This window comes from Biomphalaria glabrata, chromosome 11 (assembly GCF_947242115.1).
Source record: "Biomphalaria glabrata chromosome 11, xgBioGlab47.1, whole genome shotgun sequence".
Classification (NCBI taxonomy): domain Eukaryota; kingdom Metazoa; phylum Mollusca; class Gastropoda; family Planorbidae; genus Biomphalaria; species Biomphalaria glabrata.
The window spans coordinates 41376890-41521068 of NC_074721.1; the positions used below are offsets into that span (position 1 = coordinate 41376890).

Consider the following 144179-nt stretch of genomic DNA (forward strand, 5'->3'; position numbering starts at 1 on the left):
GATGGTATAATGACAAGATAGCATGGTGTCATGTTCATATGATAACGTGATGGTATGATAGCATGTTGTTATGATGAGTTGAAAGCATGATAACATTTTGTTTTAATATGATGGTATAATGGCTAGATGGAATAAGGATATAACACGAGGGTCCAACCATACCACTAACTTTTATTAAACATACACACACACACACACTGACCTATTCCACTATCCACTATATCAAGAATCTCACCACTAACTCCCCAGCTCTGCACATCATTAAGACAGGGGGGCCTAAGACTCTCTCAATCCTGTTGGAATCTAATGTCTCAACATTTCAATAAATGGGGGGAGATGAACTCGCAGAGACGCCATTTTTTTGTTTTTAATGCAAGGGGGATAACCTTGTTATAGCATTTATAATTTCTAGCAGACGTGACACTTATTGAGCTTGACACTCGACAAAGTTGATCTGTGCATTGTTTCGTTTAAAAAAAAAATAGAATTTCTAAGACGTCTGCTGGGTTTCAAATTTTTTGAACATTAGATGAAAATGTTCATTTCTAACGAAACAATTATAGAGTTGAAGCTAGGACATGGCGATGGGTAGAGGGTAAAATCGCAAAGGCGAATCTAGTCTTGAGGAGTGAAGCTGTTCACGTGGATACACAGCCCCAGCTGCGACCTACATATTTTGCCTCATCTAGACAGAAGTAACCATCATCAGCCGGTAGTCGAGTTAGAGTGCTGTGGGGCACTCTAGAGCAGGACATGACACACAGAAAGTCTCTGGTCATCCACTGCAACCAACATTGTCCCCGGACGTCTAGAAAGATAGATAGATGGATAGATCTATCTTATATAATACAGACGATACTTCAAAAAAGAAGATGATTACGTCCTACGCGTCATGCATATTAACTAATGACTTAAATTCTGCCAAGTCACTGGTTTTCCTGGCTAGCTCAGGCAACCCATGCCATGCTCTAATAGCACTAGGGAAGAAGGAGTATTTGTATAAATTTGTCCTAGCATATAGGACGAGGAATGTGCATTTATCTTTGTGTCTTTCAGATAGATAGATAGATAGATAGATAGATAGATAGATAGATAGATAGATAGATAGATAGATAGATAGATAGATAGATAGATAGATAGATAGATAGATAGATAGATAGATAGTCCTCTTTCTCTGTCTTCTCTAACTTTATCTCTCTTCTCTCTTTCTCTCTCTTTCTCTCTCTCTCTCTCTCTTTCTCGTCCTTTCTCGCGCGTAAACACTTTCACCTCTGTCACAAGGACGCCATTTATTGGGTGTCCCTCTAAATCTCGTGATTGACAGCTGCTGGACGACCGACACAAAATGGCGGGGGCCGTTGAATATAAGTGGATTACCCAGGGGCCATAACTCATTCCTGTGTCGGGGGTTGTCTTCCCCATCTTGTCAAATATACCACGGCTTTTGTTAAATAAACATTGGCTTCAAAGAGTTGACATATTTTGCGAGGGTGGTGCTGGCATTCAAAAGAGGCGGAAGGGGTAGTGGTGGAAGCTGGTAATACAGAATGGAAGGTAATCGGCTCTAATGAAACTTTTAAATAAAAGGGGGAAACCACCCAAATCCAAACTCATGGCTCACGCCTCCTCAAGCCGAAATACTAACCACTCTGCTAGTGAGGCGCTTATGAATATAGAAGAGTGCATAGTTATCTATTGTTTGTTTCAAACTTACTTTAAAGCGGTGACCTATAAAGGGGACCAATTCAGCTTATACCACCATCTAAATTAAGTACACATTTCTTTCCATTCATGACTAACAATTAGTTTTCTAATAGGTTAATGAACTATATTCATTTCTTGTCAGGTTTAATGGGTCTAAACTTAATCAAAAAATGTTATATTGGAAAAAAAAATCATGTTCAAACTTTTTACCAGATAGACAGACAGACAGACAGACAGACAGAGTGAGTTGATATAAGTATTGTAAAGAAAACGTAAATTGGATCTGAGACATCAATGTGCAGTCAACCGTAAAGTTTATATTGCCGGAAGTTGCAATGGATATAAGCACTCCAGTACCCATAAAATGCTTCCAATGGCATGAGTCTCAAATAGACTCTGGACAACCTGTCCAGTTCCTGGCCTTCCCCTGTGATACAGATATTGGGTCCGGTAGAACTTTTCTCAATAACTGGAGAAGGGACACATGAGAGTAACTGGCGCGTAAACAAGTAAGCTTTGGGCAGGAGGGGCTCGTTAGCCATGACTGGCTACTCCCGTAGTAGAAGGAAAACTCTTGAATTCAAACGTATGCTGCCATGCAGCTAGAACCAAACGTGGGAAAGGCTTCGGGAGTCAACCCTGAAGAAAAATGGGAGCCAGAAATCCTTAGGAATCTTGCAGCACTCACTGCTACACCCTGATAGGGCCTCGGTGCTACACTCTGATAGAGCCCCAGAGCAACACCCTGATAGAGCCTCAGTGCTACACCTTGATAGGGCCTCAGTGCAACACTCTGATAGAGCCCCAGTGCAACACCCTGATAGAGCCTCAGTGCTACACCTTTATAGGGCCTCAGTGCAACACCCTGATAGAGCCTCAGTGCTACACCTTTATAGGGCCTCAGTGCAACAACTTGATAGAGCCTCAGTGCTACACCTTTATAGGGCCTCAGTGCAACACCCTGATAGAGCCTCAGTGATACATCCTGATAGAGCCTCAGTGCTACACCTTTATAGGGCCTCAGTGCAACACCCTGATAGGGCCTCAGTGCAACACCCAGATAGAGCCTCCAACGCCGTGGATCCCAAACTGTACCGGAATTAACGTTCCTTTCGATACACCAACAGCGCGGAGAGAGGGCGAACTGCTGTGGCGGCGACATCGTTCTGGCCATAGATACTAATATGCCCAGGCATTCATCTCATTTGTATGAGATAATCCATAGTCGCTTCGCGGACGAAGGAGTCCATATATATAAAGTGTAGAGAAAAGGCAGATTACTGTGACCAACTTTTGGTGTGAAAATCCAGAATTGTGACAGAGTTTAATGAGTGGAAAGTATACTCTCAAAACCTATCTTTAACTTCTTAAGGTATTCACGTCACTTCCCGTTAGATCGTCTAAGAGCTAAGCCGAAGGCTCTTCGAGCTCTAAGTTTGAAAAAAAAAACTGTTTGAGCGTCAAACAGTAAAAAAAAAACAACCTATGTAAAGCATTGCTATTTCCGATGCATCTGGCACCTCGGGCGCATGGGCTAGACATGGCCGAAGGCCGAGTGCACCGGGGACCTCCGCCATTTTCCTATGTTGTACCAAGCTAACCGTGGAGGAATCGCCATTAATGTAACGGCGCATGGATTATCGACAGGGTCGTGAGGGCTCTCTTTCAACTCCGCTCTGTACAGCTCTTGTTTTGCTGTTCATTTAGCCTAACCACTTCCTCTAATGGTCGTTTCCACACGAGCGCCACGTTGAGGCAGAATAGCGTACTCGTCACTTCCCTGCATATTTGAATGTAACTGTATGTTTTGTTAGCTTTCTCTAATACTCCCGATTAGCGTACGCGTCAGCGTCCCAAGAGATTTGTAAACAGGAAGTTTACGTTTTTTTAAAGCTTTGAGCTTTCTACATATTAGAGTAGAATTATGTAAAGGAAATCATTCGTTTTCGGAAGAAGTACATTCTTGAACTTTCGTTCTGAAATAAATAGATTGAGGAGACGAGTCTCAAGCTGCGTTTTAAAGTCCGATTTTTGAAAACGTATTTAATTTTTATAAAGAGATTTCCCTTCCTTTCTTAACACTGCAAAGATCCCGGCATACCAATGAACATTAGCATGCCACTGGACATTGGCTAACCACTGGACATTATTATACCACTGGACATAGGCATACCAGTGGGCATCGGCAATTCACTGGGCATTATCATTCCACTGGACATTGGCATACCACTGGACATTGGCATACCACTGGACATTATTATACCACTGGACATTATCATTCCACTGGACATTGGCATACCACTGGACATTGGCATACCACTGGACATTATTATACCACTGGACATAGGCATACCAGTGGGCATCGGCAATTCACTGGGCATTACCATTCCACTGGACATTAGCATACCACTGGACATTGGCATACCACTGGACATTGGCATACCACTGGACATTGGCATACCACTGGACATTGGCATACCACTGGACATTGGCATACCACTGGACATTGGCATACCACTGGACATTATTATACCACTGGACATTGACATACCACTGGACATTGGCATACCACTGGACATTGGCATACCACTGGACATTATTATACCACTGGACATTATCATTCCACTGGACATTGGCATACCACTGGACATTGGCATACCACTGGACATTATTATACCACTGGACATTGACATACCACTCGACAATGTCATAACACTTAACATTGGTATACCACTGGCATAACATTAGACCTTGGCATACCACTGCACCTTGGTATACCACTGAACATTGGCATACCGCTGGACATTGACATACCACTGGACATTGGTATACAATTAAACATTGGCTCATCAGATGTAACTTCATAGAAAAAAAAACTACTACCAATCAGACTATTTTGTTTTTCAAAACGAGTCTGAATCAGGTTGAAGATTGGATTCAAGATTAGACTACACTTGGCATTGTGACATGGATGAGAAATTTTCTTGTATGACATATGGTATGAGAGGCCTGACATTTCAAAAACTCCTCCCGTACTTCTTATCTCCCCTGCCTCCCCCTCTCTTACTTTTATTTTCATTGTTGTCTCTCTTTCTGGCGAGCACTAGAACAATCGTTCGAAAAAAACAAAAACTTAAAAGATATTAAGGCTTCTCTTGGAATGACGGGGAAGAGAGAGAGAGAGAGAGAGAAAGAGAGAGAGAGAGAGAGAGAGAAAGAGAGAGAGAGAGAGAGAGAGAGACGTTCCATAGCTGAAATAGTGTAACCGGGCGCTAAGTATGTGTCGAGTAGAGTGGGAGTGGAGGGTGCCAAGGGGCGACAGAGTGTGTGTGTGTGTGTGTGAGAGAGAGAGAGAGAGAGAGAGAGAGAGAGAGAGAGAGAGAGGAAGATGGACAATTAGGTTAGGTGGCGAGAATGCACTGATTAACGCAGTAAGGAGAAAGAAAGAGTGTGAGAGAGAGAACCAGAGAGAGACATGATGGCGGGAGGAGGGGGGACAGATGGATAAGTTGAAGAACATTGACCATATGGGACACATGAATTGTGGTTGCATGAAGACAAAAGAAGAGATTGTACGATCAATAGTAAACAGAATTCACCCAAAAATAATTTCAAAAGTAGGATCGGTTTCCAAGACAGAAAAAAAAAAGACTTATTCTTTCAGTCAAATATCAAGAGACCAATTTTAAAAGTACTGTAGATGCCAACAGATGCGTGAAATTCAAGAAGTTTTGATCCATTTTGTGATGTTTTAAAATGCTAGTAACATGCACACGATGTGAGTAGAGAACTCTTGTCAAAGAAAGTTAAAGAAATAACTTACACTTGCGGGATTTAGAGCCAATCATGCTCATTTCGAACCCGATACATCTTTGATGTTCTTAATTGAAAGACAGAAGGTTCAGTTGTGTATCTCTGATGAATCGCACACTGGTGTCCGAGCCCTGTGGACCTTTTGATATGGCCACAAAGTGTCAGTTTGCGTTTTTTGTTTACAGTGGTCATCGGGTCATTGTGGGGCCGTTTTGTTGCGGTCCTTGTATGTGATACATAGGATTCTTCCAAAGCAACTCAGTTTTATTGTTGCGATCCTCCTTTCAAGTTCTGCTATTTGCGTCTAAGACTCGCAAGCATACATATAAAAAAATATAGACGTAGATCTTATTGTGGTGTTGTAGAAATGAATTACGCACACCAAGAGTTGCGATAACATGGAAGCCAAAAACGACACACCTTCATGGAGGACCTCAGAACAGTGGACACCAGGTGGGAGGAGGCTTCAGACATTGCCAATGACAGATCTTTATGGAGACAGCTTGCCGCCCAATTCGCCGAACGGCGCGGGAGGACCTAAGTCTAAGTAAGTAAGTTGTAGAAAGATTGATCGGTTGGTTGTAACTCAAACTGCTAGGTCTTTATATGTGATCCCTATGGTCCTTCTATAGCATCTCAATTTCATTGCTAGGATCCTCCTCTCTAGCTCTGCAGTTATCGTCCAAAATTTCCAAGCATATATATAGTGTAGTAACTCCAGTGGCGGACCGAAAGGGTTAATGTATGTGCGACCTACTGGTACACACGACTCAGGCCAATCACACAGGTCAACAGGTCAACGGCTGTTGCACAAGGGACATCACTGCTAGTACACGCAAATATGACCAGTATTGTGGTCATGTGATCAAGAGCCTTCACGGTCGAGAGACAGTGTGTTAAAAAGGACAGTTTAGTCCAGGACAGGAAGGCAGTAAGGACTGTGTGGTACCTTGTGAGTCCTCGAAAATGTAGCTGTACGAGCTAGAGAGACTAGTCATGTTTAGTTAGGCAGTTCTGTTAAGTTCAAGAAAGCATTTGAATTTGATGTAGCCAATTGTGTTGTATTGGCTTCTTCATGAATTTGTCATTAAACCGCCACTTTGTTTATTGAAGCTCTTGTTGTCAAGTTCTTGTGTTAGATGTGCTGTTGTTTTTAGCAGTGTTTGCAGAAGGCCTGATAGAGAAGAACGTAACAATATATATATATATATATATATCCTTCAGAGTTGAAAATAGTTTACTTCCTAGTCCAAATCTCCCGTAGGACGACGGGGGATGGGAGCGGGCAGGGTTTGAACCCTCGACCGTCGATAAATCTGAACGACAGTCCAGCGCGCAAACCGCACGACCAGGCAGCCTTTTATTGGGTTTTGTTGGTATGTTGATTGACAATATATACACAGCTTTTGAGACGTGGTAGCTTGGTGGTAAAAAGCTTCTCTCTTGGGCTATAACTTCAAGTTTCCCTCTGACTTTCATCAGCCGTTCACACGTATCTATTTATAGCCCGAGGCTCTTACTCGCGGTTACATCAGAATCTATTCAGCCAATCATCATCATCATCATCAAACTCCATTAGAGTGAGGGCTTGAGAGGCTCAAATCCTCTCTTGCAAAAGCTCTGGACAGAAACCCTTCTGTCTTGCGTAGTGCATAAATGTCGCCATACAGGTCGAGAATTGTGGGTTTCCCAGACCTGTCGAGACGGAGATCAGCAAGTCTGGGGCAGTCAAACAGAATATGAGGAACGGTTTCCTCTTCTTCCCCGCAGCGGGGGCACCGTGAATCAAAATTTGGCCATAGCCGCGAGAAATATGAGCCAACAGGACAGTGGCCTGTCCTGCACTGTGCTATAATAGCTTGCTCAGGCCTGGACAGCCTCCACCACGGGGAAGTGCGATCAGGGCGCCTCATGCGCTCCCAGACTCCACGGGCTTTTTGGGACTTGTCCCAGCACTCAAACCACTTTTCCATTTCTGTTTTTTTGTATTATAGCCAGGGCTTGATGCAAGCTTACAGCCTGTTCAGTGGGTGGAATTTGCCCTCCCTGGTGGGCCAAAGAGTCTGCAATTGTGTGGCCAATAGAAACACGCACATACACACACCCATAACAAGTGTTTTAATATGTCTGTAACCATTTCAGGGAATCGTATCTCGTTCTGAGAACAATGGGCATAAACCTAAGATAAACAAAAACATATATAAATAAATAAAGACAAAGCTTTTCTAAGGGAAACAAGCGCTAAATATTGCCGTTTATCTCAAGATGGTAGGGTTTAGTCCCTTTTCTTCTAAAATGAAACAAAATTAATTAATTATAACTAACGGACCTCATTCACCAATCGTAAACAAACAACATTTAGTCACGTGATCTTATTGATAAAAGAACGGAATAAACTGTCACGTGACAACCATCATGAATTAAACATTAGATCGTAAATTATATAGAAGATATAGAGCACCACGTGGCTAAATGTAATTTGTCTGCGATTGGTGAATGAGGTCCATTGACTGACTAAATTGTTCAATTTTTGGGATTGATTCGGGTATTGTCATTGACCATAAATAGTAATGCTAATTCGTCATCCCAACTGCTACATATGCATGTGAGACATGGAAGTCATCTGTCAAAATTGAGAAAAGACTAAATGTGGCTCAACGAAAATGGCTGAGACAGATTTTGGGAGTCAGTTACACAGATCGGGTCTCAAACAAGGAAATCCTATGCCGAAATGGGAGTCGAACACTTAGTGAGGTTGTGACACAGCGTCGCATGAGGTTTGCGGGACATGTTCTACGACAAAATGAATTACGCACACCAAGAGTTGCGATGACATGGAGGCCAATACGAAGAAAGCGCAAACAGGGACGTCCTCGTATTACTTGGCGACACACCTTCATGGAGGACCTCAGAACAGTGGACACCAGGTGGGAGGAGGCTTCAGACATTGCCAGTGACAGATCTTTATGGAGACAGCTTGCCGCCCAATGCGCCGAACGGCGCGGGAGGACCTAAGTCTAAGTAAGTAGTGCTAAATTTCAACTTGATCAGAGAATGGGAAGTGACAGAAAAAAGATGTTTTAAGTTTTTTATCAACCAGGCCGAGTGATTTGATAAAAGCCTTGTATAAATATGAACGCAGATTTATTTTAAAGATAGACAAAACCTAGGGTCCTTCTGTAGCATCCTAGGTATCACATTTAAAGACCGCATCACAAACAAAGAGATTTGAGACTGGGTTACTGCTGCGATTGGACCCCTTACAATGACCTGCTAACTACTGTAATAAAAAAAAAAGCAAGCTAAAAATCTATGGCCATATTTCAAGATCATCGTGGCTCGCAAAGACCTTCCTTCTGGGAACAGTACCAGGAAAAAGAAGATGAGGCAGACAGACAAAGCGATGGTAGGACAACATAAAAGAATGGACGGGCCTGCCATTGAAAGAGGCTCTAACTAAGGCAAACGACAGAGAGGAATGGAGAAAGACGGTCGACGAATCGTCCATTCTGCTCCCACGGTCCAACAGACTAAGGGATAGGTAATGATAAAGTTTCACGAAGTAAAAGGGGTGGGGGGTGAGGGTCATAACAGAATACAACTTGACATTAACATTGAATCAGTTGGGGGGGGGGGAGGGTCATAACAGAATACAACTTGACACCAATATTGTATCAGTGGGGGTGAGGGTCATAACAGAATACAACTTGACATTAACATTGAATCAGTTGGGGGGGGGGGAGGGTCATAACAGAATACAACTTGACACCAATATTGTATCAGTGGGGGTGAGGGTCATAACAGAATACAATTTGAAAGCAATATTGTATCAGTGGGGGTGAGGGTCATAACAGAATACAACTTGACACCATTATTGAATCAGTGGGGGGGGGGGGGTCATAACAGAATACAACTTTACATCAATATTGAATCAGTGGGGGGGGGGGGGTGAGGGTCATAACAGAATACAACTTTACATCAATATTGAATCAGTGGGGGCGCCATGATTAGGAATACTGGGGCTAAGAGATGCTCACCAGGGCGCCCTTTTACTTACCCTTAGGTACTGCTTTAATGTAAACGACAAATCTTAAGACCCTGGGGTTGGAGGATAGCTCGTTTATCTAGTGACCAGAGGGTAATGGATTCAATGCAGACATTAATTACTCAGTCCCGATGCAAACACACGCACTGAGCTGCACATAATGCCCCGGGCACTGGCCCGTGTAATGGAATTTCCCCTTGGAACATTTCTCTTTTTGTTTACTGCCTTGAAGGTTATTTATGTCACGTGACTCACACAAAATCTATTTTTGGATGTCTTGATAAGAACTGCTTAATCCGGGTCCAATAACGTTTGGTGTTTTACACAAGTCACTTTGTTTTTTGTAAATAGGAAACCTCAGAATTTGGGCTATTCAATTATAGCTTTGTCATCATAGGAATCCTTGGGCATTAGGTCTCTTTTCTTTGTCTCTTTTTTTTTTGGACTTTATATACTCTTTTTTGGGCCCTCCAGCCTCTATTGTGGGTTTTTTATTTTTGTTTTGTTTTATTTTTGTTTAATGTTTATTTAATTTGTATTTGTAAGTTCTCACATTTCACAAATATTAAATCATAAAGAATTAAAGAGAAAATTTGAAACATGACTAACCTATACTTAACTACTTTACATAATAGTAATGAAAATATTGTTTAATAGCAAAGACATAGCCTACTTTAAAACTATTGAAACAGTCAGAGACAGAAAAATGATACAAGGATTAGCATATGACAACTAAAGCAGGGGTTCTCAACCTATGGATCGCGACCCCCTTGGGGGGTCGGTTGACGATTTGCCATTGGTCGCCTAAGACCATCGAAAATATGAATTGTTATTGTCTATTCTTCTATTGCTGTATGTGCGTGTGTGTGTGGGGGATCGCGTCAGAGTGGGGGATTGTAAAAGGGGGTCGCCAAGCTTAAAAGGTTGAGAACCGCTGAACTAAAGGATAACCAACCAAAAATAAAAGCAAATACACACCAACACGTACACACTAACACATGCATGACCGCACCCACGTACCAATTAGGTACTGAAACCATAAGATGTGATGGTTTATTTTGTACTTTACACAAGTCACAAAGTAAATGAAAAGTGTTTAACTACAAGGGAAACAATCTATGTTATTTTTAAAAATTATCTAGTATTTATGTTCGGGATTGTATTGAGTCAAAGACTCTCTTGTTTTAAACATATTTTTTTTTTGTCAATGTCTTATTATCTCTCTCTATATTATCATTTCTTACCTTTAAGGTCTATGATCTGAAGTGAATGGTCAAATCCCGATTGCAGAAGAGTTAGAAGAGTAGTAGTATTCTTGACCGGTGGTCCAGTCTGCTTTCAAGTGAAAAATAACACCTAGTGAATTTTTTGAAGTCTTAATACTTTAAAACCATCAAAACAAAACGAAGACCATGACTTTAATATTCCTGGTCCAGGAGCGGACTGGCTATGCGGGGACTAGGACATATGCCCGGTGGGCCGGTACCCAAATGGGCCGGTAGTGCCGCCAAAGGGGCCTCATGAATGTCACTATAGAACGCACAACATTATTAAAAGTTTTATAATATTCTCTAGTAAAAGGGGCCGACTGAGCGTCGTGTTAAAAATACAAACTTTGACAGATTCTACAGTGTAATACTAATTTAATCTAACACATTGTCCAGAGTATTGCAATAGATTTTATCCGTAGACAATGCTACTAGTAGGCTCCATCCTTTTAGGACCGATATACTTAGCGATAAAAAGGGCAATATAAGGCCTATATTTCTTCTATAGATAGAGTTTATTGTATGCATGTGTTCAGTTATTGATACATTATTTAACTTAACAGAATGATTTTGAGGACAGGTAGATCTACAATTTGTGGGCCGGATTGTATAGAAATGGCCGGGCCGAGCTTTACACGCAGTCCGTCTATGTCCGGGTCCATGGGAGAATTCGATGGAGTCTGTCTCTGAATTTGTGTGATAATATACACTCTCTTCAATATGTTATTTATGTTTTGATATCGCTCCATATATTATGATTTATTACCTCTAATGTCAATGAGCTGAATGTTATTTAATGTCTTGGGACTCTTTGTTTACAGCCTAGGACCTTGACCTTTACATCGTGACCTAAAGCGATAGGTGTGTCTTTGCCATGACGTAATGACCTTCCCCTATACAATATACTATCACTGAGATATCCAAAGCCGTCTACATAGATCCCCCAGGTGACCTACGTCCAAAGGGGTCTAAGAGAGTGGAAAAATGAATTGGGAGGGGGGTCTCTGAGATGAAAATGGGGGGGTCATTGATGTAAGTCCTGACTTAAATTTTGTTTTTGTATTAAAGGAATTACCTCGTACAAGCATTTATGATTTGTAGCTTTGACAATTCTTTAAAGTTTAAGCTTGATATTTAAATGACATTGTTTTTTCTTCTGTTACGACCTGTTTAAATAGCTTTTGTCAAGGGGTAATTAATATCTAAGGGCGCGCGGTGGATGAGTGGTTAAGGGCTCGGCTTCCGAACTAGCGCTCTTGGGTTCGTATCTTGGTGAAGACTTTCCATTTGAGTTTCTAGTTATTTAGTCCACTCAGCTCTAATGGGTACCTGACTTGAGTTGGGGGAAGTTAAGTCGGTTGGTCATCGTGCTGGCCACACGACCCCCCTCATTAACCGTAGGCCACAGAAGCAGATGACCTTTACATCATCTGCCCTTTAGACCACAAGGTATGAAAGGAAGGATTCCTGGGTATCAAATACAAAGACAGGGTCAAGCGAAAACCTAAAAACGGGATTAATATAGCGATTGGGCCCCACGATGACCTGCAAACTACTGTCAAAAAAACGCAGATTTTAAATTTATTTCCATGTCACAAGCTCCTCAGGACTCGCAAATACCTTCCTTCAGGGAACCGCAGGACTCGCAAATACCTTCCTTCAGGGAACCGCAGGACTCGCAAATACCTTCCTTCAGGGAACCGCAGGACTCGCAAATACCTTCCTTCAGGGAAACGCAGGACTCGCAAATACCTTCCTTCAGGGAAACGCAGGACTCGCAAATACCTTCCTTCAGGGAACCGCAGGACTCGCAAATACCTTCCTTCAGGGAACAGTAAAAAGAAAAAAGAAGAGGCAGACGATGGGAAGACGATAGACTAGCTTGTCATTCAAAGAGGTTTTATTCAATACATTAGGCAGAAAGGAACAGAAAAAAGACGGTCGACAGATCCTATGTGGTGCCCCAAAACGGTTCAACAGATTTAGGTGAAGGTGAAGTTGTATTCCACACTGTGTTTCTTCAATGTGTCGCTATAGATGCATCTCCCAGCCTGATAATGTTACGTTACTTTGAGAGACCAACATATAAGTAACAGTGTGAACAACTCAACTATCCAATAACATCTTGTTAATGTCTTCCCTAGGTGGCCAGGTTTATAGAGGATTGGAGAACCTGGAGTGGTCACTGTAGCGAAGTCTGACACCAGGAGAAAGAAAAGAATGAGAGACAAAACGGGAGAAAGAGAAAAGTAAAGAGACAAAAAAGAACAGAGAGAAAGGAAAAAAGAATAGAGAAAAAAGAATAGAGAGAAAGAGAGAAAAAAGAATAAAGAAAAAGAGAGAAAAAAGAATAGAGAGAAAGAAAGGAAAAAAGAATAGAGAGAAAGAAAGGAAAAAAGAATTGAGAGAAAGAAAGGAAAAAAAGAATTGAGAGAAAGAGAGAAAAAAGAATAGCGAGAAAGAAAGGAAAAAATAATAGAGAGAAAGAAAGGAAAAAAGAATTGAGAGAAAGAAAGGAAAAAAGAATAGAGAGAAAGAAAGGAAAAAAGAATAGAGAGAAAGAAAGGAAAAAAAGAATTGAGAGAAAGAGAGAAAAAAATAGAGAGAAAGAAAGGAAAAAAGAATAGAGAGAAAGAAAGGAAAAAAGAATAGAGAGAAAGAAAGGAAAAAAATAATTTAGAGAAAGAGAGAAAAAAGAATAGAGAGAAAGAGAGAAAAAAATAATACAGAGAAGGAGATGGAGAAAAATGGAGAGTGAAAAATAGGAGAAAGAGGAAAAGGAAAGAGAAAGAGAAAAGGAAAGAGAAAAGTCAAGAGAACAAAAGCAGAGAGAAGGAGAGGAGAAAGTGAAGAAGTAGAGTAATGAGCCACGCCCACTTGTGTTGAACTCTTCTGTTGAACTAAAAACTTTCCCTAAAAAAAAATAAAAATATTAGTTCGTTTCCTGGAATATTTTGTCTCCTCAAATGAGCGAACAACTTTTGTAATCACTTCTCTTTCAATTATCTCCCATTTTTATGCATGCTTCTTTTTCTTGTTCCTTCTCTCTCTCTCTCTCTCTCTCTCTCTCTCTCTCTCTCTCTCTCTCTCTCAATGTTCTGTTAACCTAATGTTCATAGCTCCATTAAAAAAAAAAAATTAACTTTTTCTCCCTCTCATGTTCGCGCGGTTATTTCTCGCTTTCAAATGACCTTCACCTAGGCTCATTTTAATCACAGGTTTCCACGCCCTCTAGTGGAAAGCGAATTTTGATTTCCCCATTTCCTATAAAACTTTTGAAATTCAGAAGATGCCAACGAAACTACTGTCTTCAAGTTGTAAGTAAATGTATTTCTGCCTTAGAAGCTGCTAAAAGATATTTGTAAAGTTTTAATCATTACTAGACCCTCTATAAACTTCCATCACCTACTATAATAAAAACGTCTGCCTTTTACATCTTCTGCTTACAACATAAAAAAAAAAGGTGATGAAATGGAAGCAAGGGCAGGTAATTGAAACTTTGGGGGGGGGGGGGGGGAAAGCCAAAACAATGGCGGGCGGAAATTGCATCATATTCCAAGAATGTCACATGATAAAGTTTGAAGTTACCATTTTTATTGTCAAGTATTTTATTTAGAATATTCCTCAAGCAATGATACAACTTTATGCAAAGTATAGTTTTCAAAAAAGAGTGAATCAAGGATTACAATACATCTGAGAATTGGTGGGTATGGTTTGTGTAGCCCATAACTACATAAGTTTTGTTTTGTTGGTTTGATTGTGTGGGTTTCTATTGTGTGGTTTCTCCTTGTGTGGGATGGGATGCGAGCCTATTGTAGAAATGAATACCTCCTTAGAAAATTCTGGAACAATTTTAATTTGATCTTTGAAGATATAGCTTGATTCGTCCTCTACGTCAGTGGTTCCCAAACTTTTTTGTCTCATAGACCCCTTGCCATGTTTTTTTAGTTTTTGTAGACCTCCTGAATTTATTTGGAAATTCTTTAACTTCAAATTTGTTTTTCTTACAGATTCTAGGCCATATAAATAAATAAATATGATGATATTAAAATTAAAATGAAGTAAAAAAAAATAATAATATGCATTACACGAATTGACTAATAAAAAAAGCTCTATTGGTTGAAAAGTTTGATAATAAAATTTCCATATTGAGCTTCAATTAAGGTTTAACATTATATCTTCTCGATTAGATAATGTTTGACTAAGTTAAATTTGGAAAATAACATTATTCATCCTGTCCAATGCATGCTACATTCATTTAATCCTCACAAGAAACACTGATATTATGATTTCGCTTTGACAAAATTTAGGTTATCACCTTGTCGCAGCAAATTATCCACATTAAATTTATGAAAGAAGTCTGTTAAATAGACTATGTCAGCTTCCCGCTTATTTTTTTGGTTTTAAAATTGGATCTTTAGCACCCAAGGACTCAGACAAAATATTGTCACACTATTTAAGCCTTTCGACAACTATCAAACTTCAGTGTGAAGGAGTCATTGATCAAAAAGTAGTTCTTTTTGATTTCTTGATTCATTAAAAAACGAACTATTTGATAGTAATAACACTATAAAATCTGGCAAGGTTAACTAGTCCAGCTTTATTTTTTTTAGAAGTAAGTCATTTGCAAGTAATTACATAAGAACCTTTCAGTGTCCTAACTCATCTTACCATTACACCTTTGAACTGTATTGTTGCTTAAAGGAATATTTTTCATGATATCAGATATAGGATTGTGTAAAACAGGTTGTAAAACCTCCTCAATGGCTGGCAAAGTCAATATTTTTTTGCCTACAGTGGGCAGTTTTCTAGAGTTTGACAAAGTAAAATATTTTAAAATGCCTACAAACCTCATCTCTTTTGTGATGTTAATCAAACTTTTTTTCTACTTTGGGTCTATTCTGAACTTGAAATGAACCAAAGTATCTCAAATCTGAATCTATTTTATCATGTTGGCGTTGTCTCAAATGATGTTCCAGATTTAATGGTTTCATACCGACATAACTTTAAACTTAAGCCAAATTTCTAATTACCAACACTGGACTTTCTACTGTTATTTTAGACTCGGCCATGTACAATATTACTTTCATAAAAAAAAAGATGTTAAAATTTCAAAATAAAATCATTCAACTAACATAGTTACAATTCAAATGATTAACTAAGGCACAAATCATAAATGGGAAATGAAGTTTAAAGTCTCGACATGCTTAAATGAGATCCAATATCGTAGACCCCCATTTACAGGTCAAAGACCCCCAATTTATTTTATCACTTCCATAGACCCCCTGGAAGTCCTCGTAGACCCCTGGGGGTCTATATAGACCACTTTGGGAATCACTGCTCTACGTCAAGTACATAATTAGGCCAACATAGACTATCATAGGTAAAAGACCTACAACACTAGTTTAATTTAAAAGCAGTTTAACTAAAACTGTGGGGCCTTATAAAAGAAAACTACACTAAAAACGAAGACGTCATTCGCTTTTGGTCAATGTCGCAAAGAGAAGCTCATATCCGGAAATCTCGAGGTTGTTGGGATGGAAGACGTGACGGAGAAAAAATAAAATGTCGTTTCTTTTTCTTAATTATCTATATTATAAAGTAGAATGTGAGGTGTATGTATGTATGTATGTATGTATGTATGTATGTATGTATGTATGTATGTATGTATGTATGTATGTATGTATGTATGTATGTATGTATGTTACTTATAGACATCAAAACCGCTTGACCAATCTTGATAAAACTAGGCAGGAATGTTCCTTGGGTACCAACTTAGACCGTAGTGTATGTATTGTAGCCCTAAAACAAACTTAAGACCCTCAAAAAAAATAAAGTTGTCCGACTCTATTACAGCTATAGTATTTTATGGATCTAGGCCATGTCTACAATGTTGACATGAGAAAAGATAGAAAGGATTTAGACCTAGATCTAATTTTAAGAAATACACTTTGCGCAGATAGTTTTTTACTTTGACACATGAAAATAAAAAAGAAGATCCATTGATTTCATTATATAATAAAATTAACCTTCAATTTTGTGTTTCAAAAGCATTTTTTACATAAATTAGTTCCTTATATCTGTGACTACAGATTTCCTGACGAACATTCTTTCATTAGACAATACCGTAATGAATCGCGTACTAAATATTAATTCGTTTAATTGTTTACTTTATAATCCCATCCCTAGATCTAAAACTCTAATTCAACTCTAAGATGATAAAACTTCTCTTAGCACTGATAGTTTAACACATGAACATACTAGTATATATATATATATATATATATCCCGGGTACGCTGTTCTGCATAAACGTGGCACCAGGGTGGAAACGGTTACTTGAGGGGGTAACTAGGCTAAATGAATGGCGAAACATAACTCCCGTGAGGATGCCCACGGGTAGACGAGAGTCCACTCATTGCACGGCGCGGAGTTGCAAAAGAGTCCCCACAAACCTGTCACACATCCATGCGCTGTTGATCAAGGGACCGTTACATAAATGGCGAGTCCCCCACGGTTAGCTTGGTATAACGAAGGAAAATAGCGGAGGCTCGCGATGTCTTCGGCCTTCGGCCATGTTCAGCCAAGCAAGCGTCCGGGGCCAAAGGCATTGGAAACAGCATTGCTTTACATAGGCGTTGACTCGGGTCTCTCTCAAACAGAACTGTGTTCACGTAGGTTTTTTTTTTTTTTACTGTTTGGTGTCCAAACATGTTTTTTTTTTTTCAAACTTTGAGCTCGAAGAGCTTTCGGCTCAGCTCATAAGACGATCAAACGATTCATATATATATATATATATAGGTTAGTGAAATGCAAGAGATTGCTCTTTAAAAAAAGAGAGATCAGCTTCATAAAAGAGAAGTTATTTCTTTTTTAAACAACTCTTCTATCGTTATACCACCTTTTTAAGGTAAGGGCTAGATTTATTTAAGTCAACAAATTTCAATTTACATTTTCGCTTTTAAAAAAATGTTTTTTTTTTATCTATTTGTTGGCGGGCGGAAACAGCGGCAACAAGAAAGCTTGGCATCCAAGGCGATTTACTAAAAGAAATTTCTATAAATCAAATAAGAACATAAAACTAAAATGTTATTTAACCTTGGTTAGGCCAATAATAGAATATGCATCCTCCGTTTCTACTCAAGAAAACATTAAGAAACTGGAACAGACACAAAATAGAGCAGTGATATTCATAACAAACGAATATTCACATTTGACTAGAGTAACACCTTTAGTAAAATCACTAAATTTAGAAAGCCTTCAGGAGATAAGACTCAAAAGTAAAGTAGCAATGATACATAAAACACTGAACCATAATCTTCAAATACAAAAACAAAATTTAATAAAATACTCAGAAAGACACAAAAATAAAGGCACATTCCTCGTCCCATATGCTAGGACAAATTTGTACAAATACTCCTTCTTCCCTAGTGCTATTAGAGCATGGAATGGGTTGCCTGAGCTAGCCAGGAAAACCAGTGACTTGGCAGAGTTTAAGTCATTGGTTAATATGCATGGCGCGTAGGACGTAATCATCTTTTTTGAAGTAACGTCTGTATTATATAAGATAAGCTGTAACGACGATAAAAAACCCACAAAATTTGAATATGTTTCTAATTATCATGTTTTTGGAACAGTTAAGTACTTTTCACTTTCGAAACTACCAGTGGACCATTTCCAAAGCCGAAATAATCTCTCTTAATTCATCGCAAACGAAACTGATAAAAAGCAGAATGACAAATATATAATACCTAGACATAGCCTACATCAGTGGTTCTCAAACTTTATTTTTCCGGGACCCTTTTACATAGTCAGCAACTTCTGTGCAATGATCCATAATGCAGGACATAGGCTAAAATGTGAACCTGTTTTTTGTAACAAGAATGTGTGGTCTCCTTGATCTAGCATTGGTTCGAGTTCATCGTTTTTGGATATTTTAATAACCCGCTTCTGTACTAATTTGTACTCACTCGTGATTGGGATCTGTTGTTTTTTTGTCCACGCGCAAAATGGTTCTATAGCTAGTCCGTGGTTCTATAGCCAGTCCGTGGTTCTATAGATAGTCCGTGGTTCTATAGCCAGACCGTGGTTCTATAGCCAGTCCGTGGTTCTATAGCCAGTCCGTGGTTCTATAGCCAGTCCATGGTTCTATAGCCAGTCCGTGGTTCTATAGCCAGTCCATGGTTCTATAGCCAGTCTGTGGTTCTATAGCCAGTCCATGGTTCTATAGCCAGTCCGTGGTTCTATAGCCAGTCCATGGTTCTATAGCCAGTCCGTGGTTCTATAGCCAGTCCATGGTTCTATAGCCAGTCCGGTATATTCAAGTGAAGAATGCCTTCAAATCTTTGGTTCAGTTCGTCATAGGTGCGAGTTTGATTGTGATTCAAGTTGTTCGATCAGATTAACTGGCATCCAGCGAAGAAGTTATTTTTAGTGTATACATTTTCATCTTCCTGCAAACCACCCACGGTCACCTCACGGACCCAGTGGGTCCGTGTACCACAGTCTGAGAACCAAAACAAAAAGTGTTGTTGTTTTTTTTTTTAAAAGAATCTAAATGTAGGCTATATACTATTTTTAGAGACGACCTTTGTTGACCTACTTAGCGTTTAGTTTGTGCTATGCAGCAATAAGCGTGTGACAGCGCCCTCTGAACATTTCTCTATAGGCTTTCGATTCAAATCTAGATCTAACAACCAGAATCGATGTGTAAATGTCAGTCATACTATTTTTAAATATTTCACCGGAAGTCGTCAACTAAAATATAATGACTTCTAAAAAAATGTCTTCTACTTTCCATCCGGGATAGTGTTGCATTTTAGATTCTTAACTTTGTACAACGCAATTTTCTATTGAATAGGGCAAATTTATGCCATCAGCAGCGATTGGTTATTGCTATCGACCTATATAGCGTATTCAAATGGGTTCATAAAAAAGGTCTTGTTGGCCAGATTTTTATATTTCAGTTTTGAGCTGAACAGCGCAAAACGATGCGTCATTTTTGTAAAGTACTAAATTGCACGAAAGCAAATCTCGCGATTGAAGGTCATTGTACATTGTAAAAAAAATCGATGATGGATATTTCTTTTTACAAAGCTTCTTATCTTCTTCTTCTTATATAATACAGACGTTACTTCAAAAAAAAGAAGATGATTACGTCCTACGCGTCATGCATTTAGTCATGCATATTAACCAATGACTTAAACTCCGCCAAGTCACTGGTTTTCCTGGCTAGCTCAGGCAACCCATTCCATGCTCTAATAGCGCTAGGAAAGAAGGAGCATTTGTACAAATTTGTCCTAGCATATGGGACGAGGAATGTACTTTTATTTTTTGTGTCTTTCTGAGTATTTTATTAGGTTTTGGTTTTTGTATTTGAAGATTATGGTTCAGTGTTTATGTATAATTGCTACTTTACTTTTGAGTCTTTTATACTGAAGGCTTTCTAAATTTAGTGATTTAACTCAAGATGTTACTCTAGTTAAGTGTGAATTTTCGTTTGTTATGAATCTCACTGCTCTATTTTGTGTCTGTTCCAGTTTCTTAATGTTTTCTTGAGTTGGGGGGTCCCAAACAGAGGATGCATATTCTATTATTGGCCTAACCAAGGTTTTAGTTTTATGTTCTTATTTGATATATAGAATTTTCTTTTAATAAACCCTAATGCTTTTCTTAAATCCACTCACTCTGTCTGTCTGTATGGTAAAATGTTTGTGCACGTTATTTCTCCCACACCAAATCTCGGGTTAAGATGAATTTATTTACTAGTATTTATTTCTCTTGACAACACAAGAATAATAAAAAAAATAATAATTAGACTATTGGTAATTTTTTTTTTTGGTATCTTGAACAAGGGAAAGAAATAGTACTTGACAGTTGTGGTGGTATAAATTTAAATAGTTCCCTTGAGAATTCGAGCCCTGAGTGAACATTTTTTATGCATTTAAAAGTCGATCATGTAAACATTCACCAAGATACCCCCTTCTTCCCTCCCCCTTTCCCAACTGGTCCAGACAACTGATAGGATCTTAGCGTATTGAGAAAGCTATTCAAAAAACAATTGGTAAAAATATTTTCCTGACTGATTCAGGCAAACCCATTCCATTCTCTAATGGCACTAGGGAAGCGTGAGAACTTGTTTTAAAAAAAACTTCTCCGGTGTATGGAATGAAAAATGTGCCTCTAGATATTAATATTTTAATAGTAGGATTCTATCCAAGCTTTCGAAGAAGTGTAGGGGCCTACACAAAAATTCTGCTCCGGGGCCTCAACATACTTAAATCCGGCCCTGGTTCACTTCATCTTCAAAGTATGCCTATGATTTTGGTTTATGTGAAGAAGTGACCAGATTTTTACCAAGTAAAACACTTCCATCGTACAAGTAGAAAAATCATAACTAGAAAAAAAATAAACTTTTAAAAGTGAAAAAAAAAACTCTCAATACAGTAAGATTTATTTCCCTTTTTGAATATCAATTACGATTACTTATTTAGCACTAATTCATTGGTAAATATCTTTTGTTATTGATTCATGTTTCCTTAGTCTAAGATCTAGATCAATGTTTCCCAAACTGTGTTCTGTACTAGATTTTAAGATCATGTCTGTAAAGAGAGGATGCCAGGTTTAGGATTTATTTAGATTGTTTAATAGCTGAGCAAAATTAAGGTCCCGAGGTTCAACCTGACAAGAACATCATTCACACACAGTCGTACATAGAGTAACCAACTAAGTGGATGGTTTAAATAACAAATTATGAATTTAATTGTATGATACTGATATATGTATATTTACAATGAGAATGATAGAATGATGAAAAGATAATATATATATATATATATATATATATATATATATATATATATATATATACATAATATATATATAGATTGATATGTATTCAATAAATACATGTATGCACCTTGCATTACCAACTTGTCACCATGGTTTCATAGTGAACCAGACGCTGACCAACTGACTTCACAATACTGTCAACACCGGCATTGATAGAGTTAGACCTCAACTGATCCCTAACTGTTGTGTAACGGCCACTCAACGCCGTCAATGATCGCCAATCTGACAATTACACTCAAGATACTTCCGAGAAGATAAGTGACGCCAACACTGGCAAAGAATCGGGTTCAGTAAATACAACTCCAACACTGGCACCCTATAAACGAAATAAACACAAAACTCAACTTCTACTCTAAAACTAGAAATAGTGACAACCTCATACAAAATACAATAATAGATATCACACACGAAGTAATTCACCCTAAACAGGGGCCCAACAATCCTACTGAATAATAAGTCCAAGGAACTAGTACTTGTTTACACAGACTAATAATCTTTTACGGACCAACACACCGTCCGTTTCAACCAAATTCAGAGGGTGAACTGCCTCATGACATTGGCTGAACAATAAATGTCACCGGACTTTGTGACGTAGCAAACAATTTAAAACATTATGCAATACAAGGCACTCTCGCCCCGTACAAAGATCACGAGTAGAGGAAAAAAACGTAACAGAGTTAGGAGAAAGCAAAAGACACTTGTCTAAACTACGGGGATGTCGCTAGTAAACGTTAGTCCATTGTCTTTTGTCCTGCATTATTTCGTCACCTCGTCCCCGTTCATTACTACTGCTAGCAGTGCACGGGGCCCTTGGAGAGTGTCAAGGCCCCGAATATTGGTATGACGGTGACAAAGGATTCTATGTATCGCGGGGCCCCATAAGGTGCGGTACCTGCAACAGTTGCCCCGCTTAACTCCCCCAATTCTGCCTCTGCAACTTGACTCCAAGTTTTAGACCATCGGAGATCTACACCTATATTTGAATATATGAATATTTGTATTTTCTTTTTTTTTTTTTTCAGACTATGCCTGATCACGTGTCACCTGTCAACCAATCAGCAACCTTGATGATCGTGGCGCTGTTAGCCTTCGGCCTACGACCAAGCTTCAGCTCATGCGAGTCGAGATGCGAACAGTCTATTCCTTCTCTGAGTAAACTACGAGCACTGTGGACGAGATCTTTTAAACGAGTCGGAGAGAACCGTAAGCTTTCTTTGTCTAAAGCCTTTATCAACTCAAGGTGGCTGAGTGGTTAGCGCTTGGCTTACGAACCTGGGGTCCTGGGTTCGAATCTCGGTGAAGATTGGGATTTGAATGTCGAGATTTTGAGGGCGCCCCTCAGTCTCTAATGGGTACCTGATTGAGTTGGGGAAAGTTAAAGGCGGTTGGTAGAAATGCTGGCCACATCACACGCTGCTTGTTAACCGTTGGCCAAAGAAACAGATGACCTTAACATCATCTGCCCTATAGAACTTAGACTTACTTAGACTTAGGTCTTCCCGCGCCGTTCGGCACATTGTGCGGCAAGCTGTCTTCATAAAGGATGGCTGCCTGGTCGTGCGGTTTGCTCGCTGGACTGTCGTTCGGATTTATCGACGGTCGAGGGTTCAAACCCTGCCCGCTCCCATCCCCCGTCGTCCTGCGGGAGGTTTGGACTAGGAAGTAAACTATCTTCAACTCTGAAGGAACATCCGAATTATGTAAAACAACAAACAAAGATCTGTCATTTGGCAATGGCAATGCCCTATAGAAAGGGGAACTTAACTTTTATCAACTCACTTTGTCTGTCTAGTAAAATGTGTGTACATAACAGAACAAGAATCAATTAAATAATTAACCAATAAGTCAATTAATTATCAAAAGTAAAGTTTCCCTTTCAGACCTTGCGATCTACTGGGCAGTTGATGTTAAGGTCATCTGTTGTTTTTTGTTTTTTTTGTTGTTTGTTTCTTTCTTGCCAACGTTTAAATAGCAGGGTGTCATGTGGCCACGGGGCGACCTAAATATCCCGAAATTCAAAATCCCAGTTTTCACCAAAATTCAAAATCCCAGTTTTCACAGAAATTCAAAATCCCAGTTTTCACCAAAATTCAAAATCCCAGTTTTCACAGAAATTCAAAATCCCAGTTTTCACCGAAATTCAAAATCCCAGTTTTCACAGAAATTCAAAATCCCAGTTTTCACCGAAATTCAAAATCCCAGTTTTCACCGAAATTCAAAATCCCAGTTTTCACAGAAATTCAAAATCCCAGTTTTCACCGAAATTCAAAATCCCAGTTTTCACCGAAATTCAAAATCCCAGTTTTCACAGAAATTCAAAATCCCAGTTTTCACCGAAATTCAAAATCCCAGTTTTCACCGAAATTCAAAATCCCAGTTTTCACAGAAATTCAAAATCCCAGTTTTCACCGAAATTCAAAATCCCAAGTTTTCACAGAAATTCAAAATCCCAGTTTTCACCGAAATTCAAAATCCCAGTTTTCACCGAAATTCAAAATCCCAGTTTTCACCGAAATTCAAAATCCCAGTTTTCACAGAAATTCAAAATCCCAGTTTTCACCGAAATTCAAAATCCCAGTTTTCACCGAAATTCAAAATCCCAGTTTTCACAGAAATTCAAAATCCCAGTCTTCACCGAAATTCGAGACAAGCGCTTAACCGCTCAGCCCCCTCACCGCGCATCCCCAATTTATTATTGGTACTTACTTATTTTTTTTTTTGTTTGATATTAAATAAAGGAAATAGCTTCTACATAATTGAGAGATATTAGTGTAATTACGGGTTTATCCCTGTAGATAAGCTTTGTTGTTTTTTTTTTCTTTTTAAAGATTGTGTATAATTTGCAGGGATATCGTTTGAGCAGTTCTTGTTGTCTCTCGTACAAGCCTCCGATTACGACGATTGGAATATAAGGCGACTGAGGGGATCGATACTGAAGATCATCGGTCGATACCAGGACTGCGTCATGGCCTGTGAACATCAGTTTAGCAAGAGGGACAGCCAGGACATCGACAGGACCAGGACACTGGAAGCATTGTGTGTGTAGATTTATTGGTAGTTTTGACCGACAGCTTCTATAGAATTAAAAAAACTAAATAGTATACAACAAAATAGATTCTATATGAGAGCTTCGAAAGTTAAACTTCTCTATTTGTAAGTTATATATAGAACAGAGAGACTTAGAGAGTGAGACGAGAGAAAATATAGATAGATAGATAGATAATCTGATTGATAGACTGACTGACTGACTGACTGACTGATTGATTGAATGATTGAATGATTGATTTATAGACAGTCAGACATATCTATAAAGAAAAAATGATATAGGACCGAGAAAGGTAGATATATCGATAGATAGAGAGATAGATAGATAGATAGAAGATAGATAGATAGATAGATAGATAGATAGATAGATAGATAGATAGATAGATAGATAGATAGATAGATAGATGGATAGATAAACTGATTGATTGAATGACTTAGACATATGCATAAATAACAGTTAGAGTCTATATATAGGACAGAGAAAGGCAGTTAGACGGACAGGCAGAGATAGATAGATAGATAGATAGATAGATAGATAGATAGATAGATAGATAGATAGATAGATAGATAGATAAACTAATTGATTGAATCATTGACAGTCAGACATATGCATAAATAACAGTTAGAGTCTATATATAGGACTGAGAAAGGTAGTCAGACGGACAGGCAGATAGATAGATAGATAGATAGATAGATAGATAGATAGATAGATAGATAGATAGATAGATACATAGATAGATAGATAAACTAATTGATTGAATGATTGACAGTCAGACATATGCATAAATAACAGTTAGAGTCTATATATAGGACCGAGAAAGGTATACAGACGGACAGGCAGATAGATAGATAGATAGATAGATAGATAGATAGATAGATAGATAGATAGATAGATAGATAGATAGATAGATAGATAGATAGATAGATAGATATTAATCTCTTCCCTTCTCTCGATCTAGGCCGAAGTCTACTCTACCAAGTGCTCAGCTCCGCCTGCGTCACTTCCTGTTCTCGCGGACTCTCGTGTTCTCTACGATTGCCAGACAAATTAGTCACGTGACTCGAGATTAGACGCAGCCCCTTTGTCCCAACATCGAGGCCGGATGAGGGCGCCGTCTCGAGCAGCCGGGAAGGAGGAACTCTGATGGCGCCGATGAGCACCTTGATGGGGACAGAGTCGGGCGCCAATAAACTGTCTCCCCTTTGTTTTTGTTTCTTCATTGTATTTCCTGGTGTCTACGCCTGGTGTGAGTGTGTTTGCCGAGTGGATGAATCTGTGAGTCTGTGACGAGACTGAGGTGCCTGCAGCCATGGAATAGCAGCTGAAATTCTAACTTTAACGCTCGAATGACACGATGATCTATACAAAACCACATTTTAAACAATGATATTTATAAGATACCAAAGAAACTGTTCACAGCATTCGATCATCGAGCAAAACAGTATGTGAATAGACTAAGTTTCTATTCCAACTCGGTGTTCGTTTTGACTTTGGAAAATGCAACAAACCAAAGCGTCACTTGTCTACATAATTTTTAACTAAATGCTAATAATTATTTGTTATTTTATAACAGTATAAATACACACACACACAAACTTAAAATTCAACACTCACATATTACAAACAAAACAATGTGTTCATCAAATTCTTAATAAAAAGACAACTTGTTCCTGAAACTTTTACAACTAAAACAATAAGTTCATGTTATTCTTTAAATGGATTTTTATTAATTTTAACATTGTTTCCGTTACATTTTTACCAAATAATTTGTAATCGGTTTGGGAATAGACATGGCGAGTCACGATAACAAATATGGCAAAGCTCCAGACCTTTGTTAACAAACGCCTTCACCGGATATCGGGGAATTTAGTAACTTCTGTAGCCTTGAGGGATAAGTGGCCGGAAAAGACAACTTCTGTGGCCTTGTGGGAATCTGGTGGCCGGAACAGATAACTTTTGTGGCCTTGTGGGAATCAGGAGGCCGGAAAAGATAACTTTTGTGGCCTTGTGGGAATCTGGTGGCCGGAAAAGAAAACTTCTGTGGCCTTGTGGGAATCAGGTGGGCGGAAAAGATAACTTTTGTGGCCTTGTGGGAATCAGGTGGCCGGAAAAGATAACTTTTGTGGCCTTGTGGGAATCTGGTGGCCGGAAAAGATAACTTTTGTGGCCTTGTGGGAATCAGTTGGCCGGAAAAAATAACTTCTGTGGACTTGTGGGAATCAGGTGGGCGGAAAAGATAACTTCTGTGGCCTTGTGGGAATCAGGTGGCCGGAAAAGATAACTTCTGTGGCCTTGTGGGAATCGGGTGGCCGGAAAAGATAACTTCTGTGGCCTTGTGGGAGTCTGGTGGCCGGAAAAGATAACTTCTGTGGCCTTGTGGGAATCAGGTGGCCGGAAAAGATAACTTCTGTGGCCTTGTGGGAATCAGGTGGCCAGAAAAGATAACTTCTGTGGCCTTATGGGAATCAGGTGGCCGGAAAAGATAACTTTTGTGGCCTTGTGGGAATCAGGTGGCCGGAAAAAAAAATTCTGTGGCCTTGTGGGAATCAGGTGGCCGGAAAAGATAACTTTTGTGGCCTTGTGGGAATCAGGTGGCCGGAAAAAAAAATTCTGTGGCCTTGTGGGAATCAGGTGGCCGGAAAAGATAACTTTTGTGGCCTTGTGGGAATCAGGTGGCCGGAAAAGATAACTTTTGTGGCCTTGTGGGAATCAGGTGGCCGGAAAAGATAACTTCTGTGGCCTTGTGGGAATCAGGTGGCCGGAAGAGATAACTTTTGTGGCCTTGTGGGAATCAGGTGGCCGGAAGAGATAACTTTTGTGGACTTGTGGGAATCAGGTGGCCGGAAAAGATAACTTCTGTGGCCTTGGGGGAATAAGGTGGGCGGAAAAGATAACTTCTGTGGCCTTGTGGGAGAGAATCAGGCAAAAACCCGTCGCCCAAGATATCAAAAAAGCGAAAGCAGAGCTGGGAAAATCTGCTGCCAAAGTTGCAAGCAGGGGCGTAGCTAGGAATTTGACATCATTTGGGGGCCCCTGCATTTTGCGTAATATTTAATGTAAAAAAATTTCAAACACTCTTTTGGGGGGGGCCTTATTCAAGTGGTGGCCCAGGTGGATTTTTCAAATTCCCATCACCCTTGCTATGCCGCTAGTTGCAAGGCAGGCACTTGATTAGAAATCCACAAGGAAAGCTATATCTCTGACTTGTTCCAGGCTTAATGAATTCCATCTCAAAGGGTCAGGGGTCAAGGAAGCAACGTGCTCTATGACTGAATGTGCATCACGCACTACCGCGGGGGTTTTCGGTACTAGTATTTGAGCCTCCCAGGTCCTCACTGAATGGACTTGGAGACTGAACTACGTGGCCCAAATTATGCGGACCGTGTATTCCCAATAAATACTCGCTGTCTGTTATTTCGTAGGGACATCAAAAGGTAACATTAATCGACACTGAGCAAAATGTGCTCTTTGACTGAATGTGCATCACGCACAACCGCGGGGGGTTTCGGTACAGGGCTTCTTGAAGCTAGTATTTGAGCCTCCCAGGTCCTCACGTAATGGACTTAGAGACTGAACTACATGACCCAAATTATGCGGACTATGTATTCCCTATAAATACTCGCTGTCTGTTATTTCCTAGAGGCATCAAAAAGTAACGTCAATCGACACTGAGCAAAATATAGACTGCACGTTTAGCTTCCATGCTGGAGTAGCGCTAATAATGTTGTAAGTAACAGGGAAAAAAATTATTCCGCTGTAAATATTCATTGTTGTTTAAGGGTCTTGACGCGGATTGATACATTTTTCGTTATTGAGATCTAGATCTATATTCATTTGGTTATAAAAATTAAAAGGGAATGCGTTCTAAATATAGCTTATAAAACTATTCAAAGAACTATCCACCTGTTTCTACTACAATTAAAAAAGAAATTTAATTTGAATAAGATTTGTCGCCCCACGCGATAGAGACAAAGATATTCCTCAGTTATTAACGCTCAGATTTTCCTTTAAATTAAATTATAATGTATAGATACGATTGGCTAAATGTGGTTTCTCTTTCAGTATTGTTTACGAAAGTGACGTTTGACTGAGCTAAAAACAAAAACTTCAGAGAGACCCGTTTTTTTTTTTTTGTTTTTAGATTTCAAGAATGTACTGACTAATTTATTAAATATAAATGTTTCTAAGTATTTAAATAAAAAATTTTAAAATTTTTAGTATTACAAATTTTTACGCGGAATTTAAATATGCAAATTTGAAAAACCATCGGAGTTTCCCTTTAACATTCCGCTGTTTAAAACTTAGAAAGCGTCTCTCCTCCTCTCCGACAGCCTATATTGGGCTATTTGGTCTTATGTGTCTCAATCTCCATGCATAGAAGTACATTTATAGTTGGGTCACTCGATACGGCTTTGGACTTAGCCACCATAATTATGAATGAAATATTTGTAATTTAATAAAGGGATGCCACTGTTTGCTCCGATGCTATACACATCTGTAATCTTCAACCTTCATAAAACTTTAATTTCAAAATTAATCTAACTTTCGTGATCTTGAATAAAACATAGAACAGAACACTCGCATGCATCACATGAGTAGATCTATTCATTGGAATAGTTATTGCCAAACTGATGACATAATAAAACAAAAATAATCATCAATTGTTGTCTTCCCTTGTTTTGTATAAATGGTCCTTCGAGTTTTAAAAGAAAAGGTCTGTATATTACAAACGTTACTTTAAAAAAAGAAGATAATTACATCCTAGGCATTTCATGTGTTGATCTAATCATGCATGTCAATCTAGCGCAGTGATTCCCAAAGTGGTCTATATAGACCCCCAGGGGTCTTCGAGGACTTCCAAGGGGTCTACGGAAGTGAAAAAATAAATTGGGGGTTTATGGCCTGTTAATGGGGGTCTACGAAGGCGGATCTCATTGAAGCATCGACTCGTTCACACATGATTTGTACCTTAGTTAATCCTTTGAATTTCAACCCTGTTAGTGGAATGATTTTTTTTATTTAAAAATTTTAACGTATTATTTTAAATACCTTAATTGTGTCTACATGAAAGTAATAATTTACATGGCCGAGTCTATAAAATAAAATGTTGACCGTAAATTGTTGGGTTATTAAAAATTTGGCTTCATTCTTTCTTTGTTGAACAACTATTGCATTTGTTCTTTATTTTTATTAACAAAGTTTGAAGCTATGTCGCTATGAAACCATCGAAGCTGGAACATAGAGAAAAGTCTACTTGAAATAAAATAGATTAAGATTTGAAATACTTTTGAAAACTTTTAAATTCAGAATTAAGCCACAGTAGAAAAATGTTGATTAAACATCATAGATATGAATAGGTTTGTGAGCGTCTTACAATATATTTACTTAGGCTTATATCAAACTCTAAAAAACTGCACACTATAAGCAAAATATTGACTTTGCCAACCATTGAAGAGGTTTTACAATCTGTTTTACACAATCTTATATCTGATATCATTAAAAATTCCTCTAAGCAACAATACAGTTCAAAGGTGTAATGGTGAAATGAGTTTTGGACAATGAATGGTTATCGTGTTATTACGATTTACTTTTTTTAAAAAGCTGGACTAGTTAACCTTGCCTGATAATGTAGTGGTATTATTATATTTTTGTTATGAATCAAGAAATTCATAAAGAATTGCTTTTTGCCTGAAATTTTGATCAATTGCTCCTTCACACTGAAGTATGATAGTTTTCGAAAGGCTTATCTTTGACACTATTTTTTCTGAGTTCTTGGTTGCTAAGATCCTATTTTAAAACACAGAAATTAAACGCGTATCGGACATAGTCTATTTCACAAACTTGTTTCATAAATTGAATGAGGTTAATTAACTTGCAGCTACAATGTGATAACCTAAATTTGATCAACATGAAGGCATAATCTCAGTGTTTCATGTGAGGATTAAATTAATGAAGCATACAATGACAAGGATAAATTGTCTTACTTTCCAAATTTAAATCAGTCAGACATCATCTAATCGAGAAGATAGAATGTTAACCCGAATTACATTGAAGCCCAAGATGGACATTTTATTATCAAAGCTGCCCACCAATAGGCGTTTTGTTTTTGTTGTTGTTGTTTAGTTACTTCTTATAATGCATATTAAATTTTATTTTGCTTTATTTTGCTTTGAATGTCATCAATAAATATATATCGCATAGTAATCAGTGAGAAAAGCACATCTGAAGTTAATGAATTTTCAAAAAAATTGCTGGGGGGTCTACCGAAAGCTTAAAAACATGGCAAGGGGTCTACGAGACAAAAAAGTTTGGGAACCACTGATCTAGCGTATGGAATAAGAAATAAGCTAAGATTGATGGTGCTAGCAGCGTAGCCCTAGAGCTAAAGTTTCAATATGCTAGTAGCGTAGCGCTAGAGCTAAGCATTGAATTGAATGTGCCAGCAGCGTAGCCCTAGAGCTAAAAATTGAATTTACATTTACTGTGCCAGCAGCGTAGCCCTAGAGCTAACCTTTGAATTGAATGTGCCAGCAACCTAGACCTATACACTGAATTAAATGTTCTAGCAACGTAGCCATAGAGCTAATCTTTCGTAATATAGAACTCTTATAAGGATTTCATTGTTATCAATAAAAAATCTGGACTCAATGTTTTATTATCACTTAAGATTTAATTACAAACATAGGGTGTGTTTACAAGAAAAAGAGAGAAAAAAATATTTTTAAAACCAAAGCTTATCTAAGGGGAACAAAGCGCTAATTACTACCATTTATCTGAAAATTACAGGGCTTAGCTCCCTTTCTTAATTAATTAGTACTAAATGATTATCTTATTGTTTGAATTGACTCGTTTACTGTTATGAACTATGAATAATTATGCAAAATTTCAACTTGATACAAGAAAAGGAAAATTAGAGAAAAAAAAAACAGGTCAAAACGTAATAAGGGGACTAAATCCATAAATATATATCCACATCTCTCGTTAAGTAGCATTTATTGCCCTTATTTCGAAATCAAACAAAATAATTAATCACCAACAATCAATAATCTAACTGTTTAATTTCTGTATTGATTCGTATCTTGTCAGGTTCGTTGAATAATTATAGTGTTACGTAATACGTTTCACCTTGATCCGAGAATGAGAAATGGGAGAAAAACATGTAACGCGTACAACTTTTGAACAGACAGACAGACAGAGTGAGTTTTATGAACATGAACAAGAAGACTAACAGTAGACTGCCAACTTATTAATCACATACTTGAGAAAAACACGTCGACACACTGAATAGTAGAACAAGGGAGACTACACAATTCAAACAAACAAACAAAAACACACTAAGCAGGGTACATTGATCATCCCACACTACCCTCAAATTCTGTAATGATCTCGCAATTCTTGAGGACCCCCACCCCTCTCCTATATTACTTAAACTTGCTGCTTAAAAACTAACAGATTGATGGTAAGATAAGGTTAATTTTTTCATTTTTTTTTTTTTTTTTTTTTCTTCTTCTCTTTTTTAGGAAACCTCAGTTTTTTAGCTTTTGACTTCAGTTGTCTAGCTTAGTACATCCTAGGAATCCTTGGGCTTTTGCCTCTTTTCTTTGCCTCTTTTTTGGGCGTTGCCTCTTTTTTGGGCTATAGGCCTCTTTATTGGGCTTTTTTTTTTTTTTTTTTTCCCTTTTTTTTCAAAGAAAAAAACACAAAAAAACATCATTCTAAATTATTAACAATAATTAACACAAGGAAAATTTCCTTAAAAAAAAAAAAAAAAAAAAAAAAAAAAAAGACATTTTTATCAAAGTCATATTCCAGGATTTTCAGTATGATCGCGGAGTAGGCTGCAGCGAAGATCCATAAGATGGTCACGGGAATGTGTCCAGAAAATGATGACAGCAGAGTTCCAATAAAATGATGACAGCAGAGGTCCAGAAAAAGGTGACAGCAACGGTCCATAAAATGTTGACAGCAAATGTCCGGAAATTGGTGAAAAAAAACATTCACAAAAATTTTGAAGGTGTTCCTTAAAATGAGTATTGCCAAACTATATTTTTATTATTTTTTTTAATTTTTTTTTTAAAGACTTATGGGTGATTAGCATTCATTTTTATTTAGATTTAGATTTATTTAATTTTTTCAATTTTGAGTAATACTGGAAGAATATGTAGCAAGGATGTGTGACATTTTTCACAAATACCATTCAATTCTTCGTTGTTGTTTTTCTGGTTAATACTTTTCTGAATAAATTGTAAACATGTATTATGTAACTTTTTCTCACGCAGGAGTATTATAAATGTAGGTTTGTGTGTTTCCACCGCAATAATAAAAAAGAGATACGACGTTATTTCGTTTTAAGAACGATACCATTCAATACTACTGTTTACTATGGTATAACCAGTGTCCAGTGTCCAATCTCTTTTATGGATATTTAAATTTTAAAAGGGTTAGGGGTGTGGTGTGTGCTCTGTACTCTCGTTCTGTGGTCTCGAAGGTCCCGCGTTCAAGCACTGCCATCTCCCGACCAGTACAAACAAACTTAGCCAGTTAGTTTATTAACTATTGGTTATTAATTGTTTTGTTTTGGTGTCTCGAACAAGGGAAAGAAATTGTACTTGACTGATGTACGTTGAATTAGCCCACGTTATACTTTGTAGGGAGAAAGCTTTAAAGTTGGAAACTAACAGACAGATAACTAGAAACAAAAAGTTTATGTTCAAAGGCAAATACAGTTTTGTGGAGGCTTTTGGGGAGGCTTTTGATGATGCTTGAGGAGGCTTTTGAGGAGGCTTTTGATGATGCTTGAGGAGGCTTTTGAGGAGGCCCTTGAGGAGGCTTTTGATGATGCTTGAGGAGGCTTTTGAGGAGGCTTTTGATGATGCTTGAGGCTTTTGGGGAGGCTTTTGATGATGCTTGAGGAGGCTTTTGAGGAGGCCCTTGAGGAGGCTTTTGATGATGCTTGAGGAGGCTTTTGAGGAGGCTTTTGATGATGCTTGAGGAGGCTTTTGATGATGCTTGAGGAGGCTTTTGAGGAGGCCCTTGAGGAGGCTTGAGGAGGCTTTTGGTGAGGCCCTTGAGGAGGCTTGAGAAGGCTTTTGATTAGGCTTAAGGAGGCTTTTGATGAGGCTTGAGGAGGCTTTTGAGGAGACAAGTAGGCTTTTGAGGAGGCTTGAGACTTTTGATGAGGCTTTTGATGAGGCTGGAGGAGGCTTTTGAAGAGGCTTTTGGTGATGCTTGAGGAGGCTTTTGAGGAGGCTTGAGCCCTAGAGTTCGAACTCATGACGTTCAACATTATATATGGGTGGACTCAGAGGCGCACCAAAAAATACCAGTCTTCACTAGGATTCGAACCCGGTACACCCGGTTCGGAAGCCAGGCGTCCACGATTTAGCAACCGCCAGCCCTGAGCATGCGTTTTGGTGAAAGAACACAGAGTACGTTGGCTTCTCTTGGGGTTCCTCGCATTAGCGAACAAAAAAAAAACAGCAATCTAGTAAAAGACGCACTGGGTTTTGCTACTCAGAAGGCCATCTGAAATTGTCTAGTAGAGTTGTGCGTCGCACTTGGAACTCTAAATTGTCTAGTAGAGTTGTGCGTCGCACTTGGAACTCTAAATTGTCTAGTAGAGTTGTGCGTCGCACTTGGAACTCTAAATTGTCTAGTAGAGTTGTGCGTCGCTCTTGGAACTCTAAATTGTCTTGTAGAGTTGTGCGTCGCACTTGCAACTCTAAGACCAGCGAAAGCGAACAAGAGCTCCCTTCCACCAGCCTGAAGTGGGCGGCGAGTTCCTTCTTCCCGCCACCATGTCTGACGATATTTTGCGTTAACTACCAGTGGACATGGACACTCCGGACTCGCGGACTAGGCCGCACCACTGGGACCCCCGACATGTTCCTTTGATCTACAAGGCTAACCGTGCGGGACACGCCATTTTATGTAACGGCGCCTGGACGTCGACAGATCGCTGCGGGAGTTCTTTTACATCCCAGACACAGTGCAATGAGGATACTCTCGTACCTTCTTAGGCACTCCTGTTTTGCTACCCTTTTGGCCTAGTCGTCCCCCTCTCACGACCGTTTCCAGCCCGGGCGCCACGATGAGGCAGGGCAGCAAGCCCGGGGTCTCAGCAGGCCATAATTGTTTAAATTGTAAGTTAGATCTTTAACAGTTTAATAATGGCCCTAAAGTAGTAGGCCCCTAATAGTCCTTAATCAATGTTTTATAAATGTACATCTAGAAGTGTTTTTGTAATTTTAATGTTTATAATGTGAAATAGAACGCATGCAACCTTTGTTCGTTTATTTGAAGCATTTTTAAGTCGTTGAATTCTGTTAACAAGCTATACAAACCTTGACTTTTAAGACACTATCACTAAATCAAACGTAATTTAAAGTAACGCCTGTATTATATAAGATAAGATCATTTTTACGTAATTTTTTACTTACAGTAAAAGGTACACTACTTGCATTGGAATGTCTTTTGGTAAATGTACCGATACATTCAGATTACTCAATTGTTTTGTCTCACACTGAATTCGTCTTATTTGGGATAAAGGGGGGCCCACCAAGATATTCTTGAGCCCGGGCCCACGGGTACCTTGCTACGCCACTGATTTCATTTCTATTTTATTAATATTTTTTTCTTGTTATTGTTTTTCCGTTCTAGCTCTGCTTGTAACATAAATACTTTTTTTTTTTTTAAAGAAAAAAAATGTATTTTTAAAAAATGACCGGAAGTGGTTCTTCTTATAAAGAATGTGATGTTTCAATTTCAACCTTGACACGTACTTATGGTCACGTCATCCATGGCCAGATGCCCGGGGAGATATGGACCAGAACTTTCACTGACATTGCCCTCCCAAGGGAGAGTAACGCGCATCTTTGTCGTAAATGAGCTTTACTCTGGAACTTGGGAATGCACCGTATATGCCAGGTTTATATCATAGGCGCTTCCCAGTAGAAATACATTATTAAGTCTTACAGTAGAATCAGGGGTGTAGCGTGCGTTTTGGGTGAAGTGACATCCACAGATCCACGTTCCCGTGCACCTAAAACTTTTTTTTGTCAGTAAGTTGTATCCAATGAGAAAATCCGATATTAGCTTTGTGTTGTCTGTCTGTTTGTCCGTCCCTCCAGCTCCAGTTTACATCTCAAAAAACAAGAGCTCTCTTGGGTATATTATGTAGCTTGCTTAGGCGATTTTTCCCTTTCCCCTTTCAAAGGATGGCTACTTGGTCGTGCGGTTTGAGCGCTGGACAATCATTCTGACTTATCGATGGTCCTGGGTTCAAATCCTGCCCACTCCCATCCCCTAATCACTTAAATTAATTAACTAATTAATTGTTGTTTTTTTTTATTCATGTCTTGTCAGGCTCAATAAATATTTGTACGAAGTTTTAACTTGATCCGAGAATGGGAAATGGGAGAAAAAACATGTTCAGGCTTTTTACCAGACAGACTGACAGACAGACAAAGTGAGTTGATATAAGCTTTGTAAAAAAAAAGTATGAAACCCCCAGAGGCAACATGGCGTTTCTATCGAGGCGCCACTTTTATAAACTTATATCTTGTGATCAACACATCACATTGTTTTAAACTTATTCTTGTGATCAAAACATCTGTATAAAGTTAATCTAGTGATCAACACATCTGTATAAAGTTAATCTAGTGATCAACACAACTGTATAAAGTTAATCTAGTGATCAACACATCACATTGTTTTAAACTTGTGATCAAAAAGTCTTTATAAACTTAATCTTGTGTGAGACTATATTAGGTCTAATTAGTAAAATTTGTTTCAAAAGTTGTATTTAATATCTAGCGAAATACTTGGAATAGATGCAATCTTTAATTTCTGTAACAAGCGCTTTTGCAAGAGAGATTTTGAAGAATTTAACTTTCTTTGCTCAATGGTATATCACAAGGTGCTCATGGGTCGCTATGACCTTCCTTCGGGGAACAACGCCAGGAAAAAGAAGAGAATGACAAAGAAAGAGAAGGGAAGACAACATAAAATAATGGACTGGCCTGTCAATGAAAGAGATTCTGTCCAAAGCAAAAGACAGGAATGGAGAAAGACAGTAAACAGATCTTGTGTGGTGCCCCAATGGTTCATCATTCTATTCTAAGGGATAGGTGAAGGTGGCCAATAGCCTCAAGGCTCATTGGTCCTACTGTTTACAATTACAAAGTCACTCATAGGGATATATAATGCCAATGCACCAAGGCTGCAGTCACAGCCAATATAATGAGGCTGCGGTCACAGCCAATATAATGAGGCTGCGGTCACAGCCAATATAATGAGGCTGCAGTAACAGCCAATGCACCAAGGCTGCAGTTACAGCCAATGCACCAAGGCTGCAGTTACAGCCAATGCACCAAGGCTGCAGTTACAGCCAATGCACCAAGGCTGCAGTTACAGCCAATATAATGAGGCTGCAGTTACAGCCAATATAATGAGGCTGCAGTTACAGCCAATATAATGAGGCTGCAGTTACAGCCAATATAATGAGGCTGCAGTTACAGCCAATATACTGAGGCTGCAGTAACAGCCAATATAATGAGGCTGCAGTTACAGCCAATATAATGAGGCTGCAGTTACAGCCAATATAATGAGGCTGCAGTAACAGCCAATATACTGAGGCTGCAGTTACAGCCAATGCACCAAGGCTGCAGTTACAGCCAATGCACCAAGGTAGCAGTTGTCCACACCACCTTGACTTCCTTTCAATGAGTCGCTTCCCTTGAGTTATAACACTATCAACAAAAATACAAACAAGACTGTTGCTGGTGTTTTAATAACAAATAAGCCACAAATACAAGATTAATATTTGTCCAATACAAAGACAATGACCAGTATAGCAATACAAATATCACATTTTCAAGACTATTCAAACAATATCAACAAACAATGGCCCAAAGAGTCAATAGTGACCTAGATTAGTCAATAATGACCTACGTAGTCAATGGGTGACCTACTATACCATGTAAATGCAAACCAGTAGTACAACACAAGGAGTCTTGAAATTTAAAACGACCAAATCTGGGGTCAAAATAAGTATCAACCGAAGTTTAAGATAAATATTTATGAATAGGTTACAAATAGACAATACATATTTTAATGGCCAACTTAAAGATTATAAAAAAATAAAATAAATATAGGTTTAATACAGTAAATATGAAGACTATTTGGTAAAAGTAATGCTAAATGTTTCATAATCTCACCAAAAGTTTTATTTTAATCAATTTTTAGAGTAATAAACAGATGACTATTTTTTGGTAATTATACATATGAATACAGGAACATATTTTTTTCTAACAACTTTGATAACAACTGGTAAAGCTATTACAAGAGTTTAGAACAAGTGTCTGTCTGACTTTAAAAATACAGATAAGACAAAGCTTCTCTGCAGATGGGAATGTGAAAGGGAAGTAAGTCATTTCAAGTAAATATACATACAAAGTTATCTGCCCCTGACTACTCTAAACCAATATTAATAACCTTTTAGGATCCTACTTTTACTTTAACCACCCTTATTCATTTACAAATGGCCACCTGGTGGGGATGGCTGTCTGGTTATCTGCTATGCTATGCCATCTGGACTGTCATCTCGGTGGTCCCAGGTGTAAGCCCCACTCTCTGCCATCCCCCACAATCCTGCAAGAGGCTTTGACTAGCACGTAATAATCCTCAATTCTGAAGAAACTCCCGAAACATGTAAAATGAAATTTAAAAATTCTTTTGAATGGCTTGGTATTTTCATGTAGCGGATGTGAATGTACACTTTGGTTTCTTAGAGTTATAATGTTTTTTGTTTGGTGTAATGCACAAATTGTAAGACAAATTTCCATACGGACAATGAAGATTATTATTATTATTACAACAAAATATTTTCTTAATTATGATTCGGGAAAACATTTTTTAATAATTTATAGAGGTTCAAATTGATAACTTTTAGGAGACACAAAACTAACTGGAGTAAAAAAAAACAGAAAAATGTAATACATTAAAACTAAAAACATGTTTTACAATAAAAACAATTAAGAAAAATATAAGGAGTACAAGTTTTTATGTTAAAAAAAAAAAAAAAAAAAAAAGAAGCAAAATTATTTTTTTTATATATATATAAAAAAATACACAAACAAGTTTGGTTTAGGGTACTTTGAATAGAGCATTATAAAATGTTTGTGACCAAAATTGAGAAAAGTACAATATTGAAATAAATTACAATACAAAATTAACATGTCGTTTTAAATATCAGAAAATCATACATTCAGAAAACTTTGGTGATATGGACAACATTTCTGTAACACGACATTCCAGTTCCAGCGCATTTCATTTTCTGGGTCAAAGACCCCATTAGCACTCAGTGGGATGGCCAAGAGGACCTTGTGCTCGCTACAACCTTAGCGCCAGCAGGGTATGTAAAATGTCAAAGAAAGGGTTATGTACATACACCCCCCCACCCCGTTGTGCCCCCTGTAATGGTTAGTAAGAGAGATGCGCAACGGTTAGTAAGAGAGACACTGGCTCTCAGGGACTGGCTGGGTTCTCCTGGGACAAGGCTGATTTACAGGTGTCTATAATGGGCAAAGCTGGGTTGACTGCGGTGGGCACCAATGAACTGAACTCTAATAGTCTGTCACAGTTCAGACACTGAGGATATAACAAAAAATCTTATAACCCCATTCCTCATTGTAAGAAAGTCTAGCCATATGGTAGTTTAAGATTTCGGGGCGCTATGCAGTTTCTTGCAGAGCACTATAGGAGGCCTAGGCCATCGTAACTTATTATCATTCGAAGTTCATCCCAGGCAATTTTCTAAAATCAAGGGCTCTAACCCAACACATTCATAACATCTGTCCTTCATTTCAAAAGATTTTTGTACTTTTGTTTGTCAGTGACATTTGTGTGTGAACATGACTAATACATCCTACCACAAATATACCTGTGTAGTAGGCCAATAACTGTGTCAAGGTAAGACTAATACTTCCACCTTGCCTCTCATGACAGTATGACTATATGACTATGTAAGACTGACTAAAAGCTAAAACTATGCGAGACTGACTAAAGGCCAGTAATCAATAATTATCCTTTGGCAATAAAGGGAGACTAATGGTGTGCCATAAAAGCATAAATATCATAAAAAATATATATTAAAAAATACTAATAATACTTGTGACAATCACAAAATCTTGTCTATCAAGAAATAATAGAATCTCATTTTAAAAAATTGTGTTGTTATTTAATTAACTTATAAAATATGAATCTAATCATTAGTTCAACTATCACTGTAATAATTTATCATCCAACAAAATTGAAAAATAATAGTGGAAACCATCAACCTCCCTCAATTACCATATAAACAGCGTGAATTTGATAACTTTTGAAAAGTGCATGAAGGTGCTACTCGGCAATCAATCTGGAAAACATTTTCTGTTTCACAAAATATAGGAGTTGAAAATCTTATTAGTAAACAAATTTTGAAAAAATAAACCAGACTAGAAAAATGTTTTTGTGCTTAGTAAGTTACAGAAATAAATTGAATAGAATAATTATGCAAACATGAGGACAACAAAAGAAGAGAGAAATAGCAAAAGTTAGTTGATAAAATGGTACAATCAAATATGTTTACATCATTTATGTACAAATCTAATGAATGAAAGCTGGAATAAAAGGCAAGTTGACAAACCACGTGTACAAGACTTGACAAATTGTGTACAAGAATGTTTACAGCAGTGAGTCAAAACTCTCAAAAGTAAACCTTTTCATGACCAATAAAGATAACATTTTAAATATATCAGTTCAGATGTAACTACCAACAAGAAATAATATGTTATGTAATATGTTATACCAGTGGCATAATTAGCGGGAAATTTTTTTTTTTTTTTTTACATTAAATATTATGCGAAATGTAGGGTCCCCAAACAGTCCAAGCCCCCCCCCAGGGCCCCAAATGATTGCAAAGTCCTAGCTACGCCACTGTTATGTAATATTATAGAAAGTTAAAAGACATCACTGAAGTGTAGTATTCACCCCAGATAATGACAATCAGGTTTTGGTGTGTCAATGGTTATTTTTACCAAAAAAAAAAGAAAGTGCCAGTGTGTATTTCAACATAGAGTTAGGGGTGATACAGGCTATACCTTTAAAAAAATAGGACCTGAAGATGAAACTGCATGTTTGCAAACATTGGAGATAATGAAACAAGTTAACAATTAAAAAGTTATTATTATCAACACAGAACTCTTATAAAAGGGACATCCTTTTGCATACAATTATAAACTGAACAAGGTTTTATATTTATTTTAAAAACTTAGTTCATAATTTGAATCATTTTAATTTTGAATCATTTATATTTTTAACTTTTAAAAAAACAAACTCTGCAGACATTAAAACATAATTGTCTTTACATCAACAAAGCTTAGAGACATACATGCTATAAGTTAACTCCCCTTTTTTAAAAACTTATTTGTTTAAACAAAAACTACTATTAATAGTTTACATCATTTTGGCTATGCCTGTTGTACAGGAGTTGAGCATGTCAGCTCGAGGCAGCCCTGTAATGAGGGTTGTTACTTCTTGCCCATGAGCCCGAGCAGGATGATGAACAGATTGACGATGTCCAGGTAAAGCTGAAGGGCACCGTAGATGTACTCCTCAGGGGAGAGCTCGTACTTCCTGCCACCGACAATGTGCTGCGTGTCGTAGATTAAAAACTGAAACGAAGCCATAACTTAAAGTAAACATTGTTTCTTTCCTCTTGTTAAGAAATAAACACAAGCTTCGACATCCTAGAAATACATATTTTCCCCTTCCAGACCTTGCCAACTATGAGACAGATGATGTTAAGGCCATCTGTTTCTGTAGCCCATGGTCAATGATCATCTGCCTTTACTTTTCCCCAAACTTGAGTTGGGTGGGCTCAGGTGGCCCTAAAAATTAAAGAATTCAAAATCCAATTCTTGATTGAGACCTCTCGGGTTGAAACCAAGTGATCTATCACTTAGCGAAATTCACAACTAGATCTATATAGTAAAGTAAGGTTTCTCTTTCTGACCTCGCAATTAGTGGGGCAGATGATGTAAAGGTCATCTGTTTCTGTGGCTCACTGTAATTATTTGTTTCCAGGTACATAATATCTGCATTAAAAAGATGCAGCGGTTCTCAACCTTTTTTGCTCGGTGACCCCTACTCTGCCGCGACCCCACCCACACAGCAATAGAAGAATAGACAATAACAATCAATATTTTCGATGGTCTTAGGCGACCCCTGGCAAAGCGTCAATCGACCCCCAAGGGGGTCATGAGCCACAGGTTGAGAACCTTTGCTCTATTGTATGTACACTTGTAACTGCAATCTAAAAATGAAACATTAGACTTACCAAACCAAAGACAAGGGCAGCTAACCCTCCATAAACACACTCTAAGATCTGAGAAATGAAAAAGTTACAGATGATTACTGTCAAACCAAAATATTTAACAATATATCTAGTATATATTTGTAACAATTCAAACAGAAATTGTTTTATTTTTTATAGTCTTGCTGTAGGAAAAAAAGTTAGGATCTAAAAAAAATGGATTCCCTGGTTGTCCTTGATTTTTTTTTCTAAGAAGAATAAAAATAAAATGGATTTAATAGTTGGTACTTTGAAATCTGACTTGCATCTAACAGCTAAAAAATAAAACAATGATAACAGTCAAAAGCGCATGCCCCACATTTAGAAAGACAAAAACAGACAATAGATCAAATATTTTTTAAGGCATGAAATTCGGATGGCTGCCTGGTCGTGTGGTGTGTGCGCTGGACCATCATTCAGACTTCTCAATTGTCCAAGATTCACAACCTGCCCACTGCCATTCCCTAGTCATCCTACGGGAGGTTTGGACTTGGAAGTCAATTATCTTGATCTCTGAACGAACATCCAAAACAGGTAAAGCATTTTACAAACAAACATTTTACAAACAAACATTTTACAAACATTTTTCTACAACTTATTACTTTTAAAAAAAAAATGGTTTCCAACAATGTTAACATACATCTAAGAATTGTGTAAACTTCTTATTGTTAATAACTCAAAATCAATAAAAATTCATCTCCTTCAACACAGTTTAGTGGCTAAAGTTCAGATGTTTGCTAGAAATAGCTTTATAGCTGACCATCATGTTCACACGGTGAAATCACTTTGACTGTCCTAACATTTGTATTAGTCATCAAGTCACCAGTCAACACAAGCCAACACTGTCACTGCCATTAGGCCTAAAGTCAAGAGTGGTCATTGACTAAAATGTTTAGAATCGTTATCAACATAAGCATTTTGTCATTAGTAGACATTCAATCATGTCACTGCATAAGCATTTTGTCATCACTAGACATTCAATCATATCACTTCATAAGCATTTTGTCATCAGTAGACATTCAATCATATCATTTCATAAGCATCTTGTCATCAGTAGACATTCAATCATATCACTTCATAAGCATCTTGTCATCAGTAGACATTCAATCATATCACTTCATAAGCATCTTGTCATCAGTAGACATTCAATCATATCACTTCATAAGCATCTTGTCATCAGTAGACATTCAATCATATCACTTCATAAGCATCTTGTCATCAGTAGACATTCAATCATATCACTTCATAAGCATCTTGTCATCAGTAGACATTCAATCATATCTTCATAAGCATCTTGTCATCAGTAGACATTCAATCATATCTTCATAAGCATCTTGTCATCAGTAGACATTCAATCATATCACTTCATAAGTATTTTGTCATCAGTAGACATTCAATCATATCACTTCATAAGTATTTTGTCATCAGTAGACATTCAATCATATCACTTCATAAGCATTTTGTCATTATTATTATAGCTTTTATAAAGCGCTACTTTCATGCTTACAGCATGCTCAGAGCGCTACGGTCCAATCTCATTTGTGGACCAGTGGGGGGAGGGGGTATCTAGGAGTTGGTTTTCCGTGCTGCCTTTATATATATAAGTTGGACTTATAACCCGTAACAGTTGTCTCCCGTGTTGTTTTAGCCGCTTTGAAGCAGCACCAGAGTTTCCTCTCCGGGGCGCATTCCTGGGCCTTGGATAAAGGGGTCATGGGTGGCCCATGCGTCATGATCCCTCTCTCGACCTTGCTGATGTGATCCAAAGGAACGCATCGCATTACATTTGGCACCAACTCAGTTGCAGAAGCTGCCGGAGGGAATTTCGTAGCTGATACTCCCAACGCCTAAGGGGCTTCACTCCTGATTTCTCCTCAGGTTGTCTCCTGAAGCCTCAGTACCGCAAGGCAGCGGGGGTTTGAAGTCAGAGTACCCCTCTCCTAGATGAACTGCCTTACTAGGCTGACGAGCTCCATCTGCCCGAAGCTCCCGGTTTTGTGGCGCCAGGTATCCGCCTTCACCCCTTCACCTGTTAGTAAGAGCAGTTTCGCCGGGCTTAATATCTAAGCCACACGAGCAGGCCAGGTGCTGGACTTAGATGTCAGAGGCTATTTGAGACGCATGCCATTAGGAGTACTTTATAGACAATGGGAGCTTAACCCCATTGACACCCCTGGCCATGACAACTTTTGAAACCGTGCTGCCATTAGGCGCTCAGTAAACACAACTCTGCCCGAGTCAGGTGTCAAACCTCGAGCCCCCCTCTAGGTAGCCAAGCCAAGCCAAGTTCAAGCGCACTTGGCCTCTCGACCACGCTTCCCACACTAGATCACTAGACATTCAATCATATCACTTCAGAAGCTATTTCGGCAATGTCGGTGTCCTAGTTTTGCAGATATTTGTTTTATACCGAACTGAAATTGGCCTCTGGTCAAGTATTATCTGGACAGCTAAACCTTAGCTCACATGAAGGTTCGACTTACATAGTTATAGCCCAGTGCGTAGTAGACAATCAGGCAGGACCAACCAAAGAAGAACAAGGCCATAACTAGGACAAACAACAGGCCGCTGCATAGTGTGAAGTCAATCTGATGAAGAAAAATAAAGACAACCCAGTTAGATCAATTAGTCGTTATATAAAGTTAGATGACAATTAGCAAAACAATAAAAGATTTGTTTTAAAAGAAAAACTAATCATGTTAGAAAGAGAGGTGTTAAAAAATATAAACCAACTTTAAAAATGAAACATCAGATTTTCAAGTCAAACACCAGTGTTCCACAATCATTTTCTTTAAGGGAACACTTTCCATTTAAGGAGAATAAAAAGCGGAACCCTTCGCTTGGTTTTCTAGGTCAGATTATTTCCCATTTGTTTAAATAAAAAATGATAATAGACAAAAAACATATTCTAAATGTAGATTTTGCTCTTACTTTCAATCAGAAAACTATAATAAAATAAACACACTTAAGCATCAGAAAAATGAAGCTTTAATAGCTATAATGGCTGTTCTTGATATCTGCAAGACATTGAAAAATAATTCTAATATCTGTAGGGAATCAAGCAGCCTGTTTCTTTATATATATATATATATATATATTTATATATATTCTGCCAAGTCACTGGTTTTCCTGAGCTAGCCAGGAAAACCAGTGACTTGGCAGAATTTAAGCCACTGCATGACTAAATGCATGACGCGTAGGACGTAATCATCTTCTTTTTTGAAGTAACGTCTGTATTATATAAGATAAGAAGATAAATATATTTTTTGTTGGAACATAATTTTTTTTTAAACCCTGTTTTTCACAAACTGGATGTTGGGAAACAGAAATAAAATAACATTCGATTGTTTTGAAAATATTTAGGAACTTTTCAGACAAACACGACCAGAAATCATTTTAAAGATGATCTTTATATCTTTATTTCAAAGTAGAGCCAGAATTGTAAAGCAACAAGTGTCTCAAATAATACATTGATTTTATTAGTCTTCTTTACTCCGGCCACTTGTTCTGAACCTGACCTTCTTTTATACACAGTCCTCACTTACACAGCTGCTTTGATGTTCACTCAGCCATGTACAACAAAGGTCAACTGGTCATTTCATACACAGGCACACACAGCACTACTAGCCAGGTAATACACATACACTTACTATCACAAGCATCTAGATGAGTTCAAAGTTCATAATGATGTAAACCATGTTATAGTTTGTTTTTTCCTTACAGTATAAATTTGAAGGATAATTCATGTGTAGGCCTACCAGATAATTGTTCCAACAGTTCATTGACATGGTGACCAAGAAAGCTATGGACAGCCAAAAAACATGGGCCTCAGTGTGGCACACAAAAAATAGCTGACTCCTCTACCACCAAAGCGAAAGACACCGTTACCTCCAAAATAGGGCTCCACAATCACATAAAAAATTGTTCGAGTGGAACCATTGTCGTTCTACGACTGAAAGAGGCCAACATAGTTCATGAAACACCGATTCAAGCCTCGCAGAACACTAGGCACACTTTGGGAAGGTTTATACGAACGCCAAGTCTTAAGTTCAGCCCTAATAACTAAAATGGTTTCAAAATCAGTTTTAAACAAAGTTTCCCATACATTGAACAGTTTCTTCCTCTTTACCACAGTCAATATCAGGTGTTAGGGCTCAAACATGAGTAACAGTTACACAAAGGTGATTTCTAGATTTCAGATAATATTAGTTGAATTTATCAGCTCAGGGTTTAATCCATTTTGAATGAGGATGAAAATAATTGTATGAACAAATCATTACCTTTGTTTGGACAGCAAACAGTGAAATGGCAAGGCAAATTGCAGCCGTGATACCAGCAGCAATCAACACAATCTCTGTACTGTGGAAACTGTCAAATAAATGTAAAAATACAATTAGTACATAGAGCTCACATTGTGTTTTGTTAATAAAGCTGCATAAATTAAATTACTATTAATAATAAATTAAATTATTATTATTATTATGTGGATATAAATTTAATTTGAAGATTTCTGTACAGTCTAATCAAATGGGGAAGGGTGAATGAGCAGTAGCTCTACCCCAGACGTCTTCTGTTTAAATCCTTAGCAAGCAGAACAAATTTGATGTGGTTATATTCAGTCAGCTGCAAGATGGGGAATTATCTAATCACTTTTCATTGTGATATCAAAGTAAAGCAAGGAAAGTAATCCCAGACTGCAAGCAGTTTCTTAAAATGTTTTAAAGCAGCTCAGTCATGGTGCCCTACCCGAAAGTTCCTTAACCAGTTTCACAGATGAGGTGAATTTACTTCCTAGTCCAAGCCACCTGCAGGATGACAGGGGATGGCAGCAGGCAGGGTGTGAACCCGGGATCATCGCATACCGCACGAACAAAAAGGATTCCAATTATGTTGATTAATATAAAGGAAATGGGACAACTTAACAGTAAAAATATTTTATTTTCACAATTAAACTGTAAATGTGTTTATTAATGATTTATCCTTCTGACGATTTCTAATAACAACCTATTCTAGAAGGTGTTAGTCAACAGTGTATAAACTTACCTGCTAATCGTGCCAGTCATATAGGAAAACACCAAAGTCTAAAGATGAAAAGAAGAAGATTCAAATAGTATTGACCAAAAAAAAACCCACTTAAGTCTAAAGATGAGAAGAAGAAAATTCAAATAGTATTGACCAAAAAAAAAACCCCACAAAAGTCTAAAGATGAGAAGAAGAAAATTCAAATTGTATAGACCAAAAAATACTCACTGAAGTCTAAAGATGAGAAGAAGAAAATTCAAATTGTATTGACCAAAAAATACTCACTGAAGTCTAAAGATGAGAAGAAGAAAATTCAAATAGTATTGACCAAAAAAAAAACCCACTAAAGATGAGAAGAAGAAAATTCAAATAGTATTGACCAAAAAAAAAAAAGAAAAAACACACAAAAGTCTAAAGATGAGAAGAAGAAAATTCAAAGAGTATTGACCAAAAAAAAACCCCACAAAAGTCTAAAGATGAGAAGACAATTCAAACGCCGGCATTAATGACAAAGAAACAACAACATGGACTGAGAGATATATTCACTCTAGTTATGCAATTCACACTATTTGAAGAGATCTTTGTATTGTCTCCACAATCATGACATGCACAGATTTAAAGGTGCCTATAAATATAGTCAACCAACAACTGGGATTGACTGAAGAAACGCAGCAATGGATATCATTGTCTTGAGTTTAATGCTTTAAAACTCAGTTCTATAAATAAGTAATTCCAAATACAAATCACTTATACAATTTCATGACTGACATAACTATAATAATGCACTATGAAAATACAGGCGATCAAATAAAATCCAGCAAAGAATAAGCACATTAAATAATCCACAGTGACAGTGACTGATGACTAGTAATGGTGAACAATGAACAACCGTGAACAATGACTAGCAGACCCAATAGCTAGTTCTCGGCTCCTTAAGTATTACAGTAAAAAGATTTTTCTGGATCCTTAATGTCAATGATAGTATATTTTATACAAGATTTTACCTTGACTCTACATCAGTGTTTCCCAAACTGTGGTCAGCTGTACCCTAGTATTCCACAAGGCCTAAATCGGTGTTCCGAAAAACTACTGGAAAAATTAACTAGTAGGCCACTTGTGAATTAACCTCTATTAAAAAAATAAGCAAAGTGTTCCAGTAAATATTCAGAATGTGCAAAGTGTTCGGTAAGGAAAAAGTTGGGGAAACACTGCCCTACATGATGTTTTATGCGAATCAATTTTGTCTAGAAGGATCTGTTCAATGTGGCCTTCCTACTGGTCAGCCATTGTGCGCTGTCAAGTGTGACATAATACACACGTACACATACAAATTATTTAACCATACAATTTGACACTCTTGATTTTCACAGGTACATTGAAAAATAATAACAAAAACAAAACATGCATGACCACAGCACAGAACATGAGCACTCAACTTAAAGGAAATCATTTCATCTTCCCTATAGACTGCATGGTTTTAACCATACAATTAGACACTTTCAATTTTCACAGGTACATTGAAAAACAACAGCAAAAAAAAAAACATGCATGACCACAGCACAGAACATGAGCAATCTGCTAAAAGGAAATCATTTCATCTTCCCTATAGACTGCTTGTTCTGAAAGAGAAAACTTTACCTACTTAACACAAAAACATAAGGAGAGCTGTGCATCTATTTCACTCTTCTGGCTTTTGTCTTAGAATTTTATATTTCATTCACTTTTCTTAAATGTGTGTAATAAGTAGTGCTAATTTATCTTATTTTAAGATATTATATCTAGTGATATACTTATCATACTTACAAACAGGCCAAGACAGATGAAATTGTTTGGGTATTTCCTCCTAAAAAAAATAAAAACACATTTTTAGGGTTCCCATTGCGACAATATATATGTAAGCAGTATTTGATATTTGTTTTTTTTTTTATGTGATCTAGGTTTATACAAAAGTGATGATGTGTATTTCTCATTTTATTAATTGAAGAGTTACTCTACAACAACTTTATCAATGGATCTTTGATTACCCATTAAAAACATGCTTTGCGCTAATATTAAAAATTGAAGATGGAACAAAATGGCAGCTGCGCATAAAACTTAACAAAAAAATATTCACCTGACATTTGGGCAACAAATCAATGTCAAATACAAGACCAGGAACAACACACTGAAAAGAAACATCCGAACATTGAAGAGCATTAGTTAATTCAACGTGAATGAGAGCAGGACGCTAGCTAATGTTAGGATTCATAAAAAAAAAACGTACTAACTAAAAAAATAAAATTAAGCCGGATACTGTACTCATCCTTTATCTTTAAAATCGAAGACTGCATTTAATGAGTACATTACAATGTCTTTAAAATGTAAGCTCAACTATTAGCACTAAAAGTAAACTCTGACACTGTTAACTATACTTACTATGCACAGATGTAGAACCACAGGTTGTTCTGTACCCAAAGTTTGATTGGTTTACTGAAATACAACATCAGTTCTCATGATGTGGAATAATTGGTCAATAAAACATAAAATAATACATTGAGAAAACTTTTTTCTATACCACCAAGCAATTCAGTATATTATATAGCATAGCAAAGCAGAATAACAGAAATAAGATGAAAGTTTGGGCATTGGTATATAATAATGGTTGGAAAGATGCTAAATTAGTACGCATATATCCTATGAATATATCCCATGCTTATCCATGTTAGCTATTCATCATATCTGTTCCTCAACGTTTGTCGTGGGGCTTCTGTGACAGAATTCGTCCACTCTTTTTGGTAAGCAGCTGCTCTAATCAGAATATCAAGAAAAAATCAGGTCCATTTTTTCACATTGCTTCTCTTTAGATAACCCTTTCTGATGTTACTTTGAAGTATGACTTTCGAAAGTGAGTCAGGTCTTACAATATGACTGAACCAGCTCAGCTTTCGGTCTATTCACAGTATTGTGGCGTTCCTCCTTTTTTGTGTTTTAATGCATTTATTGTGATTCCTATTCACAGTATAGTCATACATGTAAAAGTTTTAATGAAGATCTCATTGTTGTTGGATTTATATTACTTTCAAATAATGAAACTATTTGTAAGCATTACTTAGTGAATGTCGACTGTTTTATACTGTTGTGAAATGTACACAAAGGGAGGCTATGTACTGATCTAAAGAATCCACAATATGTTTTTATCTAAGCATACAATTTATCTTTAAAAAGAAAAAAAAACTTACACAAATATGAACAGACAGATTGTTCCAAAGGTGACCAATAGTTGTGCAAATAGAATGGCATACACCTGGAAATAAATTGTGAAAATAGACATGTAAACATTTACCTGCACCAAGTACACTTTTATTAGAAGAAGTTCAACACATGAGCTTCACAGAATGGGGTGTTCAGGGCCAACTTATAATCCAGCTAATGCTGTAAAATGCGATCAGAAGTTTTTTTAGCAGTTTTATACACTTTTAAAAAATCTCCGGTTTTCATTCAGAATAAATAGAAGCAGTGAGTTTATGATTATTAGTGAGAACCTGAACAAAAGAACCGACACCACAATGTATGAGGCCAACTTAGTGTTTATGATGCTTTTTTTTTTTTTTGTTCTGTTCTTAACTCTTTCTCTCCGTAATTATTTACCACATTCTGGTGGAATCAACGCTGGTATCGTCAGTTAGGAAAGAAAGAGTTAAAGTATACATTTTTGGGAACAAGAGATTATAATAATTCTTTGTTGTTGTTTTTTTTTAGTTAACTTTCTTTTCTAAGGATTTCAAAGTGATGTTTTAAAACCACAAATAGGCTGAATGGACTTAAAAAAAAAAAAAAAAACTTAAGACCACCAGTTTCAAGCACAGTCACCAGAGAGAAGAAAGAAAGTGATAACAGGAGAAAGAGAGCTGGAAAAAATGAGAAAAAGAGAGAGCAAGAAAAAGAAAGAAAGAGATAGAAGGAGCATGAAAACGCAGAAGAGAAACAGAGCAAGGTTGGCAAAAAGAGAGAATGAACAGCAGAGTGGATTACACACAGATAACAAACTGACATAGGTGTTTAATCAATTTCAAGTCTCTCTGATGTGATTTGACACTGGCATTGTCATTCAACTCACAACAAAACACCAAACAACCAACAACCATTTAATGTCAATTGTCTAAACCAGGGGTGCCTAACTTTTTGGGGCCCAGAGGGCCTTAAAAACTTCCAACGGTCATGTCAAGGGACACATCACAGCAAAAACTGCCCAGTCCAATGGAGCCAAACCTGTGCAGTTACACTATGCACAGTGAGCTGGTGTTTGAGAGGGCCAGATAGCAGCCCGTCGTAATCAGGATGTGACTTGCACACTACAGTTTGAGCACAACTGGTTTAAACAAATGAGAACCGGTCAGGACCAGTAAACTTTTTGTGTACTTGGTACAGTATCTCAGCTTCCATAGTTCAAGCAATGTAAATAGTTAAGCAGCGGTAACATGATCAATATATATAGTTGTTACGGTCGTAGCGCAGCATGGTGTGCATGAATAATGGTGCGAATTTGTGTAATGAATGGAAGTGATGTTGAAAAGGGGAAGCCGGGAGTAATTGACAGGAAGAGAAATGAAATGTTCGTATTTTCATAACTTGTTGTAATATTAAAGTATTTATAGAGTAATAACCTGAGAGTCTATTATGTATTGCTTTGAAGTCAAATTAAATACTTTGAAGGGGCCGTGTTGGCCTAGTGGTAAGACGGTTGGCTTCAAAACCGAGGGTCTTAAGTTCGAGCCTATGCGATAACTGGGATTTTTTAATTTTCCGGATGCCCCAACTCTCATTGGTACCTGAGTTGGGGTAAATGAAGGCAGTTGTTTGTTGTGCTGGTCACATGACAACGTCCTTATCAGTCGGCCGCAAAAAAAAAAAAAAAAAGAGGACTTTTACATAATCTACCTCATCACAATGAAAGGCGAACATTAATCTACCTACGCTGTGAGCGTTTTTGCCACTTCTGCCAAGGAAATGACTTCCTGTTGGAAATTGGCGTGGGTGGGGGAGTACGGACCATTGGCTAGCCCCACCTTGCCCCATGGATATTCCAGCCACAGCTAGACTTAGATTTCCAACATAGGAAAATCAAACATGAATGAAAACTTCCTTAAAATGTAAGAATATTATCACAGAGTCTAAGGAAAAGCTTCCCACAACCAACACCAAGCAGATGAACTTAATGATTTCCTAAATCCTTTTAGATAGATGGATTTGAACTCTTCTTCTTCTAGCCAGCTTTTTTGCTGCTGAGCTGTAGGCACTTTTCAGTCTGTGCCAGAGAAAAGTAGAGTGCTGTTCGCAGCTTTTCCCCACTGTCGCACAGAGTGTTGTTTATATCAGGTTGTAGTGGTAACACGGTCTGTTATAGGGGAATTAAATTGGGACATTCAACGAGGGTATGACTGACAGATTCATATGGGTAGGCCCAGTGTCTAGAGAGTGGTGGGTGTTTGGGACATATTCAGCTAAAGTGAACATTTAAAGGTGTGTGTCCTGCTCTTAGTTGGAATATTGACAATCGCTCTTTGCGGGGAAGGAAATTTACTGTCCAGTTTTGTTGTTTTTTTTTTGGTATGGTCATTTCTTAGTACCGGTAAAGATTTGAACTTCAAACTTTCAGCTTGCAAGCATTCCTCCCACTGACCAGGTCAGTACTTATGACATGATTATATTACTTGGAATAACATGGGAAAATTACCTTAAGAATAAACCTCCTGCGGATAGTTTTGTCAGAAAACGATCCTGCATTCCAGTCATCTGTAGCCTTCGGAACAGCAACAGCTGCCTCTGGGTCATGTTGACTATCTGTCTTAAATTGATCATAGCCATGGTTGTAGGGGTCAGACTGTATATTAAAACCAGGAGGTGGAGGCTGGGGATATCCTCCTGTAATAATAAAATTGCATAATATTGTTGAGATTTTTTCAGAGCTAACAAAGAAGGGGCTTGGAACCTGTTAAAACCACATTCGCAACAGCAGACCATAGTATGATTTTAAAGATTTTATTGCAAAGGAAAAGATACACTATCAATAAATCATATTTAAGGTAAGAGATTTTTAGGCAGGTAGCCATATTTAGACTCCATTATTTTTCTATATTTCATAATGCCCTGATTTAGAACTAATAAATATAAAAACAATAACTAATAAAAGTTTGTGATGGGTGCAAAGTAAAAAAAAAATTATTTTTAAATGTATACATTTAAGTACGATAAAAAAGAGGTGAATGAAAAGAATCAAAAACATAATAAAAATAATAATGTAGCATTTTATTAATTTTTTTTTTTAATTTGCTTAAGCACGAACTTAAATATTTGTACTTTAACAGCGTGGACAGACAGACCCTCTGGAGACTTCTGAGACACTATGGAGTGCCGGAAAAACATTAAGAAGTCATAGGAGGGAATGACTTGCAGAACAGTGCATGACAGACAACTGACAGATGAAACTGAAGTCCAAACAGGAGTGAGACAAGGCTGTTTACTCACTCCCTTCCTGTTCCTGCTAGCCATAGATTGGGTCTAGAAACAGAACAGTAAACAGTGGACACAGTGGTAACAGCTTCGCAGATGACCTGGCTCTACTCTCACAGAAAAAAGATAAGCACATTGCAAACAATTCCACTAGACTGGACTGATGTCCAATTTATATAGTAAGTCCATAAAAGTCCAAAGCGAAGTTCTAGAAGAGGTGGAAAGCTTCACCTATCTTGGCATTATCCTGGACAAACATGGAAGAACAGGCGCAGATGTCGGATAGATGAATAAGCCACACTTTTCACAAGCCTGCATTCAACATTACAAAACAACCTCTGACCTGGAATCCCCAAGTAAAAATGAAAAGGGCATGGCCCATTCCATTTGGAACAAAATCCAAGCAGATAAGCAAGATGTGGGGACAGTTGGAGAGACTCGCCCAGAAGCATGAGGCCTGGAGGAAGCTGGTTGGTGACCTATGCCTCAGATGGGGCATGGGCCTGAGATGAGGTGAATAAAAATAACACTTGAGTTTAAAGTTTAATACTGTTATGGCACGATTAGGAATTAATTATTTGTTTCGGAAATATAAGTTTTGACTTAGAGACAATGATGTGACAAGTAAAAACAAAGGTAGGTTTTAGGCAGAGCGAAATATCAGCCGATGAATACAGACTATTTCCAGGACGCCTTAGGGATCTAACTTCCCTTCATTGTTATTTAACTTCTGGTTCAGTATCAGCATCTACTAACTTATATTGATTGTTTGGCCTTTTGCCAGTGTTACTGGATTTCGTTGAGTATTATCTTCCTTTGGTTATTTTCATTAGACACAGTGGAAGGGCCTAACAATACTCTTCAGGGCAGAAGACAAAAAAAAAGCAGAAATTAAACTTAAATATATATGCTATTGAAGAAAAATAGACTGATTAATAATTAGAAACTGGCACCAGTGGAAATCTGTTTAAGTACCTTGATTATTAGCAGGGACTCCATATTGATTATTAGCAGGGACTCCATATTGATTATTAGCAGGGACTCCATATCCATATGGAGGAGGTGCATTGTCCACTGGTGGGGGATGCTGGTTGTAAGATGCCATTGCTAATCTGCATGTAGAAAATAATAACATGAAATTATAAATCTTTTGTAAGCCAAGTAGTGGAGCCATAGGGTTAATGTGTGTGTGACCTGGCACACTTGACTCAGGCAAAATGACAAAGGTCAATGGCTGCCAATGAACAGTACTACTAGATCTAGTACATGAAAATATCTATATCTAGGCGAATAAAAAAAAAACGGAAGTGAGGAAGTAAAAAATGATATAATTTATAGATTGCATTTTTTATTTTTTTTTACAAAGGTTGTACTTTAAAACAGACTAGTAGCATTCGCCGCTATTTTGCAATGCCGGCCTAAGGTCATAGCCACCTATGCGACTGCAGTGGTCCCAGAAATTTCATAGGACCCGCGTTAATTCTAGGTGTAAATTATTAAATTAAAACATTTTATAACCTATAACAGATTTTACGCGGCCTTCTGATTTACCAGGAGCCCCTGGATATCTCCTGAATTGCTAAAAATATGAAAAAGTCTCCGAAATTATTAAAATCTTTTGAAAACTCATAAAATCTCCTGAAATATATTATATATAGACAAAAAATTGTCATTTTAGGGTGTCATTCAATATGGAAAACGCCAATCCTAAGCCCTGTAAAAAAAAAAAAAAAAAAAAAACACGGCATTATGCAAGTGTGAAGAATTACTTGAGGTCAACAATTCTTGAACACAGATTAAAACATTTGCTAATTGCTATTGTAGGAAACAGAATTTTTATAATATACTGTATGACTTAGCTACATGCAAGGCTTGTAAAGTAATTCTGTAAGTAGTAAAGAATGAATTTTTATAATGCAAAGACGAATTTATTTTCTAATACAAACTGTTCACTTATTATCCATATCCCTACCCAAACTTGGACCCGCAAAATCCGCTTCGAATGGTTAATTCTGGCCCTGCTATTTAGTGACAGGTGAATACAGAGTAGCTTACTTGTTCTACCCCCCTCTTTTTTTTTTTACCACTAAAGTTACATGGGGTAGAAATAACTAAAATAGTGATCTTTCCATGACTTCTTGGTCACAGCGGTTAAGTCCGGACCTGCTATTTAATGACGGTTGAATACTACTTGTTCTCCCCCCCCCCCCATTTTTTTTTGTAGGGTAACTCTAGGCCGACTTGCAGAAATAAAAGAGTGATCTTTCCTTTACTTCTTGGTGTCCAAACTGTTTGTTGTAAAATGTTTTACATGTTTCGGATGTTCCTTCAGAGTTGAAGATAATTACTTCCTAGTCCAAACTTCCCGTAGGATGACGGGGGATGGGAGCAGGCAGGGTTTGAACCCTGGACCATCGATAAATCTGAATGACAGTCCAGCGCGCAAACCGCATGACCAGGCAGCCATCCAAAGTAAACTGTTGAGCCATGAAGAGAATTATATATATATAGTTATAGAGAGAGATTATTTATTTATTTTATTTATTATGAAAAATACACTTTTTGGTTTTTAACAATATAGAGGCCAGGAAAATCTTCAAATGTTGTTTTTTTCCCTGTTAGATATCATGCCTAGCCCTAATTCTGCAATATTATCTCTTGCGGTTTGTTTACAAAGGTGAAAATACGATTGACATTGAGGCCAAAAGGAATTTACAGTTTTTGAGATAGTGTATACGAATACTTGACATAGATCTACTATTAACTCTTTCTCTCCTACCTGACAATGCCAATGTTGATTTGACACCCATTTCAGTAAATTGATTTTTGGATTTATAAACTTTAAATAGTGTTATGTTAAAAAAGCATGCATTCTCCAATATTTCAATACCAAAAATATAACAAAAATATAACAAAAATATAACATATTCTGATAACAAACAAAAAAGTTATTGAAGTTTAATCAAAACAGGAGAGTGAAATACAAATGAGCAAAAACGAATAATACAATAGGAACTATCTTTTAATTTTTAAGTTTTAGAATCTTATTCTAGAACCTAGATCATTTTCTTGAAATAAATTCTATAATCTATAATATACATTATAGATTTTCTAGACCAAGTAAAGATATACAATAATATTGTCACATATCAATGTCAATATTTTATTAATTTAAAAATATACTTAATTATTAAATAATAAGCTGTAGTCAAGGTTATAGGTCAAGTCTGGAAATTCCAATGACGCAGATGACACGCGTCAATCAAACCGAGTGACGCGCTTGTCATGTAATAGAAAGCTATAGTTTGATTGGGCTAGCCTCTACTGCCTCTGCGGAAACGGGATAATAGACACTTAGAATAGTGAGTCGATGTTGAGATTTCATGGGATGTATTACTCTTGAGTTAGAATCTAGTAGTTAATATGAATGTTTTATATTTACACAGTTTATCATTGTAATTATTGTATTATACGTTAGTGTTTCCAAGTTCTGAATTAAAGTTTCTATATTGAATTAAAAGGACCTTCACTTATTTAATCACTAGATAGCATTTAGATCTAGAGATATAGAATCCCCGGCAAGTCACAGTAATTCATCTTATCAGCTGACATCTTCATGTAATTCATCTTATCAGCTGACAACTTCAAGAAATGTCTAAGATTTTAGCATATCTCAGCACTATCAACGAATTAGCACTTCTCCAGCGCCTATATCAACAAGAAGAGACTTCGCGACATATTCAAGACATAAAATAAAACCTGTGACAATATCTATAATATCTAGATCTATATTAATTATATATATATATATATATATATATACAGGTATACAGATGTATGCAAACGCCACATGAAGCACTTCAAAATCGACACTAGCAGCTGGGAAAAAGTAGCACTGGATAGATCCACACGGAGAGAGAGCATAAAGGAAGGGTCTCGGATTGCAGATGCCACGCCATACACAACAGAAACAGAAAGTGTGAGAAAGAAGGATGAAAATGCAACAGCGCCTGGTGATTACATATGCCATGATATGCCCAACCTGCGACCGTAGCTGTGTATCAAGAATTGGCCTCTTTAGTCCCACAAGTGTCACAAGAAGTTCTAAAGGGAAAAGACTGCCTCGAGAAGTAAAATGCCAGAGATGAGATATTATAATATATTAATAATTAATATTAGAGTCTATGTTAACTATGTAAAATATTTTAAACATATCAGATATCTAGATCTATGGTAGATTCTTATAACTGAACACCGACTTTCGGGAACTAGGTCAATTTTTTATTTTATTTTTTTATTTGATGAAGGTTTAACTTACAAAAAAACTGAAAGCAGATTCTTATTCTGCAACTAAAGGACTATAAAAATAGCTGTGTTCCTTTGTATTACCACCCATAGTCAAGATTTTATTTTAAAATAAATTAGGTCACTTCATGCTCCTATTTTGAACGCAGTTTTTGGGCTTTCTCCTTTAGTTGAACAGTGAGCACCGGTGTTGAACACCACTATGTAATTGCTAATAAATTATATCGGTGTTACTTAAAAATTATTTAGATTGTAGTAAAAGAAGTAGATTCAATTTTGCAATATGTATTTATAGTCTATTTCCTCATATACTCTCTCTATTTCTCTCTTTATATATATATATATATATATATATATCGTGTATAGTTTATTTATTTAAATACCTATATAATCTATGTGTAGAAACAGACAAATAAATTTATATAGATTATAGAGCTATAAATTAATTATTTTAATTTAATAAACATGATATTTTCTACTAGGCTACTTGTATTTTCTCTCTGTCTTTCTTTTAACTCCCATCCAAGGACCCTCTTCTTGTTTTCATAATTTGGATGTTCGTTTTGTGACACCTTAACATCCCCTCCCTCCCATAGATTATAGATGCTTATAATTCTTTTCATGACTCTCTCCCCCTTCCCTCCACTGCCTGTTGGATAGTTTGTGACACTACTCGCTGAGTGTATACCTCTCCTTACCGCCAGCTTATCTTGCGTGATCACATGCAGTGGGCATGGTCTCTGGCTTCAAATTAGCAGCCCACACTTTTTCTTTCATTCATAAGTTATATATTCTAGATATCTCTATCTAGGTCATGTTTATTCATTGAAAAAATCATAGATTTATTAATCCCAATAATATTTCTTAATACGATTTTGCTGTGTTCAAAAAGGAGAATGAGCTGAATTCATTATTATTTGTTTGGACACCCCATTTTTTAATTTTATTTAACAGCTAACGGTATAAATGTGATTGGAATGTCTTTCTAAAGATGTTTGGAAGCTTATTTTGATATGCCCATCAGCCTACGATCAAACAGGCTCATGATATAGCCTTCATCCCTTATATGTGTATGAATTGCCGGGGGAGGTTAAAACAACACCTTAACATACATGGTTACAGAGAATCTAAATAACTGCCATCTGCTTTGGAAAAACGGAACAAAATTACCAGAACTTATCTAAAATTGGACATGCTCAGTCCCGAATCGTCGATTTTAGCTCCAAACATAAAAACAAATGAATTGCAAACAAAAAAAAGCGACCCGTTTAGAAAGGAGAATCCGATGGGGTGTTCAAACTATAAGAGCCTCCTCTAGATCTAAGTCTAAGACAAAGAGTAAGTAAGTTTAGTAAGAGTAAGACTATTCTATTAATAAGACTAACTCAAGAGTTAGTAATAAGAGCTTAGGCTTAAGTCACTTAAGACTAAGTAAGTCGTCTAACTAAGTCTACAATATCTACATGAAACATTGTTAGTCTGAAGTAACTTAAACTTAAAGAGTAAAGAGGTTTATTCCGTTTTATAAAGTTATATTTTATACTTAAAACACCACCGTCAGTCAAATTTACCATTACCAAAGTGACAGATCTAGAGACTAGCGTATATATATATATAATATATACTACTAGAATTGGCTGCCTGGTCGTGCGGTTTGCACGCTGGACTGTCGATCAGATTTATCGATGGTCCCGGGTTCAAACCCTGCCCGCTCCCATCCCCCGTCGTCCTGCGGGAGGTTTGGACTAGGAAGTAATTATCTTCAACTCTGAAGGAACATCCGAAACATGTAAAACATTTTACAAACAACATTTTTTACAGTAATGACTATCTAGATTCTAGATCTATACTGAACTACTTACAAAATTTATAGACAGGTCAGGTACTACTAGATCTACTTACTACTAGCTAGGAGTGTTATTTACATCACAACCGGATATTATGGTTTAAGCACTTAACCAAAGGCCAGATTTTTAAAAACCGCACAGTTAAGTTAAATTTTCTTTTGTGTATACGTCAACATAGATTTAGTCTCGATGGACTGTCGATCGGTCGTCACGATGGTCCCGGGTTCATACCCTGCCCCCTAACCCTAACACCAATCTAGGACTTCCCGCGGGACTTTAAATTTAGACTAGGTAGTAATTTATCTTCAACTCTGAAGTAACACCCAAAACATGTAAAACATTTTACTAAGCAAAAAAAGACTAAAAACACTTTCTAAAATGAATTTTTTAATTTGAAAAATATGTTTTTCTGATTTTGTAAATTATAGATGAAGATAATTACGTCTGTTCGTACATGTTAAGAAAGACTAAAACTCTGTAAAGTTATTGGTTTTCATGGCTCATTCATGCAACATAATGCATGCTCTATAATTTTGGAAGGAAAGAACGCTATATAAGGGCTTACGCATTCACTCTTGCATATAGAATATAAAAAAAATTGTCTTTTGTGTGTGTGTGTTTAAGACTAAGACTAAGACTAAGACTGCTTTATTGATCCTTACGGAAATTTGTTGTGATTACAAGGACTCGTTTCTCATATAAAGACAACACAACAGAAAAATACACATAAATACAACAGACAACATAAAGAGTTCATTCAGCGACTACAAACAGGTATCTTGGTGCATTTCATGTTCCCTGATCAATGAGTGGCGGTGATAGAGTCTGACCGAGTGAGGTACGAACGAGTTTTTGTACCGCTCCGTTCTTGTTTTGATTGACAGCAGTCGCCCACTTCGCGACGACCTGGCGTAGCTCTGATGGAGCGGGTGGCCGTTGTCTTCCAAGATTTTTTCGATTTTTCTTAGGCACGTTTGTTCAAAAAGTTCCCTTAAATGTGGTAATGTCGTGAGTGTAATTTTTGATGCTTTTTTAATGATGTTTTCTAGACGTTGCAACAGTTTAGATGAGGCGTTGCCTTGCCAACAACTTATTCCGTATGTTAGCAGATTTTGTACAGTCGCGCCGTAAAATGTCTCAAGGATCTTCTTGTTTAATTTAAAACTGTTGAGTTTGTATAAAAAAAAAGAGTCGCTGGGCTGTTTTCTTTGTCAGAGTTCCATGGTGGTCTTCCCATATGAAAGCTTGTTGTTGATGATAACGCCTAGATATTTATATGCCTTTACTTGTTCTATAGATGTAGTGTTTATTTACAGCTCACGTAGAGTTTGTTTTTTCTTTCTAAAATCTATTATAAGTTCTTTAGTTTTTGTTACATTCAGTTCTAGAAAGTTGTCGGTTTATTCTTTAGGTTGCGTTTTTGTATTTGTTAGTTATGCCTCGGTGTTTTATGCATTATAGTTTTCTGTTCTAAAGGTCTCTAGATGTGTAACTTATTGGCTTGGAATGTATCAAATGAGCTAAAACAATTCAGTATCATTTATAGAGTGGTATGTTAGACACCTTATTTATATAGGTTAGTTATTTAGCGACGCACCATAGAGGACGCATATTGAACGGGACTAGTGACGTTTGGGATATGTTGGGTTAGAGACCGGAAAATCAGTTAGCGATAGAATACTCCAGGGTAACGACGTGTTTAGTGACAGAGACTTCTACTGTGGCCTTTTATCAGAATAAATCTATGTGAAATTGTTCATCAGTGTTGACTACATCTCTTCACTCGTTAAAACTGGTGTTTCATTGTTCCTGTCTGTATTGTTGTTCAACTACACGGAATACACCCGAACATCTATACCCAAACGCTTGCAGAGTAATTGGTTGACTTCAAGACAGCCTGAACAAGCAACATCACAGGTAGCTGTAGCCTAAATTGAATGTGAGCCAACACATAAAACTGCCCATCATGCATTCAAAATGTTAAATATTCATATCATTTATGATATATAGACTTTATTTGATCTTCTGGCTTTCTCAGCTTGTTTGCTCCTTTAATAGTGTATGCCTACTCTGAAAGAATGAATTATGGATGTCTAACACTCTGCTAGAAACACTCCAGTTTCTATTGCCTCGCAAAAAGTAGGCCTATATGTAAGTCAACGTGGCACTTTGTTTATCCAATTTTCTTTTTTGTTTTCTTAGCTTCTGGTAGCTTTAACACCATTTATATTAAATCTTTAGCTTAACACCTGAACTTTTCATTCGACTCCAACATTCAATAAATATATCTGTATGAGTTAAAAGTATAGAGGAAATCTTCAGGGGAGTAAATGTAAGTGATCTAGATAAACAAGTCACTTTAACTTGTCTGCGCAAGTCCATATAAAATTATATCAACTAATTGTACATATAGTTTAGTCCAAAAAAAAAAATTAAAATAAAATAGAACAAGAACGTGAAGACCAATTTGGCAAGATCTTTTTAAAACATTAAGGTGTGTACGAATGCAGGATACGAGTTAGATCTATAAATAGCGGCTAATAAATCCCATTTCGTGTAATATGATAGTTTTTGGCCCATATTTGCATTTGCAGCAGGAAATAACATTGTCTGTAAGGTAGATTTAGATTCGTGGCGCACAATGTGATTACGTAGTTCTCAAGTGAAAATGTCTACAAACGAGCGTCAGTTTTAGATTTGATAGGCAGAATTTTTTATATTTTTTATTAATCAGTAGGCCTACTATATAGATCTAGATGTATTAAAAAAGAAAAAAAAGAGGCTTGGCCTATCTGGGGGGGGGGGGGGAAGAACTCCACATTGACAACCATTTTTATCTCAATAGTGTAAGATTTTATTTAATTCCCTTTTTCGATATCTGAAAAAAAAAAGTAATTAATTACCACTATTTAATTAACTAACGTTTAATTTTTTTTTTATCGACGGAGCAGTGGCAGCAGCAAGAACCCAAAAATACGAGTAGCTGCATGAATTAACTGCATTTGCTGGGTCTATCGACGATGTCTTTGAGCGTTCGGTTTGTTGATTGCGATTTCAAAAAGACTTCATTGGTTATGTCCCTGTAGTTCAGAGGGACGCACTGCCTGTGTCTAACGTCATTGTCAGCCAATACGTCATGTACAGTCTAGACTTGGACAAGCTACTGGGTCAAGGCTACGATGGCTGCCCCGTGATGGATAGCATTCAAAACTTTGTTCAGGCAAGAGTTCTTCAAAATATTTAAACAAGGCCTTCGTCCATTGAGTGCCTCACAGAAACCTTGTTATCAATAATGACCTTAATGGCGTCTCAGATATACCTAATGCTGTTGGTGTCATCAAAAAAAAATTATCTGTTGTTTTTTTTCTGTATAAGTCCCAAACAAAAGTGTTGGTGCTAAATTTACCTCTTTTGTGCGAGACTATAATGAATACAAATCCATTCGCTCTTTAAGTCACAACATTGAGAAGATCTTTGACTGTTTGGCGTATCTTAAATTGAACGTCTGCAAGAGAAACTAGACAAACTGCACATATAATCAGTGCCCGCTCTTCGTTTGTTTCTAATTTATCTTCTAATTTTCGTCAGTTATTCATCTGTTCTTGAACTAATTACCTTGATGTTAATGACTGTCCAACTTATCATAGTGGCCGCTCAACAGCACACCAGCAGTCACATGTATAACATAATCAAAACCAATTTGACCTTGTGAAGAGCACTTAAGGGATGGCACTTGTGGAAGGCGAGACTGCTGGCAGACAGACTTGGTACCGGGTATTGAGTTGGTTATGCGGTCGACAGACAGAGCCAAAACCACAAGTTTGGATTTTGGGAGCTATTACAGAGCACGGCTTTATATTCCGTATCTTGGTTGGTTACTTTCATCATTAACGTCTCGCTTTTCAAGCAATAATAAAGCTCAGTTCACCCTAACCCTAACCCATTTTATTTACATCCAAAAATATACAAGAGTTGCAAATGGGAAGAAGGCTCTAAGCTCTATGCGACGAAAAGCACTTCATTAGTAAAGTTATTCACAGTTTCGGCAGCAACTGTCAACCTCTGCAGTTCTTTAATATTCTCCGCTACAAAAAAGTTGAAGCTACGACTTTAAGCCATAGGTGGCAACTTGCACCACCCTGCTAAAAATCCTGCGAGCGCCTATGCAATTATAGCCTACATAAACACTGAACCATAATCTTCTAATACAAAAACACAAAATGTAATAGAATACTCTGAAAGATACAAAGATAAAGGCACATTCCTCATTCCATATGCTAGGACAGAATTGTACAAATGCTCCTTCTTCCCTAGTGTTATTAGAGCATGGAATGGGTTGCCTGAGCTAGTCAGGAAAACCAGTGACTTAGCAAAATTAAGGTCATTGGTTAATATGCATGACTAAATGCGTGACGCGAATGACGTAATCATCTTCTTCTTTGAAGTATCGTCTGTATTATATCATCATCATCATTATCATCACTCCTTTGAGTTCCTCATGGAACATAGGGCCTCGACAAAAACACGCCACTCTCCACGGTCTCTTGCTAGCTTTTTGATGGTGTCCCAGCTCTTCCCGGTCTTCTCTGCTTCTTCAAGTACACTGCGTCGCCATGTTCTTTTTGGTCTTCCTCTGCGTCTTGTTCCCTGGGGGGTTCCACTCTAAGGCCTGCCTAGCTCTGTTGATGGTATCTTTTCTAAGGGTGTGACCAATCCATCTCCACTTCCTCTCTATGATCTGCACTTCTATATTTTTCTGTCCACTCATCTCCCACAGTTTGGTGTTTTCTACTTTGTATTATTGTCTGTATTATATAAGATAAGATAAGACATGTATGAAGCTACGAGTGTTTTGAGAATAATTTGCTTCATATTAATACTGTACGTTTTGTCGTAAAATATATTTTTTACTGTTCCGGATGTTCCTTCAGAATTGAAAATAATCTACTTCCTAGTCGAAACCTCCCGCAGGACGACGGAGGATGGCAGCGGGCAGGGTACGAACCCGGGACCATCGAGACGACCGAACGACAATCTATCGCGCAGACCGCACGTTACTCGTAAGAGTGAACCACGGCGTTCATCCATCAATGTATTTTTGACACAGCTAACAGCTTCAAAGTTTTTTATTATGGCAGTGGTTCTCAAAGTGTGGTCTGCGCCCCCCCCTCCACCCCCCAAGTGGTCCAGGAGACGACCGAAGGGAGTCCGCAGAAAGATAAAAAATTGTATATAATTAAAATAACTCCATGGCTAATAGCCAGTTAATTCGATATGATAATTTTAATTACAATCAACTCGCCCCTCACTACTGTTTAATATGTCTTTAATATGTCTATTACGTACATTTCTATGACGACCTAAACCAAAGATTTCAAGATATTCTTCACTTGAATATACCCGACTGGCTATTGAATACGTTTGCGAGTGGACAGTTACCAATCACAGTCCATAGTAATGCAGCAGTAACTTAGTGAAATATCCTCAAATGAGGATATTTAACTCTTTCTCTCCGTAATTATTTACCACATTCCGGTGGAATCAATGCTGGTATCGTCAGTTGGGAGAGAAAGAGTTAAACAAGGATAACACAAATTCTGGTTACAAAAACAGATCCCAGTTTTATATCCCGAATTATGGATGAGTGTAAAGAAGCTCTTGACTGCTTTCCCGTCTTCCTATTCCGGTACAAGTTCCTACAAGTGGTAAAGGATATAGTCTAAGCCAGTGGTTCCCAAACTTTTTTGTCTCGTAGACCCCTTGCCTTGTTTTTTAGTTTTTGGTAGACCCCCTGCTTAACTTGTATTGCATTTTTGCAGATTCATAAACTCATGTTTTAAACTAATTTCTAACTGTATTGAGCTGAAGAGTGAAAAAATAATTTAAAGCTACAGCAAAAGCTAGAGAGATCTATCTTTTTTTACTGATAAAATTTAAATTCAAACCAAATAAAATAAATATGTATTGCTGGAATCACCAAGCACACTAGAAATGTTGCTATTTTTTTTTTTTTTGCAAGTTCATCATCCGTTATTACTGATATTATGTTTCATATAGAAATTTTATGTTCTATGAAGTAGTTAAACATTAAATATTAATTAATTAATTAATTTGCCCTAAATATCATTTTAAAAGTTTTCGAAAAGAAAAGTTTCTCGTGTATTTCTTGATCTTTCACGTCTGGCTCAAATATTGGGCCCGCGGAGCTGTTTTCACTAACATGAGAAGGGTCAAAGGCGAGTTATTTGCGTCTAAATCAGTAAGCTTTGGCGGGAGGAACTCATTAGCCTTGGCTTGCAGCCCACCAAGCCAAAGGAAAACAGAATTCAAACCTCTGCTGCTTTGCAGCTACACCCAAACATGGAAAAGGTTTCGTTGTCCAGCACTGGGGATAAATATGGAGCAGAAGACCATTAGGCAGTTTGCAGGCTTTAATGCTCATCCCACCGATGTGCCCTTGAACTGTAGTGTTACTTAAAGAAATTTGTTGCAAAATATCAGATTTACGTTTATGTAAAACAATTTTTTAAACTACTTCAATGGCTGGTAAAATCAATGTTTTATCTACAGTGTTTTCCGTATTTGGCTATAGGTAAAGAGATCTTATAAGACACTCACAAATCACCATCTTTCTATATGATGTTTAAGAAAGATTGTGTGGGTTTATTCTGAACTTTATTTTTGAGTTTTTGAAATTTTTTTATCACCTTTATCTTTTTACGAGGGTAGCATCGTCTCAAATAATCCTTCAGTGTAATTGGTTTCATATGTTCATAAAAAGGCACTTAGACAACCGCTTATTTGACAAGGAAATAAATAATCAATGATGTAAAATCTAGATTTCTTTTTGTTAAACATTAGTTACATGTAGACAAAAGTAAATATTTAGATAAGTATTGAAATAAAATACAAATATTTTACATTTCAATAGCAGAACTAATATTTATAACTAAAGTACAAATCATTTAAATGTGCTTGAAATAGTCACATTAACGGGGTGTGAACATTAAAGTCATGACCTGCTTAAATGAAATCCACTACCGTAGACCCCCATGGACATCTCATAGACCCCCAATTTACTTTTTCACTTTCATGGACCCCCTGGAGGTCTTCATAGACCCCTGGGGGTCTATATAGACCACTTTGGGAAACACTGGTCTAAGCACTTCACTACCTATAAAATGCTTCCTAATGGCATGTGTCTCAAATAGCCTCTCAACAACTAGTCTAACTCCTGGGCTTCACGCGTGGCTCAGATATTAAGTCCGGCGGAACTGTTTTCATTAACAGGAGAAGGGGCGAAGAGGAGTAACTGGCGCCTTAACCAGTAAGTTTTGGACTGGAGGCGCTCGTTAGCCATTGTGGCAACCCACCCAGGAGAAGGAAAAACTCAGAATTCAAATCTCTTGCAGCTATACCCAATCATGGGAAAGGCTTCGGGAAAAATTTAGGAGCCGGCTACCCTTAGGCAGTTTGCAGATGTCATTGCTACGCCCTGGCACAGCAGCATGGATACATCAGCTGCGTGGAGATGGGGTAAATGATGTGTGGGTCACATCGTTCTGTCCACAGCTAGTGCCCAGGCATTCAACTCATACCCATGAGATGATCCATAGTCACCTCGCGACTATATCTTATTTTTAACAAAAGTTATATCTTAACCAAACACTCTTTGAACAAGTTTTTTTTTTTTTACATTTGCAATTTATACCTACCATGCATTATGTAGGCCTAGCTTTTTCACTTAGGGATCCGTGGACAAATTTCAATTATAGTATTAAGGGCGGTCATTGGTTTGAAAAAGTTTGATAACCACTGCATAATTGTATTGGGAAAAATTTGCTTACATAGAGATTTGGAATTATAATAATTTTATATATTATATTATAATTCTATATGGTTCCGCAAGGTTGTCATTCCCAGAAGTGGCGATGGATGTAAGCACTCCTGGCCTTCACGTGTGGCTCAGATATTGAGTCCGTCGGAACTGTTCTCGCTAACAGGAGAAAGGGAAAAGGCGAGTAACTGGCGCCTTAACCAGTTAGCTTCGGGCAAGAGGGGCTCGTTACCCACCTAGGAGAAGGAGTCAACCCTGAGGAACAATCAGGAGCTGACGACCCCAAGGCAGTTTGAAGCACCCAGTGCTACACCCTGTGACTGTGAAACAATGAACAATCTTGAAAAGTAGACTGTGAAACAATGAACAATCTTGAAAGACTGTGAAACAATGAACAATCTTGAAAGACTGTGAAACAATAAACAATCTTGAAAGGTAGACTGTGAAACAATGAACAATCTTGAAAAGTAGACTGTGAAACAATGAACAATCTTGAAAAGTAGACTGTGAAACAATGAACAATCTCGAAAGACTGAAACAGTGAACAGTCTTGAAAGACTGTGAAACAATGAACAATCTTGAAAGGTAGACTGTGAAACAATGAACAATCTTGAAAAGTAGACTGTGAAAAATGAACAATCTTGAAAGGTTTACTGTGAAACAATGAACAATCTAGAAAGACTGTGAAACAATGAACACTCTTGAAAGGTAAAAAGTTCTTCATGTTTCCATGTGTTGTCTGTCCACCATGACAGGTGAGCCTCTCAACTGAATTCATCTTCCCAGCAGTACAGTTTTATCAGAAACCAAACCTTGTGTCGGACATTGATCATAGAACAGATACAATTTGAGGCGTCTATGTTCATACTGAAACAACAATATAAATTAACTTTGTTTTTTGAGTGGCCTTTTCACATATTGAAATAACTTAAATTTGAAATGCAATAAAGTTGTATGTGTATAGTTTTGTCTATAAAAGTGAAGGAAAAAGAGTGTTCATATATGTTCTCTTAAATAGGATGGGGGTACCACCATTCACTGACCTATGTTGAATGAATAAGATTCTTTTTTTTATAATCTTTGGCTTTGCGGGGAATCCATTGTATTGTAACAAACAGGGAGGCACCTCAATGGGGGTTAACAGTAAAAGATCACACAGGTTTACCCACAGGTGATATGAGGACAGCATAAACAGCAATCCAAGTTATTAGATCATCTGACCTAGCGGTCAACTGTCGCCGGCTCTATCTTCTCTTGCCTACAAGATTAACTGTATACCGCCTCTTATTCTCTTACCTTTCAAGAAAATTCATTATTTTCGATAATTGTAAAAGTACTGCAACCTTGATGACTGCTAAAACATTTTCATCAAAAGTGTGAAGATTTGGTCATTATTCAACTTTTGTTTAATACATATTCACTTTGTTACAAAGTATAACATCTATTTAAAAAGGCTTTTCTTTCCAGTGAATGAATGAATATCCCTGTGTGAGTCTACAAGTTTGGCTGAGAATGATTAAATCTTGGATAAAACATTCAGGAAGAACACTTAGAAAATAATCTATGTTGTAACAAAGCATAGTAGAATGTTTTTAAGTTAAGTAATGAGGGTGTCATGTGGTCATCATAAGGACCAACCAACTTTACTTTTCCACAACTAATGTCAGATACCCATTAGAGCTGATTGGACTCAAGGATACCCTAAAAAATCCAGAAATTCAAAATAATAATTAAATTTATAGAGCACTGTTAACATATATAAAGTAGGCTGGAATAAGACCCAAGAACTTACAGCTTGGAAGCCAGTGGCTTTACCATTCAACCGCCACACCCCATATTGTTAGTGTTTGTACATTATACACCTAACTAGTGCAAACAGAGAAGCTAAATCCTTTTGTTTTCTATGACACAATTGGTATTAACTCAGACACAAAACAGAGAAAGACTATAAAGACCATGAGTTGTAAGAGCTTTATTTATTTATTGTAATACATAGCAATATAAACAAATGATTGATACCATCATCATTTCTCTGTACCCCAACTGATAAAAAAAAAATGATACAGCCACAGAAAAAAAAAATTGTAGAGTAACAATGCAAACTATTTCTTCATAAAGAACTCTATTTTGATTTAGAGAAGAATTAGCCCCCCTAAGAAAAAGACTTTTTAAAAAATATGAGCAGTTACCCCCCTTAAGCTGCTGAGGAAGACCTAATGCCAAATTGTTTCAAAGCAACATGAATAAATGAACACAGATAAATATATAGCAAATGTCGAAACATTATAAATAATTAGCTCAAGCTAATAGATGTGTATCGTATGTTTATAATAGGGTTATAATACACAAGTTCAATCAACCTAAAGAATACAAACAAAATATAGTACAAAAAGACCTATGCTGTTACAAATAGACTTTTGTGTTTCAAAGAAGTCTACATTGTCACATATTTGACCTACACATCAGAAACACAGACACTAAATTTTCGTTCGTCACACTAGATCATGTACAAGGCTAGATGAATGAATCTAAAACAAGGTCATGATTTTAACCCAGAAGTCCCCAGTTCAACCCAGAAGAAATATGTCTGCATAATGCAAGAAAAGTAACACAAATATTCTAAATAAAAATCAATTCTGGCTTTCAACTTTCTATAATGAACAAAATCACTTTTTTTTTATATCATAATTTTTTTTTAGAACTTATTAAATTACAATAGGTACCCAAATCATAATGGAAGAGAGATTGAGTTATTTCTAAATGATTGAATTAAGACACTGTAACTATAAATACATTTGTTACACGTGTAAAAGCTTGAGAGAGAAAAGTTCTAGGAAATTGTACTCCTGGGTCCCAAATCCAAAACAACATTGACAAGACAAGGCATCAACCGTTCATTACCACCTTGATAAACTCTGAAATCAAATAAACAAAACTCAGTCATTCTATAAAAAAAAAAAATTCTTAAAAAACAAAGTTTATATTAAGCATACTTGTATCATGTAATTACATTTTTAGTAGATCTAGATTAACAATAAAAAAGCATTTACAAAAATATATAAAAAACCACAAAAAAAGAGGGGAGGAGCGACAACCAGAATTCGAACTCATGGCTCAAGCATTCTTGGGCCAACAGGGTAACTGTTAGTGGAGAGCTTATGAGCATGGAAGATTGTCCTATTGTTTCTACAGTCTCGTCCTATTTCATGTATGTGTTCACTAGGACTCAGACGATGACCTATAAAGGGGACTTATTTGTAAAATGATTTACATGTTTCGGATGTTCCTTCAGAGTTGAAGATAGTTTACTTCCTAGTCCAAACCTCCCGCAGGACGACGGGGGATGGGAGCGGGCAGGGTTTGAACCCTCGACAAATCTGTACAACAGTCCAGCGTGCAAATCGCACGACCAGGCAGCTTATACCACCACTTTAGTCAATTACAATTTCTTTTCCTTGTTCGAGATACCAAACAAAATAATTAATTAACAATTAACTAATTGGTTAATTTTTAAAAATTGATTCTTGTGTTGTTAAGTAAAAGAAATAATTGTGCAAAATTTCAAGCTTGATCCCAGATTGGGTGTGGGAGAAATAACATGTACAAACTTTTTACCAGAGTGAGTTGATATAAGCTTTGTAAAAAAGAAAGTTCCCAAAACTTTTTTTTACTATTTTTACTAGAACTGAAGATCGGATTGCAAATGGTAAGTATTATTCTCAAAATTGATACCATGCATCAGCATTTATTAATAGTTTCTTCTTAAGGATAAAAATTGGAATTACCCTACCCGTTGCAAACCCATTAAAACAATGTACAAAAGAAACAGATTGAAAATGTTTAAGACTACAAACCTTCATATTGAATATTGCCCTGTCCATCTTCTTGTCCAGCAACCAGCTGATCCACCTCGTCTTCTGTCAACTTCTCACCTACAGAGTATACAACACAAGGGTTAGTAGGCCTGGCCTTAGGGTAAACAGCAATGAATGGATAATTAAAGGTAAACAATAAGGAAAGGATGTGTGGTGGATGTACAGTGGAACAGCTAACACCTTCGACTGTCTAATCTAGCTGGCTTAAATAGGTATTAGTTCATATACCGGTATAACCAGGGTGGGATTTAAGTGAAGGCAAGCTGGGCTACTGCCCTGGGGCTTCCACAAAAGAGATTTTAAAAAATATATCAGTATTTCGACGGGTCAGATACTTTTACATTTCTAAAACCTTTTTTTTTTTTTCACATTTAAATTTTACGTCAACTAGCAACACTATCATGATTAAGTAGTGTCTGCTTGTAGCATGGTCACAGTATGTAAATACAGCTCCCAAATTATGGTGGTGCATCTACCAAGGGCTTTACTCTACACAAACTAAAAAACTATCCACTTTTTTAAAACAAAAATATGCATATTTTAGTTTTTGTTAAAAAAGAAAAAGGAGATAAAACTATTTCTTTTAAGTAAACTATTAGATAGATAGATAGAAGTATATTAGTATTCATAAGTGGATCTTTATTATGCTTTAGAAAAAGTGTAGGGGCCTACACAAAAATGATGCTCCGTGGCATCCACATACTTCAATCCGGCGCTGGATATAACAGAGGTTTAAAGTCATTGGATTTCCTCGGTGACGGATTTCTAAAAAAAAAATACTCAAGTAGTACAGCACTTGGAAAGAAACAGGTAAATAAGTTAGAATAAAGCAAATGAGACAGGAAATGTTTTGTATTCTCCTTGTGTCTTTCACAGTTTTTTATTTATTACGCGAGGTCTTAATATTTGCAAGCTATTCTTTCTTTTTTTTTCCGCAACAGAAGATTTATCCAAGGGATGCTGAGCGTACACGGAAGTTATTTCATACATCATTGGTTCCCCAGATTTGTTAAAAATCATTATTACCATATTACGACCCATTGTTTTTTTTTATACAATGCGTAGCCCCAAGGTTGATATTTAATAAGCAAACCAGCAGGAAAATGTAACACATTATGTCTAAAGCAAATGTTTAATATTTATAGCCTTTTATATAGCGCTACTTTCATGCTTATAGCATGCTCAGAGCGCTTTGGTCCAATCTCATTTGTGGACCAGTGGGGGGGAGGGGGTATCTAGGAGTTGGTCTTCCGTGCTGCCTTTAGGCGCTCAGTAAATACAACTCTGCCCGAGTCGGGTGTCATAGTCAAGCCAAGCCAAGTTTGCTCTCGACCACGCTTCCCACAATAAACTAAATAAATAAACTAAATCCTCACTAGTTGTTTTTTTTTGTTTTTTGTATAGCACATATTTCATGCTTTATGTAGAATGCTCAGAGCGTAAGGTCTAATCTCTTTTGTGGAGCACATATTTCATGCTTTATGTAGCATGCTCAGAGCGTAAGGTCTAATCTCTTTTGTGGAGCACATATTTCATACTTATAGCATGCTCAGAGCGCTATGGCTCTATCACTTTTGTAGACCCGGGGGGGGGGGGGGGGGGGGGGTTATCTAGGAGAAGGTTTATGTGCTGCCCTTAGGCACACTGCAAACATGACTCTGCTCAAGTCATGTTTTGAATTAGAGCCCCTTGATATGTAGCCAAGTGGTTTATGCCTTTCTGCTACATAGTTGATTATAAGATATACAGCTTCATGAGTTTGTAGCAGACGATTAAAACTTTTAAAATATTAACTAAAAGACAATTAAAAAGTTGAAATTTTGTTATGATTATAAATACGTTTCAGGACTTTAACATAAATGCAATAGCAATAAGACTTGAAAAACAATATATTTGAAGATATCTACGTTATTGTACACACTACACAAAGTTACCAGTCACTTACCTAAAGATGTGAGAATATGTCTGAGCTCAGCACAGCCAATTGTTCCATTCTGATCCTTGTCAAAAACTCTAAATCCCTCTATAAAGTCTTCCATAGTTGGCAGGATGCGATTTTTGCTTATCGTCTGAAGGATGGGGTAAAATGTCTCAAATGAAATTCTTGCATCTGTTGAATAGTTAAGACAACTTTGTGAACAATTTAAATCTTTACCTTAAATTATTTTTTTGTTTCCAAAAAAAAAAAAAAAACAACCTTTAAAGTCACCATGGTTGTTATGAAAAGTAGGTTTGTGTTCTAGGTTTAGAACATTTTATGTGTCAAAATTTACCAAAGCTTGATGGGCGTGTGGTCAAGCACTTGGCTTCTGAAGAAAAGGGTTTGAAGTTCAAATCTCATGGAAGACTGGGATTGTGAATTTTTTTGTTTTTTAGGATGCCCCCGAGTTCACCCAACTTTAGGGGAGTGAAGGTGGTTGGCCATAAATCGGGCCACATGACACTCTTGTTAAATATTATCAACTTTGTTCTCTGTATAACTTACTAATCTTGTTTTAACCTTTGCAACACTCAATAGACACTGAAGAGAAGGTAGATAATAATGAAACTTAGTAACAATGTAACTTTTCACGATCTTGATATAGTGCCATAATTTAACAAAAAAATGAACATTTGGCGTCACAGTCAAAATAGTTCATTTCAAAACTTTGACTAAAGTATGGCTTGTTTCTTCTACTAACATTTCAAACTTTCAACTGAGAAAAAAATTCATAAAAATTAGCTAAAAAGATTCTAGCAATAAAAAATCATTCTATGGGTCAAGATTGATTTTTGTGATCTTACCATCACAAAAGAGATACAAGACACCAATAACAAAAGACAAACAAACACAAACACTCTTTTGTTCCCCTGGCAATCAAATCATCAAACAATCTGATATAAACTTTTCACATGTAAAGTATGAGTGAGTGTGGTGTGAATGTACACTTTGGTTTTTATAGATAAAGTTATAATGTTTTGTTTGGTGTAATGCACAAATTGTAATACAAATTTCCGTACGGACAAGAAAGATTATTAGTATTATTATGTTAGAAATGAACGAGTAGTCATTCTTTGGCGCTGCCAGGGTTGAGTTTTGCTAAAGATAAACAAAATTCATCATTGTCCCTTTAACAGTTTCCACTGAGGAATTTTCTGGTGATGTGGCAGGTCTGCAGCAGTACCGCCCTCTGACAGGCGACGAGGATGTTCCTAGGAATGTTAAGGGTCTTGAAGGTGTCTGTGAGGTCAGCTGTTATTATTATAGAACTTGACTTACTACTTCAACTCCAACTAAGTACTTATCTTGACTACATACTTGTAACTAACTGTTCCACTATAATTCTCCAATTCACTACCATAGACTCTCAATCTTTCGTACCACCTTACTTCCCGTCCTATCTAAATCTTATTCACTATTTACATTTTCACGCTCTATATTCACAAAATTCAGTAAAGCAAAAACAAGGTCGAATAAGTTAACTATTTTGACTATGACCTGGATTTTGAGAGAAGCCGCATTTCCTTATTTCTTGTTCGGTTGGGTTTTGATTCAGTGCCCTCAAGACATCACCAATCTGGTACGCAAAAATCTTGCCGTCCCCCCTCGTGTCAAACAAGGTGAAGGTCTCATGGTAATCAGACATCTCATCTTCAGATACTTTGGCCTGTCAAAATATGCAAACATGTTTAGAGCTGCCATATCTAACAAGTTAAGCCAAAGCAAAATAATCCACATTTAGATTAGATTCTTGATCTATCTAGAATAATCTCTATCAGAATTCTAGATTTAATATAGATGATAAATATCTAATATTAAACTGCATCTTCACTAGTTCTATTAGAGCATGGAATGGGTTGCCTGAGCTAGCCAGAAAAACCAGTGACTTGGCAGAATTTAAGTCATTGGTTAATATGCATGTTAAAATGCATGATGCGTAGATGTAATCATCTTCTTTTATGAAGTAATGTCTGTATTACATTAGAATTTAATAAGATATATACTAGTAATACTATCAGTATCATGAATGGATATAATATTTATTAATATATTATATTTTTAAATACTATACTATATTATATATAGAGTCTATATATATTATAGCTTTTATATAGATAAGCGCGCTACTTTCATGCTTATAGCATGCTCAGAGCACTTTTTGGTCTAATCTCATTTGTGGACCAGTGGGGGGGGGGGGGGGGGGGGGAAGGGGGTATCTAGGAGTTGGTTTTACGTGCTGCCTTTAGACGCTCAGTAAACACAACTCTGCCCGAGTCAGGTGTTGAACTAAAGCCCACTTCTAGGTAGCCAAGCCAAGCCAAGTTAAAGTGCACTTAGCCTGTCGACCACGCTTCCCACTATACTAATATAGATTTATAGATCTAGAATGTAGACTAGCTAGGAGTCTAAATCTCTAGTCTAGTGAAAATCAAGTCTAGTGATGACTCTAGACTCTTAGTCACTCTAGTCTAGATCTAAACTTGTGTCTACAATGACTACATCTAAACTAAATTCTAATTACTAAAATCACTCTGAAGTCTGAATGCTCTGATGTACACTCTCTGACTCAGGGAATAATCTAGATTTAGATTTTATATCTACACTCTACAGTTACAGTTTACACTTTACACAGACTTAGTCTACACTAGAGATTAGACACAACTTATTAGAGTAACTACAATTCTACAGTGACTCCTCACACTCACATCATTACACTACAGTACTACACTGTCTACAGTGAGTTCACTACAGTAGTACAGTAGCATTAGTTATTAAGAGTCTATCAGTCATAAATCATCATTTTATCATGATCATCATATTTAGAATCATAATTCATATGTAGAGTTAGAGTGTAGAGACACTCAGACGACTCAGTCTCAGACAGTCACTCAGACTCAGGTCAGGTCACTGACTCAGTGACTGAGTCGTCTGAGTCTGAGTGAAGTGAAGTGAGTGAATGACTGTGATTGGTGATTAAAGTATATAGAATCTAGACACCCAGTACATTTTTGGTGCTAAACAGAGGTACATCTAAGCCTTAATGACAACAACTTTAAAATATAAACCATCATAATCATGACTTACCATCTTTAGGGAGTAGATCAACAAAAAACAGCTAATCTCAATAGGCTAGGTTACTTCCGTAATTTTTCTGGCTGGCTGAGCTTTTCCGGTAGAAGTTACCCTCGGTAAACTAAAAATATGGACTACACTAAACAGCATTATAAACAGCTTTAGGTTCTACATCAGGCCCATAATAGACCTACTAAAATCTAGATATGTTTTTAAAACAATTTTATTTATAATTACATATTTAGATTTAATATTTCATAAATTTGTAAATTTAGCCGTTTAGTAACGATATGATTGTTTCGGCTATGTCGCTTTATCGATGCGACATATTTATATTATGAGTCATTGCGACCTGTTGTTAACAGATGTTTATGTTAGGCCTTCTTGACATTTCTAGCCAATCCTCATTATCATTTAGCAAAAAGCCATAAAAGGAATTTGAAATTATGAATTTGTAAAGCCTTAGAAGTGTTCGAACAGCTTTGTCATTTTATAATGCATTACCCCAACGTATTTTAGATTTAATCTACCGGCATTACATCTATAGCCTAGTGTAAACAAAATGAGGCGGGGCTTGACATGGTTAGCACATAGTCTATAAGTCTATATGGTAGCACATATATACAGGGCCAATGTGTGCATTGCACACAGGCGGCCGAATTTAAGGGGCGCCAAATCATTATTCCAAGGTTCCTTTTAAAAAAAAAATTGTTAAATAAAAAAAAACATTTAAATATTTTATATAAATTCTAATTATTCCATTATATTTTGAAAACTTACAAAAACAAACCAAAAAAAAAAAAAGTATTATTTCGTCCATTGCACTTCATTATAGTGACGACTTTTGTGTAAAGAAAAAGTCCGCAACAGAGACGTCTAACTTAAAAAAGACCATGCCCATTACAGACATTATATTGTCACGTGATTATTATATTTGTTTGACTTGAAGATCCTGATGAGATAAACTTGTGACATATGCAGGTTCGGAGGCGCCTTAATTATAGTTCAAACACTTTAATAATCAACGAAGTGACAAAGTGCTGATATGTTTTTATAGAGTTTTAATTAATTTAAACTTGAACTTGAAACAATAAATGCATGTACAAAGATATATAATGCAAATACAGGATTCAGTGAAAATGATCAATAAAATTAGTAACTATTTACTTTAAAACTAGCGACTTCTAAGTCTAACTTTCTAGCTCTCTCTCTCGTCTCAAGCTAACACTCCTCCTTAAATTTCTTTCCTTAGAATAAAGAACCGTGACATCTCAATACCCTGTTGTTGTTTTTAATTTAACTTATGTTAATTTTTTATCTCCCTACTGTTGCCTTGACCTAAGGTTTAATCGGCGTCTTTCTGGCATCTAAGCGTGGGTACGCGTAACCTGATTTGAGATAAGTACAATGTCCTCATTTTGTGAACAATGAGGTGTCACTTGTCACGTGACAATACACATAGAATGTCCTCGCATAATAATATTGGCCAGGGCTGCCTCCTTAGTATTAAACTTAATATGAACCTCGATTTTTTTTTATTTTTTTTTTTACTAGGATGAATTGTGAGTTCTGAAAGAAAATGCATCAATATTAACCCTTTTTTATATTCTCTCTTCTTACTATGAGAAAAAGGCGTTATACACGCTAAGAAAAAGAATTGCTGAAGCTGAAAACGCCAGAATACGCTCAAATCCGGGGACCCGCTGGGAATCAGACCCCTTGCGAACTTAAGTGGAAACCTGCCGCATCTTCATTTCTATCCACAGGAAGAACTTTGTACAACACTTAAAACTATGTAGCAACAACGGACTCGTTTTAATGACATTTTCTTTACGTAAATCTGAATTCTAGACACAGTGTTATGTTAATATAAATGAAAAACAAAACCCCTAAAGATTATGACTAAGATTCTTTTCTTTTTCATTACATAAAAAAAAAAAACAACTCACGGACCTGTGGCAGCCTGCATCGTTCAACTTCAGCTTCTAAGGTGTTTCGAACAAAATTTTTTTTATCTACGGTGTCGTCACCCGGAAATGTGAGAAACACTGCCTTACTGTTTTTTTTTTTTTCAAGCCATTGTATACGTGACTTTTTACTTTGGATTATTTATTTTGTATTAAACTCAAGAAAAATATTCAGCGCTAAGTTGCTTTATTTTTTTGCTAGTGGTGTGTTGGATACATTTTTTAGGCACCTCTGAATCCTCGTATGTCTAACTGATTGTGTAGACAATGCACATTTCTCCAAAATACAAGGGCCTTTAATCTTATCTTCTTATCTTATAAAATACAGACGTTACTTCAAAGAAGAAGATGATTAGTCCTACGCGTCATGCATGTCAACCAATGATCTTAATTCTACTAAGTCACTGGTTTTCCTGGCTGGCTCAGGCAACCCATTCCATGCTTTAATAGCACTTGGGAAGAAGGAGCATTTGTACAAATTTGTCCTAATAAGAAATTTAGAGAAAGTAAAATAAAAACTTGGATCAGATTTTAAAAACACAATAGAGCACTATCTTATCTTATCTTATATAATACAGACGTTACTTCAAAAAAGAAGACGATTACGTCTATGACTCAACGCAGTGGGGGCCTTTGCAGTGCGCGGGGCCCTGGGCGACTGTCTTGTGCGGGGCTCTGAGTAGTAAGGGTAGACTACATATACCGTACCACAGCACGCTAGCGGGCTAATCCGCCTCTAACGCTGTAACAATAACAGTTCAGTATGTCCGCCTCTAACGCTGTAACAACAACAGTTCAGTATGTCCGCCTCTAACGCTGTAACAATAACAGTTCAGTATGTCCGCCTCCGACGCTGTAACAATAACAGTTCAGTATGTCCGCCTCTAACGCTGTAACAACAACAGTTCAGTATGTCCGCCTCCAACGCTGTAACAATAACAGTTCAGTATGTCCGCCTCTAACGCTGTAACAATAACAGTTCAGTATGTCCGCCTCTAACGCTGTAACAATAACAGTTTAGTATGTCCGCCTCTAACGCTGTAACAATAAAAGTTCAGCATGTCGTCTCTAATGCTTTAACAACAACAGTTCAGTATGTCCGCCTGGTCCGCCTCTAACGCTGTGGGCCCATTTTTGTGTTACAAAGCACAGAACATTGCGTAGATACTGTTGGCCTACTATTGGCCACTTAAGTGCATTATTTTATATTGTATTGTAACTGTTCTGCATAAAAAGATTTTTCTTTCAAGTTTAAAAAGTTGTTTTAAAAATACTCTCATGGCCGCATGATGTCTATGCACAGTAGCCTATAAAACACTTAGTCTGAAGCAACCAATCCAAAGAGTTTATTTTGTATAGAAACATCGACGTCCAATCGGATTCTATTAGGAAAATGTGCAGTGATCAAGTTTGTGACAATAAAATCTCCGATCGGAGGCCCCCCTTAGGCGCGGGGCCTGGGACCGTTGCCCCAATTGCCACCCCCCAAGACCGCTACTGACTCAATGTTTACTAGTCTAGCTGTGTTTATACTACGGAAACTGCGATATAAGAAAGGTCCCCGTTCACCAACCGTAAACAAACAACATCTAGCCACGTGGTGCTCTATCTCTTCTATATAATTTACGATCTCATGTTTAATTCATGATGGTTGTCACGTGGCAGTTTTTTTTTCGTTGTTTTATCAATATGATCACGTGACTAAATGTTGTTTGTTTACGATTGGTGAATGGGGTCCATTTCAATTATTTGTCGATTTAGATCTAGACGGGCAGATTTTTTAAAATAAATTACGTAATTTTTTTATCGCTGTTTATTTTTTTTTAAAGGTTATTTCAACTCAATCTGCCTGTTTGTCTGTCTGGCCAAAAGTTTGTACACGTTATTTCTCCGACACCCAATCAAGCTGAAATTTTGCACACTTTTTTGTTTACCTAACAACACAAGTATCAATTTAAAACAAGGTTAAAAAGACAGTTTGTGTGGAAACACAAACTCAAAATCAGACCCCGAAGTGGTCCACCCAGGCAGGTAAAAAGGCAGGTTTCAATATTGTGAAGAAACAAGTCCTTTTATGTATAAACTGCCTTTTATTGGGCAGCATTCAAACATAGCATATTTACTAGGCGAACATTATCTACAGATAACCAACTCCACTAGCTGACTTCCTTCTTCTTGTTTACACACTCGTCACTTCCCGCAAGTCCCCTAACTCTCCCATACCCAACACTTGACCGTGTGTCACGGTTGACCACACACAGTAACCGTGTCACAACAAATATGTTCAGAGAGAATATCAGAATGAAATTCTATCAAAGACGAATGACAGAGAAGAATGGAGAAATAAGGCTGAAAGATCCTGTGTGGTGTCCCAACGGTCCAGCTAACCAAGGGATAGGTGAAAGTAAATGTGAAGTTAGATGTGAACCTGGCCTAACTGATGTCTTATAATGAGTATCTAATTGACCAAATTGTTTTGTAAAGGATCAATCTCTTATTCAAAGCGTCAAGAAAAAAAATCCTTTAGTTTAGTGTTCCATAGTAGTATTATTATGATACAGTTTATGCGGTAATATGAAAAACTACTTATTAATGGTTGTTTTAAGTTATGCTCCATTTTATAAGCATACTAAATAGATTTTTTCTCATTAAAAAAAGTAAACATTTTTTCAGTGAATGTATTAATTAGTATGAGAGAACTTACTTAACTTAGCAATATAATTGTAAAAAAAATTTAATTATGTATGTACGTATGTTTTTAATTAAAAATCTAAAACCGTCTGCATATATGTCAAATGTGTTAAAAATGGTATATAGTAATCTCCCCTACTAAAAAGCCTCCTGTGTTTGTTATTAAAGTTGCAAAAATGGTGTATTTTTATGAAAAAAAAATGCTTGCATAATTGATTTAAAAAATAAGATTTTTCGCTTTCAGAAAATAAAAAAGTAGCCGTTAAATCAGAACTTTGAATGGTAATAAATATTATGATGTAAATTTTCACTATCTTTTCTTGTTTACGAGATCTAAACGTGACGGACAGACATTCCACACATAACTAATAGCGTCTTTTCCTCTTTCGGGAAGCCGCTAACAATTAACCAATTAGTTAATTAATTATTGGTAATAAATTTCTTTGTTTGGTATCTCAAACAAAAAGAAAGAAATAGTACTTGAGTGAAGCGGTGGTATAAGCTGAACTAGTCCCCTTTATAGATTGTCGTCTTAGGTTTATTAGTTACATACCGGTATTTAATTACATGACTGATACGAACTAAATGATACAAGTACGCTTAATATACCTTATATATATTTATTGTGTTTTGTTTTTAAGTATTTTGTTATGTTTTTGTTTTTGTTTTTCTTGTTTCATTTTAACTTTGAAAATGCGTCTTTGATGATATGCCGTCCCGCAAGGCGCCTGCCTCGTTTCAGTGTCTCAGTAGGTGCTTGATGATAGTTAATTAAAGCCATCCACACGTCGCGTGCCGGAATGAAACAAAAAAACAAATCTATTCACGTTCAATGACGTCATTATAAAATCAGCGCGTGCAGGTCTGAAACGAAACAGGAAGTGACGTAAATGCTGACCACTTTTGGTTCCCTTGTTTCAGTGTGTCCCTACCAGGGGGGTAGATCTCTTTTCTATTAGGCTGACAGAAATGCCGGGGGGCGGCTACTACACCGACAAAAGGCCTACTTGGTCTCCGACGCTGTCGTTTCCGTATCATGGCACTTCCGGTCATCGTTAGATGCGTGTTGATTTAAACTTGCCTATCTATTCATTGCTTCCCCCTGATCTTGGCTACCGTCTAGTAACATTTTGACTTCTCACTTTACGACCCTTCAGAAATGAAGATTGTTACCTCCTACGGGTGCAGGGGCGGGAAGAATTCGAACCCTGGACTGTCGTGATGATAGTCTAAAGCTGATTCCACCGACACCTTCGTCACGAGGTCACATTTCCCCACGACCAGAAAGTCATCCTAGATATAAAAAAAAGTAAAGTATTTTAAAAATACTTTTTTGATAGAAAATCTTGTATTGGGTGAAATCGTATCAATTATTTTGAAAAAATAATGTATTTAATTTTTAGTATCTAACAATAATAAATTTTGGGTTGCCTGAGCTAGCCAGGAAAACCAGTAACTTGGCAGAATTTAAGTCATTGGTTAATATGCATGACTAAATGCATGACGCGTAGGACGTAAGATCTTCTTTTTTTGAAGTAACGTCTGTATTATATAAGATAAGATATATTGTTTAGAGACAGCATTTATGCTTATAGGGATGTTACGTTTTCATATTGGATGAGACTCTTTAGACATGTAAACGACAAATCACAGTTTATAAATACTTTAATCTTTTTTAACACTGATGGACACTAATTATTGTTCTATTCTACAATGAATAAATATATGTGTAATGAAATAAATATTGTTGTTACATATACATATAGGTTAAGGATACTACAGTATAGAAGTTTGTAAAGGCTACATAGGAAATGTAAAAGAGTATAAATACTGGAAAGTAGATACGTAGATGTTGCACAATGTATTTAATTAGGTGTGGTTCTGTTGGATTATAATTATTCTATTAAAATTACATTTGTAAGAAAATTATTGAAATGATGTGGTAGAAATACATAAAAAGAAACGTCAAGACTGGAATTATTATATAGGCCTGAGGATACTAAGACGTAAAGCTATGGTAGCCTATGAGGAGTGTTGTTAGTTATAAACTGGGTCATGTTGTTGAGGCTACAATATACATGGAGCAAGATAGACCTTGTTTGTTAACTATTTGATTGCGACTGGAATGATGGTGTTTGTACAGGCATAAAGTTATGAGTGGGGAGTTGTGTTAATAGAAATATGATTACTTAAAGATATATGTTAACAGAAGTGGTTTCAATTGCTCATAATAACAGTATTATTGTGATGAATATAATTGTTATTCCATGTTGGAATTGTATTGGTATTAACATGACATTGTGTTTGAGTTTGTTTAGTTATTACAATATGGTTTTATATGTTACCGATTTTTTTTTAACTTGGAATAGTCTGATAATATATTCAGTGATTTGTATTTTGGACGTTCGATGTACATCGAACTTGTTAAACAGGGGGGGGTGTTACGTGCGCATCTTAGTGTGAATGTGAAATGGTGCGATTGCGTGTTGAAAGGGGGGGAAGACCGAAATGGAGGACTATGAACTGTGACTTGTTACGTTTTCATATTGGATGATGAGACTCTTTAGACATGTAAACGACAAATCACAGTTTATAAATACTTTAATCTTTATTAACACTGAAAACACTTTCTTGTTCATAGTCCTCCATTTCGGTTCTTTCCCTTTCAACACGCAATCGCACCATTTCACATTCACACTAAGATGCGCACGTAACAAGGGATAACTAAACCTCCTCTTATTTTGTCACTATAGCCATGAGTTAAATAATTTCCACTTGACAGACAACGTGTATTGAGCGCGATTATGTGCTTTGCTTTGTAAATTAATGTGACGCTATATTTTTAAACTGTTAGATTTATTTCTGGTGTAAAGGATTACTTTTGAATAGAAGTTTAAGCAATGATTTAAATAAATTTTCTCTTATCTTTTAAACTTCAAACGATACTTGAAAAGAGATGTTAATTAGCTATTAAAATGCACTATTGTATTCTGGCTTTCTGAATCAGCCTGGAGAACCCCAGAAACCTTTATAAGATAAGATAAGATAAGATAAGTTAAGAACCTATGACGTAGCAGAGTTTTAAGTCTTTAATTAACATGCACGACTAGATAGACACGTGGATACTCATTGGACTCAAAGCTCCTCTGTTAAGAAGGAACATCTGCAGTTAATAATTAGGATGAACACGCATATTGTATGCATATACATATAAACCAGTTTTTAAACAAGAATTGTAAGATTGTTTTTATTATAAAATCGCCACTGCTTACCACAGACGAGCATTTTTATATTTCCTCACATCTTTCATTTATGTCCTACTGAGCCTTCTGTTTCTCTAAGTCCTCCCCCCCCCTTTTTTTTTCTGATCCCCCCTCCACCTATCAGAATTTTATACCGGTACAGGGAAGCTTTCTCTGCCTGACTGAACACGGTAGGAATACCTGCAAAAGTCATTAGCAGCTCTGAGGGTGCTGTAGCGCCCCTCTTCATCTTTCGTCAGCCTGCCCCGCCACCTCTTTCCGCCCGTTATATTACCGGGCCCTCCGCGTGTGTGTGCGCGCGCGCGCGCGTGAGAGGGAAGAGCTGGATGTCGTCGTTAGGGGAAAATGAGAGGCCTTAAGATGGACCCGAGCGAGGGGGGGGAGGGCACCGAGATGAGACGAGGGGGGGGAATGAGGGGGAGAAGTAACAGGGACAAGTAACTTAAAAAAAAAAAATAAAAATAAAATATCTTGTTGTAATGTAGGACAGTGTGCATTATTGCAGTTTAAGATTTTCATACATGGCGACTAATCCTTAACTCTTTCTCTCCTAACTGACGATACCAGCGTTGATTCCACTAGAATGTAATAAATAATTACGGAGAGAAAGAGTTAAATAGCAAGCTTTTTTTTTTTTTTTCGTGCCTCCGGTGTGTAGAATTTGGAGAGTGTTGATAAGCTGTGTTTGTTTTTAGAGTTCAGTGACAAGATTTTGTTCACTTTTGAAGCTCTTCCGTTTGTTGTACTAATTAAGTCGGTAACTTTGATGCAGCGGCGTAGCTAGGAATTTTCCATCGTTTGGGGGGGGGGGCGTGGGCTTGACCTCTTTTGGGGCCCCTGCATTTTTGCGTAATATTTAATTTTTATTGTAAAAAAAAAGCATTCATTTGGGGGGACCCCTCAAGTGGAGGCCCGTGGGGGATTTTCAAGTTCTCCCCCCTCCACCTCCCACCCTAGGTACGCCTCTGCGTTGATGTTTAGGTATTTTAGCGTCCTTGACATCAATTAGTTAACCTTGATAATTAGTATTATTTGTGAGTTAAGCATAATTTTTAATGAAAATGTTTATGTGTTTTTGCTGTTAAGATAAGATAAGATAATTTTTTATTAGCCCAATCAAATGGAAATTCAGTTTGACTTCAATTTGACCACCTCAGCGTAACTACTGTACAATAACAATATAGATGCAAATTCGAACAACATTCACACACGAAACAAATACACACTCACAACCAGCGCTTTATGAATTTGACTTCTATGTACTTCTCGATGACGACAGATGATCTTGCAACACTCTGACAGGAAGTGGGATAAAGGAGTTTTAAAATCTTTTTGTTTTAGTCCTAACGGAAAGGAGACGACCACTTCGTTCAGAATATGCATCCTCTGTTTGGGACCACTCAACTCAACACAACGAAACTAGAACAAATACAAAATAGAGCAGTGAGAGTTATAACCAATGAATATTCTAATTTGATTTGAGTAACACCACTAGTGAAATCACTGAACTTAGAGGAACTTCAGGACAGAAGACTTATAAAGTAAAGTAAGGTAAAACACTAAACCATAACTTACTAATAGAAAAACAAAACCTAATGAAATACTCAGAAAGACACAAAGATAGAGGCATATTTCTTATTCCATACGCTAGAACAAATTCGTACAAGCTCTCCTTTTTCCGTAGAGTCATTAGAGAGTGGAATGGGTTGCCCGAATCAGCCAGGTGTTATAATAAATGAGAAACTGTCATGGAATCCCCATATTGATGAGACTATCAAAAATCAAACAAAGCATTAGGATTTATTAAAAGAAATTTCTATAAATCAAATAAGAACATAAAACTAAAATGTTATTTAACCTTCGTTATGCCAATAATAGAATATGCATCCTCTGTTTGGGACCCCTCAACTCAAGAAAACATTAAGAAGCTGGAACAGACAAAAAATAGAGCAGTGAGATTAATAACAAACGAATATTCACATTTGACTAGAGTAACACCATTAGTAAAATCACTAAATTTAGAAAGCCTTCAGGACAGAAGGCTCAAAAGTAAAGTAGCAATTATACATAAAACACTGAACCATAATCTTCAAATACAAAATACAAAATTTAATAAAATACTAGCCAGGAAAACCAGTGACTTTGCCGAATTTAGGTCATTGGTTAATATGCATGAATGAATGCATGACGCGTAGGACGTAATCATCTTCTTTTTTTGGAGTAACGTCTGTAATATATAAGAAGATAAAACTAACGACTTAGCAGAGTTTAAGTCATTGGTTAACATGCATGAAGAGACTGACACACGAAATGCTTAGGACGTAATCATCTTCTTTTCTGAAGTAACGTCTGTAATATATAAGATAAGAAGATAATAAGTGAGTGTGTGATATCATCTAATCAAAATCAAGTAACGACAATAAATAATAAACCTACTCTCCTTGTTATCGCCATTACTCTTAAAGGGAATCTACTCACTGCTTCAGAAGTAAAAACATAGAAAAAAAAAATGCCGCAGTTGGTTCCCTTAGTAGTCTAGTTGCTGAATTTGTATTAGCGCTGAATATAAAATAAATAAATAGTTGCAACAACAACAGCAAAAAAAAATGTTTGTTGGGTAGGGGAGAGACGCACATGTAAAGTTCCCCTTTCCGACCTTTGCGATCTACATATGATGTCAAGGTCATCTGTTTCTTTGACCAACGGTTAACGAGCAGGGTGTCACGTGGCCAGCACAACGATCAACCGCTTCTTTTAATGCAATTTTTATGCATGATGCACATTTTTTTATGTATGTCCAACAATGCATACTTGGAAATGGGCTAATCAACGCTAAAATGTTTCTGTACATCACCCAGTCATCATAATGTTGTGCATTAAGTCCAGGGACGGACTGGGTGTCAAAATCGGCCCGGGCATTTCTATTCAATCGGGCCCATAAATTGCATATAATATGATGGGCATCCAAGTATAGGCATGCATGTCATCAAAATCGATATGTTAAGTTTGAGTATCGATAACTGTACACATGCATACATTAAGCTCTATATTTTTATCAGAAATATAGGCCTTATGTTGCTTTTTAATCGCTAAGTGTGTAGGATGAAGCCTACTAGTAACACTGTCTATGGGTGTAGGCTTTAACATTATTTCGGAAAATGTGTTAGATCAAATTAGTATTACACTGTAGAGAGATTTCTTTTAAACACGATGCCGCTTTTAGAAGAGAATATTATAAAACCTTTGACAATTTAATACATAGTGGCATCCATGCGGCCCTTTCGGTGGCCTACCGGCCCATTTAGGTATCGGCCCACCGGGCCATAGCCAGTCCGCCACTGTATACAGGCCTAAAGCCCGAAGAACTTTATTAATAGGACGCTTTTTCCAAATCATTAGTAGAGCAACCTCCCTAATGCAACTTTTGATGCTCATTTAAGATTAAAAAATGTTTAAAGAAATACTTTATTTATAGCAATTCTTAAACATGTCAGTCTGAGTTTTAAACAATTTGCATATTTATTTTTGCTACTTAGAAACATCTTTAGAGGCTACCTGTCCCCTACCTCGCTTCAGCCCACAGAGCAAAATGAAACTTGGGAGGTTCAGAGTTCATTAGACTCGTCTATTTTATTGTTCTTTAACGCCATGCGGACTAGTGACAGTTTTTTTTTTTTTTAAAGTAGATGTGCCCCAGGCCGGAAAAGACCGGGCAAGAAATGGTCTAAATAGATGGTTTGTAAAAATGTTTTACATGTTTCGGATGTTTCTTCAGAGTTGAAGATAGTTTACTTCCTAGTCCAAACCTCCTGCAGGACGACGGGGGATGGGAGAGGGCAGGGTTGGAACCCGGGACCATCGATAAATCCAAAAAAAAAGCCAGAGCGCAAACAGCACGACCAGGCAGCCATCTATGGTCTAAGAAGATGGTCAAGTTTATACAGATGGTCTAAATAGATGGTCTAAGAAGATGGTTAAGTTTATATAGATGGTCTAAATAGATGGTCAAAACCAATGATCTTAATAGATGGCCGAAATTGATGGTCTGATAAGATGGTCTAATAAGATGGTCTAATAAGATGGCCAAAATAGGTGGTCTAAATAGATGGTCTAAATAGATGGTCTAAAGTCTAAATCAATGGTCTAATAAGATGGTCTAAACTCTATGGTCTAAATAGATGGTCTAAACTCTATGGTCTAAATAGATGGTCTTAATAGATCTAAAGGTAAAACTGTCACATCTAGTTTTAAAAACAAAACTGTAAAGCTTTTAGAAGATGAAACATAAGCTATTTTAAATAACTATAAAGTAATACATAAAATGCAGCCACGTACAGTGGCGTAGCCAGGTAGTCAGGTATCCGTGGGCCCGGGTTCAAGAATATCTAGGTTCGCCCATCCCCTTCAAAAAGACTAATTTAGTCTGTGACAAAAAAACTCTAGTAATCTTATTGTATTTAGAAAACGAAAGTAAAGTAAGATGCTGGTAGAAGTCATCTGATTAAATATTTGCAACTGAAAGTAGCAGTATAATAAAATGTTGTTAAACATTTTTTTGCTAAAAGCTTCTTTGCAATATTATGAATGGGATTGTTCCGAATTTTTTATTTGAGCCACGTGGTGGTGTTTAATTTCTGTTTCTAGTGGGAGTCAGATTAGTGAGTTAGGTCAATATTTAGTGGTTTTGATCAATTCACTTGCGGCAAACAATAATTTATGAACTGCAGGAACATCAAGTACACTCTTTATATAGTCTTAAGACTTATTATTGAGATCTAAGAACCGACAGTTAGGCCTAGATAGATCTTAAAGTATTAGGATAACCAACTCTAGAAAAAAAAATCTTAATCCACACCCTCTCTTGACCATAAAGTAAATAGACTGTGTCCAACTGATTTTAACGTCTGGTCAGCTAGACATACACACGTGGGCCTAGTGTACTGTACGTGTGTAGTTGATGATACTACAAGACTACCCTGCATTTTGTTTCATTACGCGTTATGCAATAGTGTTTTTGCTTAATGTGGAGTGGTCAGGCGAGGCATGGCTGGTCAAGCATGTTCTTTACACTAAAATAGTTACACGCCCTCCCAGCCCAGAAAGTAAATAGATGGTGTGTCCGACTGATTTTAACAACCTGGCCAGATAGACGTACACGTGTAGGCCTATATAGAGTACTGAGTGTGCAGTCCATAATGACAAGATCACCCAGTTTTTTTCTCTTGCGCGCGTTACGATTATGCAATAGTGTTAGTTGTATTTTTAGTGGTCAGACAAAAAAATGGCACATCGGCATTGTTAGTCATGTATTTTACACTAGGGAATAGTTATACAGGTCAAATGTTTCTTAAAACTCCAACAATTTCGTTTCTATTTCATTGCTTACTAGATCTAACTTTTAAACTCTAATTGTCTGTTATTTAATGAGATTTTAAACTTTACCGGTATAAGTAATTAAAATTTTCCGTTATATAATAAGTTAATATAATTTTTTTAAAAAAGAGTACCATTCTTTTGTAAAGGTTTTAATTGAAGGCAAAAATACAAGCACACATATTTATTTAGATCAGTGATGCCCAAAGTACGGCCCGCGGGCTAGATCCGGCCAGTGACGAGGATCCATCCGGCCCGCCAAAACGTCGGTGTAAAGTGTAGAAAATCTCCCCACTCCTTTAAAACATATAAAGGTTGAAAAATGTATCTTTATCTACCAGAACTATAGACACGGATCTTTTTTTGTGGAACATGGTAATAAGCCAACAAACTTTTTTTTTTTTATAAAGAAAGTCTGGCTGTTTCAAAAAACAACATATAGTAACAGAATAAAAAAAAAACAGGTGTGACGTGGAGGATATGAGAATATTGACCAAAAAGAGCCAAGAACATGAATTAATGGCTAGGATGACTACTAAGTTGCTCACAATTTAAATAGAGAACTAAAGCCATTTCCAGACACGTAGATCTAGAGAAAAATAGATTAAGGTTAAACTTCAAATATACCAAATTATTAATGTAATTACTAGATCCATGGGTTTTTAATTAAATAGTTTCAGGTCAATTTCAAGTTGTTGTTTTTTAACCTTTTTTTGGTCATGTGGCCCGCGACACGAGTGTCGGAAATTAAAATGGCCCGCATGTTGAATTAGGTTGGGCATCACTGATTTAGATTTATTTAGACATCATTTTTTTTTTAAATTTTATTGTGCATTAACGTTTATGTAAGAAACATAGTCCATAGTACTGATTTTATTATGGATAAATATTTCTAGTTCGACCCCGCCCACCCCACCCCCAAAAAAATGTTTGTTATAGTTTAATTAACTTTCTTTAGTTTAGTTTAACTATATTTCCAAATTTCTGATAAACGAATAGTTTAACTACTTTATTTTAGTTGATAACTAGTTTTAGTATAGTTCCATGGTTTAACTTTGAAAAAAAGTGAGTTTAGTTCCCATCACTAATGCTCACGTTGAAAGATTTGTTAAACTACGTTGATTGCGCTCACAATTTTGTACAGAACAATAGTATTGTTGATTATCATGAACGAATAATAACAAGACTCTGGATATGAATTATAAGACATGAAATCAGCTGTTTAATCTAACGCCATCTTGGTTGACAACAACAGTTACCAAGGGATGTTACTCCCAAACACCGAGTGGTGCAACCTATATATAGCACACATCAACATGTATCGAAAGTTTCGAATTTTCCCCCAAGTGCTGCAGCTTCCAGGCGTTCTTTTTTCTAAGAAGAACAGAAAGTATTTTGTGTAATCATCTTTGGTACATCAAAATATCTGTATCTCATTGCAGTTAGAGCATTATTCCTTAATGACCACCTTGTAGGGAACAATTATTTAACTGTCCTATAAATTATGCTCTCTCTATTGGATTCAAGAAGCGCCCATCTTGATACGCTGTGAGTAAAAACATACGCACATTTTATGCAAATCATAGAAATCTGTAACTTCTAGAACACAGCTGACGGAATTATTTAAGACCAAGTATAAGTTGTGGTTAGCACGGTGAACATAGTGCTGGGTCGGCTGCCTTTTGATGAGGCAATGCCTCAGGCCTCAGGGCCATTTTACTTTCCTGTCATATTGAAATTACCATCATAGCCTTGGCCTCACAGTTTGGCATATCTCGTTTTGAATCTGTGGGGGCTTTGCTTTTCTGTCAAATTTCTCAATATTCATATCAAATTTAAATGAAAATTTTATACCAATATGATGTTGTTGCACTATGATCCAAGTTTCAACCAATTACCAATGGTCAATCTCTAACGATCCCATTGCAACTTTTAAGTTATAAATAAATCTGATAAAAATTTTGTTGTAATGTTTTTTATGCAGAAAAAAATAAAGAAACGGATTGAGCTTTGCGAAAGTTGAATAATTTGCAACTGAGTCAAAATTTTGTACTCGCGTCAATCAGGTCAAATTTACCTTGTTCGAGATACTTAACCCAATAGTTAATTAACTAATTTTTTAAAAATTATTATTATTGATTCTTTTGTGGTCAGAAAAAAAAAAAGAAATAATTCTGCAAAATTTCAGCTTGATCCGAGAATGGGTAATGGAGAAATAACGTGTACAGATTTTTTTATCAGACAGAGTGAGTTGATATAAGCTTTGTAAAACTTGTGCGAGCTGGCAACAATTGACACCACCAACGATTAGGGCTAGCTATATAATTCTGCAAAATTTTAGCTTGATCCGAGAATGGGTAATGGAGAAATAACGTGTACAGATTTTTTTATCAGACAGAGTGAGTTGATATAAGCTTTGTAAAAATTGTGCGAGCTGGCAACAATTGACACCACCAATGATTAGGGCTAGCTACCATTACAATAAACCTGATAAAATGAAGTAGATCTTTAACGTTTTCAAGTAAACGTTTTGTGTAAGGATATTTTGGGAAGGCTTATAAGGTAATATTTTTTTAATCACCTTTACGAAAGTGCAATTATGTATTCCAGTTTGGTGTGATCGTCAAGAGCTTACGTGGGCCCCAACTGGTCATGAGTCATGGGCCCAATTAATCCCTTTGAGCCGTGGTTGGTACGTCACAGAGTTTGGGCCCCTAAGGGTCGTGGGCCCGGATTCATTGAACCCCTTCGCGCCATGGATGCTACGACACAGGCCACGTAATGTACGCGTCAAGGTCTCGTGGTTTCAATAAATAAGCTGTTTATAGCAAATTGAATTCGAGAAGATGCTAATAAATAACGCACCAAGAAATAAAATATGTTCACTAGTAATAAGCTTGCATCAAAATACGATAACTTTCAAAAGCTTGGCATCCGCCGTCAAGAACAAACTGTGAAAAATCTGGAATAGTAACATCAGCTTCCCATAAAAACTTGAAAAATGAATTATTTCTTACTGGTCACTGTATTTCTATATGGTTGTGAAAGTTGGACACTGAACGCTGAGACTGACAGAATAATTGAAGCCTTTGAGAGTAAATGCTACAGAAAAATGCTGGGTATCAGATACCAAGAAAATAAATCAAATTAGTTTGTACTTGAAGGAGCATAAATTAAACAGACAATTGGGGAACACAGATAAAATAACAGCTGCGTTGGCTTGGTCATATTGTAAGACATGACTCGCTGTCCCAAGTCATTCCTCAAGGTGCATGTAGGCGTGACCTCCGTGACCCTTCATGTTTTCAAAAGCATCTTTACAAAAAGCATTTTTCTCTAAGCTTTGCGTTGTCATGGTCAAAGTGTAACCATCCATTCATTTCAACAGCAAAAGTCGATGTTACATGTAGGGCCTACAGATATGTCCCGATTAGTACATAATGTAGGTGTTACAGATCAGTCGACGATTCCTGGAACGCCGAGCCCTTGATAATCGAAATCGAATCCATTTGAAAAAAAATCGTGTTTTAAATCGATACTGACAAATTTGGAATCGCCCCACAAAATTAAACATGTTTACTATTGTTTACGGTGCATTTTTATAGACAGTTCTCTGGTGCTGTCGGACCGCTAGATGTAGACTATAGCCCCAGGACCTGGCGCTGATTGAGATGAATGCGGGTGGGGGTGGGGGTTGACTGAAGTGGCGGAGGATTCGGCTCAATGTATCAAAGTAACCAGTCTCCCTTCAAGCGTCGCTTCCCCCCCCCCCCCCCGGTCCCCAGTCCACAAATAAGCTGTGTTTATTTGCTGGCGGCTAGTTTCTTTGAAGTACCTCCGCCATGCACTGACACTGCTCTGTGTGATACTATGTGTGTGTATGTGTGAATGTGAGTGAGTGTTGGGCGGCGGGTGTTGCCGGGGACCTGAGAGGGCGTAACGGGATAGGGCGTAGCAGGAACTTATGACGGGTTTCTGATACTTGCCTTGTCGTCACCTGCTAGCATCTAAACCCCCCCCCCCCCCCCAAATACCTTCTACTGTAGCCATTCTGCTTGACAAGCAATATATTGAAAAAATCATCTTTAAAATAAAAAGCTTATCTAGCGAAAGAACGGCAAAATCATTGCCACGTATAACAACACTGCAAGAATAAGCTCCCTTTTTTTATATAAATTTAAATTAATTAATTACCATTAATTGGTTAATGTTTTGATTCATTCATGTAATGTCATTGTTTATAAATAATTATGCGAGATCTCTACTTGATCCGAGACTAGGAAGTGGGAGTTTATGCTGTAGCGTTCCAATGATTAGATCGATATATGAGATAAACTGCGCAGTGGTTTCCAAATCAGAAAGCTCTCTTATCTTATCTTATATAATACGGACGTTACTTCAAAAAAGAAGATAATTACGTCCTATGCGTCATGCATCTAGTCACTGGTTTTCCTAGCTGGCTCAGGCAACCCATTCCATGCTCTAATAGCACTAGGGAAGAAGGAGTATTTGTACAAATTTGTCCTAGCATGTGGGACGAGGAATGTGCCTTCATCTTTGTGACTTCAAGAGTATTTTATTACATTTTATTTTTGTATTTGAAGATTATGGTTCAGTGTTTTATGTATAATTGCTACTTTACTTTTGAGTCTTCTATCCTGAAGGCTCTCTAAATTTAGTGATTTTACTAAAGGTGTTACTCTAAGTCAAATGTGAATATTCGTTTGTTATGAATCTCACTGCTCTATTTTGTGTCTGTTCCAGTTTCTAAATTATTTATTTTTATTTTAGGGGTCCCAAACGGAGGATGCATATTCTATTATTGGCCTAACCAAGGTTAAATATTTTAGTTTTATGTTCTTATTTGATTTATAGAAATTTCTTTTAATAAACCCAAATGCTTTGATATTTTGATAGTTTCATCAATATGGGGATTCCAGTACAGTTTTTCTTTTATTAAAACACCTAGTGGTTGCAATAGTCGCTGTTGTTGTTTCTGGAATGAGACTAGAGAACTTTTAGCTGGAAACAATATTTTCTTTTCTTCAAACGTTCCGTACACAAGAATGTATATTTAGTTCTTGTCTTGTCACATTATGTTACGAGCAGAGATAAAGGCATGTGTCGGAGCAGAGATAAAGGCATGTGTCGGAGCAGAGATAAGGCCTGTGTCGGAGCAGAGATAAAGGCATTTATCGGAGCAGAGATAAAGGAATATGTCGGAGCAGAGATAAAGGAATGTGTCGGAGCAGAGATAAAGGCCTGTGTCGGAGCAGAGATAAAGGCATGCGTCGGAGCAGAGATAAAGGCATGCGTCGGAGCAGAGATAAAGGAATGTGTCGGAGCAGAGATAAAGGAATGTGTCGGAGCAGAGATAAAGACATGTGTCGGAGTAGAGATATAGGCATGTGTCGGAGCAGAGATAAAGGCATGCGTTGGAGCAGAGATAAAGGAATGTGTCGGAGCAGAGATAAAGGCATGTGTCGGAGCAGAGATATAGGCATGTGTCGGAGCAGAGATAAAGGCATGCGTCGGAGCAGAGATAAAGGCCTGTGTCGGAGCAGAAATAAAGGCATGCGTCGGAGCAGAGATAAAGCCTGTGTCGGAGCAGAGATAAAGGCATGTGTCGGAGCAGAGATAAAGGCCTGTGTCGGGACCAGGAGTTAATGTTCTTTTTTGCTGATTGTTTGGGTGTATAATTATTGTATTCCTTGCCCGTGCTACTCACGTCTGCTCAACTTTCTGTATTTCACGTGCACAAAAAAAAAGTCTTAATTTCCGTTACGTAAAGGAAGCTTCACTTGTTTTATTTCTGTGGATGAGCCAGAATGTGAGGTTGAAGAAGATTCTAACGTTTCTTTTTCCCTCTCTTACCCCCCCCCCCCCAAGGTACACTTTAAAGCCGCCTATGTCTGCCCCTACCAATACATTCCCCCATTCTCTTGTTTGAGATAGATAGATAGATAGATAGATAGATAGATAGATGGATAGATAGATGGATAGATAGATAGATAGATAGATAGATAGATAGATAGATAGATAGATAGATGGATAGATAGATAGATAGATAGATGGATAGATAGATAGATAAGATAGATAGATAGATAGATAGATAGATAGATAGGAGAGGATAGATAGATAGATAGATAGATAGATAGATAGATAGATAGATAGATAGATAGATAGATAGATAGATAGATAGGAGAGGATAGATAGATAGATAGATAGATAGATAGATAGATAGATAGATAGATAGATAGATAGATAGATAGATAGATAGATAGATAGATAGATAGATAGGAGAGGATAGATAGATATATAGATAGATAGATAGATAGATAGAGAGAGAGAGAGAGAGAGAGAGAGAGAGAGAGAGAGAGAGTCTCGTTGTGCTATATGCACGCTCGGAGAGGCAAACGATTCCAAACCAGTTTTGACAGGCTTGTGACGAGCCTGGCTCCTCCCACTTCCCACGTGATCATTCTCATCCACGTGATGCGCTCACTCTTGTCCGCTCGGGCGTCCATCGCAGCCAGCAGACGTGAGGGAAAATGTGCGCTTGTGTGGTGGTGGTGGGGGGGGGCAGAGAAAAAAAAGGGGGGGGGAGTATTTCACCGCACAAATAAATTCAAGTCCCGGGCACAATAAACTAAACATCTTTTGATAAACTATCGCGACATTTTCACGAAGGGAACGACACCTAAACACCTCCTCTACCCCCTCCCCCCAGTTGAGAGCTTCAAGAGGTTCTGAAATCCTTCCCCTGTGTTCCAACTATAATTTATGCATTTAGTTCAATTCTCACCAATGACATGCGTATTTAGAAGAGACTGACATTTTCAGTTCACGTGTTTTTGGTGGCAGAAGTGGTCTATTGGCTGAAAAAAAAAAGAGTAAAAGTCCTTTTTTTTAATTTTTCAAAAGTTTAAAGGTTCATCGATAGGTCAAGAGAAGTGGATGTCATTCTGTTTTTTTGGTGGTCAAGGGTTCACCAAGGTAACGTGCGGCAGGGCCGGCTCTAGCATTTGCGGGGCCCTATGCGAAACGGATCGCGCGGGGCCTAGTCTGGGTAGGGATAAGCATAATGTCATTTTTTTTTTTTTTGAATTAGAAAATAGGCCTACTTTCGTCTCTGCAATAAATTTTTATCAAATGAAAGCTCGCAGTGCCACTTTTTATTTATGGCACCCCAAAATGTCAATTTCGTCTATTCTTCAGGAGATTTGAATAAACTCAAAAAAAAGTTCAGGACTTTATCGCATATTTTGCCTTTTCATGAGATTTCCTGAAGGCCCTGGAAAATCAGGAGGTCGCGAAAACCCTGTTATTTTCTATACGTTATAATGGTTTAATTTAATAATGTACACTTAGAATTAGCGCGGGGCCTATGAAAACGCGGGGCCCACTGCGAGCGCATAGGCTGCAGTGGCCTAAGGCCGGCCCTGACGTGCGGTCACAACAATTACCCGAAGAGCCCAAAATGAAAATCATTGTTGGCATAATTTTTACAATACGGGCCGATGTCTTTCGTATTTTTTTTCAAATACATTTTATATTTCCCAAAACGGTTTGTTAAAGATTTGAACTCGGAACATTTATCACATATTTCAAGCTCTACTCGCATTAGCGCTAAGAATAGAAGAGATTTCCGTATTTGTCCAATTATACATCAATCTAATCATACAGGCGAGGACGAAAAAAAAAAGAACTTAAACAGACCCACAATAGCTTTGTCTGCGTGGATTGTGGCAAAATATGTAGGCCAATAGCCATATGATATAGGCACTGCAATTTTTATAACTTCAGCTCGAGGCATTCGCCATATTATACCCGTATCAGAAGCCCCATTAGTAAACGACACATGCTGAGATTACTCCCGTAGTTTTAAGGTCGCCTTGTCCCTTGTGACAAGAGGGACAATAAGGGTGGATACCTTTACTTTTTTTATTAGAGTTAGTCCCCTTTATTACTTGATTTAAGTCCCTGTTAACTGTTTACAATTGCCACTCTCTCTTTGAGTCTTTCAACTGACCAGTGTAGTTTGAACTAAATCTCTATAATGTTTAACTAATACTTGTGTTGTTGTACTATTGCTGTGTTACTCAAGAGGAGTGTGCCACTGTTGTGGGAAGAGTATTTCGATAATGAGCTAAGTAGACTTTATTTATTTGTTAGTACTAAGTTGGTTTATGTAAATGGTATAGGTCTTCTTGGTCTCTTATCCTCTCCTGTATGTTTTTTTTAAAGACATCTTTTGTTTAGATACGAGACAGTAGTGTGTCTCATGAATGACGTCATTTCATTGTTAATGCATGTATGATATTATTGTACACCATCTTTTTGGTTTTTCGGCATTAGACATTATTGTGCCTCTATGATGGTGGTTCTTTAATTATATTGACCGGAAACTGTCTTGCTACTTTGCATTGTTTCATTATGTCATTTTCTTTGGTGAGCCTTTATTGCCATTTATATTTTCCATGATCTTTTTCTTTTGTTTGTAAATAAACTCCTTTTTTTTTTTTGTTGCAACTGAAATCTCAGAATTATGACTTGTCTGTCTCAGTAGTTTTGTACATCTAGAGCAGGGGTTCTCAACCTGTGGGTCGCGACCCCCTTAGGGGTCGATTGACGATTTGTCAGGGGACGCCAAAGACCATCGATAATATGTATTTTTTGTGTCTATTCTTCTATTGCTGTTTGGGGAGGGGGGGTCGCCGAGCTTAAAAGGTTGAGAACCGCTGAACCAGAGGCTTTAGTTATTAGCCTAGATAATATAATTGGGAACACAAAGTACCACTGGACTAACTTGCCAGTACAGGTCACTGGTCTTATGACCTATCCTAATACTAGGTCACATTATATCTTCAGCTTGAGACTTTCGCCATTTTCGCCATATTATACCCGTATCAGAACCTCCATTAGTAAACGACACATGCTGAGATTACTCCCGTAGAGCACGTGAAAGGAAGCGGGCAGTGAGTTTTAAGGTCGCCTTGTCCCCGTATAAGGACAGACCCATTGCCTCACATGGGCCAGTTCTCTCTGTCAAATCCTGGTCTCGATCGCCCGCCCCTTCATGCAGAACGCGACATTCTTGAAGAACGTTATTTACTGTTTCTTCATCCTCCGTATTATACCCAGGTATAAATGTAATTTATTATACAGGTGAGGACGGCATAAAAGAGAACTTAATGAGACCCACAATAGCTTTGTCTACGTTGTTTGTGGCAAAATATGTAGGGCAAAGATGGGTCTGTGTAGCCACGTAACATAGGTATTGCACTTCTCTCGCGGCATTCGCCTTATTATTCATTAATACAATTCTACCTGGACTTCTAGGAATGATTACAATATCTCTAATCAATGGTACAATATTTGTAATCAATGTTTCAATATCTCTAATCAATGTTACCATATCTCTAATCAATGTTACAATATCTTTTATCAATGTTACAATATCTCTAATCAATGTTACAATATCTCTAATCAATGTTACAATATCTCTAATCAATGTTACAATATCTCTTATCAATGTTACAATATCTCTAATCAATGTTACAATATCTCTAATCAATGTTACAATATCTCTTATCAATGTTACAATATCTCTAATCAATGTTACAATATCTCTAATCAATGTTACCATATCTCTAATCAATGTTACCATATCTCTAATCAATGTTACAATATCTCTAATCAATGTTACAATATCTCTAATCAATGTTACAATATCTCTAATCAATGTTACAATATCTCTAATCAATGTTACAATATCTCTAATCAATGTTACAATATCTCTAATCAATGTTACAATATCTCTTATCAATGTTACAATATCTCTAATCAATGTTACAATATCTCTAATCAATGTTACAATATCTCTAATCAATGTTACAATGTCTCTAATCAATGTTACAATATCTCTAATCAATGTTACAGTATCTCTAATCAATGTTACAATATCTCTAATCAATGTTACAATATCTCTAATCAATGTTACAATATCTCTAATCAATGTTACAATATCTCTAATCAATGTTACAATATCTCTAATCAATTCGTGAAAACAAAAACCTTAAACCTGGACGGGTGGACAATGATCTCGAAAAAGGCTCTAACGACTCTCCTAGAAATTTGACTGCAGGTGTATATCGTTGGGAAAAGAATTATAAGCTCGTTGACCACAATGTGGAAAATTCTAGTTTGACGATAATGATTTTTAAAAGTAAAAAAGAAATAAATGTGAATTTGGTTGGAGAAGATTGTTATCTTGAAGAGACTTTATCTATATGTCTCTAAAATTAAAAGTAAAGTTTTCCTTTCAGACCTTTGGATCCATCTGTTTTTGTAGCCCATGGCAAACGAGGGTGTCATGTGGTCAGTACAACAACCAACCGCCTTTACTTTTTCTCAACTAATGTCAGGTGGGTTCAGAGACACGAAGATCCCAAAGATTTCGAAATTGAAAATCCCATTCTTCACCAGGATTTGAACCAAGGCCGCCAGTTCGGAAGCCAAGCGCTGTATTGCTTAGCTACACCTCCTCTATATATGTCTATGATCTAGATCTAAAGGCTAATCAATGGAATATTATAAAGGGTAATAGATATCTACATTCGTTGTACCAGTATTCTTTCTCAGGGGATGAGGGTCAAGGACGAAGTAGGCTAATATTTGCATATTATTATTATTATTATTTTTTTAATTTTTAAATTGTAACCATTCGTTAGTTTTTAAGAGAAAAACAACCTCTCTCTTAGTTGTATGAAGAATATATTGTCTTACTTTAACTCTTTCTCTCCGTAATTATTTCTCACGTTGGAATGGAATTATTCATTTTGCTCTGTGCGTCGTGGTGATACCACTCAGTGACGTGTACATACGCAACAACAAGTTGGGTGTGGATAAAGGTATTTGATTCATGCACGAAGAACGATCTCGTGGCCAGAAGCGGCATCCATGTTAATACAAGACACACTCATTCAGATTAAAGTCTTGACAGTTTCACTACCCTTTTATGCTAAAACTTTAATACCTTTTTTTGTTTGCTATCAGGAAATGTTATATTAGGAATAGAATTACAGAGATATGCGCGCTCACTTTATATCGACAAATTAAAGTTTATAAGACCAAAAATTAATTCAATTTAATGTGGTCAAATCAACGTTGGTATCGTCAGTTAGGAGAGGGAAGGCTCTAAAAGTGCTTTGTAATCTATTTTTGTTCTTACATGTTTGTAGAAGCATCTGGCTTCATTTATTGGACAGAGTGCTCAATAATAGATTTGATGTGCTTGTAGCAGTCATTTTTTTAAAAGATGAAGCAATTAGTCATTAGTGAGATTACGTTCTCAGTCACTAATTGACCTCATTCACCAATCGTAAACAAACAACATTTAGTCACGTGATTTTATTGATAAGACAACGAAAAAAAAAACTGTCACGTGATAGCCATTGTGTATTAAAAATTAGATCCTAATTTGTATAGAAGATATAGAGAATCACGTGGCTAAATGTTGATTATTTACGCTCGGTGAATGAGGTCCATTGTTGCCCATTAGTCTTTCGGACCGTTGAAGCTGTACAAGAGATCTGTTGATAAGCTCTTATCTTATTTTATCTTATAAGCTGCATATGGTATGTTCCCTCATAAAGCAGAGATGTGAGGCCTACGCCCCATTCGTCTTATTTACGGCATAGCTCTGGTCGCGTGTCATTGAATTTTTTTTCCTTTTTTTTAAAATGTCTTCATGTGTCGCGAGCGACACGAATCGTCATAGTAGACCTGGACACTGACCTGTGGTCAGTGTAGATCTACAGCTCATCGCCACGTCCCTATACGCCAGACCAGTGACGGCGACGAGTTGCTGGTCTCCACTGACCTGAAGTTGCCATTTTACAGTTCTGTGTTCAGACTACGGCGAGTGGTCAAGCACCAAGTAAGAGACCTGTCCGTGTTAGTTCAAGTCCGTGTTAGGTCAAGTCCCAGTGCAAAGCCCTCAGACCCCTGGATGACAAAGTGGTCTTCATCGAACCACGATGGACGAACTATATATATATATATATAAGTTCAAGTCCGTGTTAGTTCAATGAACTGACGATACACACTGATAGCACCAATAATTTTATCTTTTGCTGGAATGACCTTCTGCTATGCATTAGTCTCTTGGACCGTTGGGGCACCCCACAAGATCTGTCGACCGTCTTTCTCCATTCCTCTCTGTTGCCTTGGGTAGAATCTCTTTCAAAGACAGTGTCTGTTATGATGTCTTCCTATCGATTCCTCTGTCCGCTTCTCCTTTTCCTGGTACTGTTCCCTGAAGGAAGGTTTTAGCGAGCCCCGAAGACCTTGTAATATGGCCATAGAGTTTTAGTTTACGTTGTTTTGACAGTGGTCAGCAGGTCAGCCTAGTCCATATTTCCCGCAGAACGACTGGGGGATGACGCGGCAGGGTTTGAACCTGGGATCATTAAGACGGCAGTCTAGAGCATCTATCACACGACCAGGCAGCCACCCAAACTAAAACTAAAGAGACTGCAATGCAAATAACTTTAGACTTTAGAAAAAAAAAATGTCACTCTCTTCACTTTTGTCTTAAAGGTCCTTTCTTGTTCATCTCAGGCATCATCTGTGCGACCTCATTAAAGCTCCGCCACTGGCGTTAAAGGTCCATCCTTGTTCAGCGCTGGCATCTGTGGTCACGGCGTACCTGACACCATTTGACATTTCATGTCACAAGACTCCCACACCATAGAGACACTGGGGCCAGTTTTCCCCCGTGGGTTCAGACGTGAGCCCGCCGTTCGAAACGCCCCCCCCCTTCCTCCACCCGACCCTGTCTACATATGTTAGTGATAGGCTCCATCGTTAATCCCCCATCTACTGAGAATAATGGGCGACCTACCTCCGTCTCGCCCCCACTGCGTTCCACGCCCTTACAGATTTCATCCGCCAACTGCCTTCCGTTATATCACTACTTACCTCGTTTTTTTTTTTCGGGGGGGGGGGGGGGGCGTTTGACCACGCCTCTTTCCCGTCTATCAATCTTTAACTCCTCCCATCAGTACGTTCCAGGCAAAAAGAAGACTGCAGATTCTCCCCCACCCCTTTGATAGAGTGTAGGCAAGACTAATTACCGAAACAGACGTCATTAAGGCAAACCCCCAACAGAAGCAGCGTTGGAATAGCGTGGAAAGCTCGACTAAGAACCGAAACACACAAAAAAAAAAATAAAAAAATCTGTATTGTTACTGTACTTCCATGAGTTTACTGCCAGGATTGTGTGTTATATTCGTTTGGCAGCATTGAGCTGTATTCAACATTCTCTGGGAATATTTCCTGAAAGTCTGTTATCCGTTTTCCAGCTATTTCTCTATGTGCCTCGCCAAGTTCACGGACCTGGGGTCGATGGATATACGGTTAGATCTCTATTAGCCCAGCAGGAATTTTCGCAGAAGTGAGTATCTCATCATCATCTTCATCTTCATCATCATCATTTGCTGGCTTAATCATCCTTTGATCTGTTTCCATGGATACACATCGGCTATTTAGCTCGTGCTCTGTGTATTAATAGTGTGTTAATTATTGTTGATTCTATAGCGTGTTTTTAACCTCTTTGTGGACAGCTCAGATAATAGAAATCGAAACTTTGAAATTCAAATATGCATTCAAAGAAAACCCGTTATATAACACACAATGACATAATATGCATAGGCCTATTTCATATACCATGTGTGGCAGCATCTAAAATGGAATATATTGTTGTATTTTATAAAAGTTAGGCCTACGGACATTCCTTAAAAACAAAAGATAATTTCGTACTACAAGTGCATGCTAATTAGAAAGGTCCTTGTTTTTTCCTAGCTAATTCAGTCAAGCCATTCCACGCTCTTATCTTATATGTTACAGACGTTTCTTTAAAAAAAGATAATTACGTCCTACGCATTTCATGTGTCAATCTAATCATGCTTGCTAATCAATGACTTAAGCTCCGCAAAGTCTTTGGTTTTCCTGGCTGATGTAGGCAACACATTCCATTCTCTAAAACCTAAAGACATGAAAGAGAATTTGTTTGAATTTTGTCTTCGCTAGTGGAATAGGAAATGTGCTTTTATCTTTGTGTCTTTCTAAGTACTATTTTAGTTTTTTTTTTGTTTTTGTTTTGTTTTTGTATTTCTTAGCTTACTGATTACAGATAAATAATAAAAAAAAAAAGATAATTACGTCCTACCCGTATCCATGTGTTAATCGAGTCGTGAATGTTAATTATAGAGGTGGATTCTACTGTCATAAGTTTTCTTGACTGATTAAGGCAACCCGTTCCATGCTCTAGACAGGATTAGAGAAGAAAGAAGAACATTCTTGAAATGTGTCCTTGAAGACGGTGTAAGACGTAAGCCTTTCTCTTTGTGCCTTTTTGGTCGCCTAGTTATTGGCAGGGGCGTAGCTAGTAATTTTCTATCATATCGGGGCCCGAGATGCTTGACCTCATTGTGGGCTCCTGCATTTTGCGCGATATTTAATATTTAATGTAAAAAACACTCATTTGCCCCTTGCCCCCCCCCCGAAAAAAAAAGTGGGGGCCCGGTGGGTTTTCAAATTCCTCTCCCCCCCCCCCCCCGCCCAGCTACGCTAGTCAATAAATATATTCGCTAATTCTCATAAATTACTTTTTGTGTAAGTTTATTTTCTTACATATTCTGAATTGTGCAGTATATATATTTCTGTGGTACATACACTGCTTTTATGAATGAGTTCGTTTTTACACTAATAAATTATGTTTAAAAAGGGGTTTTAAAAAAATGAATAAATATGTTTTACGTTCATAAGCTAGTTATCTATAAAAATAAAAAAAAAAAAGAATAAAATATAAAAATAATTCCAAATGATTTATAATATCAAAGTTCCGGACAGATCGAAGTAGACCTACGTGAGATAGAAGACAAAATGATTTTTAGCGGACTTGTCCTAAAAACAGCGACACTCTACCAATAAAGAATCGAAGGCGACAAATTACATATAAATATTACTCTATAAACTCCTCGCTTAGATAGAGTGACATTGTAATTATTGTTTTGAATCAATCATAACTGTACACAATTGCGTAAGTTACTCTCCTGGTCTTGCGACGTTCACGCGTCTGCATCTGTCATGTCGCTAACCACTAAGCTATTCAAGTGGTTATAAAAATAAAATGTTTGTTTACAAATTTTTAGCGAACGACCTAAATTGGTATACAAGGCTTATCTCCCCAAAGCTGAACATTTTCTATATAAATCGAAAACATCATCTGGGTCAGAATTTTGCAATTTTATGATTACAAATACAACCAGACATAAAAAGCTCCTTTTCTCCACGTCAACCAAACCCTTAAATACAATTCAACTATTTGATATAAACATTTCACATGTAACTTTGGATGAGAATGTATATTTTGTTTTCTCAAGTCCTTATGCCTTTGTTTTATTTGTATTTATTTTTTGTTGCGATGCACAAATTGTAAGACACATTTCCTTATGGATAATAAAGATGATTATTAAAGCAAAAATAATTAATTACAACTGTTGATTAACTAATAGGTTTTGTTTTTAATTCATTTATTCATATGATGTCCTCGACAATGAATAATTGTGTAGAGTTTCTACTTGACCTGAGAATGGGAAGTGGGTAAAATAATGTATACAAGATTTGTACCAGACAGACAGACAGAGAATTAATTTCACATTTTAAAACTGAAAACTATTTTCCATAACGATTTGCGACCACTGAGATTTAGACTATTTACATTGAGACACACAATCTTCGTAAAGTTTTAGTTTGAAAGTATTGAGGTCAATGTTTAAATAATTACCACCGATTACTACAATCAAAACAACGTTCACCTGTTTTTAATGCAAAAATTCGAACTATATGATAAAAACTGATAAATTCCCGTTTCTTTGGACAATGTGTATATTAATTTAAGCCTCTAGAATTGTACGTATTGGGGACATGGATCATATATATAGACCTATATTTTTAATTGCAGGTGGGCATTATGAGAATTCTTTTTAATAGCATTTTTTGCAATAATAATAATAATAAAATTATAAAATTAATACTAATAATTTTTATTGTCTGTAAGGAAATTTACAATTTGTGCACTACACCAAACAAAACATTATAACTATTAAAAAAAAATAAACTTAATGTACCTTCATACTAGACTCACTTATAATTTACATGTGACAAAGTTTATATCAGTTTCTATGTAATGATCTGATTGCCAGGGCTAGTAGGCCACTTAGCAAAATAACTAGCAAGGTGACTAACATGAAATCTGTTCTTTTAGATAAATGTCTCTTAAAGACAGTAGAATCCGTAACCAGCCTGAGTAGCATCAGAAATGAAAAACTGATGTCAAAGCAATGATCAGCAGTATAGGAGTCTCCTCTATACAGCTCAAGAGAATTTAGATATAAGAAGAGATTTCTTTGCCAACAACAAAATCATATTTTTAGTCAAAATTTGTAATAAGATAAATATGGAATTGAGATCAAGCCGAGAACAACTAGTACAGAAAAGCACTAATTTTTTTTTTTATTAATTTGTAAAATCCTTCACATCCGCTGACCAGACACCCATTAACAGCAGACATCCTGCAATAAACCAATCCTATTTGAGTATACAGGCCTACATTATGTCTCTTGCAATATTCAATATTGTGTTGCATTTTAGTGAATCTCTAGTTTTATCTTAAAAATGTTTAGTACAAAAGAACTTGTCAACTATTTTTAGAGCTATAAGCAGATCTATAAATATACTGTTTAGAATATAATGTAAGATTGCTCTTTTTTTATGGGACCTTCATGTATAAATATATTTCTGACGTAGTAAAAGTAATGCATTTTCTTACGGACATTAAAAATGATTATTATTATTATCATGTTAGAAACGAACGAGTATTCATTCTCTGGCACAGCCATGGTCGAGTTTCGTTAAAGAGAAACAAAATTCATTGTAGTCTCTTGAGTAGTATTCACTAAAAAATAATTGTGGTGATGTGGCAGGTCTGCAGCAGTACCGCCAGTTGACAGGCAACGAGAATCTTCTTAGGAATGTTAAGGGCCTTGAAGGTATCGCTGAGGTCAGTTGTTATTATCCCTTCAGGTGATATAAAACACAGGATGTATTGTTTTAGACAACTTTAACAGACGCTTAAGCGCCAAGCCTAGATTCTTAAAATTTCCATTTCGGTTTTCCTTATAGTATGGAAAAGTAGTACGGTGATGGTAGCGATTTTTTTTCTTTTTTTTTTTTTTGTATATATTATTATTATTATTATTAAATTTATTATGAAATAAAAAGTAAAGAATTATACTAAGACATATGTTATACGGAAGCTCTTTAATATCGTTCAGTAAATGACAAAATCTACCGGAACGAACGATCTGCTGAAAGAGTGCAGTATATCTGCTACACAGAAAGGCCTAAAAATATCTCCAATATTACAAAGTAACTTTATTATTATTATTATTATTTTTTTACAAATATAACACAATGATTTCTAATTATATAAAAAAATGCATTTTGATAATGGCAATGTCTTCGATAGAATGAGTGTTGATTACGTAAGCCCAGTTGCGACCTGCATATTTTCCCCACATCTAGTGCAGACAAAGCCCGTGTCCAATAGCCGTATATTTAAGTTTTCTTTCCGTCTTTTTTTCGCCTGTCTTAAATACCTAAAAAGTAATTAAACTATTATTTAATAAAATACAACAATCTTGACCACCATTTTATTAACTCACACTCTTTCTCTGTCACTTCCATGCATTTTGTAAGCATAACTGAACACTACCAACTTGAACACTATCAACTATTCATAATGCTTCAGTCTTTATAGTGAAGCATTCTCCCATAATGAAGAATAGATAATTACAAAAAATATGTTTCTAAGACACACATAAAATGTCTTGAATAATGTTTTGCTCTGTGCATCATAAATTGGAGCTGCAGTGGCCAGTGGCGTAGCTAGGGTGGGGGGAGGAGGGGGAGAATTTGAAAATCCCCCCCGGGCCCACACTTGAGGGGGGCCCCAATGAGTTTTTGTTACATTAGAAATTAATAATTACGCAAAAAGTAGGGGCCCCCAAAAAGGTCAATTCCCCCGGGCCCCCAAGCGATGGAAAATTCCTAGCTACGCCTCTGGTAGTGGCTGAGGGGTAAAGCGCATGACTTGTCCCGAAGTTTGAAATCCAGGTGAAGACTGGGAATTAAATTTCGGGATATTTATGATACATCTGAGTGCACCCAGCTGTAATGTGTACCTGACATGAGTTGGGGAAAGTAAGGGCGGTTGTTCGTTGTGCTGGCCACATGATACCCTCGTTAACCTTGGCCACAGAAACGTCACCTGCCTCATAGATCTCACGGTCTGAAAGAGGGAACTTTTTAATCGTTTTACATCAGAAATAATTTGCTTTCTTGACATAACATGTAACATTTAAGCATGTAACATTCAAGCCATGTAACATTCAAGCCATGTAACATGCAAGCCATGTAACATTCAAGCCATGTAACATTCAAGCATGTAACATTCAAGCCATGTAACATTCAAGCCATGTAACATTCAAGCATGTAACATGCAAGCCATGTAACATTCAAGCCATGTAACATGCAAGCCATGTAACATTCAAGCCATGTAACATTCAAGCCATGTAACATTCAAGCCATGTAACATTCAATCCATGTAACATTCAATCCATGTAACATTCAAGCCATGTAACATTCAAGCATGTAACATTCAAGCCATGTAACATTCAAGCCATGTAACATTCAAGCATGTAACATGCAAGCCATGTAACATTCAAGCCATGTAACATGCAAGCCATGTAACATTCAAGCCATGTAACATTCAAGCCATGTAACATTCAAGCCATGTAACATTCAATCCATGTAACATTCAAGCCATGTAACATTCAAGCCATGTAACATTCAAGCATGTAACATGCAAGCCATGTAACATTCAAGCCATGTAACATTCAAGCATGTAACATTCAAGCCATGTAACATTCAAGCCATGTAACATTCAAGCATGTAACATGCAAGCCATGTAACATTCAAGCCATGTAACATGCAAGCCATGTAACATTCAAGCCATGTAACATTCAAGCCATGTAACATTCAAGCCATGTAACATTCAATCCATGTAACATTCAAGCCATGTAACATTCAAGCCATGTAACATTCAAGCCATGTAACATTCAATCCATGTAACATTCAAGCCATGTAACATTCAAGCCATGTAACATTCAAGTCATGTAACATTCAAGCCATGTAACATTCAAGCCATGTAACATTCAAGCCATGTAACATTCAATCCATGTAACATTCAAGCCATGTAACATTCAATCCATGTAACATTCAAGCCATGTAACATTCAAGCCATGTAACATTCAAGCCATGTAACATTCAAGCCATGTAACATTCAAGCCATGTAACATTCAAGCATGTACCATTCAAGCCATGTAACATTCAAGCGTGTAACATTCAAGCCATGTAAGAATACATTTGTGGACTGTCACTAGCTTTTATAATGCTTCCTTCATGTCTTGATTGATTCCTGGAGAGGCATCAATTTCGGCTAGACTCCTTAGGAAATATAAAAAAAAGGAAACACATATATCTTCTTAATGTCCCGTAGAATAGGTGTCAGGCATTATTTGAATAAGTGCTTCTTGTATTATTATGGATACCTCTTCTGGTATGAAGTATTCTTCATGTATTAACTAAATATCTTTATCCACGCCAAACTTGATGTTGCGCATGTCCACTAGAGTTACTGAGTAATATCACCACAACATATAGACTCATATAAGATACACAATAGGTAGCAGATGACACTTTTATTATGATAATTAAACAGCTTACAAAATATTGGCAACTTCAGCCATCAAGAAATCAAGAATATTTCACATAAAACAATAGTGTACTCCAAATAAATTCATCAAATACAAAGCTAATAATACTTTCATCTTAAATACAAGACACGTCTGTCTTCTACAATATTTCTGAGGTCTACTACTTGACCATGTGATTAACACCCCACAATTCAACTGTGGTCCTCTTGATTTCCCCGCGCGAGATCCTATTCTCCATAAACAAGCGAGTCTCGCGATCCTCAACCAATAAATGTCACTAACTACCGAACAACAATGTGACAATAGTCACAGAATATTAAATATTGTATCGAAATAGATAAATTAAAGTCAAGCAATATTCACTACTACACACATTTTGTGCATAAAAAAAATAGTGAAAAATCTTTGACCAAAAACTTTAATTGAATTTTAAATGTTGCAGTGGCCATAAACCGGCCTTTATTTCAGAAAGTCATCGTGAGGCCCTATCGCCATTGTGATTCTGTTTTGGATTTCCTCATTGATGTTGCGATCTTTGTAGGTGATACTTAGAATCCTCATCATATCATTTCAATGGCTACGATTCTCCACTCCGATTTCTCACTGATAGTGCATTATATTATCACTAGTCGACCGGCGGCGTAGCATACACCGCTATTTTGCAGGGCCGACCTTATGTGACCGCAGTAGGTCCCGCACTTTCATAGGACCCTCGCTAATCCTAGGTGTAAATTATTAAATTAAACCATTTTATACCTTATAACAGATTTTCCGCGACCTCCTGATTTACCAGGAGCTCCTGGAAATCTCTTGAAATTTTAAAATATACGAAAAAGTCCTGGAAATATCCGGAAATTATTAAAATCTTTTGAAAAATCATACAAATCTCCTGAAATATATAGACAAAAATTGTCATTTTGGGTTGTCATTCAATATGGGAAACGCCAATCCTACGCGCGATAAAAAAAAAAAGGGAACGGCATTATCACGTAATTGTGGAATCTGGTGAAAGAAGCTTGTCGCGCCTCAAACTAATGAAGAATTACTTGAGGTCAACAATTCTCAAAGATAGATTGAAACATTTGGTAATTCTTGCTATTGAGAGTGATCTATGACTTCGTTATGACTTCGCTACACGCAAGGCTCGTGTAGTAATTCTGTGCGTAGTAAAGAATGAGTAAAATGCAAAGCCAAGATATTTTGTAATACCGAACTCTTTTAATTTCACTTATTATCCGTATCTCTACCCAAACTGGGCCCCGCGTAATCCGTTTCGCATTGGGCCCCACAATGGTTAAGTTCGGCCCTGCAATTTAGCTACGGGTGAATACAGAGTAGATTACTTGTTCTCTTTCCATGACTTCTTGGTTATAATGATTAAGTCCGCCCCTGCTATTTAATGACGGGTGAATATTACTTGTTCTCCCCCCCCCCCTCTTTTTTTTCACCTCTAAAATTACTTGGAGTAACTCTAGTTCGTCCGACTTGCAGAAATAAAAGAGTTATCTTTCCATTACTTGGTGTCCAAACTCTTGAGGCATAAAGAGTATTGTATATGTAGATTATAGGGGGCGAGGTGGCTGAGTGATTGAGCGCTTATCTTTCGAACCTGGGGTCCTGGGTTCGAATCTCTTTGAAGACTGATTTTGAATTTCTGGATTTTTAGGGCGCCCCTGAGTCCGACCAACTCAAATGGCTACCTGACTTTAGTTGGGGAAAGTCAAGCGGTTTGTCGTTGCGCTGGCCACATGACACCCTGCCCGTTAACCGTTGGCCAAAGAAACAGATGACCTTAACATCATCTGCCCGATAGATCGCAAGGTCTGGAAGGGAAACTTTTACTACTTTAAATTATCATTATTAAAATTTGTATTTGTTTATATGTGTTCACATTTACACATCGTATTCTATATAAAGCTATTTGCTTATAAAAAAAGAAATCTTTCTTTTCAAACTAAAACACACAAACAGGCCTCCATTTTTTTTCATATATTTATTATTGTGTTGATTAAGCTGTTTATTTATTTCCTTATTTTTACACAGAAAACACCAAAAACAAATGTTGAACCTCAAATTCCCTGCACAAGGTCTGCACTAAGATGTTTAGCTGACAGGATTAAACCGGTTTCAAACAACACGTTGGATTACAAGGAAACTACACATGTGACGTCAGCAGTTGTCATAGCAGACGGCTCAAGAGGACGAGCGACTACGCGAAAAAGGAACCAATTAAATTCACTTCCGGTGAGGATTTTTTTTCTAACGTGAAATGGAGAGCATGGAAAGAGTGAGTTGCTCCGCTAGAGGCAACATGAACTCCTTCAGCCCTGCCTCCTGCAACTACGGCATGGGCCGCTTCTTGCCTCGTGGGGCCCCATTCAGCGACTGCATGCAGAGTGCAAGCGTGGGCATGGCTCACGCCGCTGGTGGGCACCTGGGCTATTCCCCGTATTCCGCCGCTGACTGGAACCTTTTGTACCACTCGCACGGACTGTCCAACAACTCGCTGGACCGACAGATGGGCTCCGCCCTGGGCCACCACAGGGCCCCCTCCCACTACTTCTCCATGTCGCCCAACATGGGCAAAGACTACGGCTCGTCCCTACACCAGCCCGTGGCCCCGTCGGGCATGGGCGTCGGGATGCACGGGACACATCCGTCGCACCATTCGCCCCACCCGGCGTATCCTTCCCCACCGCTGGTGCCGCCACAGCACCAGAGGACCCAGTATGACAACAACGGGTCTGGATACCACTCTCTATGTGGAACGGGGCCATTGTCTCCTGTTGGGGCCTCATCCTGTATATCACCGGATATCGACAAGAAAGAAAACAAACCGAAAGGTAAGAGCTGAAATCTTTTTTTTTTTTCATTGAATAAAACGGTAGAATTAAATATATATATATATATATATATATATATATATATATATATATATATATATATATATATATATATATATAAAGAATTCTTTAAAAAAACAAAACAAAGGGTAAGAACCGCACAATCTCTACCACACATCTCAGTACCTCAAGATTTAACAAAATTAATAAATTGCGACTAATTAATTAACCAATTGGTTATTATTTTTTTTTTAAATACTTAATGTGTTGTCGTCAACAATGAATCATTGTGCAAAGTTACAACTTGATTCAAGAATGAAAGGTGGAAGAAATGATGGGCATATGATTTGTACAAGACAGACAGACAGACCGACAGACAGACAGAGTGTGATGATATGAGGTTTGTATAAAGTAAAAGTGTATCTCTTAAAATGGGGTATAAGGAATTGCATAGTTTGTGGTGCACAATACAAGGACACAGGGAATAAATAACAAGTTATGGACATTTTTAATTTCGTTTCTTTTTTTCCCTTTCGACTTTTTATTTATTTCTTAACTTTTTTTTGATATATGTCTTGGAGTAAATCTGGCAAATGGGTCATGTAGATTTTGGCTTCCATCTTGTTAACTTTCGATCATTGGATCGGAGCTCATCCGCCGCACTCATATTTTTGGCCTATTCTTAATATAAAAATTGAAAATATATGTAGGTTACTTTGTTTCGACAACCGTTATGCTTACATATGTTGATTGGAATATATGTAATTGAAATGAGTATTTTAGTTGGTCAATGTTATACGAGGATAACAATTGCAAGATCGAAAGCTTCTAAAATTTTTCTTTAAATGGCCAAACCTGAAAACCTGTTATAAAACGTTTATGTTTTTTACTTCTTCCACTTAGTGCTTTACAAGTAAATATAGCCCCGCTATTTGTGATGCTTTACTGTCTAACTTATAGTAAACTTTTTTCAGTGTAAAACAAAATGTACCTTTTTCGACAATGTAAACGTAACCGGTTTCTATGGCCGATGGTTATACTAAATTAGTTATACGAAATTCTAAAAAAAAATAAAAAATTCGTATCAGACCCTGTGATCTATAGGGCAGATGTTGTAAAGGTCAATCTGTTTATTTAGCCCACGGTTAACTATGGTGTTGTGTGGCTGTTATAACGACTAATCGCCTTTACTTTTCCCAAACTAGTGTCAGGAACTGGGTGGACTTAGAGGCGCCCAATGATCCCGAAATAAAAAATCCCAGTCTTAACCAGGATTCGAACCACCGGTTCGGAAGCCAAGCGCCTTCTCGCTCAGCCACCGCGCCCCCCATAACCTTCCAATAGATCAGCGTAGATTTATTTGTTTAAAGCGAAAAACTCTTCCACCGAGGACAAAGTTCTAAAAGTTGCACCTGCGCCACAGTTGGGTCTACTAATTAGTTCCTCTACAGTGTGGGTATACAGGGGAAATTACTCAGAAGCGGGAGAAAGAGACTTTTAAAACAAAATTGACTTCGGAGGGTGGAGAGCGTGGAAGAAGAAAATAGGGAGTTATGATTGTTTATGAAAGAGAGGGGGGTTTTCTTTAACTTTAAAAAGGGAAATGGGGGGGGGGGAATAAGAAGTTTTAAAAAATCATGACATGTATTATAAGAAAAAAAAAACAAGGAAAGGGTGTGAATATGCTGACTGGAGTTCTGTTGGATAGAAATAGCATTTAGGCAAATATGTAGGAATAAAATGTATAATCAGAATAAATGAAGAGATACTGAAATAACGAGAAAAAGAGAGAATCAGATAAAAAGAGAAAGAGAGAGAGAGAGAAAGATGGAAAGAGAGAGAAAGAGAGGCTTGGTATATAGATCTACAATTTTTTTTTACAAAGCTTATATATACTCACTTTGTCTGTCTGTCTGTCTTCCATACAATCTTCCATGTTCATACCCTCTTCGCCAGCAGAAGGGTTACCGTGTTGGCTTGAGAAGTATGAGAAGGCTTTTGCCCACGAGTTTGAATTCAGGCCGTTCTATTATACAACGCTCACTCAGATTCCCGGTTCTTTTTTCCCCAACCCTTTCCAACTTTTCCAGACAATTGATAGAATCAGAGCTTACCGAGAAAGCTAAAAGCAGGAAATAGCGCTAAACAAAAACAATCGCTAAAAAATATTTCCCATCACACAAATTTATTATATCTAAGTCAGTCATGCATAAAATTACATGACTGATCCAAACTAACTGATACAATCAGACTTAACTGATACAATCAGACTTAATATAAGTGTGTTTTTTTTTTAAAGTATATATTTGTTTTGTTTTTCTTATTCTGGTGACCTAAAAGTCATACGTCATACGGATGTATGCAAACGCGACATGAAGCTCTTCCAAATCGACACTAACAGCTGGGAAGAGGTGGCATGGACAGATCCACATGGAGAGAGAGCATAAAGGAGGGGTCACGGATTGCAGATGTCATACACAACAGAAGCAGAAAGAAGGGTGAAAATGCAACGGCGCCTGGTGATTACATATGCCCAACCTGCGATCTTTAGTCACACAAGAAATTGCAAAGGGAAAAGATCGTCTCTCGAGACGTAAAATGCCACACAGAGTTCCGGTGTATTTATTTCAAGTTATCATGTCATTTAAAGTTTCCCCTTACGTTACATTATTATTATTATAGCTTTTATATAGCGCTACTTTCATGCTTATAGCATGCTCAGAGCGCTTTTGGTCCAATCTCATTTGTGGACCGGTGGGGGGGGGAGGGGGTATCTAGGAGTTAGTTTTCCGAGCTGCCTTTAGGCGCTCAGTAAACACAACTCTGCCCGAGTCGGGTGTCGAACCTCGAGCCCCCTTCTAGGTAGCCAAGCCAAGCCAAGTTCAAGCGCACTTAGCCTCTCGACCACACTTCCCACATGTAGTACTTATATATTATACGGCTTTCAGAGTCAGACGTGTATGCCTGGACATTAGCTATCGCCAGAACGGTGTCGCACATACAACTACTGTATCTTTCTGCTGCTGAACTATCCAAATCAATGGCCGATACAGTTTCGGGTCAGGGGATCTGCCTGTGACCTCCGTGTCAAAGGTGCCGATTTGCCAGTGTGTAACACCACGTGCCACAGACCGCTTACGGGTCGCCGGCTCATACTTTTTTTCCTTCAGGGTTAACTCCCGAAGCCTTTCCCATGTTTGGGTACAGCTGCAAGTCAGCAGAGGTTTGAGTTTTCCTTCTCCTAGGTGGGTAGCCAGCGAAAACTAAGAAGCCAATCCTGTCCGAAACTTACTGGTTTGGTCGCCAGTTCCTCGATTCGCCCTTTCTCCTGTTGGAGTTAAACAGTTCCTCCGGACTTAATATCTGATACACTCTTAAAGGCCAGGAGTTAAAATGGTTGTCAGCGGTTATTTCAAACTTATGCCGCTGGAAGCATTTTATTATGAATGGAATGATTATATACATGACCATCTCATGCAATAACAACCCTACTATGCTTTGTCAAATAATGTTCAAAATATGTTCAGTATACAAGACAGTTCATAAAACGTTCCATTTGCAATGCTCCACTTATAAAGTTCTCTCATAAAAATTCGAGATTCCTTTAAGATATAAATATTATGAAGGAATACACATCCAGAACAAGCAACGGAGGACGGAGGAAAGAGAGTTATTTTTGTAAGCTAGTATAACTCTCTAATGTGGAACAAAAAATTTTAGTTTGAAAAGAAAAATTGAAAAAGAAAATACACACATACCCACGTTGTCTTTCTCTCTCTTTCTCTCCCTCTCTCTCTCTCTTTCACACACAAACACACACACACACACTGGCTAAAGTCAAGCGTTAAACAAGATGTATTACTTTCAGCGATGAGTCAAGCAAAAAATGTGAGCAATTTTTTGGGGTTCCCAATTTTTTCGAGACATTTGAAAGCACAGGTGAAAGTGAAAATGCCTTGCTACAAGATGGGCCAGAGTTTCGGTTTAGGTTTAGACAGTCAACAAGTAATAGATATGGAAAAAAGTTTATTTGAGTAAATAAATGACTACTTGATTTTTCTTTCTCAAATTCACACTAATTATTTTTTTTTTTAAAGGAAACCTCAGAATTTGCGCTATTCAATTTTAGCTTTATCATCATAGGAATCCTTGGGCCTTAGGCCTCTTTTCTTCGCCTCTTTTTTGCGCTTTATGTGTCTCTTTTATGGGCCATCTTGCCTCTTTTGTGGGCTTTTTTTTTTTTTTTAATATGTTTCTATTTGTAAGTTCTCATAATTCACAAGTATTAAATCATAAACAATTGAAAAGTGATTAACCTAAAAATATAATAATAGTAATAGAAATATTATTTAATATCAAATACATACTACCTAACCATCCTAACCATTGAGCCCACTAGAGACGAAAAATGATACAAGTATCCTCTACTCCAGAACTTGCGCTATTCAATTTTAAATTTCGATGCTTATGTGATCATCGGTGTGTTCCAGTATAATACCAGATATTAAAATCTTTTAATCTAGAATTTTTATCTAGTCTACTATTTTTGCATATTTTAAACATTTTGGATCGTAAAAATGAAACTAGCAGAATACATTTGGAAACACTTGATGGCTTTTGAGAAAAAAAACTTGTTAAATTAACACTAAAAATCGTCGATACTGAACCAAACCAAACCAGACTTAGATCCTCTCTCGCCGTTTGCTGCATTGGGCGGCTAGATGTCGCCATGAAAGTGTGGCGCCAAGACATACGAGGACGTCCCTGTTTGCGCTTTCGTTGTATTGGCCTCCATGCCGTCGCAACTCTTGGTATGCGTAATTCATTTTGTCGGAGGACATGTCCCGCAAACCTCATGCGACGCTCTGTCCACTACCTCCTTAAGTGGTCGAGTCCTAGTTCGGGATAGAATTTCCTTGTTCGAGACCCGATCTGTATAACTGACTCCCAAAATCCGTCTCAGCCATTTTTGTTAAGCTACATTTAGTGTTTTCTAGATTTAGGCAGATGACTTCCATGTCTCGTGTAGATACGTTGCTGTTGGAATGACGACTGTGTTTAGTCGGTGGATTTTAATTCATGTTTAATAGCTTGGCATGTCCGAATAGGCCGCAGCCTTTGTGTGTCAGAGAAATAACGTGTACTGACTTTTTACCAGACAGACAGAGTGAGTTGATATAAGTTTTGTAAAAAGAAAAAGCCACCAAGCGGTTTATTACATTTAATTCAGATAGATGTATACCACTGCAACCACCTTAAACTACAGCGTTAGTTCAGCTTCATTAGAGGGGAGAGAACCGAGCGTGCAATCGCACAGACGAGCAAACGTAAAGTCAGAGTCATTTCCCGATTCAAGCTAGATCTATTAGTCTCATGAAATACTGCGTTCTTAATTAATCTTCGGACTCGATGACCAGCCTTAACTAATCTTATATTCTTATCTTATAGATTACAGACGTCGTTTCTTAAAAGACCATACTTCATACATGTATCGATAATTCAATCTAGTCCTGCATGTTAATCATAGACTCAATCTCTGCAAAGACAATTGTTTTCCTGGCTGATTCAGCCAACTCGTTGTACGCTCTAATGCTACTAGGGAAGAAGGAGCACTTGTACGATTTTGTCGTAGTGTATGGAATAAGAAATGTGTCTTTATCAATGTGTCTTTATCAATGTGTCTTTATCAATATGTCTTTCTTAGATTTGGAACTAATGTTGTACAGCTGTACAGTTTTCTTTGCTTTAGTACTAACGCTGAGGTGGACAATTATAGTTAAAAAGCATTTCAATGTGTTTGGACCCGTAAATTACCTTATCTCCTTGTCGTCTTATCTTATTTTATCGTCTTATCTTATACTATCACCTTATCATATCATTTTATATTCTCATCTTATTATCTTACATTCTCATCTTATTATCTTATCTGGTCATCCTGCCATCTTATCTTATCTTTATTTTATTTTATTTTGCCATCTTATTACCTTATCATCTTGTCTTGTCTTATCATCTTATATTATCATATTAACTTATCATCTTATCATCCTATCTTATCTTATATTTGTACAATAGTTCTCAAAACTGATCTTATCTTATCTTATCTTTATTTTGCCATCGCATTATCTTATCATTTTGTCTTGTCTTATCATCTTATCTTATCATCTTATCTTATCGTCTTATCTTATCATCTTATCTTATCATCTTATCTTATCATCTTATCTTATCGTCTTATCTTATAGTCTTATCTTATAGTCTTATCTTATAGTCTTATCTTATCATTTTATCTTATCATTTTATCTTATCATCTTATCTTGTCATCTTATCTTGTCATCTTATTTTATCTTATCTTATCTCATCTTTGTACAATGGTTCTCAGAACTGTGTACTTTATGAACCCCAGACGTTTTGTTACATGTTGAAAAACATTGGTATGGGAGGGGGGGGGTAGGTTAACGACCATGCCGTTGGGGTCCGCAGATGAGTTGAGAAAATGTCAGCACGCACCCGCGCGAAGATTTCTGGGTAAGAGCGTAAATAAAGCGAGATTGTCCCCGCAATGTGGCCGCGGTGTGCCTCGGGAAGGAAGACTTACAGCCCCTCAGCCCCTTGTTTATTTTGTAAGCCGAGAGCGCAACACTGAGACTGGTGCTGAGGCTGAGGCTGGTGCTGGGAAATTTTTTTTTTTCGGTTCATTCTCGCTACTTCTGGAGGAATGTGTTTAGCTGGGTCCACGTGTGTGTGTGTGTGAGTGTTTTGTCGTGTGTTTAGATGGGTAAACATGTGTGTGTGTGTGCGATGCAATTAGTACACAGTATGTGTATAAGTATAGGGTAGGCTTACACGCGCATGTGTTCAGCTTGGGGTCGAGTGTGAATTTATGTTCAGATTGACCAGTGTGTGTGTGTGTGTATAGGCGTGCTCACGAGGGGCGCATGTGTGAATGCGTTTAGCATGTGTGTGTTTTACACAATGAATGCAAGTGTGGCTTAGGTGTGTTAACGAATATGTCTGTAAATATGCTAGCATATATGAGTTAATGTATGCAAATTTATGTGAGTGATTCATTAGACTCATATGTATTATATTTGTCACGTGTTTATTATGTTTATTTGACTTGAAGATCTTGATGAGATAAACTTGTGACATATGCAGGTTCGGAGGTGCCTTAATTATAGTTCAAACACTTTAATAATCAATGAAGTAACAAAGTGCTGATATGTTTTCTTGAGTTTTAATTATTTAAAACTTGAACTTGAAACAATAAACGTATGTACAAAGATATATAAAGCAGATACAGGATTCAGTGAAAATGATTAATAAAATGAGTAAATATTTACTCTAAACTAGCGACTTCTAAGTCTAACTTTCTAGCTTTCTCTCCCGTCTCAAACTAACACTCCTCCTTTTATATCTTTTCTTAGAATAAAGAACCATGACATCTCAATACCCATCCTAGACTCCTTGACCCGTTTACATTTATTTTTCCTTTTAATTGTTTTTGTAATTAAACCTACGTTAATTATGTTTCCCTGCTGTAGCCTTGAACTAAGTTTTAATCGGCGTCTTTCTGGCATTAAAGCATGAGTGCGCTGACCTGATTTGAGATAGGTACAATGTCCTCATTTTGTAATGAAGTGTCACTAGGGACGTGACAATATTTACACTATATGATATATGTGCCATTTCAAACATTTCAATTCACAATTCTTCTTCTTCGTTCTCATTTTACATGTCGAAAATTTCGAATTAATAATCTCATATCTGTGATGAACTGCGCAGTGTTTTCCAGATATGACAGTTCTCCTTATAGTTTTTCTTCTATAGGAGGGTTTTAGGGCCAGAGCGTAAAAATGTTTGTAAAATGTTTCGGATGTTCCTTCAGAGTTGAAAATAATTACTTCCTAGTCCAAACCTCCCGCAGGACGATGGGGGATGGGAGCGGTCAGGGTTTGAACCTTAAACAATAGATAAATCTGAACGACAGTCCAGCGCGCAAACCGCACGACCATGCAGCCAAGCGTTGGAGGACATGGTCAACATTCACCATTAATTATAATACAATATTCATCAACTCTTGTATAACGCATTTAATGATCCAACCTCTGTTATGGAACTGTGGAGGAAGGAATACAGTGGAGTATCTCTGAGACGTTTTACCTCAGCGGTTCTCAACCTTTTAAGCACGGCGACCCCTTTTTACAATTTCCCACTCTGCCGCGACCCCAACTCTCTCTCTCTCTCTCTCTCACACACACATACAGCAATAGATGAATAGACAATAACTATCCATATTTTTGATGGTCTTAGGCGAACCCTGGTTAATCGTCAATCGACCCCCAAGGGAGTCGCGTTCCTCAGGTTGAGAACCACTGTTCTACCTGCTGTCTTTGGACACTCAGAAAAGAGACACAAATCGAGTCAGTAGTCAAACTTATTCTCTCTTGATAGGTAGCCAAGCGGCTTATACCACTCACCCACACTTCCCAGTGAATTAACACGAGTCGTTCACATCATGATTCTTAAATTTAATCTGGATATCTTATCTTATAAAATAAAGACGTTAGTTCAAAGGTCAATCTAGTGTTAACCAATGACCTAAATTATGCTCAGTCATTGGTTTTCCTGGATGACTAGATATTGTCTCACTAGAAGCTTTGGTCAGCGTTAAGGCTTGATACAGACTCATCTGATCCAATATATACAAAATATCACCCCCCCTTTTCCCTTCGTTTTATTTTTAAAGTAGTCTAGTTGTCCATAGAGGCGCGGTGGCTGAGCGTAAAGCGCTTTGCTTGCGAAACGGGGTTACCGGTTTCGAATCTTGGTGAAGACTGGAATTTTTATTTTTATTTTCGGGATCTTTGGACGCCTCTGAGTCCACGCAGCTTTAATGGGTACCTGACATTAAGTTGGGGAAAAGTTGATCGTTGTGCTGGCCAAATGACACCCACGTTGACCATAGGTCACAGAAACAGATGCCCTATAGACCACAAGGTCTGCAAGGGGGACTTCACTCTTTACTAGTTGTCAAAACAATGAAAACGGAAACGGAAATAACAGTCTTTGAGTGGAATTTAAAAAACAACAACAGGAAAATAGAAACAAAAAAAAAAAAAAAGAAAGAAAATTGAATTGAAAGAAAGGAAATTGTTTCAGACCATAAAAGGATACTAAGACATACGTATATGTATATAGCAGTGTATGTCAGAGTGTATATAGCAGTGTGTGTCAGAGTGTATATAGCAATGTGTGTCAGAGTGTATGTAGCAGTGTGTGTCAGAGTTTATATAGCAGTGTGTGTCAGAGTGTATATAGCAGTGTGTGCCAGAGTGTATATAGCAGTGTGTTTCAGAGTGTATATAGCAGTGTGTGTCAGAGTGTATATAGCAGTGTGTGTCAGAGTGTATATAGCAGTGTGTGTCAGAGTGTATATAGCAGTGTGTGTCAGAGTGTATATAGCAGTGTGTGTCAGAGTGTATATAGCAGTGTGTGTCAGAGTCAGTGTGTGTCAGATTGTATATATCAGTGTTTGTCAGAGTGTATATAGCAGTGTGTGTCAGAGTGTATATAGCAGTGTGTGTCAGAGTGTATATAGCAGTGTGTGTCAGAGTGTATATAGCAGTGTGTGTCAGAGTCAGTGTGTGTCAGATTGTATATATCAGTGTTTGTCAGAGTGTATATAGCAGTGTGTGTCAGAGTGTATATAGCAGTGTGTGTCAGAGTGTATATAGCAGTGTGTGTCAGAGTGTATATAGCAGTGTGTGTCAGAGTCAGTGTGTGTCAGATTGTATATATCAGTGTTTGTCAGAGTGTATATAGCAGTGTGTGTCAGAATGAAAATATAGCAGTGTGTGTCAGAGTCAGTGTGTGTCAGAGTGTATATAGTAGTGTGTGTCAGAGTGTATATAGCAGTGTGTGTCAGAGTGTATATAGCAGTGTGTGTCAGAGTGTATATATCAGTGTTTGTCAGAGTGTATATAGCAGTGTGTGTCAGAGTGTATATATCAGTGTTTGTCAGAGTGTATATAGCAGTGTGTGTCAGAGTGTATATAGCAGTGTGTGTCAGAGTGTATATATCAGTGTTTGTCAGAGTGTATATAGCAGTGTGTGTCAGAGTGTATATAGCAGTGTGTTTATGTAGATGGCAATGAATTAGATAGGGCCATGGGATCATACTCGGCTTAATGGAAAGAGAGCTTAATTTTATGTCAGCTGTGTTTCGCAGAGCTGAGCTACGTATCGAGTGGTCGGGTCTTGAACGTGAGAACATCCCGAAGTGCCGACGTGAGTTACATTTGTGTCCGTGTTTTTTTTTCTCCCTTTTAGTATATTTGTGTAGTCTGAGTGTTTATACTTGACTTGGAAGTCGAATCTGTGTTTATGTATCTCTGTTTCTTCTGGCTGTGGTACAACAATGTCGATTGTGTGAGATATATACAAGCCCACTTCGTCTTCCATTTGCCCGTAGTCTGTTGGACCGCTGGGGCACCTCACACGATCTGTTGACCGTCTTTCTCCATTCATTTTTTGTTGCCATGGATAGAATCTCTTCAATGACAGGCCCGTCCATTCTTTTATGTTGTCTTTACATCGGTTTCTCTGTCTGACTCTACTTCATTATCTTGGTACTGTTCCCTGAAGGAAGTTCTATACGAGACCTGAGGAACTTGTGATATGGCCATACAGTTATATTTACGTTTGTTTGACAGTAGTTAGCAGATCTTCGTGGGGTCCAATCGCTGAACTAATCCTCTCTGTAATCTCTTCGATTGTGATGCGATCTTTGTCCTTGATACCTTGGATCAGCGGTTCTCAACCTTTTAAGCTCGGCGACCCCTTTTTACAATCCCTCACTCTGTCGCGACCCCCCACCCCTACCACACACACATACAGCAATAGAAGAATGGACAAAAACAATCCATATTTTCGATGGCCTTAAATCGACCCCTGGCAAATCGTCAATCGACCTCCAAGGGGGTCGCGACCCACAGGTTGATAACCCCTGCCTTGGATCCATCTGCAGTATCTCAATACCATTGCTAGGATCCTTCTATTCTGTCCAATAGTCAGCGTCCAAGACTCGCAAGCATATATTCATGTGGTCATGTCTAGGGAGCACATCAGTCTGATTTTGGTGTCAAGGGCTAAGCCATTCTATTTCCAAATTGTTTTAAGTTTTGCAAGTTGTGCTGTGGACTGTGCAATTTGGGACAATTGGTCAGTTTTGATTCCTGATCTGAGACGATAGTTCTGAGATATTTATCTTCTTATCTTATATAATTCAGACGTTACTTCAAAAAAGAAGATGATTACGTCCTACGCGTCATGCATTCAGTCATGCATATTAATCAATGACTTAAATTCAGCCAAGTCACTGGTTTTCCTGGCTAGCTCAGGCAACCCATTCCATGCTCTAATAGCACTAGGGAAGAAGGAGTATTTGTATATATTTGTCCTAGCATATGGGACGAGGAATGTGCCTTTATCTTTGTGTCTTTCTGAGTATTTTATTAGATTTTGTTTTTGTATTTGTAGATTATGGTTTTTGTGTTTTATGTATAATTGCTACTTTACTTTTGAGTCTTCTGCCCTGAAGGCTTTCTAAATTTAGTGATTTTACTAAAGGTGTTACTCTAGTCAAATGTGAATATTCGTTTGTTATTTGAAACTACTGACACTTGTCAGCTTGTGATATTAAGTTTTAAAAAAATGGGTATTAGTTTTTTTTAAATTTTGAAACGTACATATTTATTTCTTTATAGTGTCAGCTGGTGTTGTGTGGTAGTAGTAATTCTAGATGTAAGCTTAGTGAAGGATCCTTCAAACAAAGCTTGGCACACATTGAACAGAGTTCATTAAACACATATCCAAAGAAAAATATCAAATATTTAAATTTCACAAACTTGAATAGTACACAGAATATTTGAGACATTATGACACAATATAAACGGTACGTATGTGCGAGACACGCATAATAATTGGCTACTTATAAAAGGGGTTGGAGTCAGAGGCGTCCTAATCAGAGCGCGGGGTCCTGAGCATATGTACCGCATCATGCTGACGGGCCCGTCCGACCTTATTCTTTGCTACTAGACCAGTACCTTGCGTAGGTACTGTTCTAATTACCTTTCACCAATTACATACGGTATTATATTTGTTCTGCATGAAACATTTCGCCTTTTAATGTTAATAAACGTAACTAATGATTCAGAAACATTTCGCATGAAAAATAAACAAACTAGAGAATAATCATCTCTCACGGCCATCGGTGACACCCAATGTATATGCACAATAGCCTAGAGTGCACGAGAGGAAAAAAAATGAATACGTCATCTTTCTGGTTGCTGATTGGTCGAAATAACAGTTTAGCACAATAGCAGGCTCAATGGAGACATATCGTTATAGTATGCCTCAACAACAACAACAATAATGATAATAGTAATAATAATATTGCTTATTGTGGGAAGCGTGGTCGAGAGGCTAAGTACGCTTGAACTTGGCTTGGCTTGGCTACCTAGAATGGGGCTCGAGGTTCGACACCCGACTCGGGCAGAGTTGTGTTTACTGAGCGCTTAAAGGCATCACGGAAAACCAACTCCTAGATACCCCCCCCCCATGAGATTGGACCAAAAACGCTCTGAGCATGCTATAAGCATGAAAGAAGCGCTATATTAAAGCTATAATAATAATTGTCTTACAATTTGTGCATTACACCAATATCTCCTTGCCACGTCACAGGTCGTGACGCCGGAAACACCTGAAATGTCAATGTTATTAAGAGAAGGGAAATAACTTATTTAGTAGATTCAAGTGTTTGAGGAAGTCTTGTGATACTTTTCGTATCTGAAAATAATGTACGTAGTTGAAATTAAATAAGGGGGAAATTATAATTTCGCTGGCGGTCTCGGAATGTATCCCCCCTCGAAAGTCAAGAAAATGCTATATTTCATCATTCATTTTCATTTTAAAAAATCAATTTTTCTAAAGTGAAATTTATGATGTTACGCCATGGATGATTCTATGACTCCTCCATGTAGAAATAAACATTACATTGTAACTAGTTAAAACATAATCACAGTGCGTTATACTATTCGCATCCGATTGGGTGTCTTTTATTTACGAAATAAACCATGATTAATTGGTCGCTTCCGGCTACTTGTTTTTATTGATGCTAAGGTGAAGGTTAGACAATGAATCGATCGAAACTGAAAGGTATTTGAAAACCAAAAAATGTCATGTTTAGAACTTGCATGGTAATTGGTATCATCAAAGCTTTTATCAACTCACTCTGTCTGCGCCAAATCTGTAAACATTTATTCATACATTATTTATACACAACAAAACACGAATCAATATTTAAAAAATCATTATTTAGTAAATTAGTTACTGGTATTTGATTTTTTTCTTGACACCAACAACGGAAATTGATCCTTCAGTATTAACAGATATGAATAAATAATTGTATTTTCCCACGCCCATTCTCATTATATATTGAGCCTAACAAAACTTGAATCAATTAAAACATTAACGAATAAGTCAATTAATTATAAGTAATTAATTAAATAACTGAGATTGATCAAGGAAAATAAATCATATCGCATTGATAGATATGGCTACTGTTGTTTCCCTTTATTATAAGCTATTTTTCTTTAAAAAAGCAATGTGAATATTGAGCTTGATTCTCTGCATAATGGTAAGGGTAATGTATTGGTTATATATATATTCAGCGCTTTTTATGTGACGGTACGCACTGAGTACCGGCACCTATTTTTCTTTTACCAAAAAAACAACAAACACTGTAATATATATATATCAATATATATATATATATATATATCAAAAAGATCTAGTGCACGTATATATTTATATATATATATATATATATATATATATATATATACCTGATCTTTTTGATCTACCACCAGTGTATTGTTTATCGTAAGATCATGTTATTAACGTGACTATCTATATACACACACTTGCGTCTACATAAGACCAGAAGGTATTTAATAAATGTAGTGTAAATTTAGAAGCAATTAGCGATCTGTCCAAAGCCCAGCAAGCCTTTAAAGATCCAGATCTAGATCTACCAAGAGTGCTCGTTCTTAGTTCTCACCACTTCCTTGTCCGCCCTTTCCATCCAGGTGAGCCGCCCTTGTTTAATAACTTCCGCATGTCCCGACCACATACGTTGTGAGGGCTGGGTGCCGCTTGTTCGTCCGCCACGGAGACACCACTAGGGTTTATAACGAATCCATCTGCCCCAATGTTTCTGCCAGTCAGATTTCGCCCACTATCAGCCACTTGGGCTTGACTGACAAATAAACAAGTACCAGAATTAAATCAACAAATTATATTTGATAAATGTAGACATTTGAAATATGTTTTAATGGGTATGTTTTCATTTGTCATGTAATAAAGACAACCTGTATATCAAGAGTGGTTGCTTTCTTGCATGATTAAATAGCGGAGGATGCTACAAGGACATATAACTTCCTTTCTTAAGGCAGCCCTAAATTGCTTCCCTTGATAAAGGAATCTTACATCATGTCACAAAACTGACTTCGCTCCCTTGAGACCATCCGTTGTCAGCTCGTAGTAGCTTCGAAATGTCAAACCAGTAGTACTGATCATCTTCAAGCGCAATCTGGCAAGCCTATGCCAGATTTTAAGCGATGGTGATTGCGAAATTTTTATTTCAGATGGTTGAAAGATTTGTAAAATTGAAAGCATTTTAGAAAATATGTGAATTGACTTGGCATTCAAAGACGCGTATCAGGTCTCTTTTATTTACGCTAGTTTGATGCCCCTTTTTTTTTTCTAAACAAGTTGTTTTTTTTTTAAATCATAGAGCAAAAGTCTAAAACTTCTTCGATTTTGAATTTATTTAGTGCTACAAAAGGCAATGTCAATGTTCTTTTCTTCTCTAGTGTACGCAGCTGATTACTAAATGTACCCAAGTCCTGAACAGTACCATAACGACACATATAACGACAGAATGAAGATTCAGAATGCAGATTCAAGGACATATCACTTTCTATTATTTATCGATAAATAGAGTACAGACAGAGTTATGGCAAATGAAGTATTCCTTGTCATTTAGTATATAACAGCTCAATATACCGTAGACTGAATTACTACACAGAAATAATTAGAGCAGCGGTTCTCAACCTTTTAAGCTCGGCGACCCCTTTTTACAATCCCCCACTCTGCCGCGACCCCCCCCCCCATACACAAATACAGAATCCATATTTTCGATGGTCTTAGGCGACCCCTGGCAAATGCTCCATCGACCCCCAAAGGGGTCGCGATCCACAGGTTGAGAACCCCTGACTTAGAGTCTATACTCCAATTCTATAGATCCAAATAAACCCATATATATATATATATATAGAAGTGCAGATCTTAGAGAGGAAGTGGAGATGGATTGGTCACACCCTTAGAAAAGATACCAGCAACAGAGCTAGGCAGGCCTTAGAGTGGGACCCACAGGGAACAAGACGCAGAGGAAGACCAAAAAGAACATGGCGACGCAGTGTACTTGAAGAAGCAGAGAAGACAGGAAAGAGCTGGGACACCATCAAAAAGCTAGCAAAGAGACCGTGGAGAGTGGCGTGTTTTTGTCGAGGCCCTATGTAAGGAACTCAAAGGAATGATGATGATGAAATAAACCCAAATCCGACTGTACTGCACTAGGAACAAAACCCACACTGTTTATCTTATCTTATCTTATATAATACAGACGTTACTTCAAAAAAGAAGATGATTACGTCCTACGCGTCATGCATTTAGTCATGCATATTAACCAATGACTTAAATTCTGCCAAGTCACTGGTTTTCCTGGCTAGCTCAGGCAACCCATTCCATGCTCTAATAGCACTAGGGAAGAAGGAGTATTTGTACAAATTTGTCCTAGCATATGGGACGAGGAATGTGCCTTTATCTTTGTGTCTTTCAGAGTATTTTATTAAATTTTGTTTTTGTATTTGAAGATTATGGTTCAGTGTTTTATGTATTATTGCTACTTTACTTTTGAGCCTTCTGTCCTGAAGGCTTTCTAAATTTAGTGATTTTACTAAAGGTGTTACTCTAGTCAAATGTGAATATTCGTTTGTTATGAATCGCACTGTTCTATTTTGTGTCTGTTCTAGTTTCTTAATGTTTTCTTGAGTTGAGGGGTCCCAAACAGTGGATGCATATTCTATTATTGGCCTAACCAAGGTTAAATAACATTTTAGTTTTATTTTCTTATTTGATTTATAGAAATTTCTTTTAATAAATCCTAATGCTTTGTTTGATTTTTTTGTAGTTTCATCAATATGTGGATTCCATGACAGTTTTTCATTTATTATAACACCTAGGTATTTTGCGTTTTTAGTCTGTGTTACTGGTTTGCCATGAATAAGATAAGTGGAATTAATTTGTTTTAGTTTTTTTGTTACTCTTAACAACTGACATTTTTCTGGGTGGAAAGACATGCTCCAATTTGATTCCCATTTCTGTAATTCATCTAATTCTCTTTGTAAAATATCTGTGTCTTGTGTTGTTTTTATTGTTCTATATATTATGCAATCGTCTGCAAATAATCTGACTTTTGTTCCTGAAGTAATGCAATTTGGTAAATCATTTATGTAAATTAAAAATAGTAGTGGACCCAAGACTGTTCCTTGAGGTACACCTGAGTTTACTGTTATCGGTGTTGATTTAGAACCATTTATTATTACAGTTTGTTCTCTCCCTATCAGAAAGTCTTTAATCCACTGATGCAGTGGACCATTAATGCCGAAATATTTTAATTTTTTAAGCAAACTATGGTGGTGAACTTTGTCAAAAGCCTTAGAAAAATCTAGTAAGATAGCATCTATTTGTTCACTATTATCTAAACCTTTTGAAAAATCATCAATTAGTCCTATTAGTTGTGTTTCACATGATCTATATTTCCTAAAGCCATGTTGGTATGGTGTGAGGACATTATGTTTGTCTAAGTGGTTTATGATGTTGCTACATATTATGTGTTCTAGGATTTTACATGTGATGCTGGTAAGTGATACTGGTCTGTAGTTTCCTGGGTCAGATTTTTCTCCTTTTTTAAATAGGGGGGTGACATTAGCTTCTTTCCAGTCCTTTGGTACTCTGCCCTGGTTAAGTGAAGCCTGAAAGAGTATTTTGAACACTGGGGCTAGCTCATTACTTAGTTCTTTGAGTAATCTAGCTGGAATACCATCAGGTCCAGAAGCTTTATTTGGTTTGGTGTTGGCTAATAGTTTTTGAATTCCATTTTCTTGTACTACTATATCTTCTATGTTGTCTACTTGGTTCAAATTCAGTAATATGTCTTTGTCTCCTGGGGCTGAGAATGCTGATGCAAAGTATTTGTTTAGAATGTTTGCTTTAGTTTCATTATCATTATGTATTATGTTATGTTCATCTTTTAATGGCGCTACGCCTGTTGTTTCCATTTTCTTAGACTTAATGTATGACCATAGGTTTTTGTTGTTATCTTTAGATATTACATTGTTTATGTATTCACTCTGCAGCTGTCTGCTTACTTTTTGGGTTAAGTGTTTAATTTTTATATACTTTTTGTAAACTCTTTCTGCATTAGTTTCTTTAAATTTTCTATATAGGTTTTCCTTCTGTTTACAAAGCTTCTTTAGTCTATTATTAAACCAGCATTTATTTATTTTATTTGATATGGATTTAGTTGGTATATGATTTTCTATAATGCTTTTAAGATGGTTTTTAATGAAATTCCAGAGGTCATCGACTGGTTGGTTAATGTCTTTTTCTAATAAGAATGTTTGTTGAAAGTTTAATGCAGCTTGGTGTAGTTGTGTTAGGTTACATTTATTCCAGAGTAAGATTTTTCTTTTGGGTTTTATTTATGAGTGTACATTCCATTAAAAAAAAACATCTCACAAAGAAAAACAATCCAAAACAAAAACAGTCTTGAAGTCAACAACCAGAATTGCCCCCCCCCCCCATCTTTTCTAAAGTTAACATTTGACCCAGGCTGACCAGAACTCAGTCCTGACTGGCAAGAGCTTAAAAATGTTGACTCTACAGTGATATATCGTGATCAAATATTATCACATTTCTTTTTTTCTTCTTCATCGTTCTCATTGTTATGTTGGAGCGTTCAGATGACTAGACCAATACATGAGATGAACTGCGCAGTGGTTTCCAAATCAGGGAGCTCTCCATAGAGTTTTCTTTCTTCTTTCTTCTTCTTCTTCATCGTTCTCATTGTTATGTTGGAGTGCTCATATGACTAGACCAATACATGAGATGAACTGCGCAGTGGTTTCCAAATCAGGGAGCTCTCCATAGAGTTTTCTTTCTATTGGGGTGATTTCTTTTTTAAAAAATAGATTATCAGCACCAGATACACCACAACGCTTGCAATTTATAGTTTTTTCAGCCATTCATGAAAATCTCCATTACATCCAATATTAGACTCACACCTAGGTTCATCTGCTTCACCCGGCGCATTGGGCTGCAAGCTCTATCCACAGCGACTTTCACAGCCCTTACCCAGCTGGTGCCCACGGAGTTTAATTCTTCTAAGAAGACGCATTTTAAGACGTGGTCGGCCTTTTTTTACGCACTCCTCATTTCGGCTACCATGTTATGGCCGTGACCTCCGTGACCCCTATGTCGAAGGTGCCGTTATGGCTGACTTTGGGTCAACTTTTTTCGTCTTGCCTAAGGCAAAAGTGCTCAACGCTTTTATCTTATCTTATCTTATAAAATACAGACGTTACTTCAAAAAAGAAGATGATTACGTCTTACGCGTCATGCATGTTAACCAATGACTTAAATTCTTCCAAGTCACTGGTTTTCCTGGCTAGCTCAGCCAACCCATTCCATACTCTAATAGCACTAGGGAAGAAGGAGTATTTGTACACATTTGTCCTAGCATATGGGACGAGGAATGTGCCTTTATCTTTGTGTCTTTCTGAGTATTTTATTAAATTTTGTTTTTGTATTTGAAGATTATGGTTCATTGTTTTATGTATAATTGCTACTTTACTTTTGAGTCTTCTATCCTGAAGGCTTTCTAAATTTAGTGATTTTTGAACCAACGGGCCCCTTTATAGAGTCAAAACTTGCACAAGGACCCCTAAGTGAAAAAAAAAATACATATTATATTAATTGCAAATGTGAAAAAAAAATTTTTTTATTAAAGTTATTTTTTGTTTAAAATAAATTTTAAAAAAATATGACTTTGATAAGGTTGGTGAGATTTTATGAAGTTTGTGAGTAGCGAGAGCAAATCTAAACGAACACCCATTTCTTGTCAATTTCTCTTATCTGTGATTTGTCTCTCAAACTTATAAGAATGAGGCCATGACCAGGGAGCGCATCAGTCTGATTTTAGCGTCGAGGGCTATGCCTTTCAAAATTGTTTTGACTTTTACAAGTCCAGCTGTTGACTGCAATTCTGGCCAATTGTTCAGTTTTTGGATCTTCATCTGAGACTAATTAAACGCACTGGGCAGTTACAACAGGGCAAAACTGAAGTCTGTATTCATGCACTACGAATCACAATTTTTAATCATCAAAATCACGAACTGCTTCGATGCCGTAGCTAGGTTTTATATGATATATTTTCTCAGATAGAAAGTCTCTGACTAAAATTGTCTTACTTTCTCCCAAATCCTATCCTCGTTTATGCCACAATATGTCTTTTGAGAGTATGTCAATCAAATAGATCAAGTATTTATCTGTAATTTTATTATCCTGTCTGTCAATATACACTTCCGGTCGTGTCAGAGAAACGGGAAGAGAAAAAAAGAGAGAAGAAATATAAGAGAAACCTTTTTTTTGGTTGGAGAGTAATATAGAAAGGACCGTGACACTAATCTGTTGGTGAAAGGCAATGACGTCATCAATACATGGGCTCTTACTGTAAGGGTGTGCGATAGGAGATGAGGCCACCCCGTTAGAGGGTGCGGAATAGGTGGCATCTGAATAAACATTGGGTATCTTGAGGGGGAAGCTGGAATGTCTTGCACATTTAGACTTTTGCCTTCTCTCTCTCTTTCTCTCTCTCCTTCTCTCTTTCCACCCCCCCCCCCCTTTTTTTTTTTACTTCTGCTACCTCTCTACGAATTCAGATGTGTTGTAACACATGATGCCAACATGATTAAGGAGGATTTCTCCTAAAATAAAATTGTTTTTCTTATCAATAATTTGAAAGGGGGGGGGTGATGCGGGGTGGGGGAGGGGCGGGTGGAGGGCGCTTCCATTTTGGATGTCGAGTGAAAAAAAAAACGAAATTTAAATTAAAACAAATTAGCTTTAAGCCGCGCGAGCAAGGCTCGCACACATTCTGTGCTGAGCTGTTTTGACAGGCTGATTACAAAACAAAACAAACTGCCGGTAGATATTGCCGAAGGTTCCGGCTGTAATTGTTGAAATTAAATTTTGAAATCTGGAAAAATGAAAAAAAAAAAAAAAATGATGTAATAATATTATGACATTGCAAGTTCAATCTTATGTGCAAACACTGGCTGCCACATGGCATATGTCAGATAATATTTGTACAATGGGAGATATGTTTTTCATAAAAACATGTGTCAACATGAATTAAACATAAACCATAAAAATTTTTTTTTTTTAAATGCTTGCAAATATTTTTAAATTAAAATTTACATATATATATATATACTAATTACACATCAATTATCTTCCCCCCATAATTGTCTAAGATGAGATTAATCATCATTAAACAAGCCAGACCTTTGTGTTTGCTATACCAATTACCAATATTCAATTTTTTTTATATTTAAAAATAAGTTATTAATATATTGTTTTTATATTATACATTTCTTTATAAATAAATAAAAAAAACATCAACATATTTATATCAAATAAATTATCTGAGCTTATAACTAAAGTACAGTTTCTATCTAAGACAGCGGTTCTCAACCTCGGCGACCCCATTTTACAATCCCCCACTCTTCCGCGACCCCCGCACACACACACACACATACAGCAATAGAAGAATAAACAATAACAATCCTTATTTTCGATGGTCTTAGGCGACCCCTGGCAAATCGTCAATCGACCCCCCAAGGGGTTCGCGATCCACAGGTTGAGAACCCCTGATCTAAGACCTTGTGATCTATAGGGCAGATGATGTAAAGCTCATCAGTTTCTGTGGCGAAGGTGTCATGTGGTCAGCACAACGACCAACCGCCTTTACTATTCCAAACGTAGGTCAGGCCCCCATTACAGCTGGGTGGAGTCAGGGGCGCCCAAAGACCCATTAGAGCTGGGTGGAGTCAGGGGCGCCCAAAGACCCATTAGAGCTGGGTGGAGTCAGGGGCGCCCAAAGACCCATTAGAGCTGGGTGGAGTCAGGGGCGCCCAAAGACCATTAGAGCTGGGTGGAGTCAGGGGCGCCCAAAGACCATTACAGCTGGGTGGAGTCAGGGGCGCCCAAAGACCCATTAGAGCTGGGTGGAGTCAGGGGCGCCCAAAGACCATTACAGCTGGGTGGAGTCAGGGGCGCCCAAAGACCATTAGAGCTGGGTGGAGTCAGGGGCGCCCAAAGACCATTACAGCTGGGTGGAGTCAGGGGCGCCCAAAGACCCATTAGAGCTGGGTGGAGTCAGGGGGCGCCCCAAAGTTCACGAAGCTTATTACTAGACATTTAAAATAGACATGTAAAAAATAACATTTAGTTTTTTAATTCTTTAAAATAGATTATGTAGATTAAGCAAACTTATTTTAATTTATATGCGTTTTGGAATAAATAAATAAAAACTTAAACGTTTTGTACTTTCTCTGAATTTTTATCCTACCAAAGAACATGTCTACGCTACTGGAGTTACTGAATAATGGATGCAGGATACATTTAAGTCTTCCAAAACGTGTGGAAGCGCGTTGGCCGAGCGGTAAAGCGCCTGACTTCTGAATCAGGGGTCCCGGGCTCGAAGACTGGGATTCTTATTTCAGGATCCTTGGGCACCCCTGAGTCCACCCAGCTCCAATGGGCACCTGACATTAGTTGGGGAAAAGTAAAAGCGGTTGGTCGTTATGCTGGCCACATGACACCCTCGTTAGCCGTAGGCCACAGAAATAGATGACCTTTACATCATCTGCCCCATAAATTATAGTATACTTTATATGGAATAAGACAAAAAAAAAGAAGAGCCTTGTGACTTAGCCTTAGTAAAGAGGAAATGACCATGGCTTATCTTTTTCTCATAAACTGTGACTGAAGGCTAGTTCTTCCGACCATAAAGTCTGAAAGGGGAACTTTTTGTCCCCCCTAAAGCGTGTAACATGTCAACACATTATTACATGTAAATAATAATAATATAATATTATCTTGGGAGTCGAAGACGATCACAGTCTCATTTCCAGTCTATTTATAGACGGCTAGGAAGTCGCCCCTGAAAGAGATAGTCATCGCTTTTGAAAAGCCGACCGCATATAATGCACGGGTAGCTGGGGCCCCTGCAGATCTGCCCGCTTCTTTTCTCAGCTTTTTTTTTTTTTTTTTTTATAAAGTTTATGTCAAGTCTGATAAAAGTTTGTACACGTTATTTCTCCCACACACAATCTTGGATCAAGCTGAAATTTTTGAACAATTTTTTTTTTTTACTTGTCAAACAAGAATCAATTAAAAATGAACAATTTGTTATTTAAATATTGGTAAATAATAATTATTTTTTGGTTATCAAACAAGGGAAAGAAATTGTACTTGACTTTGAAGGTCGCCGTCAAAAAAATTCTGAAGCTAGCAATAGATAACTATAAAACCTTCTATTTTCATAAGCACTTCTCTGGTAAGTGGTTAGTGTGTTGGCTTGAGGGGGCAAGAGCCCTCTAGCTCAAATCCACGTCGTTAGGCTTAGTTTTTTATTTATTTTATAAATGCATTTAAAAAGCGATTACGGTAATATTCTCCCATATACCCCCTTCTTTCTCTACCCCCCATCCCTTTTATTCCCAACTGGTCCAGACGTGATCTAGACTAACAATAATAAATCTGTGCGATCTGAAATATTTTTAACCCATTTTTTTGTTTGATGCAATTTCATGCTTTTAGCTTTCTGAATACTCTATGATACTATCACTTGTCTCGAACAGTTGTAAGCCTCCATGCACTAAATCTCCGTACTGGGATTAATACCTTACAGCACGGTCCAGGTGTCTGGCAGTGTTCTGTAGGGATTGCCTGTCCCCGTTCAGGGCGAGACCCCCGCATGCACCAGTTTTGTCTTGTTTCAACACTAGTTGTATCTTTGAATGTGTTTCTAAGCACCCTGCATTCATAGAGGATGTGTGTTACGATCTCGTCTTCCTCGTAGCAGTGTCGACATCTGGGAATGTGATTCTCCCGGATCTTAGTGAAATAGGCTCCAATCGGGCAATGTCGACATCTGGGAAGGTGATTCTCCCGGATCTTAGTGAAATAGGCTCCAATCGGGCAGTGTCGACATCTGGGAAGGTGATTCTCCCGGATCTTAGTGAAATAGGCTCCAATCGGGCAGTGTCGACATCTGGGAAGGTGATTCTCCCGGATCTTAGTGAAATAGGCTCCAATCGGGCAGTGTCGACATCTGGGAAGGTGATTCTCCCGGATCTTAGTGAAATAGGCTCCAATCGGGCAATGTCGACATCTGGGAATGTGATTCTCCCGGATCCTAGTGAAATAGGCTCCTATCGGGCAATGTCGACATCTGGGAATGTGGTTCTCTCGGATCCTAGTGAAATAGGCTCCTATCGGGCAATGTCGACATCTGGGAATGTGGTTCTCTCGGATCTTAGTGAAATAGGCTCCTATCGGGCAGTGTCGACATCTGGGAATGTGGTTCTCTCGGATCCTAGTGAAATAGGCTCCAATCGGGCAATGTCGACATCTGGGAATGTGGTTCTCCCGGATCTTAGTGAAATAGGCTCCAATCGGGCAATGTCGACATCTGGGAATGTGATTCTCCCGGATCCTAGTGAAATAGGTTCCTATCGGGCAATGTCGACATCTGGGATCGTGATTCTCTCGGATCCTAGTGAAATAAGCTCCTATAGGACAGTGTCCAGTGCGGAATAGTGCCAAGATTGCTGGTTCCTTTCTGTCTAGCTGCCACCATTCATCTTTACCAGTTGGGAAAGAAGAAAAAGGATTGAGGAGGTGGGCGGGAAAGGGAGCACCTATCTGGGTAAATGTTACCGTTATTTAAAAAAAAAATCGAATTTGGGTCACAAGTCTCTCAAGGGAACTTACTCAACTTATCCCGCCATATCTGAAAAGTAACATTTCTTTCCCTTGTTCAATACCAAAAAAAAAAAATAATTACCACTAGCTAATAACGATTGACATTTTACCAGACAGGGTGAGTTCAGCCTGACCCGCTGCACCCATTCTTAATCTTTGAAATCGAAGACATTGCTATCAATTAATTAATGAATTTTGCGCCCTCCATTCCAATATCTAAGCCACACATAATGACTATGAGTTGGACTGGTTATTAGATGTTTGAAACGCATGTCTTTTCGAGTGTTTTAAAGGCAAAGTTCCCCTTTAAGACCAAGTGACAACAATGCCACCAATGTTGCATCATTCACACCGGTCGCTAGCATCTTCACCATAGAAAAAAACACACACACACACCATAACGATATCACAGAATATTTCTTTATAGTTTGAAAGGTTGTTCTGATGAGTGTCAATAGTAGACAGTTCTAAAACCAGGCTGTATAATTAAAAACAAAATATTGTATTCGATTTTGTGTCACAGGTGAAATGATAAATGTATTGTTTCTTGTTGTATTCATGGGAATTCTGTTGAATACAGAGTGCGAAATAGTGAATAGTAAACACGAGATGTGTATGACCGGATGTACGTATGAGATTTGTCAGTCAGAGAAGTTAGCGAAGTGACCGACTGTAATACTGCGAACAGAGAAGTTACTGAAGTGACCGACTGTAATACTGCGAACAGAGAAGTTACTGAAGTGACCGACTGTAATACTGCGAACAGAGAAGTTACTGAAGTGACCGACTGTAATACTGCGAACAGAGAAGTTAGCGAAGTGACCGACTGTAATACTGCGAACAGAGAAGTTACTGAAGTGACCGACTGTAATACTGCGAACAGAGAAGTTACTGAAGTGACCGACTGTAATACTGCGAACAGAGAAGTTACTGAAGTGACCGACTGTAATACTGCGAACAGAGAAGTTACTGAAGTGACCGACTGTAATACTGGGAACAGAGAAGTTACTGAAGTGACCGACTGTAATACTGCGAACAGAGAAGTTACTGAAGTGACCGACTGTAATACTGCGAACAGAGAAGTTAGCGAGGTGACCGACTGTAATACTGCGAACAGAGAAGTTAGCGAAGTGACCGACTGTAATACTGCGAACAGAGAAGTTACTGAAGTGACCGACTGTAATACTGCGAACAGAGAAGTTACTGAAGTGACCGACTGTAATACTGCGAACAGAGAAGTTACTGAAGTGACCGACTGTAATACTGCGAACAGAGAAGTTACTGAAGTGACCGACTGTAATACTGCGAACAGAGAAGTTAGCGAAGTGACCGACTGTAATACTGCGAACAGAGAAGTTAGCGAGGTGACCGACTGTAATACTGCGAACAGTGAAGTTAGCGAGGTGACCGACTGTAATACTGCGCACAGTGAAGTTAGCGAGGTGACCGACTGTAATACTGGGAACAGTGAAGTTAGCGAAGTGACCGACTGTAATACTGGGAACAGTGAAGTTAGCGAAGTGACCGACTGTAATACTGCGCACAGTGAAGTTAGTGAAGTGACCGACTGTAATACTGCGAACAGTGAAGTTAGCGAAGTGACCGACTGTAATACTGCGAACAGTGAAGTTAGCGAAGTGACCGACTGTAATACTGCGAACAGTGAAGTTAGCGAAGTGACCGACTGTAATACTGGGAACAGTGAAGTTAGCGAAGTGACCGACTGTAATACTGGGAACAGAGAAGTTAGCGAAGTGACCGACTGTAATACTGGGAACAGAGAAGTTAGCGAAGTGACCGACTGTAATGGTGCGAACAGAGAAGTTACTGAAGTGACCGACTGTAATACTGCGAACAGAGAAGTTACTGAAGTGACCGACTGTAATACTGCGAACAGAGAAGTTAGCGAAGTGACCGACTGTAATACTGCGAACAGAGAAGTTACTGAAGTGACCGACTGTAATGGTGCGAACAGAGAAGTTAGCGAAGTGACCGACTGTAATGGTGCGAACAGAGAAGTTAGCGAGGTGACCGACTGTAATGGTGCGAACAGAGAAGTTAGCGAAGTGACCGACTGTAATACTGGGAACAGAGAAGTTAGCGAGGTGACCGACTGTAATACTGGGAACAGAGAAGTTAGAGAAGTGACCGACTGTAATACTGGGAACAGTGAAGTTACTGAAGTGACCGACTGTAATACTGGGAACAGAGAAGTTACTGAAGTGACCGACTGTAATACTGGGAACAGAGAAGTTAGCGAGGTGACCGACTGTAATACTGCGAACAGTGAAGTTACTGAAGTGACCGACTGTAATACTGCGAACAGAGAAGTTAGCGAGGTGACCGACTGTAATACTGCGAACAGAGAAGTTAGCGAGGTGACCGACTGTAATACTGCGAACAGTGAAGTTACTGAAGTGACCGACTGTAATACTGGGAACAGAGAAGTTACTGAAGTGACCGACTGTAATACTGCGAACAGAGAAGTTAGCGAGGTGACCGACTGTAATACTGGGAACAGTGAAGTTAGCGAGGTGACCGACTGTAATACTGGGAACAGAGAAGTTACTGAAGTGACCGACTGTAATATTGGGAACAGTGAAGTTAGCGAAGTGACCGACTGTAATACTGGGAACAGTGAAGTTAGCGAGGTGACCGACTGTAATACTGGGAACAGTGAAGTTAGCGAGGTGACCGACTGTAATACTGGGAACAGAGAAGTTACTGAAGTGACCGACTGTAATACTGGGAACAGAGAAGTTAGCGAGGTGACCGACTGTAATACTCCGCACGGTGAAGTTAGCGAAATGCCCGACTGCAATACTGATTACAAATGCTGTGTGTACAAACATGTCATCTTGTGGCAAGATGTAGTGAAAACAGTCATCTACTTTTTGTGTACAATCCTAGTTACAGTTGGTTTAACACTCGCTCCGTCCATGACACGAGCCTCGCTTCAGTTCGATGTAAATAAACGAAACCACGCCCACCGTAAGCCCGTGTGTCCAACTCTGTACCCATGTCAATGGCTAGGGCTAGACAAACAACAACATACACGCTGACCAGGTCAGTTAGAAATAACTGACCGCTGCTCCTGCTTCGTTATGCCAACATTGGTAACCAGACACCGGACAAATTCTTATACCAACGTAAAGGCTAGTGTCAGGTTTTGACTCTCTTTAAGGGCGCCCCGCTGACAGGGGCGTCCGAAGATCCGAAAGGAGAGCTTTATTTCTGCTGAACGAAGGCGGCTGTATCCCATATGCAGAGGTGTCGGACATCCGCCCCCCTTCTCCACCCCCCCCCCTTTTCCTATCACAACGAGGCGGTGTCGAGAGTCAAGAACACTTGTTGGGGGGGCTTCCCGTGATTAGCTTCATCACTTTATTTGAAAACAACGCCCCTGCCTTCTATGACTTCAGGTGGGTGCCTTGGCTTCACTCTTTCACAAGCTGTGCTAACACTGATCGCACTGGGCCAGCTATTCCCCATCCGTTTGTCTGTGTTATCCCTCCCCTCTCACGTCTGGGGTTACCTTCATTTTTTTTTTGGGGGGGGGGGGGGTTTCGGGACCCAACAGTAAGAAAACACTTGCTCGTATGGACGTGTAATTGGAACAATTACTTTGTGATAAGTTTATTTATAGTAATTAGCTTTATTTAGACTGTAAGGTTTTAGAGAAGAAGAAGAAAAAAAAACCTAAATTGATCTAAAACAACCATGCCATCACTTTCCTAAAGCACGCTGTAATGGAGCGCGCGTGTGTGTGTTTCTATGGTGACGGTGGGAAGAGGTTAGCGATAGGTTGTGAATGATGCAAGATAAACGATATTGTCGTCAGCTGTCTCAGACATGGGAGACGATCCATATTGCTAGATTGAAAAGACGTGTTTTTTTTTACATTTTATTCAAAACACCATTTTATATTATAATTAAATTCTACTATATTTATTGCATGTTATGCCAAGTTGACTTTGTTTAATATTGAAATAAAATCTAAATCGACCACCTGCGGACAATGGTTATGCTTGCCCTGGTGTGGCAAAATATGTAGGTCACAGCTGGGGCTGCGCAGCCGCGGGAAATACTGCATTCTCACTAATCTTCAGACTCGAAGACAAGCCTTATTATATATATATATATATATATATATATATATATATATATATATATATATATATATATATATATATATATATATATAGGGCCGGTCTTAGGCCACTGCAACCTATGCGGCCGCAGTGGACTTCGCACTTTCGTAGGCCCCGCGCGATGCAAATTCTAGGTGTAAATTATTATTCTATTTTAACTTATCATGAAAGGGTTCCTGGAATTCTCCTGAAATTATAAAACATAAGAAAATGAAAATGAAAATCTCCTGAAATTACTAAAATCTTCTGAAAACTGATGCAAATCTTAAAACAAAGTTGTCATTTCGGGGTGTCGTTCAATATGAAAAACGCCAATTCTACTCGCGATTAAAAAAAAAGGCATTGCAAGTTTTCATTCAATAAATATGCAATAATAAGCCGAATTTTAACCAAAACATGAACTTAAAATACTTCATTTACTTCAATGGACCTCATTCACCAATCGTAAACAAACAACATTTAGTCACGTGATCTTATTGATAAAACAACGAAAAAAACTGTCACGTGACAACCATCATGAATTAAACATGAGATCGTAAATTATATAGAAGAGATGGAGCACCACGTGGCTAAATGTTGTTTGTTTACGATTGGTGAATGAGGTCCATTGTCACTGGCCTACAAATATAGATCTATCTCGACTTCTTTGGAAAAAAAAAACAAAAGCAATATTTTCTTATCTTATCTTATATAATACAGACGTTACTTCAAAAAAGAAGATGATTAGGTCCTACGCGTCATGCACTCAGTCATGCATACTAACCAATGACTTAAATTCTGCCAAGTCACTGGTTTTCCTGGCTAGCTCAGGCAACCCATTCTATGCTCTAATAGCACTAGGGAAGAAGGAGTATTTGTACAAATTTGTCCTAGCATATGGAACGAGGAATGTGCCTTTATCTTTGTGTCTTTCAGAGTATTTTATTAAATTTTGTTTTCGTATTTGAAGATTATGGTTCAGTGTTTTATGTATAATTGCTACTTTACTTAATGTTTTCTTGCGTTGTGGGGTCCCAAACAGAGGATGCCTATTCTAATATGCTAGTCGATAATATATCTAAAAGACAGATCTGAATGTTTATCGACTTCTTGTTGGAAAACTACTATCTACTGTAGATGGCTCGTAAAGTTAATTTGGCAGTGATTTTGTACTTAGTAATATGTAAATAAAATGCAAAGACGAATTTCTTTTCTAATACAAAATCTTAATTTTCACTTATTATCCTTATCACAACCCAAATTAGGCCCCGCGCAATCCATTTCGTATAGGGCCCCGCAACCTGTAGGACCGGCCCTGAATATATATATATATTGTTTTCAAGCAATCTAAATCAGTAGTTTGCATTAGTGTATACACAGTATCGGCGACATGCAAGTCGAGGACCATATCTGTTCGACGTTGTAACGGAGCTGTTGGTCACCACTGCCCATAGGTTACAACGTTGCTGGTCAGTTGTTCAGGCGTTCTGATAGGTCTCGATGTGAAACACTCTTACAGCCTTGTGCACTGCTAAGGCGTGACCTCCTATGTCGAATGTGCCGGCTAAGGCCGCCTCTGTCACGTCAGTTGTTTCTTTTTTTTTAACCAACGTTAGTATCCAGGGAATCATGGGTTTTGTGCCCATACCTGTTAGTGGGGCCGGGTTAAACCAAAAACGTTGGGAGGTGGGGGGGGGGCATTTCCAGTTGTGGTCTAATAGCTGCCTGGTCTGTGTGCTATGTCGATCGTCCCGTATTTGAATCCGTTTTATGGTTTTCCCCACATCGTCTCGCAGTAGTTTAAATAAGATGTAAGAATGGTCAGTTCCAAAGGAATGTCTTAACGTCATGTCAAAATTAGCATAAAATTAAAATTTAGCATTCGGAATAAAAAGTCCTCTCTACTTCTGGACTCACTATCTACACAATCTACAAATCTGTTTTCCAGATTTCAATTTAATTGGCCCAGTCATCCGGCCTTGTCCCCGTGACGTAACATCCAATTATTCAACCGCCATAGCCGCACCCAGCTTCCCAACGGATACCGCCATCTTTGGGGGGGGGGGGGGACGGCTGCTAGATCTATATTGCTACTAATTAACACGCAGCGGGAAGATTGACGGGAGAGTCTCTCATTGAAATCCTCAGTCTCTCGTGCTGTCAGGCTAATCAAAAGATGTCATACAGCGCTTGTCGGCTTGCCTCGCACTCCACGCGCATGCGTAGATTGTATCAAGTCAGATATCCGGCTAGCACTGTCGCGCTATGGGAGGTGATACGCTTCAAACGCCCGCACACCCTGGTCACGGCTTGTCAGAGGCGGGCTCTTACACCTTGTAGCGAGACGCAGATCGAGAGATAATTTTTGTTACGCATTAAGGTCTCATCGGCAATATCAGAAATTAAGGGAACTTGGTTTCGGTGATATTGATATAGGGCCGCCCAGGACTAACCCACACAGATGTCTGCAAGCAAGACATGAGAACCACTGACATCAACGAAAGTATGTATGTGAGATAGCCCAAGACCGGACAGAATGGAGACAGACTATCCGAGCTGGGACGAACCTTGCCGAGAGCAAAAGAAATGAAGCTGCCTTAATCAAGAGAAAGAAAAAAAGAGAAGCTGCCCTATCAGCTAGCCCTAAAACAGATGCATTCACATGCAGGAACTGTGGCAAACTCTGCCGCTCCAGAATTGGCTTGATCAGTCACTCCAGATTCTACCCCGCCTCAAGATGAAACCAAAGCCAGTGACTCATCTGGACGCATTCATTGTCTTACGAGATAGAAGGAGCCATGTTACTTGATATAAATCTATATAGATAATATACTTTTTTAATTGCAGGGGGGGGGGGGTTATGTAACGTCACTGCTTCATGCAGCAGATCTAAAATCCCTTTTTGAAAAAACATGTAGCATTATGTAGGCCTACATCTTGAACTGCACATTATCAATACAAAATTGAAGTAGCACTAATCAGCCTACAGATATGAGGTGGAGTGGAACCCAAGAGCTCTGAGCTCAGATTCACCGTTGTTGTCATCGGTCACCAAGAAGTAAACAGAAGCCTCACTCGTAAAAGCGCTGGTCGTGGGTGTATCTGTGTGTTTGTGGCGTAGGTGAATGTTGTTTGTGTTTGTTGCGTTGTTTGTGTTTGCATCCTAGAGTGTTTCTGATGTTCTAGTAATGTTGAGATTGAAAACTGTAGTCAAACTAAATTTTTGGTTTGT

The 144179-nt window shown here is 37.6% G+C and overlaps 5 protein-coding genes across 6 annotated transcripts in view; 3 read left to right on the forward strand and 2 right to left on the reverse strand.

Moving 5' to 3' along the window:
* Positions 1–14077: 14077 nt before the first annotated feature.
* Positions 14078–25932, forward strand: LOC106066607 (uncharacterized). Its single transcript, XM_056004651.1, has 4 exons — positions 14078–14147; positions 22702–22882; positions 24526–24715; positions 25684–25932. Exons 2-4 carry the CDS (start codon positions 22705–22707, stop codon positions 25793–25795), a joined length of 480 nt encoding a protein of 159 aa, XP_055860626.1. The 5' UTR covers positions 14078–14147; positions 22702–22704; the 3' UTR covers positions 25796–25932.
* Positions 25933–37496: 11564 nt separating this feature from the next.
* LOC106066605 (protein lifeguard 3-like) lies at positions 37497–59902 on the reverse strand. Of its 2 annotated transcripts, none has more exons than XM_056003883.1 (12): positions 59836–59902; positions 54604–54740; positions 52853–53040; positions 50358–50422; positions 49555–49608; positions 49253–49303; positions 48943–48982; positions 47161–47198; positions 46398–46485; positions 44601–44705; positions 42103–42150; positions 37497–41437 (listed from the first exon to the last, which is right to left on the reverse strand). In XM_056003883.1, the coding sequence occupies exons 2-12, from the start codon at positions 54731–54733 to the stop codon at positions 41294–41296; spliced, it is 951 nt and encodes a 316-aa protein (XP_055859858.1). In that variant the 5' UTR covers positions 54734–54740; positions 59836–59902; the 3' UTR covers positions 37497–41293. The 2 variants fall into 2 exon arrangements, with proteins under 2 accessions (XP_055859858.1, XP_055859857.1); XM_056003882.1 differs by having other exon boundaries at positions 59796–59890.
* Positions 59903–69574: 9672 nt separating this feature from the next.
* Positions 69575–76704, reverse strand: LOC106066604 (myosin-2 essential light chain-like). The gene is made up of 5 exons (XM_013225674.2): positions 76558–76704; positions 74971–75139; positions 73438–73602; positions 71472–71549; positions 69575–70532 (listed from the first exon to the last, which is right to left on the reverse strand). The coding sequence occupies exons 1-5, from the start codon at positions 76558–76560 to the stop codon at positions 70504–70506; spliced, it is 444 nt and encodes a 147-aa protein (XP_013081128.1). The 5' UTR covers positions 76561–76704; the 3' UTR covers positions 69575–70503.
* An 18373-nt stretch (positions 76705–95077) lies between these two features.
* Positions 95078–95506, forward strand: LOC129928986 (uncharacterized). The gene has a single exon (XM_056045605.1). The coding sequence runs from the start codon at positions 95078–95080 to the stop codon at positions 95504–95506; it is 429 nt and encodes a 142-aa protein (XP_055901580.1).
* A 7511-nt stretch (positions 95507–103017) lies between these two features.
* The window catches only part of LOC106066606 (homeobox protein MOX-1-like), a 69232-nt gene continuing 28070 nt past the window's right edge, over positions 103018–144179 (forward strand). The window contains exons 1-2 of the mRNA XM_056004976.1: positions 103018–103298; positions 111787–112586. Of these exons, the coding sequence (XP_055860951.1) occupies positions 112013–112586 (574 nt within the window). The 5' untranslated portion in view covers positions 103018–103298; positions 111787–112012. The remainder of the gene's footprint in view (positions 103299–111786; positions 112587–144179) is intronic.

Bases quoted from the DNA above. Each gene is read 5' to 3' on its own strand.
- LOC106066607 (XM_056004651.1), top strand. From the start codon at position 22,705: ATGCCTGATCACGTGTCACCTGTCAACCAATCAGCAACCTTGATGATC. The intron at 22,883-24,525 runs GTAAGCTTTCTT...TATAATTTGCAG, and splicing joins TAAACGAGTCGGAGAGAACC to GGATATCGTTTGAGCAGTTC. The intron at 24,716-25,683 runs GTGTGTGTAGAT...CTCTCGATCTAG, and splicing joins ACCAGGACACTGGAAGCATT to GCCGAAGTCTACTCTACCAA.
- LOC106066605 (XM_056003883.1), bottom strand. From the start codon at position 54,733: ATGGCATCTTACAACCAGCATCCCCCACCAGTGGACAATGCACCTCCT. The intron at 50,423-52,852 runs GTAATTTTCCCA...ATTTATTTCCAG, and splicing joins GCAGGAGGTTTATTCTTAAG to GTGTATGCCATTCTATTTGC. The intron at 49,609-50,357 runs GTAAGTTTTTTT...GTTGTATTTCAG, and splicing joins ATCTGTCTGTTCATATTTGT to TAAACCAATCAAACTTTGGG.
- LOC106066604 (XM_013225674.2), bottom strand. The intron at 73,603-74,970 runs GTCATAGTCAAA...ACTATTCAACAG, and splicing joins CGGCTTCTCTCAAAATCCAG to ATGCAAGAATTTCATTTGAG. The intron at 71,550-73,437 runs GTAAGTGACTGG...TATACTCTGTAG, and splicing joins ACATATTCTCACATCTTTAG to GTGAGAAGTTGACAGAAGAC.
- LOC129928986 (XM_056045605.1), top strand. From the start codon at position 95,078: ATGTGTCGGAGCAGAGATAAAGGCCTGTGTCGGAGCAGAGATAAAGGC.